The 116,083-nt window shown below is 46.4% G+C and overlaps 2 protein-coding genes, 1 non-coding gene and 1 pseudogene across 9 annotated transcripts; 2 read left to right on the top strand and 2 right to left on the bottom strand.

Moving 5' to 3' along the window:
• Positions 1–13,151: 13,151 nt before the first annotated feature.
• On the bottom strand, positions 13,152–27,880 carry Milr1 (mast cell immunoglobulin like receptor 1). The gene is made up of 7 exons (XM_027946309.3): positions 27,761–27,880; positions 27,628–27,669; positions 23,806–24,075; positions 20,791–20,907; positions 17,094–17,183; positions 15,469–15,537; positions 13,152–14,707 (listed from the first exon to the last, which is right to left on the bottom strand). Exons 1-7 carry the CDS (start codon positions 27,855–27,857, stop codon positions 14,655–14,657), a joined length of 738 nt encoding a protein of 245 aa, XP_027802110.2. The 5' UTR covers positions 27,858–27,880; the 3' UTR covers positions 13,152–14,654.
• Positions 17,674–19,743, bottom strand: LOC114101341 (adenylate kinase 4, mitochondrial pseudogene; annotated as a pseudogene).
• Positions 27,881–42,270: 14,390 nt separating the features above from the next.
• Pecam1 (platelet and endothelial cell adhesion molecule 1) lies at positions 42,271–115,813 on the top strand. 7 transcript variants are annotated; one of them, XM_071603921.1, is made up of 19 exons: positions 42,274–42,449; positions 51,947–52,029; positions 52,687–52,750; positions 69,341–69,504; positions 69,590–69,616; positions 79,612–79,905; positions 81,570–81,875; positions 83,696–83,977; positions 86,196–86,444; positions 87,734–88,009; positions 89,634–89,921; positions 90,575–90,682; positions 91,755–91,782; positions 92,580–92,653; positions 94,935–94,988; positions 96,519–96,581; positions 102,206–102,262; positions 110,178–110,200; positions 111,880–114,754. In XM_071603921.1, the coding sequence occupies exons 1-19, from the start codon at positions 42,352–42,354 to the stop codon at positions 111,955–111,957; spliced, it is 2,616 nt and encodes an 871-aa protein (XP_071460022.1). In that variant the 5' UTR covers positions 42,274–42,351; the 3' UTR covers positions 111,958–114,754. The 7 variants fall into 7 exon arrangements, with proteins under 7 accessions (XP_071460023.1, XP_071460022.1, XP_027802088.1 ...); XM_027946284.3 differs by lacking the exon at positions 111,880–114,754 and adding an exon at positions 114,761–115,813 and having other exon boundaries at positions 42,278–42,449; XM_071603923.1 differs by lacking the exon at positions 42,274–42,449 and adding an exon at positions 43,677–43,687.
• Positions 80,315–80,388, top strand: Trnag-ccc (transfer RNA glycine (anticodon CCC)). Its single transcript has one exon. It is a non-coding gene; the product is annotated as a tRNA-Gly (tRNA).
• Positions 115,814–116,083: the final 270 nt, after the last annotated feature.

Below are 116,083 nucleotides of genomic sequence, written 5' to 3'. Positions count from 1 at the left end.
CTCAACATAAAAAATTCAAGAAGGGCAGGGGCTATGACTCAGTGGTAAAGCACCCTGGGTTCAATCCCTAGTACACGGGAGGGGCGTAATTTACATAAAAATAAATTTACCTATTTCAAGTGATAAGTTTTGACAAGTAACTGCCAACACAATGATAACAGGACATTTTCATCACCCCAAAACATCCCCTCATGCCATTTTAGTATGCCTTAGTAGGAAACCTTATTAGGTTGAGAGCTACATAGCTGGACTGTTTCTTTTTGACAGAACTTCCCCCAACCCAGATGCTTTTAATAAATTTTCATGATCATAAATATTTTATTTATTCTTATGTGGTACTGAGGATCGAACCCAGGGCATCACACGTGCTAGGTAAGTGCTCTACCGCTGAGCCATATCCCCAGCCCTCATAAATATTTTCACCAAGTAAAAATTTACAGACTTTAAATTTTTTCTCTCATTGATGTTGTTAAGCCACATTGCTCTCTATTGAAACATGTTAGAAACCTATGAGGCTGGGTGCAGTGGTGTGTGTCTGAAATTCCAGCTACTTATTGGCTGAGGCAGGTGGATCACAAGTTTGAGACTAGCCTGGGCAACTTACCAAGATCTTGTCCCCCAAAATAAAAAGGACTGGGGATGCAGCTCTGTAGTAGAGCACCCCTGAGTTCAACCTCCAGTCCTGGGGATGGGGGACAGAAAAACAGTCCTGAAACTCATTGTTTACTTAGCTATAAGAATGTTCTTGGAGACAGTGGCCTGCTATGTTTATAGTATGTCCTCATGTGAAGAAGCATAGAAATTTTCCTGATTTAAATATCAGGGATTGTGTGTTTCTCCTGAATCACTGACCTATTACATCTTTACATTGGCCTTTACATAGGTTGAATCCCATCCATGGGTTCAATCAACCGTGGGTTAAAAGTACTCGGTGGGGGGGGGGGGGGGGACACAAAATCTTGCATCTGTATAAACATACTCCCCCGCTCTGTTATTATTCCCTAAATAACTGTTTGATGGAATTTACTTGTCTCGGGTGTACATACTCTGGAGCTGACTTAAAGCACAGGGGAGGATGTGCACAGGTTCTGTGCACAACTGTGTATCTTGGTATCCAAGGGGAATTCTGGAACTAATCCCCATAGATACTGAGGGACGACTGCATTTTTGTTCATTCACAAAGACTATAGGTGTCGAGGACCTCCCAGCAGGAGCAGGTAAGACAATGAACAGGTAGGGACTCCAGGAAGGCCTTCTAGACGAGTGATAGAAGTGGAGAGGTGACGTGCTGGGTAACAGCTGGGCAGGGAGCTCTACAAAGGTGGTCAGAAAATTGAGAAGGAATGATGCCAAGGAGCAGCCTTATGATGTGTTCTGGACAGAGGGACTGAGGCACCCAGGCCCTTGCGTAGATAGAGGAAAGGCCTGAAATAACCCCAGAGCAGAGAGCCAGCCAGGAAGGCAGGAGTGAGCAAAGGGGAGACAGGTGGGAGATGAGACCCCAGAGGGCACATCCCTTCCACGAGGGCCACAGTGAGGAGGTTGGAAACCACTGGGACAGGAGGGGACAGTTCGAGTAGAGAGTGGGCATATTGTTCATTTGAAAAGATCTCTATGGGGCCTGGGATTGTGGCTCAGTGGTAGAGCGTTCACCTGGCATGCGCAGGGCCCTGGATTGGATCCTCAGCACCACATAAAAATAAATGAATGGAATAAAGGTATTGTGTCCAACTACAACTGAAAAAAATAAATATTAAAAAAAAGAAAAGATCACTGTGGAAAAGAGAATGCAGATGAGCAGAAAGGAGACTGTGAAAGGACTCTGACCTTAGCCCCATAATGGTGGCAGGACAAGGGGTGGGGGTGCAGCAATATCTTCCTAAACCCCGCAGGAGGATCCCTGCCCAGACTTTGCATTCCGGATGGTCGTTTCCCAGGGAAAGGTCATGCTCTGGCGCACTCTTCCCACGGGACATCTGATGGGCCACAGAGACAGGCACAGATGTCCCATGATCCTCAGGTGTCTAATTTCTCTAGCCTAAGTTATGTGCCACTGGAGAGCTCAGTCACTGTCTCTGGCAGTGCATACTGGGAAAGGGTCAAGGGTTAGGAATGAGTCCATTCTCCTCCAGGGCAGCTGAGGAGAGAAGGGAATTAGCTCCAGGCTTCCTGAACCCATTGCTGATCATGCCCAGGCAGGTCTCCCTTGACAGCCTGAGGGAGAGGCAGCACAAGAGCAAGCCAAGGAGGCTGTAATCCTCCACCCTGGGAGCGGGAGCAGGACCAGCGGTGCGGGGCCCAGAGCACACGCCTGCCAACGACTCCTCAGCCCAGCTATAATCTATAAGAGAGATCTATAGATTATTGGCTGTTATCATATCTTAAATATGCCCCTAAAGACAAGTTCCCCAGCTGAAGGGGTTTGGGAGATAATGAAAACATTAGGAGGTGGGGCCCAGTTGGAGGGAGGCTGTCCTGGGAATGTGCCCTTGAAGGGTTGGTCACCAGTCCCTGTCTCTCCCTCTGCTTCCCCGCTGCCTGGAGGTGAGGGGCTCTGCTCTGTTCCGTGCTGCCCCCCTCCAAGATGTTCTGCCTCATCAGAAGCCCAAAGCCACAGGGCCCCCACCCAGCAACTGCAGACTGAAACCTCCGAAACCTTGAGCTAAAATAAATCTTTCCTCCTTTAAGTTGTTTTTCTCAGGTGTTTTGCCATAGAGACAGAGCCCTGACTAACACACTGGTCTTTTTCTTAATGATTAGTAAAAGCTCATTATGCATTATGGAACTTTGCACTTTATCTGAGACCTGAGTTCACAATGTTTCCCTTTCATTATTTTTGTGACTTAATTGAGGTTTTTACTTTAAATATAATTTTTAACTGGTTTATCTAATCAAATGTCCTTCATGTCTTCTGGATAGTAAGTCAAGCCTAGGAAAGTCGTCTCCATTTTAAGATTATTTTCATTTAAAAAAATTTGTTTGGTACTATGGGTTGAACCCAGAGGTAATTTACCATTGACCTATACCTCCCCGGTCCTTTTCATTTTTATTTTAAGACAGGTTCTCACAAAGTTGGTTAGGGCCTCGATATATTGATAAGGTTGACCTTGAACTTGGTATCTTCCTGTCTCAGGTTTGTTTGTGTGTTTTGTTTTGTTTTGAGAGAGAGAGAGAGAATTTTAATATTTATTTTTCACTTCTTGGCGGACACAACATCTTTGTTTGTATGTGGTGCTGAGGATCGGACCCGGGCCGCACGCACTCCAGGCGAGTGCGCTACCGCTTGAGACACATCCCCAGCCCTGTTTGTGTGTTTATTTATTTATTGAGATGAGGTCTTGATATTTTGCCCAGGCTGGTCTTGAATTTTTGGGCTCACATAACTCTCCCATCTCAGCTCCCTGAGTAGCTGGGACTACAGACACAGGCCATTGGACTGGCTAAGTGGCACTCTGGAACCACATTACTGGGTAGGGGGTGTGGCTCCATGGTAGGGTGCTTGCCTGGCATGCATGAAGCCCTGGGTTCCCTCCCCAGCACCACAAAAATGAAAACAAACCGCATCATAACCCTCGTCAAATAGGAGTTCAGAAGCCTAGGAAATTACAGGTGCCTTGCCCCTGGAGCAGGGCACGTGGTGATCCTCCACTCACAAGAGCAGGAGGTGGAGCAGGGGCAGAGAAGCCAGGCGCTGTCCTGGCAAAGCTCTGCCCTCCACTCTGGCCCCCAGTTCCTCCGCAGGAGGCAGCTGAGGCCCAGGCAGCAAGGGTAGTGTAAGAAAATCTACAAAGGATTACAATTAAAAAGAGAATTTAGCAAGAAGGCTGGATCCAAAGTCAACCTTCCAAAATACTGTTTCTATATATCAAAAACTGAAATAATAATCCTATTTCCCATTGTGTCAAAGTAACAAGTGCTTAGGAATACATCTAAAAAAAGATGTATTGAATCATCCTGGGTTCAATCATCCCTGATACCGATACATTTAAAAATATAAATAAAATAAAAACAAATAAATAATAAAAATCAGAAAAAATCAAAACAGCCCTGGAGGGGGCTGGGGATGTGGCTCTAGTGGTAGTGCACTGCTGCACTGCCCTGGCATGCGAGCGGCCCCAGTTCGATCCTCAGCATCACATACAAACAAAGATGTTGTGTCCGCCAAAAACATAAATAAATAAATAAATAAATAAATAATAATAATAATAAACCAGCCCTGGAGAAAGAGAGGTTAGATCCTGAAACAGGCACTTAGTAAAAGAAGAACTCCCGGTGACATAAACATGGGAGAAGGTGCTCATCCTTATCAGTTACCAGTAGAAGCATCTAAAATCACTATGAAATTCCACTATATACTCTTAAGAAAATGGCCAGATTTAAAATGAGCAGCAGCGACCGTGTTGGTTCAGACGCAGGAAATGGGGACTTCCGGACTCCGTGGGTGTGCAAAGGTGGCAGTTCCACCGGAAAACGATGTGGCTTTCTCTGCTTGGGCTGAAGAGAAGCACACCCAGGAACGGGGCTCTCTCCAGCCATTCCTGGGTCTTATGTCCGCTGCATGCACATGGGAGCCAGGAGAGGGCGCAAGCACCAGAATGTGCACAGCAGCATTGCTTCTAACAGCCTCATCAGCTGTAGAATAAATAAATCACAGTATATTCTAACAATGGAATATAATGTAGCAATGGAAAGCAATGAATTCCAGCTACATTCAGCAATGAGAGTGAATTTCATAAACACAATATTGAGCAAAAAGGGCGCTGTGGTGCACACCTGTAATCCCAGCAGTTGGGGAGGCTGAGGAAGGAGGATCAGGAGCTCAAAGCTAGCCTCAGCAAAGGTGAGGCACTAAGCAACTCAGTGAGACCCTGTCTCTAAATAAAATACAAAATAGGGCTGGGGATGTGGCTAACAATGGGGGGCTCATCAGCACTTCCCTGATAGAACTCATTAGACTGTACTCATACTTGTATGCATTTTCAGATAATGTGTGCTCTATTTCACAATGAAAAATTTTAAAGAAGGTATCCATTTGCAGAAGAACCAACATGAAATTTCTAGACCTGAAAGCCATAGCTACTGAATGAAAAACTCAGCAAATCCTTTTCCTCTTCCCTTCCTGGATTCAATCCAGAGGATGTCAGTGCTGGCCAAGCATCAGGTGGCAGTAAGGTAGAGTGGAACCACAATGACCAGGAGCTGGTGTTGGGGCCCTCCTGGGGAGAGGCGGGAGACCACACAGGGCATGGTGACGCGCTCAGAGTGCTGGGCATCTACACAGTGGAGTGTCAGCCCACATGTGGAGTTGGAGCCTGTGAAGGGCACAGAGTTCTGCAAGTGGGAAGGGAAGGGGCAGGTGTCAGAGCCCAGATGGAGTGACAAGGGTATTCTCATGAAGGGGCAGCCAGGAGGGGTGACTGTGTTAAGGGTCCCTGGTGTCAGATTCTTAGTGGGGTGTAGAGGGTGTTGGTGTGACAGAGCCTGAGCAGGGTGAGGAGAATGTCTGGGGTTGAGCGTGTGATTCTGGCTCAGATATTGGAACCTGAGAAAGTGGAGGGACTTCTGCAGCAGGACACATTGGTGTGGGGGTGTGGGGTGTCAATCCAAGTGTCATGCAGGGGGTGTCTGCATGGGAGACTTATTACACACAGGGGATCTGACGAAAGTCAATATATCTATTCAAAGAGCCTATCCACAAAAATTAATTATTACAAAAATACTATAATTAATGTAATGTGATGTGTTCATCTGAGAAATCCAGTGGACATCCCTGAAGGCAAGTGATCAAAGGAATCACCAGTTATGGGAGAAATTGACACCATGCGCTGCCTGAGAGGACACACTGAAAGAACCAGGCATCTTCTGTGACATTTCTGACAAAAATGCATCCTGAGTCTCCATCACAGTCACATCAGGTAAACTCACAGTGAGGGACATTAAAACATAATTGATCCCAGTGGCTTTGGAGGCCGAGGCAGGAGGGTTGCAAGTTCAAAGCCAGCCTCAGCAACTTAATGAAGCCCTAAGCAACTTAGCAAGATCCTGTCTCTAAATAAAAAATAAAAAAGGGCTGGGGATGTGGCTCAATGGATAAAAGCTCATAGGTTCAATCCCTGGTACCAAAAACAAAACAAAATGATAATTGGCCTGTTGCCTTCAAAAGCCCAGGAGAGGCGGAGGGGCTGTTCCACACTGAAGGACATGGTATGTCTTGGTGGATGAATCATGTGCTGGGAGGTTGGTGCCTTCCTACCTGTGGGGACAGAAACTCCTGCCCTCCTGACCGTCCTGGACCTTGCCCTTGGCACCTAGCCATCCAGGGGTTCATCCTTTCTCATATCCTTTATAATAAAGCAGCAGGGGAATTAAACTTGTTCCAAGTTTTATAATCCATTTTAGCAAATTACCCAGCTGAAGGAGTGGCAGGAACTCCCAATTTATAGCCATTTGGTCAGAAGCACATGAGGTCCAGACTTTCAACTGGCTTCTGAAGCGAGGGCAATCTTGTGGGCCTGAGCCCTGTGACCTGGAGGCTGAACTTAACTCCCAGTGGTTAGTGTCAGAAATGCATTGAGTCATCAAACACCAGTGGTTGTTGGAGAGTTGGAAAACTGGTTACTGACAAGGGAAAAAAACCCCACACATTTGGTGTCAGAAGAGCTGTGAATGCAGAACATTTTCATCAGAACCGTAGATATGGTTATTTCAAGATGATGTTCTTTTATTCTTTGGTCAGAACTCTCTAGAAGCCAGCATCCTGCCAACTAAAGAGGGCCTGCCACCTGTAGGAATGTGTCCTCGTGCCTGGCTGCAGGCCTTCACCCTGGCTGTAGGCCTGCGGGTCACCCAGGATCATGACTCCCGCCACCTGCCTGAACCTACTCCATCCACCTCCGTGGCTGTAGGAATCTATTTCCCTGACTTAGTTCTGTGTGCTTGGCTGTTTTCTCTCCCTCCTGCATTCTTCTCCCACTGGCTTTGCCCTTGACTGACCTTCAGTGACTATGTGTGGTCCCCAGGTCCCTGTGCCCTTCCTCCCTTTCTCTCTCTCATTCATTCATATTCTCATATTCTCTCTCTCTCTCTCTCTCTCTCTCCCCCCCCCCACCCACCCCAGGATTGAGGATGGGACCCAGGGCCTCGTTTCAGGCAAGTGCTCTACCACTGAGCTACATCCTGGCCTTTCCTGCTTCCTTTCTGACCTTGACTGTCCCTCTGGTGACCAAGTTCCACAAAAACCACTCTGAACATCCAAGTGTACATCTTTTTTTTTTTTTAAGTTGTCAATGGAACTTTTTTTATTATTCATTTCTATGTGGAATCGAACCCAGTGACTCACACATGCTAGGCAAGCGCTCCACCACTGAGCGGCACCCCCAAGTGTACATCTTAGAAAGTAAAAGACTTTCCGGTGGTTAGAAACGTAGGTTAGCTGTCACTCGGACCTGAGTTCCTTTCCTGCCTTCAGGCTTTACTGAGTGACCTTGTGCCTTAGTTTCTTTTTGTATGAAAGGAGGGAAATAAAAGTACCTGCCTCAGGAGCTGATACAGGGACTACAAGAGGAGATGCACCGAAGCACTTAGTGCCTGCTCAGTTGGTATCAAATATTATCATTGTCATTATTAAGGTATAAAGGCAATTCTGAGAGGCATATGGGCTACCTCTTGCTCTGAGTCACACCCTCTGGGCCTCACCTCTGATTCCAGCTGCCTCTAGGGCTTCCCCCACTCTGTACCCAAGCTTCTTACTTCAATACACAACACACATCATTTTTTTCTGTCCTGAGGCTTGGCTGCGCCATGGGGTAAGACACCAAAGGAAGCCTGCGTGGGACACCCACATGCAGAGCCTAGAACTGGAGGAGGCGCCTCCCCTCCTGGGGCTGTCTTCAAACAGCAGGGGTTGGAAGCCAATTAATCAATGCCTCTCACCACTGATGCTCAAGTGGACCATTCTGAGAGGCTCTTTCATGCTTCCAGAAGGTTCCAGTGGAATCCAGCCTTGGTGCCCCCTGCAGTGCCCAACTCAACAACATACTCTTCTGTTGGCTTTCCCTGCAGTCCCAGAGGCCCATTCCCTGGGTCCACCTCCCAGATAAGCTATGTGCCCAGAAGGCCTTATCTTGGGCTCTGCGTTCAGTATAGTTCAGGAAAAGAGGAGTCGGATGGGCCTAGGAAGCAACTTCAGTGGATAGATACCACAAGGGCTCCATGGAGGTGGTGAGTAGGGTGGGGAGGACCCTTAGCGCGCCATGCTTCACAATTCCTAAGACCTTCCCCCGCGGTGGAGAGGGAGGTGCAGTGGAAAGTGGAGCACCAGGTTGTGCAATAGCTCCTGCACTTGAAAGGTTTAGAGCAATGGTAATTAAATGGCACTAGTTGCTTCTTCTACCTGCATTAGAAGCCTTGCAAGGAGCAAATGAGAGGCCATTGATTCAGGGCAAACCAGGAAACCTAGAGGGCTTCCTTCCCTCTAAAGATGGCCTCATCTCCCAAAGCCAAGGGGCAGGCCCTGCCCACAAGCAAGCCGAGGATTTGATCAAAGGTAGTGAAACCAGGGAGACCGCATGGGCACATCCAGCAGTTTTCTTGCGTCAGGCATGGACAGGGAAGGAGGGGGCCTTGGTGTTAGGACTTTGAAATTCCTAATTCCCTTGAGCCCTCTGAGGACAGCACCCTCCCTCTGCCATCGGAAGTCCTGATGTGAGGCAGATATGTCTCATCTTTATTCACTATTATGCTAAAATGCACATAATATAGAATTTATCCTCCTAACCAATTTTAGGTCCATATTAAATGCAGCTGTATTGTCGGGCACCAACATACCATCCACCTCCAGAACTCTTCCATCTTCCCAAACTGAAGGTCTGTGCCCATGAGACAGTCACTCCTCAATCCCTTTCCCCGTAGCCCCCGGCCATCTCCACTCCTTGCTTCACAGAATTCTCTAAGATCCATCCCTGTCTCCCGCATAGGTCAGACTCGGGTCTCAGCAGAGCCTGGGTGGGGAAGGACAGTCTCTGCCATGGGAAGCAATTGCTTATCTCCCCAAGGGCTGCAGGGTGTGCCAAGAGCTGGGGGTCACCGGGAGTGTGGCTGAGAGTGCCTAGCTGGGGGAACAAAATATAAGACTAGATCCAGGAACTGGAGTTCATGCCATGCCACGGACACCTGGAGCTGATCCAAACCTGTCATAGCGATGACTTCTTGAAGCTTGGACTCAGTAGGACCCCAGAGCCAAGCAGTCCAACATGGCAGCCACAGTGAGTTAGAAGCAACACTGCATTCTGGGTGAAATAGGGCTCGTGGCACGTGTTAAAATAATAAAATTTTGGATAAATGGTGGATTAAATAAAATATATAATTCTAATCAATTTCGCCTGTTTTGCTGGGCATGGTGGCTTGCATCTGTAATCCCAGCAATTTAGGAGGCTGAGGCAGGAGGATTGCATATTTGAAGCCAGCTTCAGCAACTTAGCAAGACCCATGGCCACTTAGGGAGACTCAGTCTTAAAAAACAAATAAGGCCTGGGGATGCAGTTCAGTGATAGAGCACCCCCGGGTTCAATCCCCAGTACCAAAATAATGATAATAACATTATTATTATAATTATTAATTATTAGGGTTGGTTAGGTTAATAATTATTATAATAATATTGTTATTATTTTATCTGTTTCTTTTCATTTTTTACTGAGGCTACTAGACAAATGCAAAAATGCCTAAGTGGGTCACATTTTATTCCTATTGGTCAGTGCCGGGCGATGAGCAAGATACTGAGGGAGTCGGAGGCGCAGAGGAGGAGACACATGGAACTGGCTCATTAGGGAGACGGAATGCACACCAGCGGACCAGCCCGCCAGGTGGGCTTGTGGGACATTCCTTTATCAAAGCAATCCAAATACCCTGGCACTCGGGAAAGCCTAAGTGGTCGCTGCCCTCTGTCAGCCAGAATTGGGGGCAGAAGATGCTACCATGGGGATGGTACCCACAGGGATGGCAGGATTCTGGACCAGCAGAGGGTAGGTGGTGGCACCGGGTGTGGGAGACCAGGCTACTGTGATAACCTCGGTGGGTGGTAAGGCCAAAGTGCTTGTGACCCACGATGAGACCTAGGCCGAGAAACCCAGGTGTTTCTAGAAATAAGCGCCATAGGCAGCCAGTAACAGTATTATTTATACAACAACAACTAAAGATCCAAAGCAACTGAATGCGGGGAGACTGGTGTCGGCACTGAAATAGAAAATTATGAGTTCCTGCCCGGCTTCCAGATTTGAACCACTTCTCAGACTCGCCAGGGAATGAGCTACGAGGTTGCCTAGAGAAAAGACTCTGTTAAGCAGCAAGTGTAAATGATAAATATTCTCTCAATCCCTCCCCAAAGCTTCCTAGGTCCCCCCGCCCCTTTTTTTGGTGGTGGTGGTGCGGTTAGGGGTGCCAGGAATTGAACCCAGGGACACTTAACCACTGAGCCACATCCCCAGCCCTTTTTATATTTTTTCCTTAGAGACAGGGTCTCACTAAATTGCTGAGTCTGGCCTTGAACTTGCGATCCTCCTGCCTCAGCCTCTTGAGTCACTGGGATTACAGGCCTGCACCACCATGCTCAGCTCCTATAGCTTTTCAGCAGAGAGATTATACACTGTCGAAAGGAGTCCATCAGTCCACCCAGGGGACTTCAGGAACTGTCAGATACACGGTCTCAGCTGAGACTTGATACCAGGGAACCCAGAATGCTCGCTTCAGTGGGGATGCGTGGAAGCCGTTGATAAACGAAGCACTGCTCCAAGATTTCTCACATTGGGTCCAATTTTGTCGGCAGCATTGGCCACACTGGGTGTGCCGTTCCCATCCACGGAGATGCTCGTGAGTTGGGAGGCTGCAGGTGTTGAGCAGAACCCAGCTGCCCTGCTCCTCAGGCATTGGATCTGGCAGATCTCGTGTCTGTAAGTCAGGTGGAGACACCAGCAGAGTCTCCTGAGTGCTACAGCAAGGCCGTGACCTCCACCCCGAAGAACAACTCACCATTCAAAATGTAGCTCCTGGCCTGCCACCGGGTCTTCAAAGAGACCAAGTGCCTGAGCCCAGGACAGGTGACTGTGACCAGAGATGTCCATCAGGACAGGGGACTATCAGGTGGGCAACTAATGGTTGGTCCATCACATGATGGAAGTGGGACATTCAGCACAGGGCAGAAAACAAGGCATGAGAGCAGGAGGCACAGACTCCTCTGTCACCTGCCTCTGTGACTCTAAGGCCTCAGCTAGCTCTCACCCATGACCTGCCAAAGGAAGCTCAGCTCTGGCTTAACGTGGTCAGCTTGATATTCTGGTGAGAATCAGAAATAGACCATGCTGGCCGCAGTCACACCGTCCTGCAGGCAGAGGGAAGGAAGGTTCTTCCAGCAGGCACAGCGCCCAGCAGTGCGTGGGGCCGGATGTAGGGAGAAGCGTCTGCGGTGAGAACCTACTGAGACTCCCAGACGGCAGCAGATGCTTGGAAGGCTGATCCCGGGATGGCCGGAGGAGCGGGATCAGAAGGTCAGAGACCAGGGGGTGTGGGGTAGACAGTGAGGGGGGGGGCGGCTCGTGGGAATGAGCTGTTAGGGTCTGTAAACAAGTCAGGATGGCGCCTGGCATTTTGCAGAGGGAGTGGTTTGTGAAGTCACGCCAGCGAGCCATTAAGTGTGGAGATTCCTTATTGGTTGACTGCTGTATCTAGTTTATGTTAATTAAGATAAGCTGTGTGGAATGTATACATACCCCTCCTGTCCTACAATAAACGGCTCCCACTCCTGCTGTATCAATGTACACAAGTTGCTCATCACCCCCGGGTTATTTTGCTGCAGCCGGACTGCGGCAGTGAGCAGAAAGCCTGGATCATTGTGTCCCTTGTCCGTGCCCAGCAGAGAACGCACGTGGAGGAAGATGTAGTTAACAGCCCAGCGGATAGGATAGAACCCCTTGTTGGGTGACTCCAAGTGGCCCCTGGTGAGGCCTCCATGGCAGGGAGGAGTATGTCCAGGGTTTCCCTGGGGAGGGGGCATCTTTTGATGCTTCCAACAACAGAAAATGGCAAAGGCAGCACCATGGCCCCAGGAGGGCCCGGCAGCCAGGCGCTCAGGCCCTATAGGGTTGGAGATCGGGCCGCCCCAGCCATCTAGATCATCTGCAGTGAGGGGGAGGGAAACTGGATGAGGGGAGGGAGGGGAGGAGCATCACCGCGGACCCAGGGCCTCCTGCCATCCGTCTTCCACCCATCTTCCTGTGGGAGGTCCCCGGGAGGTGGTGACTGGCGCCCACTGGCAGACAGTGCAGACTCAACTCCGTGGCAGGCACGGGGAGAGCTGAGTGGTGGGGGACTGGCGCAGAGGTATGTTGGCCTGCTCTCGTGCACCACCTGGTGCCCTCTTGCCAGCCGGTGCTGTGGGCAAGGTCTGCGTGGGTTTGGGTTCCCTGCATAGTCACAGAATCGCAGCCAAGAAGAACAGGCGTCTTGTCATCTGCCAGGCTCTGACACTGGCCGTGGACCAGCTCTCTCGGCACAGGCCTTCTTGGCTGACCCTCAACTGATGGCAAGGGCTACTGAGGATGAAGCCCCTCTCCCTGTCTATCCTCCAACACAAGTTTCTAGGAGGCAGTCTGGACTTCCAGACCTTGGACGGTCTTAAAGGACCCGACCAGTGTCCCCTGTGGCCCCCAAGCCCATGATTCCTGGGTTGACTTTTCCTCCTTCCCCATCTCACTCCTGGTCACTCATCCCTCCTCCCTGGGGACTCCCCGCTCCCTGCTCCTTGTCTCTGGCTCTGCTTTAGAGGGAGCTCAAGTTAAGGCGGATGAGGAAGCCAATGGTGGCCAAGTCACCAAGTTTATGACGTTGAAGGCTTAAAGGTTTCTAAGAGTGACAGCGGCTAGTCTGTCTCTGAGTGAGCATCACCGCCCTTGGAGTGGCTGGGACTGAGGTTCTATTAGATACCTGATCATGCTCGGGCCCTTCACATCCACTCCCCGAGTTCATTTCACCACAATGTGGGTATTATTCCCACCCACTTCCTTATAAATGAGGACACCAAAGCCCAGAGAGGTTAGGTGACTTATCCAGCGTCACACGGCTCATGACTCAGCCTAGGTTCAGATTGGGTCTGACTCCGGAGCTGCATATACTGAGTCTCTGTATTGTACTGATTTCCATAAATAAAAATATCGACAGAGGAAGTGGGGAACGAAGCTTGTGAATGCCGCTTCATGGCAGCAAAATCTTTAAACTGACTCCTGGCCACCCTGAAGCGCCGTTCCTGCTGCCGTTTGCTAGGATCGAGCTCCTACTTCAACCGCTTGCCAGGCCGTGGTGACTCTGCAAGACGGCTTCACTCTTCTGAGTTTCCTCGCTTGTCAAAGCACGTTACTAATGCCATTGCTGTGGGCGTTGACGTCACCGAGGCCGTGGCCTCTACTCGGAGGTTCATTGCTAGGAATAATCAGGACTGAGGTTCAGGCCACCCCGGAACAAGAACAGAGCACCGACACTTTGCTCAAGTTGTTCTGTTTGTCTGGGACCCTAGAAATATCAGTTAACTTTTATTTTACTTGACTTCAAACTCCCAGAAGAAGACACTCTAGCTAGAAATCATTTTGTCCTCCATGATGTTTTGGTAGCAGCCCAAGAACATGTCTGTGTCCTAACTCCTGGAACTTGTGAACAGGACTTTATTTGGGAAAAGAGTCTTTGTAGATGTAATTAAATTAAGGATCTTTTTTTTTTTTTTTTTTTGCACGGGTGTGTGTGTGGGGGGGGGATGGGGAGGTGGGGTGTACCAGGGATTGAACCCAGGGGCGCTTAACCACTGAACTGCATCCCAGTCTATTTTTTTTTTTTTTTAATTTTGAGACAGAGTCTCACTATGTTGCTAAGGCTGGCTTTGAACTTGCAATCCTCCTGTCTCAGCCTCCCCAGGTGCCGTGTGGGCGCCACCGTGCCGGTTACATTAAGGATCTTGAAATGAGATCATCCTGGATTATCTAGTGACCTCTGTCTTCTTTCTTCTTCTTCTTTCTTCTTCTTCTTCTTCTTCTTCTTCTTCTTCTTCTTCTTCTTCTTCTTCCTCTTCCTCTTCCTCTTCCTCTTCCTCTTCCTCCTCCTCTTCCTCTTCTTCTTCTTCTTCTTCTTCTTCTTCTTCTTCTTTTCTTTTCCTTCCTCTTCCCTGCCCCAGTTGATCCACTTTCAAGATCACCTTTCTGGATTTTGCTTTGTGTTTTTGCTTTAGAACCCTCAGTGGACACAGGGACAGGGAAACGTGAATGATGGTCATCGTCATGCCTCCAGGACACACTGTGAAGAACATCGCAGCCTAAGATTTGTTCTTTTAAAAACGATGGGAAAAATAAAAATAAAAATGACGAGGAAATTGGGAGGATGGTCCGTGCCTACAAAGCAGAGCTCTCCGGCCGTTACCAGGGAGTCCACCTGATCACTGCTGACGAGGACACTGGGTTCACCCAAGCAGCTCAAAGGAATAGTGCTTAGCCATGAAAACCAGAGATTCACTTTAGGTGACCAGGTTGGACCTTTCAAAATGCCAAATGAGTCTGCTTTTCCTTCACTTAAATCAGCTTTCCTAGACAGTGTCTTACACTGTTTGTAATCGGTTTCTTTGAATTTCAGAAGGCGAGTTCAGAATAGGCAGAATCAGTTACATAATCATGACAGGCTTCTGAAATATAAAAGGAAAAAAAATGGTGATTCAATAAATTTAAGCTATGTGAACAGAGGGACTTGAAAAGGAAATCCTATTTCTAGGAGGTAGATGGCCTGTTAGAACCAAGCATTAAGTGGTTTTTCCTGGACTGTGTCAAATTATCTATCTATCTATTTAGTACTGGGGATCGAACCCAGGGTTACTTTACCACTGAGCCACATCCCCAGGACTTTTTTATTCTTTGAGACAGGGTCTTGCTAAGTTGCTGAAGGTCTTGTTAAATTACTGAGGCTAACCCCAAACTTGTGATCCTCTTGCCTCAACCTCCTGAGTCTCTGGAACTACAAACCTTTGTCACTGTGGCTGGCCAAACAACAACTTTCCTTCTTCTTCTCCTTCTGATTGAACTCAGGGACACTCAAAGACAGGGTCTCACTGAGTTGCTTAGCACCTCGCTTTTGCGGAGGTTGGCTTTGAACTTGTGATCCTCCTGCCTCAGCTTCCCGAGCCACTGGGAATACAGGCGTGTGCTACTGGGCCCGGCTAAAACACTTATTCTTGATAATATTGTATAGTGACCCTGAATCCTCCTCTGGGGACTTGTTACAGGACATCTCCCACCCCACGTTTTTTCTTTCCCACTGCTCCATCTCCTGATGAGATTCTTCCGAAGCAGTTTTCTTGGGTACTGTTGGCTTCCGGAGCTGTGCCTGTGGCCATAGGGACCCTGATCTGTCAACAGCAGCTCTTGTCACTGCCCCCCCTCCGTGGCTCACCTGGCTTCCCTGGCGCCACCTCCCCGAACTCTGGGGTGGCATAGTGGATCTCCTGGGTGTGTTTTGTCCCTGGGAAAAAGACAAGGCGCAGGAGTTACTGGGCCAGTTCTTTGAATCTCTGGCCACACGGGGGCAGTGGCGTCCAGACCATGGACGTCGCGGAAAACACTTGCGGTCGGGACTGTGGGAACACCCCGCCTGACAGCCAGTGTGGGCAGATTCCTGGTTCGCAAAATGGGAAAGACCTACGGGGAGTCGGGGAGGTGGTTAGCAACGTCCAGTGCCTGGGGGGTGGAGGACGGAGCCCCTGGCCTTGGGTCTTCCTCACCGCGAAGCGCAGCCTGCCCCCCACACTGAGGGGTGGATTCACAGCTTGCAGAAGAGGGGTGATAGCAAGGTACTGGGTTCCTGAAAGTCCCTGAGGGAGCAGGATTTAAGTGTTCTCTCCACAAAAATGATCGCATGTGAAGCAGTGCTCAGGCTTATCAGCTGCATTTAGCCATGTCGGGGTGCAGCTCAGTGGTGGAGCCAGCGTGTGACCCAGGGTTCCCTCTCCAGTCCTGCAAATACCCCAAAACCAAGTAATGTAGGTGTCTTTCAAAATGACACGTGGTGCATGATAAAATTTTGTGATTTTTATTTGTCAGTTAAAATAAATAAATAAAAAGTTATGTTTCTTAAAAAAAAAAAAATAGAAAAGGTAGCTAGGCATAGTGGCCTGTAATCCCTGCTCCGGAGACTGAGGCAGGAAGATTGAAAGTTTGAGGGCAGCCTCAGCAGCTTAGTGAGACCCTAAGCAACTTATCCATAATCTCAAAAAATAAAAAGGGCTGGGATGTAACTCAAGGAAGGGTAAAGCACTCCGGGTTTGATCCTCAGTGCCGATAAATAAATAAATAGATAAATAAATAATCATGGAGGACTTTGGAACACAGTGTGGATCATTCTGAACTTATTAAAAAAAAAAAATCAAGATATCTTAAAGTGGAAAAAAAACAAAAACAAATCCAAGGCATAGAATGTCACATGCCACCGTTGCCTGTTATGTCTCATGACTAAACAGAGTCACTCCAGATGAACTGGGCTGGCATGAAATAATCACATAGAGACAGAGAAATACCTTTTTTTTTTTTGGGGGGGGTGTCCTGTGATGGCTCCTCTGACCTTAGGGGTCCATGGAAAGAGGGAGGAGCACGTGCTGAACCCTTTTATTGGGAAGAAGCCATTCAAATGAGGCAAGGGTAGGATTACCAGGGAACAAGGGTAGGATTACAGGTGAGTGTAGCTCAACTCCTCTGGGTGCCATCTACTCCTAGGGCCACTCCAGGGCCACGCCTTATTATCCTTGGGAGGCTAAGTGATCTTTCAGATTCCTGTGGTGCATCAGGACTTCAAGGTGCATGCATTTGGAGTGGCTCCCCACAATTGCCATTTGTCCAGATGCCAGCAGAGCCAGAGGATCTCTGTGGCCCTGGGGTGAGACAGGACGTCGGGCGGGAGGGAGATGCTGTGTTCTGTTCCTTTGGCTCCATATTTACCCCATGTGTCGCAAAGGCCTTTAAAATCAAAAAGAACCCCAAACCAACCGACCAAACCTACCAAAGCACTCAACAAAGTCCTCTCACCTGCTAGAGTTTCACAGATGTTGACATACAATTCACCTTCCATGGATATGTCTCCAGGGTCCTTGGGCACGTTCTCTCTCGTAGCTTTTTCTACATAAATGGGTACAGAATCATTCAATTGAACCAATTTGGTCACATTTTCCCTTCTCCTTGTCTCCTCTACCGAGGAGCAGATTTTTTTCCAAACTTCCAAAAGAAAGAACAGCTACTCTAGTGGCCTAAACTGGTGTCTAATGAGGGGAAATCCTACATTTTTTTTTTTTAGCAAAATATTAAGATCTTTATTTCTAGGCTATATGGCCACCCCATAGACTGCATCTTTGGAATGGGGGGATGGGGGGTTGTAAAGCTGTCAAACTTAATCTAGATACAGCTAGTGCAATATTTTCCTCAACCCCACAAGGCTCTGTTCCCTTTAAAGACTATTTATAAATCAGCTTGGATCACTCACAGAAGAAAAAACACTGTCACCATCAATATTTAGCAGCATATTCAAAATTAATTTTGTTGTCTTGAATAAAAAGCTTAACTGTTCTATTAGTCCAGTAATTCCATATGGTCTTATTTCCTCTATACACAAAATACAATCTTCCAACATTTCTATAGATTAATTTTTGAGGATTCCAAAAGATTCAGTGGGGGAGGTTCTAATTTTTTTTTTCACAATAAAATGAGCAGAACAAGCCCATGAGAATCAGACCAGCATTTAAATAAGACCCTCTGCATGGCTCAGTTCATGATGCATGAAGAGATTCAATGTAACCCCTAGCTCTCAGTTCATAAAAAAACAAATTTGAGAGGGATAAATGCAGCAACTATCTGTATTATTTAATAGCCTCTATTTAATATCCTAAGATGAGAGAAAACAGATGTAAGAAAACAAATCCTTTCATTCCAGGATGTCTGCAAAGGAGGGACACCGTGGAGCATGGATGAAAGGCGTTACTCTCAGCAGGAAAAAAAAAATGAATTGTGGACACAGTCACTCAAGATAAGCAACCACTGAGAGCAATAAGCTTCAATTCCACTGTTACGAGGGGGCACAAAGCAGAGAACTGTGGCAAAGCCAAGACTAGAGTCCTCTGCATTCTCGTGTTTACTGGTTCTGTATTTCAATACAGCCTTGGAAGGGTGGGGAGAACCAGAGACCACCGTCATCACAAGCAAAAAGAGGCTATTAAAGCAACAACTTGGCTGTCCAAACCCAACTAGAGTGTAGGTTAGACACCTGAAATCCAGCCTGCACTGGCTTGCTTGTGAAGGGCTTGACAGGTCCAGAATTGCCTTCTTTTGAAAGACAGAGGAGGGCCTCTTCATGAGCCCTTTCTATTTACTAGTTTTCCTATCAGTTCACCATTTACACAGAAAAGATGCTGTAAGCTATCTCAGCTGACTTCTAATTTGGACATGGCATCAATGCTACACACACGATTGAATGTACGACCACATCTTCTTGGTTCTTCCATGGGTCAGGCTCAGTAGGCTTCTTTGGACTGAATAGGTGTGATCTTGTTGGAGAACAGTGTGTAAACGTAAGGCCAGATTTTGTTTGTCTCCGTCCCAGAAAATTGGAGGAGCACTCCTCGACTCTTGTATAGTTCGATGACTGGTTTGGCTGCATCTTTATACCGTCTTAGCCTGGCAGCAACTGCTTCAGGCTTATCATCCTCCTGCTGGACCAGTGGCTCACCAGTGATGTCATCAATTCCATGCACATGAGGTGGGTTGAAGTCCAAATTATAGACTCTTCCACTAGGAGGGGGAATCCAACGTCGACTGAGACGATCTTTAAGTGTTTCAAATGGAATGTTCAAACTGATCACTAGATCCAGGTCACAGATTTTGTTGAGGGCTTCAGCCTATACTATTGTCCTTGGAAAACCATCCAGTAGCCAGTGTTGGCCGCTCCTGAGCTCCAGCTCTGACACCATTAGGCGTGTGATCACGTGATCTGGAACCAAAAGACCTTTCTCCAGGTACTGCCTTGCTATTTCGCCAACTTCCGTGTTGGCTTTGAGGTTCTCCCACAAGAAGTGGCCACTGGAGAGATGCTGGAGGCCAAAGTTCTGGGCGATCCTCTGGCACACGGTGCCCTTGCCCGAGCCAGGCGGCCCTAGGATGACCGCACGCAGGAGCTTGGAAGCCATGGCCTTGGCGAGGAGGCGAGCGGCCCAACAGGCAGCCTCGGGAACTTTGTTTCTTGGCCCCTGCCTCAGGCACCCTCTGCTCACGCGGGGACTCTCCTGCCGGAAATCCTACATTTGTCCAAAGCACCTGCTCCTCCAAGCTAGGGCCCTCGGTGAGGTAATCCTCCTATCCTGGTCCTGAGAGGAACATTCTTTGACCAGAATATTACATTAGAGGCTGGGCACAGTGGTGCACGCCTGTGATCCCAGTGACTCCAGAGGCTGAGGCAGGAGAATTGCAAGTTCAAATCCAGCATCAGCAACTAAGCGAGGCCCTAAGCAACTCAGCAATACCCTATCTCAAAATAAAATATAAAAAAGGCCAGTGATGTGCCTCTGTGGTTAAGAGCCCCTAGGTTTAATCCCTGGTATCAAAAGAGAGAAAACGCTGGTCACATGTTTTTCCTTCCTGAAGGGAACAGTCATAAGAAGTTTTGGCACCTCTTCAAGAGATAGTCAATGATCGTGGCAAGTTCTATGACAGTGATAGAGGAGGCTAGCACCCAGGACCAGCTCCATGCTGGGCAGGGCCCTGTGCAAGACGGACAGGAGGGTCTCCTGTTCAAAATACTAGTATTCCTACAGTAGCCAGGGGGCGGAAGCCACCCAGGCCACCAAGGAGGAACGACTGGATGGAGAAAATGTGGGGCGTGCATACAAGGAAGTATTTTTCTGCCCTAACAAGGGAGGAAATGCTGCTACACGCTGCCACATGCGCGAACCTTGAGGACGTGACATGATGTGAAATCAGCCAGATGCCAAAGGACAGCTACTGCTGTCTCTCCTGAGGCCACTCAGGAGGCACCTAGAGTAGCACCTTTACAGAAACAGAAAATGGGCTAAGACGGCCAGGGCCCAGGCAAGGACAGGATGGGGCATGAATGTGGGGACAGCTGCACAGCAATGTGACTGTGTTCCACGTCACGGAACTGTATGGTTAAAGTGGGGGCTGGGGAGGCAGCTGGGTGGTACAGCCCTGGCCCGGCAGGTGCATGGCCCTGGGGTCCAGTCCAGCAGCCAAAATGGACCAACAACAAGAATGTACAAGAGTTAAACTGGCAAATATCAGGTTATATATATTCTTTAGAAAGGAAGTTATTCGGAATTGTGAGTTGGTGGCAGCAGAGTTTTAGGGACTTTTCTGGGGGAGGCCATGTGACCACACAAGCTGCAGGTCCGGTGGCCAGCTCTGTCTGCAACCTACAGCTGGGGGGCCTTCCTGGGCCGGTGGGCACGACCCCCAAGTGGGGGCCATTTGGGAATTCTCGCTCGTTCATCCTCCCCTTCCTCTTCTTTCCACTCCACTGTTTGGGAATTATTGTTGTGTGGGGAGCTTTTTGGTTTTGAGGTGCAGGGGTGGAATCCAGGGCCTCAGGCCTGCTAGACAAGGGTTGACCCCTGAGCCCTCCCCAGCCCGTCTGCATTCCAGTCTGACCCCCTTGCCCTCCCCCTTACTCTCTGCCCTGCTGTCTATATCCCAAATCCAGGCGAAACAACAGTCAAGAACTTACTTGCTTTGTATTTTCGTTGTAGCCAAAAAACCAGAACCAGGATTATTGCCAGGAGCACCAGCAGTAACCCCGGAAGCAGCAGAGGCAGCACTGGGCAGATAGGACAGCGGTCTCCCTCTGGAAGAAGACAGCAATCCCTGGTCAGTGCATGGCCGTCTTCCCCAGTGACACTGACCTGGCAGGAAGGGCCATCACCCAAGGCAACCGACCTACTGTGTAGCTGATCCCTGAGGCACAGTAGGCACCTGTGACCCACCGGTTAACTCATTTGTCCTTTTATGTCAGAGAGCAATTCCGTCAGAGCTTGTGTGGACCCTACCAGAGGGACCTTGCATTTGGAAGTAGGTGGCCAAAATGAGAAATGGGTGGGTACAGAGGCAGCTGCAGTGTCTGGAAGCAAATCCAGAGCCGGTTGAAAGAACTTAGGAAAAGAAAGTACAATTATGCAAGCCATTGAAAAAGATGCAGTGTGGTGTTGTTATATATTGGTTTGTTTCTGCTGGATCAATCTGAAGGTTAGCACTGGGGAAGTCACCAGGTCTAGAAGGATGAAAGGACATGTTAAAGACTAAGCAGATTGAGTTCACTGTCTTAGCCCACTTTTGAGTTGCTATAACAAAATGCCTGACACCAGGTAATGTACTAAGAAGAGAGGTTTATCTGGCTCTTGATTATGATGGAAAGTCCAAACAGTGTGGTGTCTGGCAAGGTCCCCTCCTGGCTGCATCGCAACAAGAGTCAGTGGTTTACCAAGCCAGAAGTTGGCGTGTGTCTCTGCTTTGAAGAACTAGGGTCTGAGCCTGCCTTTTACAGAATTTTCAATCTGCTTATCGTTGATAGTGAGTATAGTTTTGTCAATGGTTCAGCTCTCAGTGTAAGGTAGAGAGTGACTTGTGTTCTCCATCCAAAAATATTCTATCTGTATTTTCACTTATAGAATTCAGCTGCACAGTTATCTTCTACTTCCTCTGCAAAGCAGAAGTAACCTTGCTAAATAGATTCGAGGGAAACTCTCAACAGGAAATACAGAGGTCTGGTGTGCTCTGACAAATCATGCTCTATCTTGTGGGAGAATCAAACTGTTAAAAGAGCTGGGACGAGGGCTATAGCTCAGTGGTAGAGGGCATGCCCAGAACGTGTGAGGCAGTGGGTTCCATCCTCAGCACCACATAAAATTAAATAAACAGATCAAATAAAGGTATTGTGTCCATCTACAACGTGTGTGTGTGTGTGTGTGTGTGTGTGTGTGTGTGGCACTGGGGATATAGCTCAGTGGCAAAGCACCCTGGGTTCAATCCCTTGTACCATGTTTAAAAAAACCCCTATTCTTCCATTTTCTCCCATAGCAGAGGACAGTCCCCTCTTCATCAAACTACACACCTGGAAGTGGCTCTGCTTCTTTCCTAACCTGCACCATCTGCGACTCTCATCGGTCAACAGGTCCTCCTGTAAAATATTTCTTGAATCCATCCACATCTGCTCACCTCCACCACCGCTTCTTTCCTAGATGACTTCAAGAGCTCCCCAACCAATCCTCAGCTTGCACCCTGCCCGGTACCCGCTTTGAACAAATTAGCTGCACAGATGGCAGATGGTGTCCTGACGCTTGCCCGCCTGTCCATGCACACGGAAGACTAAGCTCTCCCCATGCTCCAGGCCCCTCCTAACTTGGTCCCCTCTCTCTCTAGCCTCATCGTGGGTCACACCCCGCCTCAGCTGACCAGCGGCTCTACCAGCCTCCCCGAGTTGAAGCTCTGAACACGCTGGAGCCCAACATCAGCCCCTTTGAGATACCTTCCCTAGACCCTCTACCTAGGTAGGTCCCTCCTCCTCATCTGCCTTCCTTTCCTTTGTGATTTATTTGTTTGAGTAGTTGTGTTTGTCTCTCCTACTAGACCAGAAGCTCCGGCAGGCCAGGAACCAGATGGGCTAGGCAATCAGTGATGGAGGAATTTGTTTTTATGCCTCAGACCTTCACCTTTTACTGAGTTGGGGACACAACCATGTCTTAGGTATCACTGAAATCCCAGGAGCACAACTGCGTGTTCAGAGTAGGCACTTAATAAGTATCTATTGATAAGACTTAATTAAAGATGGCATTGATTGATTGATTGATTGACAATGGGAATTGAACCCAGGGCTCTCTATCATTGACCTACATCCCTAACCCTTTTAATTTTTTATTTTGAGGCAGGGTCTTACTAGGTTGTTCAGGGCCTCACTAAGTTGCTAAGGCTGGCCTTGAACTTGGGATCCTCCTGCCTCAACCTCCTGAGTTGTTGAGATTACAGGACCACCATGCCTGGAATAGTTTTAGAATTTACCAATTTACAGGACAGTGTAACAAATTGAAGAAAAGTTGTGTACAGAGAACATACGTATTCATGGGTTTACTGCCTTTACCTTATGCACTGTGTGTTTACTGGGATTTTCTCCCTGTTATGCATATTCCTTTTAAAAATATGATTTCTACTCTATTTTGCCCTGATTCCAAGACTTCTTAATTGAGTCTTCAGAAAGAAGGAGGTTTTATCCATAGCTGGTAATCATAAAATAAAGCCTCTGAGATCTATGATGTTTGCCTGAAGATCTAAGACTATTATCTGAAATAGTTCAAGGTCTCTGAAGGAGAAAGTGAATAGGATTATTAAGAATAAAGACCTGTTGGGCGAGGTGGCGCACACCTGTAATCCCAGCTGCTTAGGAGGCTGAGACAGGAGGATTGCAAGTTAAAAGTCAGCCTCAGCAAAAGCAAAGCACTAAGCAACTCAGTGAGACCCTGTCTCTAAATAAAATACAAAATAGGGCTGGGGGTGTGGCTCAGTGGTCTAGTGCCCCTCGTTTTTTTTTTTTTTGTTGTTGTTGTTTTTTTGGCCCCCCCCCCACAAAAAAATAATAAAGACCTCAGCAACAAACAAGCCTCTTGAATGTTGGCCAGGGGCATAAGAGCCCTTGGTGGAACAAAAGTGAATCCCACGAATTGCAGAACCTCCAAGTGGCAGGTGACTTACTTACCACTGACCGTGAAGTTGAATGGGTTACTGTAGGTCGAACAGTTGAAGAGCACGGCTTTGCATTTGTAGGAGCCCAAATCATCGGCTGTGGAGATGGTCACGTTAAAAGTCACGGCTTCCCCTTTCCCTGTCCGGTTGCCCAGCAATTTCTTATTCAAAAACAATAAATATTTGATCTCCAGTGACTCATTCTTGTGGGAGCAAAGCAGAGATACATTCTGACCCAATACGACCACATTCGTATTTGAGTTCAAAGTTGGAGAAGAAAATCCTGGAAAACAAAAATCACACGAAGAAAATGTGCTTATTAAAATCCCTTGATACAAACTCAGTGGGCCTCTGGCCATGTTTTATGAGTTGAGTGATGGGGACATTCGGTCCTAGGCCAGCTCTCCTGAGGCGGGTATTCTTGGCCTGCAGAGGCAGACTGCTTGCATGAAGCAACTCAGTGTGTCCACGGCCTTCTCATAGCGACTGGCAGGTGGACGTGAGCAGCTGAACTCTTTTGTGGTAGCCCCCTCTTCCCCCGGAGGATCTGAAAAGAGGTTCCATTAGGATTGTCTCTGCTGACCCGGAAGTCATGTCTGATGGCTTGTTTGGTCTATTAGTTATTTTCATCTTGGAAATTTTCAAACATAATAATACTAAAGACGGCATCACAAACCCTCGTGTACCCACCATCCAGCTTCAACAGTAAACAAACGACCCTCCCCATTGTCTGTCCCCACCTGGCCTATGATTATTGGGGTTTGAGTATGGTTTGGCCCCTTCCAAGCTCAGGTTGGGATTTAACCCCCAGTGGGAAGTAAGAGAGGGGAAACAATCAAACTGTGGTGTGTGGAGGTGGGTCCTTCGGAAGGTGGTTAGGATTGGATAAGGTCAGCAGGGTGGAGCCCCAATTCAGGTGGCTCTGTAAGAAGAGGAAGAGGAAGAGCTCTGGCTTAGCGGGTAGAGGCCCTGGGCTCAATCCCAGTGCGAGAAAGGAAGGAAGGGAAGAAGGAAGGGAGGGAGGGAGAGGGAGAGAGGGAAGGGGAGGGAGGGAGGGGGAGGGAGTGTGTGTCCTAATGAGCTGCCTTGGGACTCCTTGGGACTCCTGGGACTCTGCCCACTAGGAAGCCACCCTCAGAAGCAGCCCCTGACCTAGGAACAAAACCATGAGCCAAATAAAGTTGTTGTTGTTCTTCTTATTTTCTGAATGACTTAGTTTGTAGTATTATGCTATCATCAACAGAAAATGGACTATTTTTAAAGCAAATCTCTGACTACATGTTGTTTTTTTCCATAAATTTCTGTATTAAGAGACATGGGCTGAGGCTGTAGCTCAGTGGCAGAGCGTTTGCCTAGCATGTGTGAGGCTCTAGGTTTCAATTATTTACAGTTATTAATCTTACTGTCACTTTTTTCATTAATTTTCAAAAAAAAATTTTTTTTTGACAATTCCAGTATGTTTGATAACTTGTTTGTTTGTCCTTAAAAATGTTGAGGGAAGGGGCTGGGGTTGTGGCTCAACGGTAGAGTGCTTGCCTACCACATGTGAGGCCCTGGGTTCTATCCTCAACACCACATAGAAATAAGTAAAATGAAAGTATTGTGTCTACCTACAACTAAAAAATAATAATAAATAAATAAATAATGTTGAGAGAAAAAAGAACCCCCATCAGAAATCAAATGAACAAAACAAAACAAAAACAACTATGAAAGAGTGAAGAGAAATACAAGGAAATATTTTAGGCCAGATTAGGAGCCACAAAAAAATAAATTAAAATAATTAGGAGCCATAAAGAAAAGATTGAATTCTTAGCTACCCCCAAACTTTAAACTCCTCTATGACAAAATTAAAAGTCAAGTGACAGTCTAGAACACAATGCTTTAAAAGTGAATAAAACCAAAGGATTTTTAAATATACAGAAATCAACTTTAAATCAACAAGAAAAAGGGCAACAATCAAATTAGCAGGCAAATAATATAAACAGGTAATTTCCAGAAGAAGAAATGCAGATGACCACTAAATACTACAGGGACCAAAAACCGGCTTGGGTGGAAGACAGATTTATGCCATCAGCTCCCTCCCGCTCTTTGATCTGGATAATTAACATTTTCTCAGGCTTTTATTAGCTCAACTTCAAAATAACACCTTCCCTTTCCAACCTGGATGGCGGTCCCCACATTTCCTTCATATGGGAATGCTGGAGTGTTAATGGCCAATGAACATGAAACAGATGTGCAGTTTTATAAGAGATGAGACAACTGTGAATTAGAATACTGGGCTATCACTTTGCTCTCATTAGGTTGGCATAAATTTTATAAACTGTTATATCCACTGCTGGGCCCAGTAGGATGAGCTCACACTTACCCACACTGTTGGTGACCCCCCCAGCTTCAGCCTAGTAGGAGGGCAATTGAGAATCTGCAACAATTTAACTCATGTTTCCTTTGACCTGGCAATTTCAATTGTTAGGATGTTATCCTACAGAGATGCTCCCATTGGCCCACAAAAGGTGTTCTGTACAGGGATGTCTGTTACAGTATTGTTTATATTATGAGAAAAAGTGGAATAATCAATAAAAATGAACTGTTGCTGCATCATATTATAAAATACCATGTAATGGGGGTGCAGTGGTGCACACCTGTAATTACCCAGCTACTTGGGAGGCTGAGACAGGAGGATCACAAGTCTGAGGCCAGCCACAATAATTTAGCAAGATCCTGTCTCAAGATTAAAAAATAAAAAGGACTGGGGATGTAGCTCAGTGGGAGAACACCCCTGGGTGTTCAATCCCTAGTACTGCAAAAAAATAAATTAATTAAATACCATGCAACTGTTGAACAAATGAGATAAATCTATATCTTCTACTTAGGAGGATATCTATGATAATGGTTACATTTTTACAAAAGAAAAGTTATAAAAGAGTTTATTTAGGGCTGGGGTAGAGCTAAGTGCTAGAATGCTTGCCTCGTATACACAAGGCCTTGGGTTCAATCCCCAGCCCTGGAAGAAAAAAAAAAAAATTCCAATGATCCTGAAGAGAAAAACATGATTGATAGCGGTCAATTCTAGAAATAGAGAGTAGAAAGGGATTGGAGGAAATGTGACTGCACTTTCATTCTATACAGGAATAAAGAAGGTATATGGAATCGGGTTAGCGCATATCAATGGCCTTTCATTGCTGGGAGCTGTTTGGAGGAGTAAGGGCTGTGGCATCCAACCCTCGGGAAGACTCCCCCAGCAGGGCTTTTAGTACTCCACCTCACAGTTGAGAAACATGAAGTAAAGGGTTTACGTCATTTGCCCAGGCTGCCAGGTGGTCAATGGCAGAACCAGGGTGAGGATCAAGTGGTCTAATGCTGCCTTTTTTTGGTACCGGGGATTGAACCCAGGGGTGCTTAACCACTGAGCCACATTTGCTGAGGCAGACCTGAACTTGGGATCCTCTTGCCTCCACCTCCCAAGTAGCTGGGATTACAGGCATGCGCTACCCCACCCAGCCTGCCCTCTGATACACGTTTCTAGTGTTGCTTGAACTATTTTGCAATGATTATGCGTTGGGTTTTCTAGTTGAAGAACAACAACAATGAAAGAAAGTGAGAAACATTCATTGTAAAAGCAATCTCAAAACTTTATCACAAGAGACTCAGAAAAAACTTTCCAACCCTCTCCCTAAAATCACTATTTAAATAGTTTATTTAACTGAAAAGTCTTTGTTCTTGGTTATTTATCTAAAAGTAAACAAACAAAAAACTTATAAGTGAGCAGTCATGTTTAATGCTGATCATCTCACCCTTTCCAGTAAAATAACTTCAGTAAGAAGAAAAGGAAACTTACCATTTTTTTTCATGGTATTACAGTTCAGTACAGCTTTTTGAACTGAAAGAGAGAAAAAGAACATGAGAAAGCTCATTTTTCACACGATGCTTCAGTGTGACGATTCAAGTCTCAGGACGGTATGTGGCCTTACATGTAACAGAAGAAAAAATGCCCCAAAAGAAGAACGTGTTCAAATGTCTGCACATTCTCTTCAGTGGAACCAGAGAGGACGGGGGAGCCGAGATCATGGTAGTGGCACCATCAACAGAGAAGAGAACTTCCTCCTTTTCTTGACCACATTAGGGAAATCAGAGGATATTGACAAGCTTTGCACAATCTAACGGGTTGGGCCCGCCTCCGACTGGCTGGGGACTTGGGTTTGGGATAAAGAAAAGAAAAAATCTGGCTGTTAGATTGTTATATATGTAAACCCACCCGATCATCTCTGCTCCCCAAATGACCTGAATAACTGTGTGCTCTTCTGTAATTACAAATTATCCTGCTTTTAAAAATGGCATTTCTTTTTATATTGCTAGTTTGTGGCTACATGGTTTTATAATACTTTATAAAAGTTTGCATGGGGGTGGGGACAGGGATGGAACCCAGGCCTTCTTAACCACTGAGTCACATCCCCAGCCCTTTCTTATTTATTTATTTTTTATGTTGAGACAGGATGTTGCTAAGTTGCTTTAGGGCCTCACTAAATTGCTGACTTTGAACTTGCAATCCTCCTGCCTCAGCTTCCTGAGCTGCTGGGATTACAGGTGTGCACCACCATGCCCATAAGTTTGAATGGGCGTACTATTAGCAGATGCATGTGCAAAATTCTGCTTTCTCTTATCTTTGTGTTAGCAGTCTTTACCCGCATCCTTCACCTTCCAGCTACCCCTGCTGGCTAGTTGAAAAAACAAAACAAAACAAACAGAATAACAATAGATTCATTTGGGGTCCCCACATTTTTATGTACATCTGTGGAAAGGTTTCTCTCTTAGATACAATACTAATTGGACACAATACCTTTATTTTTTTTTTATGTAGTTATTTTTATGTGGTACTGAGGGTCGAACCCAGGGCCTCGCACATACTAGGCAAGTGCTCTACTTCTGAGCCACAACCCCAGCTCTACAATACTAATTGGAGACAAGACTCAGGCAATGAAAAGACATTGAAAACTTCTATTATTTTCAAGAATGATAATTGCCATTTTCCAACTCACCTTGTAAGAATAGATGCAGGACAAACCTCTGTTTCAGGACAAAATAAGTATGTCAGAAGATCTAAACTTCAGAGGTTTAAAATGACAGTGTTGGATCAAATAAACTCTTCCCTATTTAATTGCTTAGTGAATCAAAAATCCAGTCATTGGACAGTGAATCTCAAAGAGTAGATAGAGAATGAATCTGAAGAAGAGGTGGTTCCATCAGGGAAACGTGACTGTGATAATAGAAAATTAAGTACCGCTTATTCATAAGTAACCATTTGTATAAGAGCAAGATTTATAAAATATTACAGATTGATATTTTCAGGAGGAAAATGATCGGTGAAATGAAATAAAGTGCAAGAGACCATAAACATGTTTGTACGTACGAATCCATGCGTGTCTGTAAGGAGGCCTTTGTGTGAGACTGGCTCCAATATGACAGCTTCTTCTTTTTCTTTTTCCTGCTGTCCACCACTTTAGAGTGGGAAGATGCTCTCATCTTAAATGTCCATTTGTGCAACATTGATTTACAGCTACAAAAAAGTTATTTGATTTTACTTTAGGAATAATGCGAGGAGTCATCCAATTACGGGTCTAACAGAGCATATGCATTTGTTTGATGCCTGAGTTACATTATTAAAGTTGCTTCTTACCATCCATATAAATCTTCACTCCAAAAAAAGCAAGCTAAAACCTTTTCCTAAATGAAGTATATCTAGAGAAATACAAGGCCTGAAATTGAGCAACAATATCCCAGTTACTATCACTTGTTTTGTAAAACAGAAAAGAAAATCTTGAATGTAATTACAGATTTCACATCTATAATCCCAGTGGTTTGGGAGGCTGAGGCAGGAGGATGACAAGCTCAAGGCCAGTCTGGGCAACTAAGTGAGACCCTGTCTCAAAAGAGAAAGCAAAAACGGATGGGGCTGCAGCTCAGAGCACCCCTGAGTTTAATCCCCAGCACTGCAAACAAATAAATAAGTAATAAATAAAATGTCATGCTAGTTTATAACTATTGGTCATACTTTTCAACATATATGATGAAGATTTGTAGACTATTTTATGATGTGGGGAGAGAATAACAATATGGTCAATGAAACAGAAAACCCAGTTAAACACTTGTGAGTAGTACATAATTTAAATGCATAGAGAAAAACTGGAGGAATGATTTCTTAAAATGTCAATAATGGCCCTCTCTTGCTGTTAGAGTTATGGGGGAGATTGTCTTATTTTAGCTTTTTAGGAATTTTTTTTTTCTGAATTAATTTCTTATTATATAGAAAGGGAAGGAAAGGGAATAATTCCTGACCTTGACACTTCCCCTGTCCTCGGCTGAAGGGGAAGAGTCTCTGCTAAGCCTGGTAGTACCCACCACTCCACAAGGGCAGGAGGTCAGAGGCATTTCCCCAGACGCCAGGGCTCCAAACCACAGAGCTACTGAGAGGGGAAAGTGAGTTTTACATGGAAGGTCAAGATAACAGTCCTTGCTGTGAGGACCCAGCTGGGTCCTCTGTCAGCTCAGCCTCTTGCAAACAATAGCCTCAACTTTCTTAAGAGAAAATACATGTTTTGAGTCTGGTAAATCACAAAAATGGAAACAGCACACTAAACAAAGAAAATACCCAGTAGGTATGAGCGTAATTCATTTCCACATATTGTTCTTGCTCTCAGGAATGTCTTCAGCCCTCCCTGCTCTCTGCAGTTTCCACAAAATTCCTTGCCGTGGACACCAAGCGTCCTTGGGGACAGTTTATCATTAGCTGCAGTTAGTAGTGGCAGCTGTTTATGGCCTCGTGCCCTTGGGTGGACTGATTTTCCCACACCATGTCCTCCGGTCCTCTGGAGCATTATCATCCCCGTTTTCCATGTGGGAAATCTCAGCTAGTAATTAGCACGGCTGGGATTCAAACCCTGGTCTCTCTGAGCCAACGTCCGGGCTCCCAAGCCCTCTCCACAGCCTCTGTCTGCCCAGCGCTCACATCAGACCCTCTTGACTTCAGGACTCAGAGGCTCTCAGTTCATCCCAGAGGGGCTGTGGTTCACTTCTACTACATCCATGAAGCACACACAGAAGTAAAGCCAGAGAGTCTGCTCTCACCAGTCTGAAAAGAGTGTGTGTGACAAGGGACTTCCCGGGGGAGAGAGCGGAGGGCCACTTGAGGTGCTGGTTCTTCTTGCACGTTCCCATGACAGGTGCCTGTCTGTGGGGATGCCAGGTATCTGCCCAGGAACAGGCTCTTCTAGGCCAGTGTCCCTCTCCAGTGTCCACATACATCAGGGTGCTCCTGGCCTGGGCTTCCAGGTCCCCGCCCATGGCTGTTAGTCATTTCAAGGCCCACGCCCCGTCACTTCCAGGGGATCTGAGCAAAGCCAGGGCAGAGTGGAGTCGTCCCACATCCTCCTGGTGTGACCAGGGTGTGGGAGGAAAACATCTCTAACCCTCAGTTTACAGAAAGCCTTAATTCCAAGTTTCATGCTCTTCTTAAAAAGGTGACACTCAGTGATTTATGCTGCTTGTAATACAGGCTGAGCATCCTTCATCCCAAATGCTTGGGACCAGAAGTTTCAGACTTTGGAATATTGAGAGATCTTGGGGATTTATACACACACACAGTCTCAAGGTAATTTTATATGATATTATAAATAGTTTTTTTAAAAAAATTATTTCTTCTAATTAGTTGTACATAACAGCAGAATGCATTTTGAATCCTAGTACATAAGCAGAGCACAATTTTTCATTTCTCTGGTTGTACTCGAAGTAGAGTCACACCATTTGTGTCTTCATACATTGTACTTAGGGTAATGATATTCATCTCATTCCACCATCTTTCCTACCCCCATGCCCCCTCCCTTCCCCTCCCTCCCTTTTGCCCTATTTAAAGTTCCTCCATTCCTCCCATGCCCACCCCCCCTTATGAATCGGCATCCACTTATCAGAGGAAATATCCAGCCTTTGGTTTTTTGGGATTGGCTAACTTCACTTAGCATACTTAGAATACTCCAACTCCATCCATTTACCTACAAATGCCATGATTTTATTCTCTTTTAATACTGAGTAATATTCCATTATGTATATATACCACAGTTTCTTTATCTATTCATCTATTGAAGGGCATCTAGTTGGTTCCAGTTTAGCTATTGTGAATTGTGCTGCTATAAACATTGATGTGGCTGCATCCCTGTGGTTTGCTGTTTTTAAGTCCTTTGGGTATAAACCGAGGAGTGGGATAGCTGGGTCAAATGGTGGTTCCATTCCAAGTTTTCTAAGGAATATCCATACTGCTTTCCAAAGTGGTTGCACCAATTTGCAGGCCCACTCACAATGTAAGAGTGTCCCCACATCCTCGCCAACACTTATAGTTGCTTTTATTCTTGATAAATACCATTATGACTGGAGTGAGATAAAATATTAAGTTTTGATTTGCATTTCTCTAATTACCGGAGATGTTGAACATTTTTTTCATGTATTTGTTAATTGATTGTATATCTTCTTCTGAGAAGTGTCTGTTCAGTTCCTTAGCCCATTTATTGTTTGGGTTATTTATTTTTTTGGTGTTAAGTTTTTTGAGTTCTTTATGTATCCTGGAGATTAGTGCTCTATCTTGTGGGAGGCCAACCTTACACAGGTGACTGAGTTACACTCCCCAGCTGGGTGCTGAGGCGCTCAGTCACAGAAATGGGTGTGTCTTCCTACAGCCCCGTGGGTGAAGCTATGCTCACCTGTTCCTTTGTAATATAACCCCTTGCCCTGTTTAGGATAGAATCTTCCATGGAAGTGCCTTGTGTGGGTCCCCTCCTCTTACTGTGCCCTTGGGTGTGGCCTACCCAGGTGTCAATCAACCTGCTGACAGTGGACATCATGAAGATAGACTCAGCCTCCTGAAACCTGACCCCTTGCCTCATTTGAATAGCTTCTCCTCAATAAAAGGGGTCAGCGCATGCTCTGTCTCTCTCTCTCTCTCTTTCTGCGGACCCTTAAGGTCAGAGGAGCCGTCACAGCGACCCCAAAGAAAAAGGTATTTGTGTCTCTTGTGTGGTTATTTCATGCAGCCCAGTTAGCCCAGTTTAACTAGAGTGGCCCCTGAGCCTTTTAGTCGCGAGAACAGAAACCCGGCACTATCTGACATGCATGTGGCAAAAATTTGCTCCCAAAATGTAGGCTCTCTCCGCATATAAATAATTTTTTGCATGAAACAAAGTTTGTGTATGCTGAACCTTCAGAAAGTAGAGTGTCATTCTCCACCATTCCTGGCTCTGAATTTTCTTTTCTTTCTTTCGTTCTTTTTTTTTTTTTTTTTGTGGTGCTGGGGATTGAACCCGGGGCCTTGTGTGTTCAAGGCAAGCACTCTACCAACTGAGCTATAGCCCCAGCCCCCTGGCTCTGAATTTATACACTTCCAATAAGCAATCATTTTCTTATACTTATTCACACATAAGTACTTGGCAGTAAAAAAACCCAAATCACATGCCATTAATATAGTCACGAAATGAATCATTGCCCAGGGTTACTCAGCAGTGTAGGGGCATCCCCAGGAGGCCCGAATCAGCTGTCAAACAACAACAGTAGCTTTCATTCCCCACCAACTAGGCTGTGTTTTGATTAAAAGTTTACTGTACACCACATTTAATTTTCTAGGTAAGAGAAATGATCTGAAGCAGGTGAGGGACCAGGAAGAGGGTCCTCTAGGGGTGAGAGTACATTCTGCTGGATGACTTTAAAAAATCTTTCCTCCAGCTCATCTGCCTCATTAACAGTGGTTTTTGTCTTAGAAGTCAACTTCTGATTTTATTAAAGGTCATTCAAAGCCGGGCGTGGTTGGGCATGCCTGTAATCCCAGAGGCTCGGGAGGCTGAGGCAGGAGGATCACAAGTTCAAAGCCAGCCTCCGCAATGGTGAGGCACTAAGCAACTCAGGGTGACCCTGTCTCTAAATAAAATACAAAATAGGGCTGGGGATGGGGCTCAGTGGTCCAGTGCACTTGAGTTAAATGCCTGGTAACCCCCCGCCCCCGCAAAACAAGGACATGCTATCTTGTTCTGTTATCGTGCATGCTTATCTGGTCCTTCAAAAACCCATTGCACATTTTCCACCTGTAGGCTTTTTTTTTTTTTTTTTTTTTATCATTATTATCATGACACTTTGGTGGATATCATGACCATTTTGTCTACTTCACTATTGGCCCGTGAATGAACAACTAGAGTCTCACTGACAGTGTTAAAAACTTCAGCTTACTGAAGGATGCTGAAAAGTGTCTTTTATACACATAAGAAAGTCAGGCATATTATTCCTCACTCAGCATACAGAAGACTTCAGGCTCCATACCTGGTTCAGTACCATCACTGAACACAGAGGGCGCCAGAGGCAGTGTCAGTGGTCACAGGTGTGTCTTTCGTCACTGTGTTCCAAGCTTTGGCAACAGCAGCCATGGGTCCCTCATGCTAAACTCCTTCCAAAACCCATCCACACCCTCACCTCTGATCACTGCTGCTAGCATGCTGTTCAAGAACATATCTTTGTATTTACCCTCCATGGATCTAAAGATACACTGGCCATGTGGCTGAATTGATGAGGTTTCATTTTGGGGAAAATACATGGCATTAAGATTATTTTTGAAGAGAATTTCAGCCACAGCATGAGCAGAATGGTTGTCAAGGAATAACAAAATTGTATAGTCATCAGCCAATTCAGCTTCCCTGCAGTCAACACCAGCCACTGGTACAAAATGTTTGGGAAACCCATCAGAACAGATCCCTGGCCATCCAAGCCTTCTGTTAGCATTAATGGACTGGTAAGAATTGCACTCCTTGCCGGGCATGGTGATGCATATGTAATCCCAGCAGCTCAGGAGGCTGAGGCAGGAGGATCGCTAGTTCAAAGCCAGCCTCAGCAACTTAGTGAGGACCTAAGCAATTCAGTGAGACCCTGTCCCTAAATAAAATATAAAAATGGGCTGGAGAAGTGGTTCAGTGGCTAAACGCCCCTGGGTTCAATCCCCAGTACCAAAAACATACAAACAAAAAAAACTCCACACTCTCTTAAAACAGTGAATTTAGCCCCATCCTAGCACAATCATTCTGTCCTTGGCATCCTAAATTTCTGTAGGGGCTGCCTTGTCAGCTATAGTCAGTATCTTCCTGGGCAACAACATTAGAACATTGGCATTTCACCAGCATTATAAACTGGTTCTGGCATGAGATTTTCATTAGCCATGACATCGGCAAAATCAACAGAGAATTTTTCCATTGCTTTGTGATCAGCACTTGCTCTGTCATCACAAGCCATCAAATACATGGTGCCATGACTTTTCTTGGAGATCTGCAACCTGCCTGTAGAATACTTACAGCTCCCTTCAATTGTCGTTCATCATGATACTATTAAGTGTCCTGGGGCCACTCTTCAAAAACACAGTCAGGATCTTCATTTTGAATCTTATGCAGCATTTTCTTGTTTTCCATTAACTTCTGTTCATGGCACTCAGCCTGGAATGTCAAGTATGACCTTCTGTTCCTTCAGGCCCTGGATGGCGGTCAGCGCCCATCACACCCTTCTGTGAGACATTCCTCACTCACCACCGTCCAGTTTTTCCAACAGTGTGGCTTCCTGGGCTACAGATGGGTGTAAATCTTTTCCTCTTTTCTTATCGCTGCTACCCATATGGGCCTCTGCAGGCATTTTTGATGTTTGCAACAATATCTTTGCCCTGAAGAGCAGAGAATAACCAAAACCACGTTTAGTAATGCCCAGAGGTCTTGGCCCATGTGGGGGACCATGAGGAACCTGCTGTTGAGGCTGCTGACCTGTGGATGTGTGGATGGTGTGCTTGTGTGGAGGAAGCTGGGGGTTATGGTTCAGATGTGCTGACCCCTGAAGCTCACATGGGAGACATGCCAGAAGGTTTGGAGGAGAAATGATTAACTGAAGTGGTAGAGTGTGGCTAGAGGAGGTGAGAATCGGGGCGTGGCTTTGGTGTATCTACTTGTATCTGGAGAGTGGAGTCTCTCTCTGTTTCCTGATGTGAGCTGCTTCCCTCGGCCACACTCTCCTACCATGATGTTTAGCCTCACCTTGAGCTGGCCTATGGACTAAGACCTCTGAAACCAGGAGCCCTCAAATAAACCTTTCCTCCTCTACAATGGTTCTAGTCAGATCCTTTAGTCACAGCAGTGAAAAAGCTGACTAAAACAGAAATCGGTGCCAGGAGTGGGGTCATCGCCTTGACTAACCTGACCATGTGGTTCAGAAGGTTTTTGAGCTTTTTGGAGTTGGTCGGAAGAAGTTTGAGATGTTTAGCAGTGCAAGTTGGAAATGCTTTAGGATATTATAAGCAGAGCTTAATGGCTGATTGTGGTGGCAGCTCAGAAAACCAGAACGGCAATAGGACTGTGGTCAGTGAAGACAGGGCTCAAGAGGGGTCAAAAAAGGGGGACTCTATTGGAATTTGGAGTAGAGGTCATTCATGTCATGTTCTGACTGAGAAGTTGTCTTCATTTGCCCGTGTCCAGAGACTTTCTGTGAGGCTGATTTTAGAAGCGAAGGACTTCTTAATCTGGTGGAAGAAATGTCTAGGCAGCATAACATTCAGGCAGTGGCAAGAATATTGCTGGCGGCTTTTAGCCAAATTTATTGTGATAATCAGGAGCAGAAAGCAGAGCAGAAAGATCTGGGGAAAGAACTTGAAAGGCCCAACTAGGGCTAAGCAAGTTGCAGTTGTTAAAGACATTACCACCACTAAAGAAATGCTGAAGGGGCTGGGGCTGGAACTCAGTGGTAGAATGCTGGTCTAGCATGGGAGAGGCCCTGGGTTCAATCCTCAGCATCACATTAAAAAAAAAGGTAAATAAATAAAATAAAGTCATAAGAAATATTTTTAAAAATGCTAAACACTTTGCCTAGACACAATAAGAAAGATGCCCTGAGGGCATCTCAATTTTAGGAGCTGGCAAGACCACGTCCATCTCAAGCTCCAGGGAGTAAAGGTGAAAATTCTCTTGAGAAGAGACCAGGGGGGCAACCTTTTTGCACAGGGTGCCTAGGAAGTTTGTTCAGCATCCTCAGCCACCCAGACACTCAGAGACTGCTGCAGCAAGAGTCCCTGGAGGCTGGGCCACTGCTCAAGATGGAAGCCAACCTTGGCATCAACCATGGGGTGCTGGTTCTGCAGGGGTGCAGGATGCTGGAGCCAGGGGGCCATGGAAGCTTCCACCAAGATTTCAAAGGAAGGCCTGGGAGGCCAAGCAGAGTGCAGCAGGATCGGAGTCCCTGCGGGCATCTCCTGAGAAGTAAAGGTATGGAGCAGTGAGGAAGCCGAAGCTGCAGTGGAGAGCCCCAAGATCAAGAAATGCCAGGAACATGGGACATCATCCTAGGACAGCTGCAGGAATCCAGCAGAGACAAGCCAACAGAAAGGCCACTTGCAACAAACATGGCCACAAGGGCAGAGCTACACGTGCCCTTTGGAGAGAACGTTACGATGCCATGTGCCCTAGAGGCCGGCCATGGGGCTACAGGACTTGTTTGTCCAGCTGGACTTTGGTCTTGCTTTGGTGTTATGCCTTCTTTCTATGCCCCTATTTTTGTAAATTAAAATCAGTTCTTGTATATGTTGGATACTTGTAAATTGCCCTTACTCTTACAACAGCTCACAATAGAGATTGCCTTGAGCCTCAGAGAAGACTTTGGACTTGAACTTTGAGCAATCTCGGAACTATTGATTATGGGGACTCTTGGGAATGGACTAAATGTATTCTGCATTGTTAGATGGTTGTGAGCTTTTGGGGGCCAGGGGCAGAATGTTATGGTTTAGATGTGGTGTTCCCCCGAAAGCTCACATGTGAAACAATGCAAGAAGGTTTGGAGGAGAAATGATTGGGTTATGGCCTTAGCCTAATCAGTGAGTTAATCCCAAAGTGATAGGGTGTGGGCTGGAGGGGGTGGAAATTGGGGCGTGGCTTTGGTGTATCTTCTTATATCTGGAGAGTGGAGTCTTTCTCTGTTTCCTGATGTGAGCTGCTTCCCTCGGCCACACTCTCCCGCCGTGATGTTCAGCCTCACCTCGAGCCAGGAATGGAGCCAGCCTTCTATGGATTAAGACCTCTGAAACCGTGAGCCCTCAAATAAACTCTTCCTCCTCTACAATTGGAGGTTTGATGCTTTCCCAGGAGCTTGTCCTCTTTCCTTGCTTGGGCTGAGGGCCGGGCTGGGTCCCTGGGAAGCACGAGTAGGTCAGGGCCTTTTCCGTGTGGAACCCTTAGTGACAGGCAGGGAGCTTGCTGACCACAGATGACACACAATGGCAACCGATGAAACCAGGGAAAAGACTACTTACAGCTGTTAGCAAATGTTACTAGGAACATGTTACATTCCCTGGAAAAGGAACGTCATTTGTCATCAGTGATACAATAAATTTGAGATGAAATCTCAAATTTAAAAAGGAAACTTTCACCCAAGAACTTGGTCCATCCTTTGGGGCCCCAAATCATGCCAAATCCATGCTGTCGTGATCCACAGTAATTGCTAGGTTGGTAAGATTGATGGCAATAAATGCAATAAAGTTGGTGTATCCCTTTCTGTTGAGCTAAGAGCTTTACGCTGATAATCTCATTTAATACTTATAAAAGTACTTAACCAGTAGAATAATTCAAATATACAAATCAGCACATGGATCAAAAACTTAAAAAGAGATTCTACCCCATCCTCACTTCATCTCTAAACTAACCTGTTATGAAACTACTCATCAGGGGAGAGCAGTTTCCATGTCAATGGTTGATTCAATCATTTGTATAGTTTCCAAGGATTTATTGAGGTTTAGAAATGGTCCGTTTGGTCTTCCTGAACTGGTCAGCACTCACTGTCTGGGACAATTTGGCACAGGAAACAGCCTTGAACTTTTCCAGTGAGGTCCTTGAAATGGGCTAACAGGAGGATGTTGAGAGCCACAGTTTAGTCAGAATGACGCCTGGCATTTTTGCCAGAGGGAATGGTTGAAAGGTGACCCTGCTCCGGGATTAGGGCGGATCCTGCTGGGAATAGGGCGGATCCTGCTGCCTGGGGGGGGGGCCCCCTACTTTGGAGTTCCCATTGAGTTCTCGCGGGGTTCTGAGAGAATTGGCGCGCGGAGCCGGTGGAGGCAGTGTGTTCCCGGGAAGTGTGTGTAGAGTGCCGGTGAGAGTTCGGGAATAAACAGTTGCTGTTTAAACCTACAAGGCTTTGTGGTGGCTCGGTTATTTTGTGCCCAGCCAGACTGCGGCAGGAGGATTCAGAAAATGGAGGACTTCTCTTCACGCCAACCATGCCGTTCGCGGTCTTCAGTTCTGCACCTCTGATGGACATTAACAATGACCAACTTCAAAAAGTTCCAGCTGGCTGCAGTGGCGTGGGCCTGCAGTTCCAGCCACCTAAGGTGTGAGGATCCTGCGAATCCAGGAGTTCGGGGCCAGTGTGGGCAACTCAGTGAGCCCTTGTCTCCAAATAAAATACAAAATAAGGCTGGGGATGTGGCTCAGTGGTTGAGACCCTCTGAGTTCAATCCCCAGTAAGCCTCCCCCCTACCACCACCAAAAAATAAAAAAAAAACAGGAATAGACTGGTGGAGGCAGAGCCAGGACACCCACACCGTGCCCAGCCACTCCGGGGGTGGACTAATAGAAACCACCTTGCTCGAGCTTGGATCTTACGTGTCCCTCAAAAGCTCACATGTTGAAGGTTGGTCCCCACCCTGGTGCTATTGGAAGGTGGTGGGAACTTTAAGGACCAAATGGGAGGTCCTTAAATCACTGGAGTTTTGTCCTCGAAGAACACCGTGGGGCCCCGATTTCTTCCTCTTCCCCTCTCTCACCCCCACAGACAGGTGAGTGGTTTGGTTCCATCATACACTCCCTCCATGATGTGCCACCACAAAACATCTTGTCAGCTGAACATGGGCTGAAACCTCTAGAACTAAGCCAAAATGACCAACCCTTTTGTCTTTATAGGCTGATTATCTCAGGTATTTGTCATAGTGATGGAAAACTGACCAACACACTATTCTTCCTCCCCTCCCTGTGGCCACAGAGGGGAACCAGGGCCCATTCTCAGTGGAAATTTTTCTTTAGCACACTGAAAACATTCACACGGTATTTGTGTTTATATTTACATATTAATTTGTGTATGCATGGAGTATCGTGTCTGCAGAAAGGAATGGGAAAATTGTATTTTTTACACTGTTAAATATACTATTTCGGGGCTTAAGTTGTGGCTCAGTGGTTGGTGTTCTTGCCTAGCATGGGTGAGGCACTGGGTTCAATCCTCAGTACCACATATAAATAAATAAATAAATAAATAAGGGTCCATCAACAACTAAAAAAAATTTTTTTTTTTAATTTTTAAAAAAATATACTATGTCGGGTTGGGGCTGTGGCTCAGTGGTGGAGCACTTACCGGGCACTTGTGAGGCACTGGGTTCGATCCTCAGCACCACTTCAAAATAAATAAATAAAGGTAAAACACATTATATATATATATTTGCATATATATACTATATATGAATTACATATTTTATACACTTTTACCACCAATGGCATATCTCTATTAGAAATAACAACTTGGAAGTAAAATAGTCATGGGTGTCTAAAGCAGATGTTTAGGAGAAGCCACTGCTGATTGAGTTGATTTTTTTCCACCTTCTAATCTTCCACTAGGTGGCACCATTGTCAAGTTCCTGTAGTTTCACATGGGCTGGGGAAGGAACCACAGTCTACTTTCTGCCCAGATTGTCTTGTTTTTTTTTTTTTGTTTTTTTTTTTTAATTGTTTTTCTTTCTTTTGAGTCACTTGAAAAATGAAAAAAAAAAAAAGTTAGCGCCCTCTTCAGAAATTACTCTCTCAGGCTAATACGAGCAAATGAAATGGGGTGCTTTTAAAAGGAATTTAATCTTTTTTCTTTTATGTGTTTATTTTATTTATTTATATGTGGTGCTGAGGATCGAACCCAGGGCCTCACAGGTGCTAGGTGAGTGCACTACCACTGAGCCCCAGCCCCAGCCCAGGAATTTAATCTTTAGGCGAAAAATACCATCAAAACATGTTTGTAAAGAGTGGTGCTTGTGGGGCTGAGGATGTGGCTCAAGCAGTATGCGCGGGGCGCTGGGTTCGATCCTGAGCACCACATAAAAATAAAATAAAGATGTTGTGTCCACTGAAAACTGAAAAATAAATATTAAAAAATTCTCTCTCTTAAAAAAAAAAAAAGAAGAAGAAGAGTGGTGCTTGGGAACAAGTTACTCTCTTTCACTGTCATAAAAATCCACCCTGTGCCCGGCTCGGTGGTGCACGCCTGTAATCCCAGGGATTTGAGAGGCTGAGGCAGGAGGCTCTCAGGTTAAGGCCAACCTGGGCAACTTTGCAAAATAAAAAATAAAAAGGGCCGGGGATGTGGTTCAACGGTAGGACAACCCTGGATTCAATCCCCAGAACAAAAACAAAATAAAACAAATCACCCCCGATAACCTGATTATCTAAAGTGAAAAATGCCCTCACCTCTTTTGGAATTGGGCCTTAATTCTGAGCAGGTGAGTTTCCCACCTTTTTACCATCAACATCCTCTCCATTATTTTTACTTCATTTGGGAAGACTTTTTTCCCAAATGGCATTGACCAAGTAGTTACTGATTCCTCTGTTTTGTATTTAAAGGCTGGGGGTGTCGTTCCTAGTAGGGTGTGTGCTTAGCACGTGTGAGACTCTGGGTTCCATCCCCAGAACCAAAGCAATAACAGCAAAAAAGCTTTAAAAATGGATGAATTAAAGTTCCCAGTAGACCAAGGACAAACCTGGCTGGACTAATTTACCTCCATCCAAAAACTGGAGGAACCGGAACCGAGCAGAGGCCCTGGGGTTTGGACCCCACGTCTACCCCTGACCAGCCGCGGCACCGTGGGAGTTAGGGTAGCTGTGCCAAGCTCCCAGCACCCAGCCAGGGAACATGTGGACCACTTACTGTCATTGCCACTTTATTCTGTGTGTGCCACCGGCCCACAGGGACCCATGAGGAATCTCCCTCATTGGCCTTCCTGCCTGTCACTGCCCTGAGAACTCCCAGGTGGCTTCAGGAGTCTGGGCTTACTTTGGGCTGATAATAATCAGGATTCTTAGGTTTATAAAAGATCACTGCAACATCCACCATGTGCAGAAGTTTTATGTATTTTTTTTTTAAGCATAAGTATATCCCTTGCAATATCTGGGACATACTTACACTAAAAATATGATTCCCTGTTTATCTGAACTTCAAATAAACTGAATGTCCTGTGCTTTTATTTACTAGGCCCGGGAACCCCCTCTTTTGTAAACGTATACAGATGTGCAGACAATACCACAGTCCGGTCATAGAACACTTCTGTCACCCAGGCAAGTCCCCCCTCGCCCTCTGGCAACCAATCCCCGTCCCTCCTGAGTCCCGGGCAGTGCCTGGTTTGCCTTGCCTCCTGTCCCTATAGATTGGAGAAGGCTGTATTTTTAAGTGGAGGGAGCTGGCCGTTACATAACTTAGTTAAAGCCTAAGTATCTGCATGAAGAGTTTGGTTTCATTTTTTCAAGTGAAACCACAGAACAGACTGGCTTTCCAACGTGGCTTGTGTGTTGCCATCAGAGCAGCCTCCGGTCACAGGTACGTGGATTATTTGAATCTTCTGGTGCTTGCAGACCACACGGGTCACCCAGTTGTGGTGAGGGTGAGAGTCTCTTGGCTTAGCACTGCAAGTGGGGTCCCTTTCCGGGCCCAGCCGGGGCAGGGCAGAATGGGAGGGGACATCCCACCAACAGAGGGGATATTCAAGCACATTGTATACTTTGCCCACAGAATGTTTGTCCTTGGTGGCCTGGGGCTAGTCTTGAGGTGAGTGAACTGAGGGAGATCCTACAGGTCAAGGGGCCTAGCACTGTGCCTGGTGGCTGGAAAACAGAATCACATCTTTGCTCAACGTCCACCAAAGGCCGAAGACTCAGGATCTAGGGATACTTGTGAGAGATGGTACCTGCTTTAAGAAAGTTAATTCTTGGGGCTGGGGATGTGGCTCAAGCGGTGGTGCACTCGCCTGGCATGCGCGCGGGGTGCTGGGTTTGATCCTCAGCACCACATAAAAATAAAATAAAGATGTTGTGTCCACTGAGAACTAAAAAAAAAAAAAGGAAGAAAGAAAGAAAGTTAATTCTTAGCTGGGTGCACGCTGGTAATCCTGGTGGCTTGGGAGTTTGAGGTAGGAGGATCACAAGTTCAAAGCCAGCCTTAGCAGCTTAGCAGGGTCCTGTCAAAATAAAAAATAAAAATGATAAAAACAGGCTGGGAATGTGGCTCAGTGGTAAAGCACCCCTGGGTTCAATCCCTGGTACCAAAAAGGAATATATATATATATTTAATTCTTTAAGGATTAACATTTATTGAGCACTGACTATGTGCCAGTGTTTTCTAAGCACTTTGTGAGTATTGACATCTGATCCTCATAAACACACGACAAAGCACCTGTCATTCTCTGCACCTTGCCTATGAGGAAACTGAGGTTCAGGAAGGGTAAAGTCTCCCCAGGTCATACAGCTACTCTGGACCTATGAGAGCCTTTTCTCTTACTGCTACTCTGTGTTGCCACAAGTTCTGTGGGAGCCCCAAAGGCAAGGCATCTGAGCCCCTGGGGGAGAAAGAGTTGCTGACCAGAGTATCAGGGAACAGCATTTCAAGCAGAGGGAACGGCATAGGCAAAGATCAGAGGTCTGAGAACTGGGACAAATGACATTTCAGGAAAAACTTTGAATATTTTCTGCAGAAAACAGTCCGATTTTGGCAAGGGAAAGAGTCGCTGAGAGGAGCTTTGAGGACCTCCAGGAGTGACATAGAGCTCCTCTGTTAACTTGGTGAGTTGTCTCTGGCACAAATCTCCCTCATGAGCCTGGTTTCTTCTGCTGTCAAAGAGATGATATGAGGAGCCATGTGGGTGATATGCACCCAGCACTTTAGGGACTGTGCGTGACCACCCAGGTGCTGACGGGGTAGCGCAGGCTGCTTTGGGCACCTGTAACCCAGATTAAGTGTGCTTTTAAGAGGGCTGGGGACCCCCATGTTCTCTCTGGCAGCCCCGCCCCCTCCCTTGGCCTGCCTCTGGAGCCCGCAGTGGCCCAGCATCCAACCAGCCCCAATGCAGCACCTTGAGAATGGGTCTTTGGGGAGCCAGGGGAGGGCAGAAATCCAGCGGCTGCTGTCCTGCTCCGCTCCCTTCCTGGGGACTTGTCACTATGGAAACGAGCCTCTTCCTCTGGGCCGGCTGGCGGGGGCCGTGTTGATGCCATGGCTGAGCACGCCACAAGTTCCTTCCTCTTTCCTGCTGCAGAAATGTCACAGTAACTACGTGGCCCAAGAGCTGCAGCTCACACCTGAAGAGCCCGGGCTTGGGACAAACAATGGCTGTGGATTCCCCAGGGTCCGGGGGACTTCTGGGTCAGCCGAGAGGCAGAGGAACGCAGGCCGAGAACAATGGGGCCTGGGCCTGGGGCCCCACTTTCCCCTTCCTCCCAGGCCTTCCTAGTCAGGGGTTTAAAAATGGATCAACAGGCGGTGGCAGGTAGCATTGTGTTTGGTGGCAGAAAACTGAAATGCAGAGTCCCTTTGTGTGGGCAAAGGCTCCCGGGAGGGCGAGGTCCCTCCACGGCCGGCCACTTGCTGGTGAGGCCCAAGCGGAGGGTGTTTTTGGAGTTCTGGCCTCTGCTCTTGGTGCAGGGCCAAGGGAGTGGGGATGTGGACACAGGAGGGGTCGCAGGGAAGGCCACACCTGTGTCCTGCCAGTCACTTCTGCACGTAGGGGAGATTCAGGTGTGGTCAGCTGGAGGCCTGCTCAGAGCTGTCCCTGCCGGGGCTGGTCCAACTCACAGGTCACCCCTGAGTGGCAGAGTCAGAGAGCCCCTGGACCTGGCGTTCCACATGCCTATGAGGACACAGGCAAGAGAGTCCCGGAGACGATGACAGAGTCTCCCTGGCCAGGACGTCCCAAGGCAGTGCCAGGCCTGGTGGTCCCCTTGCCGGGCACACCAGAGAGCCATGGCCAGCCAGGGCCTGGAGGCCCTTCTCTGTAAGATGACCCAGGGCTCCCTCTCTAGGCTGTATGGCCTGGGGGGGGGGGTGGGTTCCAGTGAAACTGGCCTTGTTGTGACCTGAGGGAAACATTTCACCCAGGAGCCGAGACAGTTCAGTTCCTTTCTAGAACGTTCTGCCTTGAGCACCCAGGACCCTTCCTGGGCACGACGCAGCCCTGCTTGCTTTGTAGCTAGAGCTTCCTTGATTTGGAGCATGCCTGCTCCTTCCCCTCCTGGAGGAGACTCCTCGTGTCTTACACATTCTAAGGAGCAAAGTGAAAAGTGGAGTTTTCTTTTTGAGTGGTCTGAGTCCCAAATACCAAGAAAATGCTGACCGTGGGGGAAAGCAGATGGTGACAGAATGAGGGATCCGGGACAGCCCAGTTCGCTTGTCCTCCTGATGCAGGAGGATGTGGCTGTGCGTGCTCCGGGGCCTGCAGAAGCCGGGGCTTTTGTACAATGCTCTGCCGTCTGAAGGGTCTCACTGTCATGAACCCTCAGGAGAACTGCAGAGATGATGGCTGTGGGGTCCCCTAAGGCACCGATCCCTGAGGACACCCCCTGGAGGGACCATCCCAACAGCACTGGCTTTCCTTGGGACCGGAAACTAGCCCCTTTGAAGTTCTGTTTTGTTTTCTAACTCAGGATTGAACCCAGGAGCACTTTACCACAGAACCACATCCCCAGCCATTTTTATTTTATTTTTGTCGTTTTGGTACTGGGATCTAACTCAGGTGTGCTTTACCACCGAGCTACATCCCCAGCGCTTTTTTAACTTTCTAATTTTAAGACAGGGTCTCACTAAGTTGCTGAGGGTCTTGTTAAGTGGCTGAGGCTGGCTTCAAATTTGAGATCCTCCTGTCTCAGCCTCCCGAGTCACTGGGATTACAGGTGTACACCCCCGCACCTGGCCCCCTTGTTTTCAAATACATATTCTTTTGTTGAGATAATCTCGCAGCTTCGCATGCATTTGTGGAAAATAATACAGAGAGCTGTACACTTTGTCCAGTTTCCCCCGGTGGTAACATTTTGTTTAACTGCAATATAATATCCCAGCCAGGGTATTCAGTTGGAGTGACCCATAGACCTCACTGAAGGGCTCCACGGTTAGGCATGGGCAGGTGAGCGGGTGTGGAGTTCCGTGAGGCCTCAGCATCTGTGTCAATTCCCGTATCCAACCCCAAAGTGCAGACACTGAATGTTCCAACCCCACCTGATGCCTCCTCTTGCCCCAGTGGAGTGACACCCCCACTTCTTTCCCAACCTCCACCCTTAACCTCTGGAACCACTGCAGGCTGAATATCCCTTCTCCAAAATGCTTGGGAACAGAAGTGTTTTGAATTTTTTTCTTTCAGATATTGGAATATGGTACAGATATAAATGAGGTATTCTAGAGACAGGACCCAAGTCTAACAAGATTCATTTGCTTCATATGTACCTAACTGGAAGGCAATTTTTTTAAATACAACATTTCAAATGATTTTGTGCAGAAACAAAGTTTCACAGAGGGGAATTTTCCACTTGTGGTATCACGTTGGCACTCAAAATATTTCCAATTTTGGAGCATTTTAGATTTTGTATTTTTAGATGATGGATGCTCAACCTGTCATTTGTCTTCCATTTAAATTATTTAAAAAATATTTTATAGTTAGAATTGTACTTTGGGGGAGATATATATATATATATATATTTTTTTTTTTTTTTTCCACTCAGAATAATTCCCTGGAGATTCATCTAAATTCTTTTTTTCGTTTCTTTTCTGTACTGGGAATTAACCCAGTGAGACTTTACCATGGAGCCACATCTCCAGCCCTTTATTTTTGTTATTTTGAGACAGGATCTTGCTAGATTTCTCTAAGTTGCTGGGGCTGGCCTTGAACTTGCAATCCTCCTCCCTCAGCCTCCCAACTTGCATAGTTTACAGGCCAGCTTCATCCAAGCTCTTGTGTTTATCCACAGTGTGTTCTTTTTCATTACTGAGTAATATTTCACAAAAATGCCATGCATCTAGTCATTCACTGAAGAGCATCTACCTAGATTCCAGTTTTTCAGGAAATCTGGAATTGCAAATGTATCTGCTGTGAACATTCATGTGCAGGTTCTTTATATGGGCGTGTTTTTATTTCTCTGGGCAACGGGTCCATTTTTAAACAGTCTAATTAAAGCAGGCTCTTGACATCTGGGAGTGGTACATCTGCAGACCCAGATGGGTTCCAACGGTGCCAATATTACGAATGTTTACACAGGCTCCAGGCTTGGTCCTAAATCATATGAATCTCATTTCTGTCTAGAAGCACTACTTCCTGTGCACATTCTCATAACCCCAACTTGGCTGCCTCTTTAATGTGTATTGATTTATTTTAATTCTGTTAAGCCAGGTAACGCAGCTGTAAAGAAACAGGAAGCAGAAGACAATTGTATAGAGCAGACTGAAGGATGGCATCCTAGAATACCCTCGGGAATAAATATTTCCTATTTTGTGTTTTTGACTTTTTAGACTCTGAGTTCCTCTGTCTTTGTTTTAGGCTGACGACTTTCCTCTGTGGGGCATTTCAAGACATTCTGAAATGTTTCTCTCCTGAGAGCACTGTGTGGGGAATTAAGGGCTCAGGGCAGCCAAGAGTCTGACTGACTGACTCCACCACTTCCACTAGCTGGGGGAGCTGGACAAGTGTACTAACCTCTCTGAGAGTCTGATTTCTCTGACTTAAGAAAAATGATAATGGTAGTATCTGACTCATAGGATCAAACAAGACCACCGATTAGAAGTGTCTTAAATACTCAGTAAATACTAGCTATTATTAATGAAATCAAAGGTCCATAGGAGAATCCTGTATAAGGTGTGTGTGTGTCTGTCTGTCTGTCTGTCTGGTGTTCTGGGGATTTAATCCAAGGACATTTGATTACTGAGCCTTTTTTTTTTTTTTTTTTTTTTTTGGCAACAGAGATTGAACTCAGGGGCACTCAACCACTGAGCCACATCCCCAGCCCTATTTTGTATTTTATTTCGGGACAGGGTCTCACTGAGTTGCTTAGTGCCTCGTCATTGCTGAGGCTGGCTTTGAACTCGGGATCCTCCTGCCTCAGCCTCCCGAGCAGCTGGGATTACAGCCGTGTGCCTCCGTGACCAGCACTACTGAGCCCTTTTTATTTTTTATTTGAGGTAGGGTCTTGCTGAGTTGCCTAGGCTGGCCTCAAACTTGTGATCCTCCTGTCTCAGCCTCCTGAGACACTGGGATTACAAGCATGTGCCACCATGCCTGGAAAAAAATGATAATTTTTAAGAGTAAAATCATAGCTCTCATACAAATGTAAAATGAAATTATGTCAAATATATTATTGAACTTAATGATGGAGAAAGTGAGAGGGTTTAATTGGTTCAAGGGAGAGTTGAAGAGCATATCTATATGATTAGATAGAAAGGTTGATTTTTTAGTCAATTGATTGATAAATGAGCATCTGCGACCAGGGATGTTGAAATGGATTTGTTTAACGCAGACTTAGGGCTGGGGACACGGCTCGGTGGTAGAGCACTGGCCTAGCGGGAGTGAGGCCCTGGGTTCCATCACCAGCCCAACCGCGACAAAAACCGAGGACAACCCAGCAAAATCAGCACCTCAGAGAATGCAGGGCGGGGCAGGGGCAAGGGGCTCCCTGAGCGTGGGTCTTCCCGGTCTGTCCCCTGGGTTTCTTTGGCTTTGCTGGGCACCCCAGGCACCGACGGGGTCAGCGCGGGCCACTGCTGAGGAGCCCAAGGAAGCCAGGCCCTGCTGCTCTCTCGGGGGCATCCCTGGACTCTGTCATTCTGTCACCCCAGAGGGTACTGCCAGCTGGGGACCGAGGCTGCCTTTTCTGTCCCTCCGTGGTTAGTCCAGCTGATCCGCTTAGGTTCCCCCAGGAGGATGTGGACATTGTTTAGTGTTGTCTGGAAGGTCACTTGGAACCCTGGTACCTCCTTTATGGCCTGACCTGTGATCCTGGCCTCAGACCCCCTCTGAAATGGCCACCACAGGGGACAGCAGTCTCCCTTCCTGTCCCTTTGTCTGTCTCCCCAGCAGTCACAGGGACACCGCTGGGTCCAGGGCTCTGGCTTCACAGGCTTTGGCTTCCTTAGTCGTTTCATCAATAAGAAGGGATTTGGTAGACATTCCCTCCCCACCCTCTAGTGAAAGGAGTGGCCGCTGGGACTTCTGGGGACCTCAGGAACTGGCCCCAAACCTGCGTCTTGGTAGCAGTGACAGGTGCGCAGTGAGGATCCGGAGGAGCCCTCTCTCAGCTGCCTTTAGAAACCTGGTCAGCATCTGGCTGGATAGACCTCCCTGTGCTTCCTACCCAGAGGGAAGAAACAAGTCGGGTTCTCCTTCCTCTCGGTGCATTGCAGGCATTTGAAGGTGATGATCAGGTGCCCCTCAATCTTCCTTTTCTGTCTTAACCTCTGACCTCCGTGGAAGGCTCCTCTCACAGTGTGGTGTGAAGGTCCCCTCCTCGACATTTCCCCTACGCTTCTGCCTGCTGTTGGGTCTCACGGTCCCCCAAACCAAGGAAATAATAACAAAACACAGCAGGACGGTCTTGTCCCCTCTTGGGAACACTTCCACAAATGCCACCAACCGTGATGGTGGCCACCTCCCTTCCTAGGTCACCGGTGTTCCCATGCCTTCTGCTGTTGAGCAACATCATGTGGTCAGTTTCTGAGGAACTAAGCCGGGACCCTCGTTTTCTATCACATGTCGTCGTTGGGCCCATTTCTCCCGCTCCTGGTGCTAGTTTTTGACGACTGACATTGTCATTTGGTCCCTTGTGTGTTTGTCCTGAGGCTGTGTCAGCCAGCCATGGAGTCCCGTGCTCTCATCTGAGCCAGCGACCAACATGTCCCCAGGAGAGGAAAGAGGACAGAGCCTTGTGGCACTCTGCTTGAGACCTTGATCGAAATGCTTTTGATGGAACTGCGCTCGGAGGGCCGGGTATGGTGTAGCGGGAGAGCCTCCCATGCGTAGGGCCCTGGGTCCCTTTCTCAGCACTGCAAAAACAGAGAGAAAACAAAAAAATTACTCCGCAAATGGAATCTCCCCACTCTTCTGTTACCATTCTCCACGGGGACCCAGGACAGTGCTGGGCAGATGTCTTGTTGCGATCCAGAGACTCTGTCCTGGCTGAGAACCACACCGGTGGGGACTGTTTTAAATATTTTAATGTCCCTTCTCCCTTAAATTCCCAGAGCATATGTGTAGAAGTCGGTAAAACACAGAGGGTGACATAAACGTCAGCCACCAGTCCATGTCCCATCTCAGATTCTGTGTTTTTTGCTCTTTATCCTCAATCCCTTTTTTTAAAAAAAAAATATATATATATTTTTAGTTGCAGAGGCACACAATACCTTTTGTTTATTTATCTTTATATGGTGTCCTGCACGTGCTAGGTGAGCGCTCTGCCACAGAGCTACAACCCGAGCACCCCATTTTTTTTAAACAAGTAGGAGACGGACAGATTCTGCAGCCCAGCCGATCCAGGCTTTAGAAACCATTGGAGAAAGGGCCACACCCTTTCCCTGAGCTACCAGGCAAGGTTCTGACCCTCTCAAGAGGTGGGGGTCCATAGGCACTGATGGGGACTTGTAAGGGAAGGGAACCCTCTTCCCGCTACAAAGTTCCCCAGAAAAGGGGACTAGCCTCTATTATAAATGCCTTTAAATCACAGACTTTGGGGCCGCTGGGGTGTGGCTCGGTGGTAGAGCACTGGCCTCCCACGTGTGAGGCCCTGGGTTTGATCCTCAGCACCACACGGGAAGTAAATAAACAAAAATAAAGGTAATGCGTCCGTGTATAACTAAAAAAAAAAATATTTAAAAAATTATAGACTTTGGACTTCAAAGTAACCCCTGCACCCAGGCAGCTGCTGGCTCCCACCTGCTGGGGAGGGAAGCTGTCCAGACCTCTGCCTGCCCCTGGATTAAAGGGGTTCAAATCTGGGAGCCTGAAGAGATTTGTGGCCTGACTGCCGACTTCACCGTGGATAAATGGCTTGGGGGCCGTAATCAGCATTTGTCAGATGGCTTTTGAGTACATTTAGCATGGGCTCAACAGCCAACTTAAACTGCTGGATCAAAACGGGATGATAAGCTGGAAACTGCCTGTTCTTTAAGCCAAAGTCACTGTTTGTATCTGAAGTCAGTTTTGCTGATCTCATTTTTTTTTCCCCCTGTAAGAATTGTTTCTGGTGGGGTAAATTTCTTTAGGAACTTGTAATAAACCAATGAGGGCTTCCTCTTGTTTTATTTAGCAAAATTCAATTTATCCTGGATAGAAAGGAGAGGGAAGGTAGAATGAGGACGAAAAATTAAAAAGAAATTCCAGTGATGATAATTATTATCACTACTGCTGTAGAAGCAGCAAGGATAACCATCATCTAATGGACATAAAGTCCCCACCAGGATTTTTGGATTTTTTTGGTGGGGGAGGGTTACCAGGGATTGAACTCAGGGGCACTGGACCACTGAGCCACATTCCAGCCCTATTTTTTTTTTTTTTTTGTATTTAAATTCAGGGTCTTATTGAGTCGCTTAGCACCTCGCTGTTGCTGAGGCTGGCTTGGAACTCATGATCCCTCTGTTCAGCCTCCCAAGCTCCTGGGATTTCAGACCTGCAATACCCTGAATTGTTGGATTTTTATCAAGATGTATAACGCATCCCATGAGGAGTCCCAGAGTCTTCCTGGAGAAGTTCAGGGTCAATGCTAGAAGAATAAGGAGATTTGTAGCAGTTGCCATTTGTAGCGATAGGCTTCTGGTGAAGGTCTGGGCAAGTCCCTGGTAGGGTGCCCCAGGCCTCTCTCGCATTCTTCTCCTATTGAGTAATTTTATTAACGACTTGGACGAGGACTCTGGCAACTTTCGGATTTGGATGACGCCAAGCTGGGAGGTTAGAATCAATCATCAAGAAGGTCAGCAAAGGCACCGCCTTGTCTCCGCCGCAGAGAGAGGAGGGAAGTGGAGGGGCATCCTGAGAAGGCCACCTCTCACATGGAGCTTTTGCTTTCTTTACCTTCCAGGAGGAGCGGGACCTGGCACTGTGTCGCCGAGGGACCTGCTGGCCGGTCAGCCCACCAAGCAGCGCCCTGGAGGGCAGGCCCAGGTATTCGCCTCTTACCCCAGGGACCCAGCATGGCACAGGAGAGACCCACCTTCCTCCCTCCCTGGGGGACACTGACCTGATTGACCTGGGAGAGCAGTTCAGCTCCCTCTGATCTGTGCCCTTTCCTCTTGGTCACCTGACTTGAAAGAAAAAAAAAAAAATCTGGAATCAGACTGTTCAGCCCCTTCCCCAACAAGAGCCCAGGATCCTGCACGAGGTGGTCCTGAGAGGGTTGTCAGATAAATAAAGAATGCTCAGTTACATTTGAGTTCTAGATAAACAACAGATCTTTTTTTTTTCTTTTTAGAATGTCCCATGCAAGTTGTGGGATATGCTTATACTTAAATAAATAATAATTACTTGATGTTTATCTGAAAAATCAAGTGCTACTGCGCATCAGGTATTCTCATTTGCCAAATCCAGCAGTCCAAGCACATCCAAGATAGGTCAGAGTGACGGTCAGAGGCCTCCCAAGCAGCCCTGGCCTGGCCTGGCTTGCCACTAGCCTGTATCACCTCTCTCCTAAGAGCGGGGACAGGCAGGGGCCAGCTGTGTGTGCTGCTGGCTGCTGCTGCTGCCTATTCAGGCCCCTGGAGGGATTCAGCACCCCAAACCTCCAAACCCTCACTTCTGCCTTCTCTTTTGGGGGCTCCTCAGGTCCTGGTCATCTCCGCTGGCCTCAGGCTTGCCCTCCCTTCAGGGCTGAATCCTGCTACACAAGGTTAGTGGCTAACACTGGCTTTTTCTCTGTCCCAAGGAGCCCTAGCTCAGTGCCGAGGCCAGCCGTCGCAGCCTGTCTGACAGTGTGGCCTTGCAGGGCGGCTGTTGTGTAAATGGTTCATGGTGACCTTTTATGTCCAGGCTGTGCTTTTTAGCTTATTCACCCATTTAAGAAGGATTTCTCAAGAGCCTGCTCTATCCTGGGTGTTATGCAGATGACAGGGGCACAGCCCTGAGCCCGGCAGGCCCATCCCAGTCCCAGGCACTGAGAGTCACACAAAAATAGAGAGCTAAGAAGGGTACAGTAGAAGGTCAGGTCTGGTCAAGAGTCTCCTCTGAGCTGGGCCTGGAGAGAAGGAGTTAAAACATGGGGTTTAGGAAGAGCTTTCCAAGCAGAGGGGACGGCATGACCTTGACTGCAGAGGGGCTGGGTCAGGGAGCTGGCACTTTCCAGGCTGAGGGGAGGCCAGTTACAGGGGCAGTCTTTCCAGTTGCCTTCCCATCTGTTCCTTTGTCCAAAGTCACAGGGTGGGACCAAATATAATTTGTGAATCTAGCGTAAGGCTTCTGAGCACAGGGCCTGTGTGACTGTGTGGGTCCCCTGCCTGAGAAGCTGGCCCTGGTCTCCTGATTTATGTGTGTGTGTCAGGTCAGGAACTGGGTCTGCATCTTCTGCCCAGGGAAGCTGCTGTATGAGGTCAGCTCCTCAGAGCAAGCCAGACAGACCTAGGCAGGCGGACGTGCCTATGAGCACCTGGTTGATACTTGACCTTCTGGCTGTCTTTTATTCTGTGTGCTTACATGATGGTAGGGGCTGGGGAGTTTTGGGGGGGGTCCCTTTTATGGTTGGGCACTAATCCCACCCATGGCTAGTTACTCCCACATGACCTACTCACTCCCAAAGGACTCACCTCCAAATACCATCACTTTGGTGATTAGATTTCAACGTCTGAGTTTTGGGGAGGTGTAAACATCCAGTCTGTAGTGTGTGCAAGAAAGGTGTTGGCAGATGTACGAAGTTAAAGATCTTGACATAGGGAGGTTATCCTGGATCAGCTGGAAGGGCCTTAGTTGCAATCGCAGGGATCCTTATAAAGAAAGAGGCAAAGGGAGATTTGACAGCCAGCCGGAGAAGACGAGGCAAAGACAAACAGAGATTCAAAGATGCTGACCTTGAAGATGGGAGCGATGAAGCCACAAGCCAAGGAACGCCGGCAGCCACCAGAAACCAGGAAAGGCAGGGAACGGGTTATCTCCTAGCACCTCCGGAGGGAGTGCGGCCCCATGGGCACCTTGATTTCGGTCTATTCATCCTCATTTTGGATCCAGAACTATGAGAGAATAAGTTGCAGTTCTTTTATGGAAAGTGGCTACGGGGCCACAGGAAGCTGAGGGAAGCCTCCCTCCTGAGACTGTTTAAATAGCAGCTGTACTGAGATCTATTTCATTAGACCACACCATTCACCTAAAGTGTAAAAGGCAACGGTTTTTAGTATCTTTACAGGGTGGTGAAACCAGCACCGTAATCAGTTTTAGAACCTTTCCCATTACCCCCACAAGATACCAGTGTTTAGCCGTCATGCCAAAAGCCCCAGCCTAAGGCATCCACAAATCTACTTTTGCTTCTTCTGGACGTTTCATGTAAATGGAATCGGAAAAGATGTAGCTTTTTTTTTTTTTTTCATGATAAACTTTTTTCACTTAGCATAGTGCTTTCAAGATCACCCACATTCCCACATTCGTAGCATGTGTTGGCACCTCACTTTCTATTGTCGGATGATATCTCGTAGTATAGACATACACATCTTGTTACCCATTGATCAGTTGATGGATATCTGGCTTGTTTCTGTTTGGCTACTGTGAATGATGCTGCTGTAGACATCGGTGTCCAAGTTTCTATGTGGACATTTGCCGCAGTCTGGCTGGGCACAAATAACCGAGCCGCCACAAAGCCTTGTAGGTTCAAACAGCAACTCTTTATTCCCCAACTCTCACCGGCACTGCACACACACTACTCGGGAACACACCCCTTCCACCGGCTGGCTCGCCCAATCTCCCCAACCCCTCCCGAGAACTGCTCGGGAACTCCAAAGTAGAGGGCGGCCGAGGCAGATTCCCAGAGCAGGGTCCATATACAACTCAATCAATCCAGCATCACAGCAATTATATACAGCTTAACTCAAATCATCATCTCAATGGTTCACCTTTCAACCATTCCCTCTGGCAATATGCCAGGCTTCCTTCTGACTGGGCTGTGGCTCTCAACAGACATTGATTGCCTAAGAGTGGAATTGCTGTAGGGTCATATGGTAACTCTATTTTTAACCTTTTGAGGAACTTCCAGACCACTTTCCAAAGTGGCTTTGGAAATGACTTTCATAATCCCACCAGCCGTGTACGGCATCTGTTTCTCCACATCCTCGCCAACGCTTGTTTTTTGTTTATGGCGCGAGGTATCCAACCCAGGACCTGTGTGTGCTAGGAGGCGCTCTATGTTCCCAGTTCACCATCTGCTTTTCTTCTAGAGCCATCCTCCTGCCTGTGAACCGGTATTTGACTGTGGTTTTGATCTGCATTTCCCCAGTGACGAATAATGTGGAGTCAGCTACTCACATGCTTGTCAGGCATTTGTGTATTTTCTTTGGAAAAATGCCTATTCTAATCCTTTGCCCATTTTTAAAAATAGTTATCCTTTTGTTATTGAATTGTAAGATTCTTTTTCTATATTCTGGATCCTGGGCCCTTATCAAATATAAGACTTCAAAATATTTTCCCCCATTCTCTCACTTCCCTGATGGTGACCTTTGCGACACAATATTTAAAAAAAAAAATTTAATGAACTCCAGTGTGTCCTTTTTTATCAAATTGTTGCTTGTTAATTTTGAGAACAGACTGCACAAATGCCTGTTTTTGCTTCAGTGCCTGGAACATGGTGAAGCTTTTCTTTTCCTAGGTCAACACCTGGGCCACTCAGGTTAGAAGAGAACAGGTCTTTGGCCCCTGGGGCTGTTGGGTGGCAGATCAGCCTTGAGGGCCAGCTTCTCCATTAGGCCAGGAGGCATATTTGCACGTTTCTAGGCCCATAAAACTTTAAGGGGCCCATGGGAAACACACACACACACACACACTTTGTTTTTGTTTTTGTGTGTGTGGTGCTGAGGATCCAACCCATCACTTACATGGGCCAGGCGAGTGCTGTACCACGGAGCCACAGACTCAGCCCTGTTCACTTTATGGAGGAGCCGGCCTACAAAGACCCAAATGCCTGTGGCCATGAGTCACAGTACAGTCCTGTTCCCTGTTCCTGGAGAGCCCTCCAGCAGGGAAGGACAGTGTGAACCCCTCTAGTATGTCCAGCCTGCCTCCTTTCTGCTTAACCTCCCTTTATGAGGGGCCAGACTGGGGCTCTGAACGCTGGACTCAAAGAAAACATTGCGTCCTCCCCCTTGAGGGCACTAAAATGCTAGAGTTACATGAGAAGGTTTTTTTTTTTTTGGATAGGGTCTCACCACCCTGCCCAGGCTGGTCTCAGGCTCAGAGCTCGGGCGATCGTCCTGCCTCGGTCTCCAGAGTATCTGGGACCACGTACAGGTGTGCCTCACCATCCCGGCCTAGGAGCAGCCCTTCAGATGGGGCAGGCTGGGGCCCAAACCAGACCACCAACTATTATTATTACCCTTGTTTTCATTTTTATCGTTATCATATTCCTATTGTTGTGAAAATAAAAGGAAAAATCATGATGAAAACAATATTGAAAGAGCTTTTCCAATGGAGTCAGGAGGCTGTTAGATGCAGATTGCTCACCCCCTTCTAACTGCTGCCGAGGAAAGTGAATTGGGTCGCTCCCGGCTCCGAGCATCTAGGACAGATGATGACACCGTCCCACAGTCTGAACACCTGCCTCGGGGGTCAGCAGATTCTAGTTATGGACATGTCCTACTAGGCATAGACGTCCTCCTCTTTGCCTTCTCTTGGGCCCCAGCCCTGTCTTCCAGCACCCGTGCTCTCTCACTGTCCCTGCTGGGGAATCTGCAGTGCTCCGTGCTGCCTGCCCATCAAGGCTCCCACTTCTCTGTCTTCTGTGGGACACTGAGAGCAATGTGACCTTTCACTTTTGTGGTTTCCAATTTAAGGTTAAATGCGCGTCCAGATGCTCACCCTTGTTGGGACTTTCCTAAGGAACCCAGCAGTGGGTAGGCGGGGGTGTTATTCCTACTTGATAGTCAAGGAGCGTGAGCCCCAAGACACTTCGGCTGTCAAACCGCAGAGACTGGAACCTCAGGCTTCTGACTGGCATGCTCATTGGTTGGGGTGTGTCCCAAACCCCGTGGACAGGGGATGAGTCCTGCTCTTCATCTCTCAGAAGTTAATCAGATCCGCGGCCATGGGCTGAGGGAAGCCTGTGTGTCTTATTTCTAATCACCACCTTCTTGAAATAGATGGAGGCTTGCCTCACCTGGACCAGCAGTTCATCTGTTACCTGTCAGCCCACCCTCCCTCTCTCGCCTCACCCCACCCCCAGCTGCTCAGAAAAGGAGGGATCAAGCCGGGTACGATGTCTTATGCCTGTGATCCCTGCGATTCAGGATTCTGAGGCAGGAGGATGGCAAGTTCGAGACCAGCCTGGGTTTAGTGAGATTCTGCCTCAAAAGCAAATAAAAAGGGGTGGGGAAAACTGGGATAGCATGTGAGAGGCCAGGGTTCAATTCCCAGAACCGTAAACAATAAATAAATAATTTAAAAACTAGAAAACTATATCTAAAAATGTGATACTAAGGAAAAAAAAACTCACTTAATTAAAAATTGGACAAAAGATTTTAACTTAATGAAAAATTTAAATAATAGTGCAGTTTCATCTAAAAAACAAGAGTGCAGAAAGGTTAACAATGAAAATTCCCTGGGTGCCCAGTTTCTACCACCCTGACACACATTTAATGTTTACGCTTACTTCTAGGTATGGTGGTGCCTACCTATAATCCCAACAAATTAGGAGGCTGAGGCAGGAGGATTGCAAGTTTGAGGACAGCCTCAGGCACCTAGTAAGACACTGTCTCAAAAAAAAAAAAAAAAAAAAAAAGGGTTGGGGATGTGTTTCAGTGGCAAAGCGCCCTTGGGTTCAATCCTCAGTAACTATCCTCCCCCACACAAAAAAGAGTTTACACCTCTGCCTGGAAAATGTCCTGATCTATAGTAAATGCAAGTCAAACAAAAGTTTATACCCTTTTTAAATTAATTTTTTTTTCTCTTTTTAGTTACACATGACAGTAGAATGTATTTTGGTGTACCATATATACATGGAGTATAACTTCCTAGTTTTGTGGCTGTACGTAACGTGGAGTTACACTGGTCATGTATTCCTATATGAACATAAGCAGTTTATACCCTTAAACAGGTAACCCCTGGGCAGACATGCTGTCTCTTTTTGTCTTTTTATAATTTCAGATACTTTTTCCTATCTTGTGGAAACTACTCAAATCCTTTGCCCATTTCTTTATTGTTCTACTGATCTTTTTAATTCCTGAGAGTTCTTTACCCTTTAGGGAGGTCAGTTCTTTGTCTATGATGTGAGTTGCAAATATTTGTTTTTCTAGTTTTGTATAATTTATCAATTTTTAAATTTTATGGTTTCTGGATTTTAACTTATACTTAAACCAGCCTCCAACAACCCAAGCTAATTAGGAGTTCTTTCATGTTTTCTTCTAAAACTTTTATGGCTTCATTTGTACATTCAGATAATTATCTATTTAGAAATCATTCTTGTGCATGTTTTGAGTTGCGGCATATAGATTTTATGCTTCTTTATCCACCCGCTTCTTCTTCCTTCCTTCCTTCTTTCCTTTCTTTGCTGGGGATTGAGTCAGGGGTACTCTACTACTGAACTACATCCCCAGTCCTTTTTATTTTATTTTGAGGCAGGGTCTTGCTAAGTTGCTGAGGCTGACCTCAGACTTACAATCCTCTGGCCTCAGCCTCCAGAGTGGATGGAATTACAGACATGTGATACAATGCCTGCTTCTACTTTTTTTTTTTTTAATATTAACATTTGTTTTCAAATTAAAGCCTTATTTTTCTCATAATATTTTGGAAGTATTATAATCATGCAGGAAACAAGTATTATGTTTTAGAAGCTTACTTGGGAACTTAGAGGACACACTGGAATATGGACATTTATTGCTATGGCTTGAATGTTACTCTGAGATACAGAATTTTTACAATATCGAAAGATCTCCACTTGAAGTCAGTATTTATTACTCATGGTGTTTTCCCATCTTCATCCCAAATCGACATTCCAATAAGTGGGTGGGGACAGTTTCTAGTAGGCTGCCAAAGAAGATAGCTTTTAGTGGGAAACGGAGACAGAAAACCACAGCAACAAAACATAAACAGTACCATAGAGAAATCCCTTTAGAAATAGGTGGGTTAAGTGAGTCCTGCTCTTCAATAGCTCCTGCCAACACTTCCACTGAGTTTCAAGACGGCGGAATGGAGGAGGCCTGTCTGCTCTGTGGTGTAAAACCAAGAAAGCAGATAGGCAGCTCCTTGGCATGGTGGGTGAAGGAAAAATGGGGGAGGAACTTTACTGGGAATGAATTCTGGACATTCAAAGCAGATCAGGGATTCAGGAGGGTGGATAGAATACAATAAGAACAGATCCCCAGCACCAGCACCAGTGCCTCGGCCATCAGGGGTGCCTGCCAGAGGGTCCCTCCCACGGGCAAAGTGGAGGGGTAAGGGGATTAAAGGAATCCACATACTAGGAGGTTTGAGGTGTGTCTGGGTGCATGTAGATCAGAGATCAAAGACGTTGCATGACTAAATGGAAAGTCATGCCACACGATATCCTTGTGCAGGGAGGAGGGTACATCTCTCCTGGCTGCTGGAGCACAGAGAAGGAACCGTGTTGCAGCTGGGGTGAGGTGGCCAGCAGCTGGGGAACCGAAAACTGGAAAACCTCAGCTTGGCCCAATATTCAGGCCTGGCAAACCCACACTGCATGACATGGAGTGTGCCTAAGTGACCAGGGGAAAATCAAACATGGAGAGGGATTTACACCGGGGAATTCAGGTCGTGGGAACCCACCCATCCCCCCCCCCCCAGACCTGCTGGGAGAGACAAGTCTGGCCCAGATTTCAAAAGAGTGGAGACAGGTACACCCGTCAAAGTGCACACCTGAAATCCCAGCAGCTCTGGAGGCCGAGACAGGAGGATTGTGAGTTCAAAGCCAGCCTTGGCAACAGCAAGGTGCTAAGCAACTCAGTGAGAAGCTGTCTGTAAATAAAAATACAAATTAAGGCTGGGACATGGCTCAGTGCCCCTGAATTCAATCCCCAGTAGCCCCGCAAAAAACTATAGAGTTGGGGTGGGAGAGGCTGAGTTTGGAGACTGTACCTGAGAGACCAAAAAAACACAGGGTCCGTGGGTGACAGAGTAGACTAAGTATTGGCTCCTCTAGTGCCTGAGTGGAACCCAGGGGAGATTGTGGACTGGCAACTCCTGGGCCCTAGAGGGTGCTGATTTAAAATGTCCAGGCCAGTTGCCATTCAAGAAAGAATCTGGAGCCTACATAAGCCTAAACCCCACCCCCAGGAGCTCTGCCTCTGGGATTTCCTCTCACGCTCCTAACCCCACCTAACACTGCTGAGAAGGATCTTTTGAACTCCAACAGAAACAATTCTTTAATTGTTTAAATTAAACATGGAGGATTTTTTTTTAATTTAAAAATTTTTTAATTTTTTTTTTTTTTTTTTTTTGTCCTTTTGTGACTTGAATGCTTCGTGGACACTTATACATACTCCTATTTGTTTCTTTTTTTTTTTTCCAGCATTATTTGAAATCAGTTATTTTTCATGGATTATTATTTTGAGGACTAGGATATTTAATTAGTATATTTTGGTTTTGTTTTGTATTCTTTTATTTCAATATTTATTTTTTTAAATTTTTATTTCATATATATTTTCTCTCATCTGTTTCCCTCAACTCTCTTTTCTACTGCTAACAGCCAATCTGGATTGTTCTCTCTTTCACTCTTCCTTTAATTTTTTTACTTCTATTTTCTCTTTTTCTTTTCCATAATCATCACATCCTACATCATTTCTGTTCTCTCCCTGTCCACCATTTGAAATTATAGACCCTTTTGCAAACCTAATGTGGGCAATAATTGACCACATCATTTATGTTTATTGTGACAATTAACATTGTAGATGTCACAGCAGGAGCTATTTGGTTTAATGCTGTATACTATTGGATGTTGTTATTATTTGTCTCCCTCTAAACAGTGAGGTACTCAAAGCCTTCAGGGACACTGTAAGTACACAGGGAAATCTACTGCCTCAGATCCATAGTGTTAAATGGGTAGACACATAAACAACATGAAAAAGCAAGGGAACAAATCACCCCCAAACAAAAATACTTTAATTACAAAATCCATCAATATCATATTGGAAGAAATGTCAGAGGAGACATTTAGAATGTTCATAGTTAAACTGATCTTTGAGATAAAGGATGATGTAAGAAGTTAAATCAGAAAATATAGGAAGTGAGATCACTTCAGTAAAGAGATAGAGACTCTGAAAATCCTTGAAATGAAGGAATCAATAAACTAAATTAAAAATTCAATGAAAAGCATCACCAGCAGACGAGACCACTTGGAAGACAGAGTTTCAGGCAACAAAGACAAAACATCTAATGTTGAAAATAAAGTTGGCCATGGAGAAAAGATGTTAACAGATCATGAACAGAACATCTAAGAAGGGCTGGGATTGTGGCTCAGCAGTAGAGCGCTCGCCTAGCACGGAAGCGACCCGGGTTCAATCCTCAGCACCACATAAAAATAAAGGCATTGTGTTATGTCCATCTACACCTAAAAAATAAATATTTTTTTTAAAAAAGAACATCTAAGAAATATGGGATAACATGAAAAGACCAAATATAAGATTTATCAGGCTAGATGAAGACTCGGAAATATAAACAAAAGGAATGTACAATCTTTTAAATGAAATAATATCTGAAAATTTCCCAAACTTTAAGAATGAAATGGAAAGTCACATACAGGAGGCTTACAGACCCCCAAATATACAAAATTACAACAGACTCACACCAAGCCACATTATTATGAAAACGCCAAACATGGAATAAGGATATAATTTTTAAAGGCTGCCAGAGAAAAATGACAGGTCATATTTAGAGGGAAAACAACCTGGATCTCAGCCGATTTCTCAACCCAGACCCTCAAAGTTAGGAGGTCTTGGAATAATATATGCCAAGCTCTGAAAGGAAATGGATGCCAACCAAGAATATGCTATTCAGCAAAATTAAGCTTCAGAACTGATGATAAAATAAGAACCTTCCATGATTAAAAAAAAAAAGTTAAAAGAATTCAGAACTAGAAAGACTGCAATACAAAACATACTCAATAAAATATTTCATGAAGAAGAAATGGCAAATAAAATTGAAAACAGGCAAAGGGAGGAACTACACTAGAAAAGTCAATCAAAGAAGAAACTAATACAAATGAAAAACCATAAATAAATAGAAATGACAGGGAATAAAAATAATTTCTCAATAATAGCATTAAAAATGGCCTAAACTTATCAATCAAAAGACACAGACTGGCAGATTGGATTGAAAAACAAAACCCAACAATATGAGGTTTCCAAGAGACTCACCTCATAGGCAGAGACATCCACAGACTAAAGGTAAAAGGGAAAAATGTATCACTCGCATGGATCATGTTAAACCAGCAGGGGTTTCTATGCTCATATCAGATAAAGGGGGCTTCAGGCCAACGTTAATCAAAAGGGACAAAGAAGGACTTGGTCATACTGCTTAAGGGAAGTGTACATCAACAAGACATAACAATCATAAATATTTATGCCCCAAACAATGGAGCATCTATGTACATCATTCAAACCCTTCTCAATTTCAAGACTCAAATAGATATCAACACAATAACACTGAGTGACTTTAACATGCCTCTCTCATCACTGGCTAGATCCTCCAAACAAAACTAAAGAAGCTATAAAACTAAAAAATACATTTAATAGTTTAGGCTTAACAGACATATATAGAACTTTTCATCCATCAGTGACTGAATATACTCTCTTCTCAGCAGCATATGGATCCTTTTATAAAATAGACTATATCTTAGGCTACAAAGCAACACTTAGCAAATACAAAAAAATAGAGATAATACCTTGCATTCTATCAGGTCATAATGGACTAAAATTAGAAATCAAAGAAAAATAAAAAATAGAAAGGTACTCTAACATCTAGAGCCTAAAAAAGATGCTACTGAATGATCAATGGATAGCAGAATAAATCAGGGATGAAATAAATAATCATAGATAAAGGAGAATAGCAACAAAACATATCAAAATCTCTGGGACACTATGAAGGTGGTTCTAAGAGGAAAGTTCGTTACATTGAGCTCATTTATTAAAAGAAGAGGAAGTCAATGAATAAATAACCTAACATTACATCTGAAAGCCCTAGATAAAGAAAAACAAATCAACACCAAAAGCAGTAGAAGATAGGAATTAAAATCATTGAAATTGAAACAAACAAAAACAAATTCAAAAAATCAATAAAACAAAATTTTGGTCCTTAGGAAAAAAATGAAATTGATAAACTCTTAGCCAAGCCAACTAAGAGAAAGAGGGAAAAAATTCAAATTATGAAAATTTGTGATGATAAAAGAAATATCACCACAGACACTATTGAAATACAGATGATAATCAGAAACTATTTTAAAAATTTTACTCCAATAAGTCAGAAAGTATTGAAGACGTTGACAAATTTCTAGAGACATATGACCTACCCAAATTGAGTCAGGAGGACATAGAAAATTTAAACAGATCAATTTCAAGCAATAAAATTGAAGACACCATCAAAAGCCTACCAACCAAGAAAAACCCAGGACCAGATGGATTCTCAGCTGAGTTTTACCATATCTTCAAAGAATAACTAACACCAATCCTCCTCAAATTATTCCATGAAATAGAAAAGGAGAGAACCCTTCCAAACTCATTCTACAAAGGTAGTATCAATCTGATATCAAAGCCAGACAAAGACACATCAAGGAAAGAAAACTTCAGACCAATATCCCTGATGAACATAGATGCAAAAATTCTTAATAAGATAATGGCAAATTGCATACATAAATATATTTAAAAGATAGTATACCATGACCAAGTGGGGTTCATCCCAGGGATGCAAGGTTCAACATATGGAAATCAATAAACATAATCCACCGCATCAATAGACTTAAAGATAAGAACTACATGATTATCTCAATAGATGCAGAAAAAGCATTTGACAAAATACAGCATCCATTCATATTCAAAATACTAAAAAAAAGGGATAGTAGGAACATAATTCACCATTGTACAAGTTATATACATTAAACCTGAGTCCTACATCATTCTAAATTGAGAAAAACTAAAAGCATTTCCTCTAAAAACTGGAACAAGACAAAGTGCCCTCTTTTACTACTTCTATTCAACATAGTCCTTGAAACTCCAGCCAGAGCAATTAGGCAAAAGAAATAAATGAAAGGGATATGAATAGGAAAAGAAAAGCTCAAACTATCCCTATTTTCCAAAGACATGATTTTATATTTAGAAGACAAAAAAAAAAAAAAGAAAAAAAGAAAAGAAAACTTTACCAGAAAATTTCTAGAACTCATAAATGAATTCAGCAAATAGCAGGATATAAAATTAACATACAGCCAGGCATGATGGTGCAGGCTTGTGATCCCAGCAGCTTGGGAGCCTGAGGCAGGAGGATTGTGAGTTTAAAGTCAGCCTAAGGCACTAAGCAACTCAGTGAGACCCTCTCTCTAAATAAAATACAAAAAAGGGCTGAGATGTGGCTTAGTGGTTGAGTGCCCCTGAGTTCAATCCTTGGTACCGCCCCCCCCAAAAAAATTAATATCCATAAATCAATTGCATTCCTATACAACAGTGATGAGTCACTGAAAAAGAAATTAGGAAAACTATCCCATTCACAGTAGCCTCAAAACAACAACCACCACAACAACAACAACTTGGGAATCAATCAATCTAACAAAAGAAGTGAAAGACCTCTACAATGAAAACTATAGCACACTAAAGAAAGAAATTAAAGAAGACCACAGAAGATGAAAAGATCTCCCATACTCTTGAATAGGCAGAATTAATATTGTCAAAATGGCCATAATACCAAAAGTGCTATTCAGATTTAATGCAATTCCTATTAAATTTCAATGATGTTCTTCATATAAATAGAAAAAGCTGTCATGAAATTCATTTGGAACAATAAGAGGCCCAGAATAGCCAAGCAATCCTTAGCAAGAAAAGCAAAGCAAGAGGCATCACAATACAAGAACTTAAACTATACTACAGAGCTATACTACAGAGTAACCAAACAGCATGGTCTTGGCCAAAACAGACATTAAGACCAATGGAACAGAACAGAAGACACAGAGACAAACCCACATAAACACAGGTATCCATCCTAGAAAAAGGCACCATAAACATACACTGGAGGAAAGATAACCTCTTCACAAATGGTGCTGGGAAAACTAGAAGTCCACATGTAGCAGAATAAAATTAAACCCCTATCTCTCACCTGGCACAAAACTATACTAAAAGTGGACCAAGTACCTAGACATTAGACCAGAGACCCTGCACCTATTAGAAGAAAATGTAGGCCCACCTTTCCATCAGGTCCTCAACCAAACTCCTAAAGCTCAAGAAGTAAAATCAAGAATCAGTAAATGGGGTGGTATCAAACTAAAAAGCTTCTTCATGGCAAAGGAAGCAAGAGTGTGAAGAGAGAGCCTATAGAATGGGAGAAAATCTTTGTCACTTGCAACTCAGAGGATTAATCTCCAGGATACACAAAGAACTCAAAAAACTTGCCCCCCCACCCCTACAAACAACCTAATCAATAAATGGGCAAAGGAACTGAACAGGCACTTCACAGAAGAAGAAATACAAATTGTCAACAAATATATGAAAAAATGTTCAACTTCTCTAGCAATTAGAGGAATGCAAATTGAAACTATACCGAGATATTATCTCACTCCAGTCAGAATGGCAATTATCAAGAATACAAGTAATGATAAATGGGTGAGGGTGTAAGGAAAAAGGCACATTCATACATTGCTGGTGGGACTGCAAATTGGTGCAACCACTCTGGAAAGCAATATGGAGATTACTTTGAAAATCATTTCGGTCTCAGGAAACCTTTCAGTATTTTCTTCGGTTTTTAACATTATATATTCTTTGGGATAGCTTTTAATGGACTGAAATTAATATTCTTTCTTTATTTGACTGTATTGATTTTTAACATATTATCAGTCTCTACCATTACAGTATGTGTCCTGATAGCACTAACTTTGTAATATATTTAACCACTGAATTCTTGTATGTACCAGATTGCCTGGCTTAGACTACATGCTCAAGAATCTTAAAATGAGTAAATTAATTTATAAAAGCAAAAAGAAAAAAAAAAACCGGAAATGGAACCACCATTTGATCCAGTTATCCCACTCCTTGGTTTATACCCAAAGGACTTACAATCAGCATACTGTAGTGATGATACTGTAGCCACATACTACAGCCACATCTATGTTACAGTGGCTCAATTCATAATAGCTAAGCTATGGAACCAACTTAAGCGTCCTTCAACAGATGAATAGATTAAGAAAATGTGGAATCTGGAGACTATTATGCTAAGTGAAATAAGCTGATCCCCAAAAACCAAGGGCCGAATGCTCTCTCTGAAATGGGGATGTTAACACACATGGGGGTGGAGGGTGGCGAGAAGAATAGAAGTTCAGTGGATTAGACAAAGGGGAATGAAGGGAAGGGAGGGGAGTGGGAATAAGAAAGATAGTAGAATGAATTGGACATGACTTTCTTATGTTCATATGTGAATACACAACCAGTGTAATTCCACATCATGTATAACCACAAGAATGGGAAGTTATACTCCATGTATATATGATATGTCAAAATGCACTCTAATGGGCTAAGGATATAGTTCAGCTGCTTGCCTCGCATGCACAAGGCCCTGGGTTCAATCCCCAGAACCTAATAATAATAATAATAATAATACACTCTACTTCCATGTATATCTAAAAAGAAGAAATTAAAAAAAAAAAACTTCCATTGAAGACAGCACAGTGGTGCACACCTATAATCCCAGTTACTTGGGAGGCTGAGGCAGATGATCACAAATTCAATCCAGCAACTTAGCAAGGCCTGTTACGCTAGCTAGATTCATGGGACCCTAGTAGACCTCCAGGAGCCAAATTCGATGCAATCACACAAGTCTTTATTGCAAGCTTGAGCCTGGACTCACAACCATTCCCAACGCAGCGGTCCCAGGGAGTGAGTCCTGGTCCTTTGTTCAGTGAAGTTTTATAGGTTTTGAGCGGATACTCTATGCATCACAGCATCACACAGCAAATCATTCCATACCGCAGGAAAATCAAACAACAACTCTTAACATTGATTAGCACATTCACTGGCGGGAACAAGTTGGGTAGGGGTGATTGGTTAGTACAAGAGGGGGGATTCATTTGAACTGATTGGTTTAGGCCACGAGGGGTGTACGTGCTAAACTACATGGTTTCCCAACATGTTATCAACCACCATAAACTACTTGGGGGTCATCTGGCATTCCAGGTATTTTCCATGTCTCATGCTGATTGGTGGTTGCTAGGGGGGTTGCTATGGGTCCTCACCTAGCCTCGCTGAGTCAGGGACACCTGGCGCAGCAGACCTCTCTTGTTATTTACAGACAAACAACTCAGCAGGGTGGGAATGTGCTTAGGAGCGCTCTGTGGGTTTTTCCAAGGACAAGGGTCACGCCCCTTCCTTAGGACAGGCCTTGAGGTAGAAGCTGCTGTTATTTATTTATTTTTTAAAATGGAGTCACATTAGTTTCTCAGGCCCTATCTCAAAATAAAAATTTAAAGAGAGACTGGGAATGCAGCTCAGTGGTAGACCACTTGCCTAGCACATTTGAGGCCCTGGTTCAATCCCAAGCACCAAAACACTGACCACAAAAAGCAAAACCGTCATTGAACCATCAGAGAGGGGAATCGTTTTCTAGCTGGAAGCCTTCACTGTCTGGTTCCTGCTCTGAGGCAGAGAAGTCCGGCTCCTGTCGTCCCCAGTTAAGATATGTCTTCCTTGACCACGTGGAAGTCCTAGAGGGCAATGTTCCAGAAAGATCATGGCACCCTCAAGGAGAGAGAATCCAGTTCTGACTACACAGTAACTTCACCTAGACAGTCGTCCATCTGACTAACTTCCTGGATCATCCACTGGGTACCAGGCATCGTCCCTGCCATTGAGGAGCCAGCGGTCCATTTTGGGGAGGAAGGCTATCACCGACAGCTGCAGACAGGGTCGGACACAGGGAAGACGTGGGAGGTGAGAGGGCACCGCGGAGAGGCAGCATGGTCCGGGCCAGTCAGGCTATTTCTGAGGGGTTTGGTGCCCGAAATGAGTTAGGGAGGATGTGTGGCAGTTAGCCACCAGGGAGGGGGAGGGCCCCTAGGCAGGGCGAGGACACTGGCAAAAACAGAGACCCACAATGCATTGTGGGAATTGTGCATTTTATCAACCAGAACGTAGAGCAAGGAAGGAGACGGGAGGGTTCAGGCCAGAGAGGTAAGCAAGGGATGGATTAGGAAGGACCATCCACTGACCTTTAGTCTGGGCATGGCATAATCCCAGTGACTAGGGAGGCCAAGGCAGGAGGAGCACAGATTGAAGCCAGCCTAGGCAACTTAGTGAGACCCTGTCTCAAAGTAAAATAAAAAGGGCTGGGAGTGTCACTCAGTGATAGAGGACCCCTGGCTTTAATCCCAGTAGTGAAAAAAAAAATTTTTTTTTTTTTTAAAGATTCTGATTTTTTTCTGGAGGCCAGAAACAGGTGAAATGGAAGAAACTGGTTAAAATCTTGGGAAATTCCCTGTGGCCCAGTACAGTATGTGTGTTTGGGGATGCCGGCTGGAGGGGCCTCTAGGAGTTGTGGGCACCTCATGGGATGCCCGTGTCCTCCACACCAAAGCCCACTGTGAGGGCTGGAGAGACCTTCCTAGTTCCCTAAATTCCAAGCCCAGCTGCCCTGATCCCTGCTCTCTCTGACAAACACTGACTTTTTTTTTTTTTTTTAAAGTTAGCCCGGGAAAGACAAGAGACCTGATTAATGCTGTGTGAAAAGAGCCCCTTTGGGGGAGTCACAGGAAAAGCAGAGACCTTGCTGGGTGTCCAACGAGACAAGGGTAGAGCTGGATCGAGGGAAGAATCCCTTACCCTGCCACCAGAAGGGGGGACCCCAAACCCTGGGGAGACGGGGAGGGTCAAGAACCTGGAGGCAAATATCACTGGTGCCTTTTTTTTCTCCCCCTAAACAAAGCGGCTGCACTCCGTGGTCCCTCAGGAAGGCCAGTCATTTCCTGAGGAGATATCAGGCCGGCCCAGGCCTCATTGTTCTGGGTTTCCAGCAATGGCCGCCATTACCTGACCAGGAGAACAGCCAGTCTCTCTGCAGCTGCCAGAGAAGTTACCAGAGTGGTTTCTGCTCTTCACAGGACCGGCTTTTCATCGGTGGCAAAGGGGGAAGTGTTTTCTGCCCCAGAGGCATGGCCCAGAGGCAGCACTAACTGTGCATTCACCTTCCCGGCTCTCAGGATGCAGCTGGGGTGGACCCGAGGGGGCAAGATGTGGCTGGGAGTCCTGCTGATGCTCCTGCTCTGTGAGTTTCTCTCTCTCCCCACTTTGCTTAAACTCCATGAGAATTGAAGCTCCTGAAACCAACAGATTTCTTCTGTCTCTTCCAGGTTGGAGTCTTGATGGTACAGAGAACTGTAAGTCACAGATTCATTCGATTTAGCTTTGTTCTCACACTCGCCTCCCCTTGCTTGGCTTGGATAACAGTTGAGACAAACACACCACTGGGGAACTAAAGCTGATTCCATTTGGTCCTTTTTAGAAGTGCTTAGAACAAAGCACTTGCTCTACGTCTAGATCTAATCAGGGTGGTTTAGAAGCAGCCTTTTACTGTGTTTCTAGACTCTGCCGGGGGCTGCTTTTTGTCGGGACTGGGAGGTGATGGAGTAGTGAGCAAATCCATAATTTGCTGGAGGTCATTCCACCATAAATTGCTTATTTCCCTATCCTGCCCCCATCCCTGATTATTTTTAGTTTTCAATCTTTTTTTTTTTTTCTCAATTGTTTTCACTCACAAATGGTATACAATTGATCTGTCAGGCGCATGAAGACAGAACATAGTTTAGATTGGTATTATAATTCTCTTTCTCCTAAGTGATTCAAAAAAAAGACACCGGGTCTTGTTTTCCATCCGCCCGCTGAGGCTATGATTTTATCTGCCACATTTTGTGCTTCTACCCAGGGAAGCGTATGCCGCCCGTCTTTGCTCTGTCTGGTTTGTTATCCACTTTACGGCTGATTTTGAACTTTCCTCTTGGATGGATGGGTTTTGTTCTGCTTGGCCTTGAAGGAGGGGGATGAGCTGGGTGTGGGGACCCTGAATGGAGAGACGGTCCACAAAACAGAATCCACTAGTCAGAAATCACTTCAGCTGCAAAGAACAGGGGTGGCTGGGGCCTGGCAAGTCACACAGCTGCTTGGAGATGAAGAAGGGGTGGGGGTCCCAGGATGAGGGCGCTGGTGTGGCCACTCGATGTCCATGTTCTTCCTTGGGCATCGGCCCCCGTGGTAGCCCACGAAGGCAAGATAACCCTCATCTTCAAATCATCCCCCTTGGGTGATGGTGTCATTGAGCTTCAGAAATGACCGACTTGTCCAGGCAAGAGCCAGTGGACGGACAGTTCTGGGACCCCTCACTCTCTAAACCCAGCTATCTGTCCAGAGCCACAGGCCTGACCCATGTCTCTAGGATCAGTTTTATTTTGCCTCTTGGAGCTTTTCCCCCCACTCTGTGAAATGGGGATGGTGACAGCCTATGACATTGAGTGGCATGAGGTTGGGATGGGGCAGTAGAGATGACCCCTTTTGCACACAGAGATGGATATATGATGATGCTGACCAAGAGGCGCAAGCCTGCCTCGTAGCCGGGCCTCCTGTCTCACCTGCTGTCTTCTGTCCACTCTAGCCACAGAGGCCTGCTCTTGTCCAGACCACACCCCAAGGGCATGCAGACGCCCCAGGGCTTGGGCTCCTGCCTCTCTCCATCCATACATCCTGTTTCCAGCACCACCACTCTCTGGTCCCCTTCCCCACCTCCCCCACCTCCATGGAGGTCAACCCCCTCCTCCCTGAGGTCCTAGGGAATGTTTATGCCTTCAGGGAAGACTCTGGAGCCGAGGCTCTCCCACCCTTCCTCGGGTGCCTGGTTTGTTTTGCACTGGAGGGAACAAGGCCCAGTGGCCACAGAGCCCTAGCAGGTCACCACGTGGGTTAGAGCATTGTGGCTATGACCAGCCTCCACTTCTTGGGCCACCTGAGACCCACAGGATGTGCCAGCGTGTTCTGTGGGTCCCACTCTGCAGCCCTGGTCCTTCCCTCCCCCCATCTCAGCCCTCCTGTGCCCCTCCTGCCCCTCCCCAACCACAGCCCACCTCCCTTTGCCTCAGGAGGTGACCTGCTCGTCTTCACTTAGCAAAACCGTCTGGAGGGAACTCCCTGGACTTCCCGCCTGGCCCTGGCTGCAGGCTTATCTGCCTCCCCACCCATCCTCCACCTTCCCTCCTGGCTTCAGGGGACACATCCAACCCTCTGGTCACCAGAGCCAGCCATTCACCTGGGCCCCAGGCTCTTCCCTGCTTGGAGGTCCGTCCACACCCATTCTTGGCCTCCTCCCACCCCTGCTCTGTCCTTGATTCGTGGTCCTTGTGTCTTTGTCCTTGATTCTCCCTCTTCTCACAGTCTACAAACCCAGCTGGGAACTCTTGTCTTGTTTTAAGGAAAAAGAAAACTCAAACACAAACAGCTCTGCCCCTCCATTCATCGTGGGTCCCCCTGCCCTCTCAGTGTCACTTTGAGGCTGGTTTGGAAGCACTGTCTCTGCCTCCTCACCTCCCCGGCCCTCCACACGCTCAGCCATGTGGCCTGGGGCCCACTCCTCCCCGCCTGCAATCTCCTTGCTAAGGGTCTTCGAGGACCACCAGATGCCAAATGCAATGCACACCTCCAGCCTTTCCCGAACTGGGACTCTCTGCTGGTCGACCATGTCCCAAAGCCTCCTTTTCTGACCTTCTAGATCCTCTGCCCTGGTTTTCCTCCTCCCTCTAACCAACTCTGCTCCTTCTCCCCAGGTGAGATTTTGATCTTTCCCTGAGTCTGAGCCCGCCCCCTGGCCTCTGCAGGCTCCACATCTTGTCCTTTTGGGAAGCCCAATCCTCCCTTCTTCCATAAGCCCCCCTGATCTTCTTCTAGCCCTGACCTGTTCCCTGAGCCTCAGACTTAACCTGGGGCCAGCAACTGTCGTCTCGTCCTCCTCTCCCGCTCCTCCAGGGCCCTCAGACCCAGCTGTACCTGGGGGACTTGGTCTTCCTTCCTTACCATTTTTCGATGTTCTCTATTTTAATTGGTGTCACCCATATCCTCTTGGGAACCTTATCTTCTACTTTTTCAACTTCCATATCCAATCAAATCTTTTAAAAATTGTGGTAAAATAGGAATAATATAAAATGTATTATTAGTAACATCGATTACTTTCACGGTGTTGGCAACCGTCAGCATTATTTCGTTCTAGAACCCGGTCATCAGCCAGCCTGCAAAACAAATCCTTTGAGTCCCCTTGAGAGTCCCATGTCGGCCCCAGCTCTGGCCTCGTCCGCATTCACCTGAACCGTCGGGCGCTGCGCCAGCCTCTGGTCTTGGCTCACAGTGCTCTTTCCAAAGCTCTGCTCTCAGCTGGCACGCCCCTGCTGAAGACCCCCAGGTCAGAGCCCAGCTTGTCCACGTGGAAGAACAGGATTTTTAATCTGGCACCGCTGCCCTGGCCCCTCCAGCCCCACACACTGCTTCCTGGAACTGCAGTGCCCAGAATGCACTGATTCTCACGCCCCGGTGCCCCTGTGCACACACACTGTTCTCCTGGAGCTCCCACGGCCTGCCCATGGCCTGCCAGGCCCACTCCAGGGGCACTTCTTTAGACTGTCCTTGGCCTCTCAGTGTCACCGACAGTGCTGAGCTAGTGGGGTCTCCACCCGTCTGCCAGCCCTGGGTGGCACAACTGATTTCTTATTCACCCTGGAAGCCTAATTCCTGGCACAGGTGCTTGATCCGTGTCTCATGGATGGGAACTTGAACTGCACTTGGAGATGCTTAAGATTGAGGTGGGAAGATGGGCCGGCTTGCTCTCTGCTGAGCCCAGAAGATCGTGGGGGAGGCGAGGCTTTGTGGCACTCTGTAATTTTCCTGACAACAGTGGGGGGGGGGCCCTCTTTCTCCTGCCCCGCTTCTTTCTGAGTCATTTCCAGGTTGAGGGCCAGGTGGCTCCTGAGTCACGCTGCTCTGTCTTTCCAGGGAGCATCAGCATCCGCTGACTGGTGGCCTTGAGGTCAAGGGAAGTAGGCACCATTGTTTTGGTGTTTGGGGACTTGGCACTGTGGTTCCTGGGTGCCTTATCTGTGCTTTTGATAACTCTGCAAACTTGGATTCTTTTCCATCAACCTCCCTCTCTCCAGGTTGAAAAGATCTGACCTCTTTAGACTGCTCTGTGACCCCATCCTGCACCACAGCAGTTCTGAACCTTTTGGGGTTCACTGAGAAGAGGACCCCCTCTTCATTCTCATACCATTGGGGATGGGTCATGGACCCCCTAACACACACACTATGTCGGTTTGGCTGTGCTTGGAGAGTTTATTTACAAAGAAGATAGTGTTTCCTGTATTATTGAAATAAGAATTTGAGATTGTTCAAGATTGACCGGTGGCTTCTTGGTTATCTATTGCTGCTAAACCAATTACTCCCAAAACTTAGTGACCGAAGGTGACACACACATGTGACCTCAGCAGTCTCAGGGGATCTCCAGTCCAGGGTAGCCTAGCTGGGCGGTTCTGGCCCAGGGTTCTCAGGAGATGGCAGTGGGTCAGGGTTGTGGTTATCAGGTGAAGGTCAGACCAGCCAGGACATCTGCCTCGCTCCGCTGTGTGGCTCCTGACACAGGCCTCGGCCCCTCCCCCTGTGGCCCTCCATGGGGCTGCTCGCGGCACGGCAGCTGGCCTGGCCCAGAGAGGCTGGACCAGGAGAGAGAAATTGTGACAGAAGCTGCATTGTCTTTGTAGCCTGACCTCAGAAGTGACGTCCCAGCATTTCTGGAGCATTATGTTGCTCACATAGACCAGTTCTCCTAGAATGTGATGGGTGACCACCAAGGGGCCACAAGCAGAGGTGAGGGTCATCAGCAAATGATGTTTGTGTTAAATTTAAAATTTTTAATGTTTATTTATTTTTTTCATCCCTGGGGGTTGAACCCCTGTAGCTCTGCCACTGAGCTACATTTCCAGCTTTTTCATTTTGAGACAGAGTCTCAGTAATTTGCACAACCTGGCCTCCCACTTACAATCCTCCTGTCTCAGCCTCCCTGGTGGAGCCGGGACTCATCTTGATGAATTTAAAAAATACTTTTTCTGCTGGGCGTGGTGGTACATGCCTGTAATCCCAGTGGCTCAGGAGGCTGAGGCAGGAGGATCGTGAGTTCAAAGCCAGCCTTAGCAACTTAGTGAGTCCCTAAGCAACTCAGCGAGACCCTGTCTCTAAATAAAATATAAAAAAGGGCTGGGAATGAGGCTCAGTGGTTAAGCATCTCTGGGTTCAATGTCTGGTACCAAAAAAAAAAAAAAAAAAGAAAAAGAGCTTTTTCTTTTCCACGCTGCCCACCCCCTGCCCCGTCTCCCTTGTCTGTTCTGACTGGCGGCAGCACTCTGGTTCTCCCACCAGGAGAATGAACGTGGAGTTCATTTATTTAAACAGACAGGCTTCAGAGAGTTACTTAGAAAAGCAAGCTGGCGAGAGTATCCAGTGCTTGTGGATACTGACCCCACTAAGAAAGCCGCTGCTCTGAGCTTCTGCCTGTTAAGTGGTAGGGTTTGTGTTCACAGGAAATGAATTAGGTCTGGCCAGCAGGAAGACGGGGTGGGGTGGGGGTGGGGGTGGGGTGTGCTGAGCCTGGAGGGTCCAGAGCAGAAGAGTTGCCACCCTCCTCCTGGTAGAGGACAGTGCTGAAATATTTGCTATGAATGATGCTCAGAAGGAAGGAAGGGAATATCAACCAGGGCCAGGAATTGAAAGCACAGCCCCTCCAGTGCCCTCAGCCATCTTGGCTCAGATGGTCAAGATGAAAAACGCCAGAGGGCCAGGAGGCAGCTCATGGAAAAGCACTTGCCTAGCACAGGTGAGGCCCTGGGTTCCATCCCCAGCACCACAAAGACAGAGAAGAAAGTAGCCGGGAAGGCAGGCATCACATTCTCATTTTTACAGGACAAGCAGTGGCCCAGAGAGGTCAAATAACTCCAAAGACCACCCAGCAAAGGGCTGTGGGCTCGGGGCCAGAACTCAGGCATGCCCAGTGCCGTATCCTAGCCTGGGGCCTGACCGGCCAGGGGTGGGCAGCTCATTCAGAACAGGAACAGTTACGTAGCCATGACCCAGGTGAAGTCACCCCACAGTGGGCTGAGCAAAGCTGGGATTATGGAGAGCCACTATCAATTATCCCCCAAATTAAAAATAAAAACATAAAAGTGGTTTTTATGTGGAACGATTCTCTAGAAACATGGACAGGAGAATAGCTGTAAAGCTCCTAAGATGGTTTTTATTTTTTATTTTTTTGGTACCAGGGATTGAACCCAGAGGTGCTTAACCACTAAGCCACATCCCCAGCCCTTTGTATTTTTAATTTTGAGATAAGGCCCCATTAAGTTGCTTAGGGGCTTGCTAAATTGCTGAGGCTGGCTTTGAACTTGTGATCCTCTTGTCTCAGCCTCCCAGGTCTCTGGGATTTCAGGCATGTGCCACCATCCCTGGAAGTTTTTATTTCTGTGACTGATAGAACCCAGCTAACATTTCTCAAACACTTCACAAGTGCCAGGAAATGTGCTTCTAGTACTTAAACTCAGATTCTTACTTAACACTTCTTATACCCATTGTGTGAATAAGCAAACTGAGGCTCAGAGAAGTTTAGTAACTTGCCAAAGGTCAAACAACTTGTTAATAGCAGAAGAAGGATTTGGTCCAGGTAGTCTGGCTTGATGCACTTGACTTCTGCTATTTTTCCCCCCGGGAAAATCACTAAATTAAACAACTTGGCTTAAAATGAAGGAGGAGGTGCTGAGAGGTAAGGGAAGGAGATCTACTTGGGTGGGGACTGTATTAGTTGGGGGAAAATAAATATGCTCTAAAGAAAACTTCAGTGTTGAGAGCTTGCCCAGCAAAGAAGTTGCAGAGAAAGGGATTTCTGAAGATTTGCTGTAGGAAATAACTTGAATTTAAATGTTTACCTCATTTCATCTCGTGGACCACTCTAATGCCGTTTTTGGTTAAATCTATTTTCAGGGGAAAAAAAGGGTTAGTTATAGACTCTTGTACTCATTGAAAAATCTGAAACATGTTATAGACAAATTAAATTTCAAATTGCTTAAAGAAGATTTTACTTTGTTAAAAGAGAGGGAAAGCGGGGTTTGGTGGTATTTCTGGCCAGCTAGCCAAAAGTGATTTGGAACCACCATGTAACTTAGGTTCAGCAAGATGGGATCGAGGGGGAAATCAGAATGAGAGGAAAGTGCAGGTGGCCACACCAAAATGCATCACAAAGATTGCCAGAAGCAGAGGTAATTTTGCCTTTGAACCTTTTAGCAGCCAAAGCAAAAAAGGAGAACACAATCCATTAGGGAATTCCCAGAATCCACAAGCTGGAAAGGAGCCTCTTGCTCAGCAGCAGCACAGCTTTGCCTGGAGTTGATAGAACCCCTGCGGTAGTGCAGGTGACATTCCGGGGACATTCCAGACTCTCAGGTTCCATTAAACTTTTGCGTGTATGTAATGCTGGAAATTGAACCCAGGTCCTCAAATATGCTAGGCAAGTGCTCTACGCCTGAGCCATGCCCCAGGCCTCCATAATGCAATCTCTTCTTCTCTTGCTATTATTATTATTATTATTATTATCATCATCATTATTATTTTAGTACTAGGGATCAGAGGTGCTTTACCACTGAGCTATGACCCCAGACCTTTTTATTTTTTATTTTGAGACAGGATCTAATTTGCTGAGTCTGCCCTCAGCCATCCTTCTGCCTCAGCCCCCTGAGTTGCTGGGATGGCAGACACTGCACCCAGCTCCCTAAGGCAATTTCTTAACAGCATCTGTATTAGTCTGCTCAGGCTGCCATAAAAAACATCACAGTCAGCTGGGTGCTATGTGCACCTGTAGTCCCAGCTTTTGGGAGGCTGACATGGGAGGCTTACTTGAGCCCAGGAGTTTGAGATCAGATTAGGCAAACAGCAAGGGTCTATCTTAAAAAAAAAAATTAAAGACTAGGTGGCTTAAACAATCGAAATTTATTTTCTCTCAGTTCTGGAGGCTAGAAGTCCAAGATCAACATATTGACAGGTTTGGTCTTCTGAGGCCTCTCCTTGACCTGGGGATGGCCACCTTCTCCCTCTGTCTTCACATGGTCGTGTGTGTGTGTGTGTGTGTGTGTGTGTGTGTGTGTAATGCATGTGCATATGCCTCAGATCTCTCTGTGTCCAGATATCCTCCTACAAGGACATAGATTTGATTGTATTAGGGCCCCACCTCAGCACTCTCATTTTAATATAATCTTTTCTTTATAGGTCTGATATCCATATGGTCACATTCTGTAGTAATGGTAATTAGGGCTTCAACATATGAATTTGAAGAGTCAATATTTTACAGTCCTCATTAAACCCAGATCCGTGTTTTTGGAACAGAAAACCACAGGGAAGAGATAGCTGAGCGAGGTACTTTGAGATATAGAGAGGAATCTATCCAGAACCCCAGATGGGTTGCAGAAGGACCAAGAGGATCCTCAAAAAACAGACCTGCCCTCGTCTGCTCTGAAGCGTGGACAAACATCCTGACCAATGAGCATAGACCAGAACCTTCTAGCCTGGAAAATGAGCAGACCGGAGGCTTATTATGAACCATAGCCAGAGTATGTGGTTTTTAAGCAATCCATCTTCCCATCAGCCCCTCACTGTAAATTAGTCTTCTGATGTGACCTCTAGTTAGCTGAATTCATCAATAGTCTCTGGTGGCTGGATAGAGAGCAGTTCAGCACCGGAGAACCTCAGCCAGAAATGACACATTTGGCAAGTGGATCTGCAGAGCCTGGTTTCTGGCAGGTAGTGGTTAGATGGTTGAGTGCAGCTTGTGCTCTGGGTGCCTGACCTGTGCTCTTTGCTTCTGAGTGGCTGACATGGGGGTATAAGTGGTTGCTTCACAAGTGGTTTTCAATCTTCAAGATCTGGTGACACCTTTAAGCCACTGCATAGGAAACACCAGCTGGCTGAAGCATGGGGGTCTTATTACTTTAACCTAAAGACATCTGTTTTGGGAAATAACAAACTTTTTTTTTTTAAAAACACCTGGTTTTTCTCCATATACTTTTTTTTTTCTTTTTTGTTTGTTGGTGCTGGTTTTTGCAGATGCTAAACACATATGAACTGTACCCCCAGCTTCAATACACTTTAAATGTTTCTAAATTGTTAAGAACTTCATTTTTAACTTGTAATAAAAGTTCACCACTTGACTCTTTCCAGAGTCAACAAATTGCAAGCACTTGTTCATGAAGTTCTTAAATTTTAAAATGTTTTAAAAAGAAAGAAAATGGCCAGGCATTTTCTAGTGGTATATCCCTGTCATCCCAGGGATAGACTCAGGAGACTGAAGCAGAAGGATTGCAAGTTCAAGGCCAGCCTGGAAATTTAACAAAGTCCCCTCTCAAGATAAAAATAATAATAATAATAAAAAGTGCTTGGGATGTATGTAGTTTAGTGGTTAAGTTTTCCTAGATTCAATCCCTAGTACCTGCCCCCCCCCAAAAAAAAAGCAAACAAATAAATAAATAAGAAATGACGCCTGGGACTGCATTAATTGGATTAGGCCTGGGTGGGGGAGGAGAGTTCCTGAGTGTGATTGTGGCTTCAGATTAGAGGTAGCAGCCAATTATTTATTTATTTAATTTTATTATTTTGGGTACAGGGGAATGAACTCGGGAGCTCTCGGCCACTGAGCCACATCCCCAGCTCTATTTTGTATTTTATTTAGAGACAGGGTCTCACTGAGTTGCCTAGCACCTCACTTTTGCTAAGGCTGGCTTTGAACTTGGAATCCTCCTGCCTCAGCCTCCTAAGACACTGGATTATGGGTGTGCGCCATAATGCCCGGCAGCTGCCATTTATTAAGCACATGTATGTGCCAGGCACTGAGCTGGGTGCTCTCCGGTAAATCTGTTATAACAACCTCATGGGGTATTATTATTTTAGAGATAAGGAACTGAGCTCAGAGAGGTTAGCTGCCCAAGGTCACACAGTAAATGTCGAGCCAGGGCTTGGACATCTGTTCCTCCTGGGACCACCAAGTGGCAGTTTACAAGCTGCATGCATCTTTGCTCTCTGTCACTCTCTGCCACCTTCTCTTGGTAGGAATAGGAGCAACTTAGTATCAACAGCATCCTATTTGGCCCACTACCCAAAGTCATTATTGCTTGGTCCCATAGGCATTTGGGATCCCAGGACACTATACCGCATGGGATGTAATGATGCCACATCTGACGGGGTGAAGGTCCCCAGGACATGGTGGTTCTGAGCTAACAGGCTTCTCTGCCCCCCACACCCCGCCTGTATTTGCATTTAGCTTTCACCATCAACACCATCCAAATGGAGAGCCTGCCTGACTGGACCGTGAAAAACGGGCAGAATCTGACCCTGAAGTGCGTTGTGGACATCAGCAGCACCTTGAAGGTCAAGCCCCAGCACCTGATGCTGTTCTACAAGGACGACGTGTTGCTTCATAACGTCTCCTCTGTGGAGAACACGGAGAGCTTCTTCATCCCCACAGCCCGGGTCTACGACTCGGGGACGTACAAATGCACTGTGGTCCTGAACAAAAAGGAGAAAACCACGCAGGAGTACCAGGTCTCCGTGAAAGGTGAGTCCGAGAGTTTGAAGGTAGGCAGTAAATGAGTGTCACCCATGCAGCGGCCTGAAGAGCAATTGTGAATGGATAGTACCACTGGCTGACCTGTCCGTCCGCCACCTTTTCTCTCATCTGCCGGCATTTTCTTAACCTGAAAATGTAGGCATGAGGCCTGGCTCTGCTTTCTTTTATTTTCTTTTTTTGCGACCATTCTAACATTGAGTCGCACCCCCCATCCTTATTTATTTTCTTATTTTGAGAATCCCTCTCCCAGAAATTCCTTTCCTTCATCTCGTCTCAAAAAACATGACTTTTCCATACAAAATTGACCATCCCCCTCCCAGGGGCCCAGTCCTGATATCTCTTATGATCTCTCCATAGTTAAGGGGATTTGTTGATAGAAAGACCATAGGTTTGGGCTGGGGGTATAGCTCAGTTGGTAGAGTGCTTGCCTCCCATGCACAAGGCCCTGGGTTCAATCCCCAGCACCACACACACACACACACACACACATAAAAAGGCCACAGGTTTGTGTTAAGACACTGGATTCTACAGTCTTTCTGCCTGGGTTTCCGTCTGGGCAGGTCCTTTAACCACTCTAAAGGTCAAAGTCCTCATTATTAAAATGAAGATGATGCCCAGCTCACGGAGTTACTGAGAACATTAGAAGGATCATGTACCTGGGCACAGTGGTGCACACCTGTGATCCTAAGTACTCGGGAGACTGAGGCAGGAGGATCACAAGTAAAGGCCAGACTGAGCTATTTAGAAAGACCCTGTCTCAAAATAAAATATTAAGGCCTGGGGACATAGCTCAGGAGTAGAGTGCTTGCTGGGTTCCACCCTGGTACTGTGGAAAAATAAAGTCTGACAGAGGTGGAGTGCTGAGCATGATTTCCAGCCCATGTTCTATTGCAACACAGTCACGTCCTGTATAAATGTTTCCGTCAATGATGAGTCCATCATTGACATGAGGCCTGGCTCTGCTTTCTTTTATTTTTCATCATCACAGGTGACGGTGGTCCCAGAGGTAATGCCACCTAGTTTTGCCACAGCCATCTGAGTTTGGGTAGATATGCGCTGCATCTATGTGATGAAATCACTTAACAGTGCATTTATCGGAATACAGCCCTGGGCTGAGCAACACGTGACTTTCTCAAACATATCTCTGCTTCACTGTGAAATTGTGAGAGTATTTGGCCAATTTTTATATCCCAAAGAATCCGGCTCATTGTATGTACTCAGTAAATATTTATCAAGTAAATTCAAGGCAACTCTCACCTGTGGTTGGTGTTCAATAAATTATAACAACAACCAGAGTAATACTAATATACACTGGCTGTCTTTTTTTCTCTTTATACTGTATCAGTTGGGAATTGGATTGTACCACCTTCCCAAGGGGACTATGAGCCATTGAAAACAGCAACCACATCCAGGGCATGTTTGTTTTTCAAGGTACCTGGCACTGTGCCAGATATATACATGCTAACTACCTGGGAGGTAGCACTGGGTATCTGGGGCAGGGGGAGAACCCTCAGATGGGTCGGCCACTGTGACATACAAAATTGACCACCCTCGACCCAGGGTCCCAGTCCTGATATCTCTTATGATCTCCTGAGGGAGGCTTGTGACATGAGGTTAAACTGGTGCTAACTGGACTTTCTCTTTCTCTAAAGGAGTGCCCGATCCCAGAGTGACACTGGATAAGAAGGAGGCCATAGAAGGTGGGCTTGTGACAGTCAATTGTTCTGTCCCAGAAGAAAAGGCCCCAATACGTTTCATCATTGAAAAACTGGATCTACATACAACAATTGTCAAGCAAAAAAAAGAGAAGAATTCTCAGAATCAGAATTTTGTGACATTGGAATTCCCGGTTGAGGAGCAGGACCTGATTTTAGTATTCCGCTGTCAAGCTAAGATCTTATCTGGGATGGACTTTGAGGTCTCACAGTCTGTCAGGAGTGAACTGGTCACCGTGAGGGGTCAGAGTCCTGCTCTCCTTATTCTTTGCAGTTTGTGGTTGGGTGTAGAGAGAGAGAGAGAGCCCAGAACTGGGAAGGGGCTGGTCCTTCTGTCTGGGCTGCTGTTCTCAGGAATGAACCTGATCTCAATCACTTAGTATTTTTCAAGCTTTTTGACCGTGACACAGTTCATATGTATGAAATTATATGTGTCTATTTCCTAAACAAAAGTTTCATAGATAATATTTATCTTTAAGATATATGATGAACTTTGATGTTTTCTATTCTATTTACATTTTTTAAAATACTGGCCATGTCTCCCTACACTGATGCAAAGTGTACCTGCCACTGCTTTGAGCCTTTGAGAGTCAGACAGCAGGAAGGGCATTGGGAAGAAGCTGGCACCTTATGCATGCTAGACATGTCCTCTACCACTGGGCTACATCTCCAGCCAATATGTATTTTTTAGTGAGGTTGAGTTATGTTCTTTATGTTCATGAGTCTAGCATATTTCCCCCATAAACGGCTTCTCCATACACTTTGCCCATTTTATTGTTTATTAATGATTTATTTTAGCCCTTTATAAATTAAAGGAATTAGGCCAAGTGTGATGGCACATACCTATGATACCAGCACCTTAGGAGGCTGAGCCAGGAGGATCACAAGTCCAAGGCCAGCTTGGACAACTTAGTGAGATCCTGTGTCTAAATAAAAAACAGAAAAGACTGGGGATATAGCTCAATGCCCAGTACCACAAAATAAATAAATCATAAATGAAAAAAAAATTAGCTGATTGTCAGAGAAACTCTGCAAATAACCTCCCCCAGAGAGCCATAAAGCTGAATGTTCTACAAGACGCCTACCCTTTTTAAGTTTTTGCTTGGAAAAGGAGGCTATTTTTTTTTTATCATGGTTTTATTACAAATTTAAGTGGCCATAGTGAAAAAAAAACTGATGAATGTTATATCACTCCAAATTTGCTGTTAGCATTTTATCTTACAGAGTTAGATAAATGAAGTATATAATGTAGTATATGCTGTGAGTTTGTTTTTGGGGTACGCCTGGGAACCAGTGCTGAGGACAGCCCTACTTCCTTGAAGATACCACATCCTGGTATCTGAGATTTTATTAATACAGTGTTTTTCACTGTGTGAGTTATGAAGTCAATTTGGTAAACCATAGCCAGTGTTTTAACAAATCAAATAGAATAGCCAGCCTCAGCAAAAGCAAGGTGCTAAGCAACTCAGTGAGACCCTGTCTCTGAATAAAATACAAAAATAAGGCTGAGGAGGTGGCTCAGTGGTTGAGTGCCCCTGAGTTCAATCCTCAATAGCCCCCCCACAAAAAAGAAAGTCAGAGCATCATAGCTAACGGTGCACACAAGTGAGAGGGAAAGGGGCATCAGCAACCCAGACGAAGGAATTGAGAGGAAAGGTTGATTTTTTGTTTGTTTGTTTGTTTTTTAAGTTGTAGCTGGACAATAACTTTATTTTATTTACTTGTTTTTATGTGGTACTGAGAATCGAACCTGGGCCTTGCACGTACTAGGCGAGCGCTCTACAGCTGAGCCCCAGCCCCAAGGTTGAGTTTTTAAAATCAGTTGAGGGGGCTGGGATTGTGGCTCAGCAGTAGAGCACTTGCCTTTGCACCCTGTGAGACCCTGGGTTCGATCCTCAGCACTACATAAAATAAACAAATAAACAAAATTAAGATATTGTGTCCATGTATAATTTAAAAAATCAGTTGAGAAGCAGTGGGAAAAACAGGAGCAGCAGAAAGCAGAAGAGTAGAAAGTGCTGGATTGAACCCCAGTCTGACCGGCTTGTCCACTATTCTTGTAGAGTCCTTCTCTATCCCCAAATTCCACATCAGCCCCCCTGGAATGATCACAGAAGGAGAACAGCTCTACATTAAGTGCATGATTCAAGTGACACACCTGGCCCATGAAATGCCGGAAATCATCATCCAGAAGGACAAGGTGATCGTGGCCACCAACACCAACAGAAAGAACCCCGAGGCGGTCTACTCAGAAATGGCCATGGTGGAGCACAATGGCAACTACACCTGCAAAGTGGAGTCCAGCCGCATTTCCAAGGTCAGCAGCATCGTGGTCAACATAACAGGTAGGGCTGCTGCTGCAGGAGAGTGTTTGCAAATGGCGGGCTCAGGAAGCAAGTGTGCTGCCATCCAGTATGGCCAGTAAGAATGGAGACTCTTCCTGCCCCTTCTCCTCTGAATGAATGTGCTCAACTGGCCTTTGGTGCTGGTGGGGAAACGCCGACACACAGAGAGTTGGCAGTCTGCTGTGTTGGTTGAGTACTCAGGTTCTCACGACAGACCCCAACCCTGCCACTCACTACTTCTGTGACTTTGGGTGAGTTATTGACTTTACCTCACTCTGAGAGATGGAGATGATAGCGCTCACCTTATAGGACTATTATAGTGATTAAATAAGTATGCTCTTTTTTTTAGAGAGAGAGAGAGAGAGAGAGAGAGAGAGAGAGAGAGAGAGAGAATTTTTTAATATTTATTTTTTAGTTTTCGGTGGACACAACATCTTTTTTATTTTTATGTGGTGCCGAGGATCAAACCCAGCGCCCTGTGCATGCCAATACTACCGCTTGAGCCACATCCCCAGCCCAACTATGCTCTTAAGTGTTAGCACAATGCATTGTACAGAATAAGCACTCAAAGAATATTTACTATGTATCTATGATCATGCTGCATTTATCTTTCTTCTGTGCCAAGCACTATGTTACATCCCCAGTAGTTCCTACAATAGGTCAGGAAAAAAATAATAGTAATAATTTCCCATTGTGGAACACTGTGATAGGTTTATACATGTTTTTATTTAGTGCTTGAAACAATTCTACATGATAGTTATTTTGATACCACTTTATGGATATGAAAACCGAGACTGGGAGATTAGTAACTCACCTAAGGATTAGAAGGGTCACCAGGTGGCAGAATAAGAGTCACCCCCAGACTGTTTGATTTCCAAACCTGTGTGCTTGAAAGTTCCCTCTGATTCCTACCCCCTCACCTGGCTTCATTTTTCTCTAAAATACTTATTACTAAAAATATAGACATATATATTCTGTTTCTCTTGTTTATTGGATTTATTCAGCCATTAGAATGTAAGCTGCTGAAAGCAGAACCAATTATCCATTTTATTTAATATTTTTATCTTTAATTTTTTTTTTTTTTTTTTTTTGGTGGTGCTGGGGATTGAAGCCAAGGCCTCATGCATACTAGTCAAGCATCCTTCCACTGAGCTACATCCCTAGCCAATGCTATCTCCTTAACACCTGGAACAGCACCTGGCCATAGTAGGAATTCGATACAATTGTTATTTAACAGTGTTTCCAGAAACAGAGAGGATAGGCTCTTCTTGGTCCCTCAGCAGAAGTGTCCATTCATGCTTGTGTCTGTTCCTTCAGTCTTTCATTAAGCCCTCCACTGAGTATCCAGGCACAGCCACAGTCCCCAGTGTCATAAGTCGGAGGCCACCAGCTACTCATCTGGGTGAGTGGCATATAGGTTACAGCAGCAGTCTGGAATTCTAGAGTATGCTGGAAATTTAGTGAATTATTGAGAATGACAGATAATTTGATGGCTCATGACATTTTTCACTGATGGGATTTATATTATCTCATTCGAGAAAAGTATTGAGTCAACATTTATCAAGCGCCTTCTGTATTCTGGGCAAGTTTTTGGGAATAGAAGCTGCCCGAGACCAGGTTGTGCCTTTGAGGACCACATGGACACAGACAGACCAGTCTGTGACAGTTTGTTATAGTCTTAATGGACTCACACATGCTGCCTAGGACACTTTCCCTGGATAACTTTCTCCCAGAGACCGTTCCCTGATTTCCCAAGGTGAAGTTCAGTGTCCCTTCTACAGGCTCTGCTGTCAACACCTTGTCAGAACTACCCACTAGATGTAAATGCTTTCAAGTCAATAATTGTTCTTTGTGCACTGCTGTCTCCCCAGTGCCTAGCAAGGTGCCTGTCCCAGAGATTGCCTGCAATAAGTTCTTGTGGAGTGAACTGTGTGAATAAACAAAGAATTCGGTAAATCCATGCATCAATAATTGCCACATTACAAATTGCAACCCTTCTCTTATCTATGTCTGTGAAATCAGTGGATCAGCAGGTGAGGAGAGCCTGTCCTGGAGACCCAGGCCCAGAATAAGTCTAATCCTTTAAAGGTGTGCTCATCAGGTAAATGAGAAGCAAAGACCTTCTGCAGGAAGATGGAGTTGGTTCTGCCAGGGCCACACTGCCCCTTCCAGGCAGGAACCCAGACACACCGTCTCCTTCCTCCTGGCTGTTTTTCAGAACTGTTTTCCAAGCCGAAGCTGGAATCTTCCTCCATCCGTCTAGACCAAGGTGAGATGTTGAGCTTGTCATGCTCCATCCCAGGAGCACCTCTAGCCAACTTCACCATCCAGAGGGAAGGCGTGATTGTGTCGCAGGACCAGAACTTCACCAAGATCGCCTTTGAGTGGGACAGTGGCAGGTACACCTGCACCGCAGGCATCGGCAAAGTGGTCAAGAAAAGCAACACAGTCCAGATCACCGTGTGTGGTGAGTGGGTCCTCGCCAGCCCCGAGAGTGGGAGGAAGGGAGCGGATCTCCCGCTGCAGGGCTCTCGGGTCTGAAGGCAGATCAGGCTTAGGGAGGGCAAGAATTGGAGGAAAAGAGGCGGGAAATCGAGAGTCCACACAGAGCAGGAGGGTGTTCCTGCCCAGAGTCCATGTGAGAGGCAATATAAGGAAATTGTCGTTTGTCCGCCAGGATCAAGTTCAAGACTTTATTGCGCCTTCACGCTGATGGTGTGGCCTCAGAATTGACAAGATTCTGGCTGCTGGTGCAGGCGGTCACTTGAAAGGGCAGGGAGGAAACACTGCTGAGTCAGCACTAAATACTAAGATCTAAGTTCCAGAATTTATCCTTATCCTAGCTAATCAGAAGGGGCAGGACTTCTAATGGGCGGACAATAAAGCCGGGCTTTTGGCACTTAAATGTGTATCTGAGATCCAGTTAAAACACAGTAGGTTAGGAGGGGGCCAAATGCTACCCATCCAACTAGTGCATTGGTGATGCTGATGCTGCTGACCCCTGGACCATGATGTGAATACGAAACCCCCATCAAGCTGTTACTCAATCACCGTGCTACAGTTTCATTGGTGGCTGTGGCTTATCCAGCTGAGATTTTAGTCCCAATTGAACCAGCCTGTTTCCAATTCTCTAAATCCAACTCAAAGGAAAGAATGCAAGAGATGAATGTGGGTCATTATATTTTACTTTTTTTTTTTTTTAATCATTGCTGCTCTTGGGAGGAGGTCACCGGTGATTTCACCTCATAAGGTTTATCAATAAGCTAACTTCAAAAATTGACCTAGAAGAATTCTTATCTCTTGAGGCAGTTAATTTACATATCAGGAATGGCTGAGGCACTGAAAAGAGTTTGTTTCAAAATGTTTTCTGTTTGGGTGCTTTCCATACTTTTCTGTATCTTTGCTTAACACACAGAAAAATACTGTATATGTGTGCATGTAAGAAGTTTTAAAATATAAACATGCACTTATAAGGCTATAATGATTTCCTTGAATTTGTATCATTCTTTAGTTTGACTAGGGCCTTTCTTTTTCCCTCTCCCTTATTAACACACACACACACACACACACACACACACACACACACACGCTCTGCATGACAGTCTTGTCTTCTAGAAGTCCCTTAAAAATCAGTAAGCAGGCAGGCATTTGAAATTACCATGGTGACAGAGAAAAACCCAGAGTTTGAAGAAGCAGCGTCTTGGGTTGGATTCATTGCTTCAATCCCATTTGTACAATTTCCCTCTGTTGTTCTAGAAAAGCTCTCCAAGCCCAGGATTTTTCATGATGCCAAGTCTGAGATCATAAAAGGACAGACCATAAGAATCAGCTGCCATTCGATCAATGGAACGTCACCTATTTCTTATCGCCTTTTGAAAGCCACTCGTGATTTAGGAATACAGACGAAGCTCTCCAAGGATCCTGCAGTATTCGAAGACAAACCAACCCAGGATGTAGATTACCAGTGTGCCACACATAACTGCCATTCCCTCCCTGAAATGTTCAGTGAGGTTCTGAGGGTCAAGGTGATAGGTAAGTTGCTGTATTATAAAAAGAAATCATGTCGGGTTGGGGTCTTTGGTCACCTTTGGAGGGTTTGGAGTTGCCCAGGGATTGTGGGGACAAGAAGAGAAATGGGTGATATTTGTGTGAAATCCATAAACCCAATATACATTAAAGCAAACCCCAGTCATGGGTCAGGAAAACATGATGCAGTCAGTGTAATCTCTTTTCAGACCTTTCAAGTGAATGGCTAGAATAGCATATGCAGGACTTGAGGAAGCCTAAAGTTGTGTGTTTGGGTTTCCTTAACTCTTGCTCTTTTTCAGTTGAACTGAGAACTATCCCTGAGAATCATAGGCCAGAGCTCTTCTCTGTAGTGGACCCTGGTGGAGCAATTCTGTCATGTGTAGAACCTGTAGCAATCAGAGCTACAGGTGTGATCTCCTGGGAATTGCTAATATGTACCTGGGATTCTCATACTCAAGAGAAATGGGTATGGGTATTTTTTCTTAAATCTCTATCTTGTGCCTCATAGAAGACTTAGGAGCACCATTGCTTGCACTTTGTAGATATTCTGCATCCAGTTGTAAGAAGTTTAATAAGGCATCGTCTTCTCTGTCCTTTATCCCCTTTTGTTTAATGGCTGCGTGATATCATTAACATGGCTTATTAACTGCATATTATGCATGCATTAACCTTGCAAAAAAGAGCCAGAAGAGGGAAGAAGGACATGGTAAGAATGGGTTCTTGTGAAGATTAACCTAGTAGCTGTATCATTGAGAAGAAGTGGAGTTTTCAGGTCTCAGGATACATGAAAAGGCAAATGCTGAACCCCATGTGAATTCATTGGTTAATTGGGGTCAATATTAGTGGCTAACATTTACTGAGCTCTGACCATACATCTAACCCTGTGTGAAGTATTGTAGTGAATTATTCTATTTAAGACCCACAATCACCAGAGAGTAGTAGGAGTGGTATTCTTGTTTTACGACGCAGCAACTAAGGCTCAGAGCAAAGAGCTGATGGGTGGTGGTGCTGCCATCTTGGTTTCCTACCCCTGAAAGCTGAAATTGATTCATGGGTGCTTTTCGTGCTTACCTGGGGGTGTCTTTGGAGTCTTAACTGGGAGTTTCCCAACCACTTTATGACCTGCTTCATCCTTTGCTTTTGTTTTTTAAGTTGTGATAAAATATGCACAATGTGAATTTACCCTCTTAGCCATTTTTTAGCGTGGAGTTTGGTGGCATGAAGCACATTCCCATTGTTGGCTAGCTATCACCACTGTCCATCTCCAGTCTTTTCATCTTGCAGCACACACACACACACACACACACACACCCAATAGAACATACAAGTTAGCTTGATAGTTGAGCTGACTAGTCAATAATGCGCAAATTGGTAAGTGAATGGAGGTGTCCCCTAGTATCTTACGTTTAATCAATTAGTGAGGACAGGAGGTGTCCATTACTGCCCTTCTAGGCTAATCAGGGACAGGACCATGAAAAAGGTGGGATGAGAGGAGCAACTTAAATGAAAAGCACAAGCCAAGTCCAAGTCACAGCCTGGGAGGGAGGCTGGCCATCGCTGTGGTCACTTTAGGTTCCTTCTCTGTCCCCCTTCTTTACTCAGTCCTAACCCTTTTCCTGCTTTCCAGCCCCGGTGAATGAAGTCAGGCTTTCTATCCTGGCAAGTCAGGAGGTGGAGTCTGGGGAGGAGATTGTGCTTCTATGCACAGTGGCTGAAGGGACCGGTCCGATCACATATAAGTTTTACAAAGAAATGGAGGACAAACCCTTCTATCAAATAGTCACAAATGAAACCAATGCATACTGGCGCAAGACAAAGGTTAGCAAGGAGCAAGAGGGACAGTACTACTGCACGGCTTCCAACAGAGCCAGCCCACAGCGAAGCAGCCCCCAAAGCAACACCCTGGCAGTCAGAGGTGAGTCGGGATCTCAACAGCGGGTACGCGTGGGCTCGAAGGGGCAAGGACACAAATCATACCCCTTGTAAGAGGGAGTGGGTGGGAGGTCAGCTCAGGTGACTGAGGGTCAAGAGACCAACTTCCTCAAGCTCTGTGTCTATAAGTGACAGAAACCCATTCAAATTAACTTGGGTAAAAAAGAGGAGTTGGGTGTTATAAGAAATCAGGAGTATTTCATGAAGTCCCAATTCCAAATTCTTGGCAAAAAGACTCTAAATAACTCACTTTGGGTCAAATATTTGCCCACGGGATCCCTGTGGCCAAGGGGATGGGGTCATGCAGAATGGACATGGCTGGGGAGTCCACCTATAGGGGTGAGGGTGGTTTCCTAAAGCAGGAGGAGAGCTGATGAGACACCCCAAAATGGGGTCTACCCCAGCACACTCAGTTTGATCCCTCCTTGAAGATCATAGCTGGCTTTGGATTATAGCAGAAGCAGCAAGTTCCCCACCAACTATGAGTTCGGCATCCCCCAGAGGTAGATGCTAAGGAAAGATACCAGTTATAAGGATTGTAAGAATCAGTCTCCATTTGATGATTTAACCTGATATCATTTCCTGCTGACCCAGGAAGAACCGATGTCTTTCTTTCTTTTCCCCCCCCATTTCCAGTCTTTCTTGCCCCATGGAAGAAAGGACTCATTGCAGTTGTCGTCATTGGAGTGATCATCGCCACCTTGATAGTTGGGGCCAAATGCTATTTTCTGAGGAAAGCCAAGGGTGAGCACATTTCCTCCTTCCATTATGACAGGTTGTCCTGGCTGAGAAAGCAGCTCTGATGTATAGTGCCCTAGAGGGAGCTGGGGAGGTGCACCTGGTTTTTCTCCTTGGGGTGTTACCTTGACAACCAAAGATCTAGCCTTGGTGGGTGTGGGGCTTCTTCCGCCCCTGGATGTAGCTAGGCAAAATGAAAGGGGCTGCTTTCCTCCTTGGGCAGGCCAACGAGGGAACGAGGGAACGTGGAGGGAAGTTGCATCTTCATGTGGTCAGAGAAGCTGTTTCTGTGGGGTTTGGCCACTTCCAGTTCTCTAACTGGTAGAGTGTCAAGGACACACATGCACTGAAAGCAACTGCCAGTTGCGCAATGATTTCTACCCTGTGCTTAGGGGCCAAGCATGGGTGGGGAGCCAGGAACACCTGTTGGCACTCAGGACTCAGGTTAGCTAGCCCAGACTCAAGGAAAAAGGCACAGAATCAATGATTTCTGCAAAGAACTTTTTTCATAGGGTAAGGTTGGGTTTTTTGGGGGAGACTCTGGTGCTGGTGCCTGGGATGAGCAGGGGCCGCTGGGATGAGCAGGGGCCGTGTGTTTTTTCTCAGGCAGGAAAACTATAATTCCCTGGGAAGAGACAGGCTCCCAAACAAACCATTCCCAAGTCTGCCGCTGGCCTTGGTCTTCGGCCAGCTTGGAATTAAAAACACAGGGATTGATTTAGCCTTTACTTTTTGAGATTGTCTTGAACCAAAGAAACAGCTGCCCAGTTATCTGATTGATCTGCCCCCCTGTACCATTGCCTCCATCTCCATCACATCTCACAAGCAAAAATCACATCTGGCTCAGAGAGTCACAATGTGGTTTATCTGGGAAGTGATGTGAAATCTCTTTGACCAGGAGAACAACTCCTTCTTTCTCTTCTCTATTTCTCTGAAAAATGTGAATATTCTTAACTTTATTTTCTCTCTCTTTTTTAAATGGGTATGCAAGTCAAATGTCACTGAATTGACTATTACTGTCTGCTGTGGATACAGGCACCTTACCCTGACTTTGGTTTTTCTCTTTCCTTTTTTAAAGCCAAGCAGATGCCCGTGGAGATGTCCAGGTCAGTGTCCTTGTAAGAGGGCGCAGCTGTTTTTGTGGGCATGGGTGGACTTTTCTGTAGGGAGAATCTGGTCATTAGGAAGTTTTCAGTGGTTCTTGGCAAAATCAGAAAAAGGAAGAGTTTGTGTGTGTGTGTGTGTGTGTGTGTGTGTGTGTGTGTCTTTGTAGAAGACTGCCATCTGTCCTTCCATGGGAGAGAATGGTCTTATTCTGAGATCATGTCCTTCTTAGACTAATATTTGTGAAATCCTCTTTTCCATACCTAATTATAATGGTAATAGAGGAGCATTTAAATTTTTATTTACTTGGCAAAATAGAATTGGCCTTTTAAAAATATTATTTTACCTTTATCATTCTTGAAAACCAAAATCCAAGGCTATAGAAATTATTGCTGTGTTATGGAGAGAAACCAGCACAGGAGTGCATTCATGAAACTAAGGGCACCAGATAAAGAACTCTTTGGCCCTGTCTCTTAGTTTAACAGTAAAAAATTCAGTCAATCATTTTAGAGCTGAAGAACTTGTTAGTTTTCCAAATGGAAGAGTGAAGCTTTCTTTCCTTTGGAAAGCTCCTTCTACTTTCTCATGATCTTCCTTTATCGATTTTGTTAATTTGGGGTTAGAGAGGGGGGAAAATATATGTGTGTGTGTGTATATATATATATATATATATATATATATATATGAATGATATATTTATTTATATATAATATATTATGTTTAGACTGTATTTCATTATATTTAAAAATAATTCTATGTTTTGTTATTTTTTTTCCTCCTTTTCAACTTTCATTTTAAGGCCAGCAGTACCACTTCTGAACTCCAACAATGAGAAGGTGTTGGACCCCAATATCGAAGCCAACAGCCATTATGGTAAAGTCCTGGTTTCCTTCAGTTGCCAAAGAGTTTTACCAACTAAAGTGGGTGGGGTTAGAGTTAGAAGGGAAACCCTGGCTTCCAGCAGGGGTACTTATCTAATCAGGCATTAGACGGTGAGCTAATAAGCAAAACAAAAACTTTAAAGGAAAGAAGACAGAACATTTTATTCTATTTTCACCACCTTCTAAACTTCCTGTTGAATGAAACCTGGAGAAAACGCTAATGCCTTGTAGCCTTCAGATACTTTGAATACTACCCATGAGAAACAGCCTGCATGTATAAGGCAGGGACCAGAGAGAAGATTAGAGCCTGGATAAAACCTCTTCTCAGGTGGAATTGCCACAAGCACAAGATACTTGTTTGAGTTTTATCCCAAGCTTACAGGTCTACGCAACAGTGTGGGTGGACAATCCCAGCAGTTCTTAATCCTGTTACATCTGTGAAAAAGTTGCCCAAGCAATTTAGCAACCCCCATTGGGCTATAATTATGTCCCACAAAAGTCCTGTCCCAAATCATTTTTGGAACAATTCTCTTTCTTTATCAGCAGTTTTGGAAATAGAATGCCTATGTTCTTTTCCAATTCTGTAACAATGTCTCACAAAATAAGGTATTTCTTTCAATTCTGTAACAATGTCTCACAAAATAAGGTATTTCTTTTCTTTCTTTCTTTTTTTGTAGTTGTAGATGGACAGAATGCCTTTATTTTATTTGTTTATTTTTATGTGATGCTGAGGATTGAACCCAGTGCCTCATGCATGCTAGGCAAGTGCTCTACCACTGAGCCACAGCCCCAGCCCAAAATAAGGTGTTCCTAAGATATATATTTTACAGGGAGATAATTTACTCGAGAGATATGTTTTAAGAATTGAGCAGGGGCCCAGGTAGGGTGGTGCATGCCTGTACATCCTAGCGAATCGAGAGGTTGAAGGGAGGATAGCAAGTTCAAGACCAACCTGAGCAATTTAACGAGGCCCTAGGCAACTTAGCAAGACCCTGTCTCAATATAAAATAAAATAAAAAGAACTGAGTAGGGGGCTGGTGGTGTAGCTCAGTGAGAGATGCTCACTTAGCATGGGCGGGGCTCTGGGTTCCATCCTCGGCACTACAGAAAAAAAGGAAAGCAAAAGAAGTCAGGTGTGGAGGCACAGGCCTGAAATCCCAGTGACTCAGGAGGCTGAGGCCAGCCTGGGCAACTTAGTGAGACCCTATCTCAAAATAAAATTTGAACAACAGTGGTGGGGGAAGATGTGGTCAGTGGTAGAGTGCTTGCCTAGCGTGCACAAGGCCCTGGGTTCAATCCCTAGTACTGGAAAAAAGAAAAAAGAACCAGAGAAACTGTTTTCAAAAAATGTACTGAATATTTTGAACAAAGTAATCTACTGTTATAGAGAAAATAATACCTTTTTGGTATAAGGGGGGCTCTGTTGGTATATTGTATCATTGCCACTAAATACAGCAGTGCTTTATGTTGATATAGTTATATTAAAATATAGGATTTTCTTCTAACTTTTCAAAATGTAGGAAATACTCCATTTCTTACATTCTCTTGTCTCTGTTCTCTTGTTCTTATTCTCTTGTTCTTATTCTCTTGTCTCTGCATGGATTTTATGATTTTAATAATCATAATATCAATTAGTTCAAATACATGATAGAAAATCATGTGTTCTTCAAGAATAGTATTTATAACATTTGTAAGAATTATCTTTTTAAAATATTTTTTTTAGTTGTTGATGAACCTTTTATTTATTTACATGTGGTGCTGAGAATTGAACCCAGTGCCTCATGCATGCTAGGCAAGCACTCCACCACTGAGCTGTACCCCTACCCCCAAAGGTTTTTGTTTGTTTATTTGTTTTTTAATCTATACCCACTAAGGTGATATCAATCCAATCTCCAACCAGAGAGGGTTACTTAACCAGTCTCCTTCATGTTTGTCATTACTGACTGGTTCCCTTCAAGAAAGAGAATAGTCTAGAAATCAAGCTATTTGCTCACATTGAACAATTCTGAATTCCCAACTAAAGTGCCCCTCCCCCACCCGTGCCTCTCACCCTTTGATGGTAGGGGTTCCACTGGTGTTAGGAGAAGACCACCTAGCAGGTCTTGGGGCCCACAGGGAAACCAAGGAGGAGACCCAGAGACATGACTCTTAGTCACTTACACCACTAAAGAAGTCATGCTTGACTATGTGAGTGGAATTGAATTTTTTTAAAATTATAGAAAATGAGAATTTCCATTATCACTCATCCTAACTAATGGTTATTTTTTAATTAGGTTATGGCGATGATGTTGGAAATCATGCAATGAAACCACTAAATGAAAATAAAGGTAATTATCTAAGAGTTTTATTAGAAACTTTCACATAAAAAAAAAAAAAAAAACAACCCATAGGTAGCTGGGCACCGTGGTGCATACCTGTAATCCCAGTGGCTCGGGAAGCTGAGGCAGGAGGATCGAGAGTTCAAAGCCAGCCTCAGCAAAAGCAAGGTGCCAAGCAACTCAATGAGACCCTGTCCCTCAATAAAATACAAAATAGGGCTGGGGATGTGGCTCAGTGGTTGAATGCCCCTGAGTCAGTAACTCCTCCCTAAGGGGAAAAAAAAAAAAAAAGACCCACAGGAAAAGAAAACTAAAACTTGAAGGTGACTAGATAACCTCCCAGACCTCGTGATGACTCTGTGACTAACTGGTGTGTAAGATGGAGATGATTAAGTGCTTCCTTTAAAGATGCTACCTAATATCCTTAGTGATAACCAACTTAAGGGTGAGTGGGTCATATCTAAAAAGCAATGTCCAGATTCAGAGGGAACTATCAAATAAGGAAGCAGGATGTCCTTCCTCTTGGGTAGTTGACTTGGATATTCTTTTTTTTTTTTTTTTTTTATGCTGGGGATTGAACCCACGGGTGGCTTTTACCACTGAGTTACATCCCCAGCTATTTGTTTGTTTGTTTGTCTATTTATTTATTTGTTTGTTTATTTAATTTTATTTTAAGACAGGGTCTTAGTGAGTTGCTGAGGCAACTTTGTCCTTGAACTTGTGATCCTCCTGCCTCAGCCTCCCAAGTTTCTGGGATTACAATTGTCTACAATGCCTGGACAACTTGGAGATTTTTCAAGATGATCAACAATAGATAGTGTGCTTCTGCCTAAAACTCAGTGGAGTCAGACTAAATCATCTTTCATCAAGTTCCTTTCCCTCTAGGCTGCAATCATGGGAGTTAAAACTCCTAAAGATATAAAAGAATTCTGTAAAGCCCTGTTTTTGTAAAGTATCCTTGACTACAGCATCATTGTGTAGTTGCTGGTGAGAATTCCTGATTCTTTAAGCCTTAAAAAAAACATAATAAAAATATTCTGAGTTGAAAACACACCAATTTCCCAGATTTCTGGCAGCACCCGGAGAGATTTCATTACCTTGTCTGCCTCAGACACTCAAAGCATCTTGGGGCTGCTGAGCCTGCTCCCAAGGTCCTTTCCTGCATGCTGGGGATGGCATAGAAAGCATCGCAGCATGGAAGGGTCAGGTGTTTGGAGGGAGCCTGAATGGGAGTTCATTGTCATGGCTGATCTTGAGCTATTTTCTGTATCCTCTGACCTGTTATAAGTCCACTCACCTGGACCTCTGCCGCAGGATCCATCCACATCCAAGTGAACAGGGAGTCCCAGGCCAGTGGCGGGCTCCTCCTGCCTTCCTAGTCTGAGGTTTCTTGTCCACTTAGAATGGAGCTCCACCTGCATCTAGCCGCTCCCCTCCACATTCAGAAGACTTTAATAATTGGGATAAAAATCTCTAAGGTAGCCCGATACCCCCAAGGGAGATGCTGTCTAAACAGGGTGCTGTGGTTCCTTTGAACAGATTCTCTGAGCTCAGACGTGGAGTACACAGAGGTGGAAGTGTCCCCAGTGGAGCCCCATCAAGGTAAGCCCCACCCCCCCAGTGAGCCAAGCCCATGCTTTGCTCTTGATTTGGATATAGGCACCACATTGGGGGTGCTGTGCCTATTGAGAAGCGTCTCTCTGAAGGGAGGTGGTCAGCAGATCTACAGGATGTGCCTAAGGCAGGAGCTGTAAAATTTCAATAACTGTTAGTTATGAAGCTATGAATAATGGTAACACATGTTGAGGGTTCACTATGCATGTGCCAGGAGATGACTGAGGGCCGAGCAAGTTGTTCCTCTGGAAGGGACCTTGAGAGCAGCCTCACTTTGAGGTGTTCAGTTCCTCCCAGAAGTGACCCCTTGCCCACAAGCAGTATGTTCCTAAAAAGTGGCCTATGCAGACTGAACATGTGTCAATCATTGCACGTGTTAAGGTATGGGATTTGCTCTTTAGAGGGTCGCTTTTGAAAGCACAGAATCCCATCCCGTGGGAATGGTGGCATTGGATTTATGCCTCAGCTTAAATAAAAGTAATGTGCCAATGAAGTGAAAATGTGCATGGTATTCTGTCTTGGGCAGGCCACCTGGAAGTCCCCATCTCTGGTTCAGTGCTGGGAGACTGACGGAAAGTGGGCCGGTCCACAGCAAATGCCAGAACATCAATCTTAGTTTCTTTTGGCACCAATCAAAAACCATGCTTCTCCTAGTCCTCCCCCTCCTCAGCTCCCTCAAGGTTCTTGCATGCTCAAGGAAACAGCCATCAAGAACCTTCCGGCCCTGCTGGGGTGCTCCTTAGGACCCTTGCCATCCGTCTCCCTTCCTGCTCAGGCTACAGCCAGGCTGTTCTCGGCCAGGCGAGCCTGGGCAGTTTTCCAGGCTGGGTCTGCCTGTCATTAACCAGAGCCATGTGGTCTTGGCCACGTCCTGAAGCCATCTCTTGCTCTGGGAGGAGTTCTGGAGTCCTTCTTAACTTTCTTGTTTAGCATGGTTTGGGCACCATGCCAATGGGTGTGTGCACAGAACATTTCTGAGAAAGCTGTCCCATGCAGTCCCTGTGCTACGTGCTGTACTCTGGGCCCCTTTCCCATGGTGTTCCATCAGACTAGTCCTTGGAGCTGTGGATTGCTCAGTCTGCACCAATGACAAGTATCCCACTTCCAAGTCCCAAATGGACCCAAGAGGAGGGAGGGACACCGCAGCCTTGATTACCTCCTCTTTTTTGTTTTCTTGTAAAGTGATTCACTTATTGAGCAGAGATGAGACCCACGAGGGCCCAGCTCTGTGCAAGAAGGAAAGACACAGCCAGCCTCCTCCTCAGGGAGGGTCTCCTCAGGGGCAGCCAGGAAAACAGGGAAGCAAAGCAACAGATCCTATCAGACAGTCCTAAGTGCTGGAAAAGAGCAAAACCGGGTGCAGAGAAGGCGTAAAAGGGGACACTCTTTGAGGGCTGACATTTAAGCTGGGTCCTGAGAGAGGCAAAGAAGGTGATCCTCCAAAGAAGGAGGGTTGGGGACCCAGGAAATAGGCAGGGCAGTGTGTGGTAATGCAGAGCTTGGCTCCTTTAAGATCTGTAAGGAGGCCTGTGTGTCTGCAGAGAGGGACAGATAGACAGGACAGATGAGGTGAATGAAGCTGGGGAGGATGGAGTTGGGGCTGGATGCATGCAGGACCTCTGGGGTTTTCTTTGCATCTTATTCTAAAAGGATTAAGGAGCCTTTGGAAGCTTTAGGCAGGGAAGTGTCAGGTTCCACTGTCCTTCTGGAAGATCCTCATGGCCAACATAGAAAGTGGGGCAGGCGTGGAGCCTAGGGTGGGACCAAAATGTTGGCAATGAATGGACTCTAGATATATTTTGGAGATAGATCATAGCATGTGATGACAATTTAGTGACCAGGACAGGAGAGACTAGAATCACTGCATGTTCCTGGATGGAGCAGTTGCAGGCACGGTTGTGATGGCCGAGGTTGGGAGGAACAAGCTCCTAGCCACATCTGATTCAGCTGGTGGAGTTTGACATGCCCAAGAGATACCCAGGAGGAGAGAGCACAGGGTCTGGTGCTCAGGAGGGACCCCACTTGGGCTGGGAAGGGTGGGACTGTGGAAGACGCCCCAACACCCTGAGCTTGGTGCGCCAGCTCCATTGCTCTGCATCCTGGGCTTGGCCCCGTGAGTGACAGCTTACTTCCTCTTAAGAGGATGTCAGACTCGGAAGGAAAGGGAATGGATAACAAGAGGGCAGCGCTGCTCAAAGATTTTGAACATAAGTGGAAAAACACTGCTCTCCTCTTGGTTCGTGACCCTCCACACTCCACTGAGTGCTCCAGTCGGCAGTGAAGCCAGAGGACAGGGGAGAGGGAGTTACAGTGATGCTCCCCTGCCACCCGGGGCACCAGGCTTCAGATCCTCCCATGGAGGGCCAGGCCCTGCCTCTGCTTCACAGCTTACTGGGCCAAGGTGCGTGGGACTATGAGGGCCCCAGGGTGCCTGGGAGGCTTTGGGTGTAAGGAAGCTGAAAGGAAAAAGGAAGCCATGTTCTGCCCTTGGAAAATGTCCTTTTGCCATTCCTTGGGGAACGGCTATGGAGATTTCCATGATAGGGTGAGGCAGGTGATTGCCTTGGGTGTTCCCTGCCAAGTGGTGCGGCTACAGGTTGCAGCCAAACCAACTTGTTGCCTTTCCAAACTTGCACAAACGTGCCACATGCATAGTGTGGGCCCTGTGTAGAGCTGGCGCGAGGGTCACTTGGGTGGCAATGGGGAGATTCCAGAGGACTCAAATTGAGTTCTCTTGTCCCAGCCTCTCCTTGAGGCTAAGGTGTAGTGGGGATGCCAGGCCTGAGCCTCCAGGGTCAGCCCCTGCCTTCCCATAGGTGGGAGTGGGCATTACTAGGCGAGGGCTTTGTGGGTTCAAGGCAAATGGTGAGTGAACTTGACCTGGTCTTGGCCAATTCAGTCCCCCTTTCTTCAGGCCTCCCCTCCTCCAACTATAGAGGAGGGGATGGGGACCTTGTCCAGCTCTAATCCTTGCTGGCCGCTGACCAAGTGGTCACAGGGGGTGGAGGAGGGGCGGGAAGGAACTCGTTAAATCCTGGTTTGCTGCCTGTTTGCTCTGGGGCCGACTGCTGGGAAAACCCCATGACGTTGAGCCTTCTCTGCCTCCGTTAACATAGAAAAACAGAAGCCAAAATAAAGCCCTCTCCGGAAACATTGCTGACAGCAGAGACAAACACCCTGCTAACCTGGTTTAGTCATTAGCAGGCAGCTGCTGCCACGGGGCTGCAAGAGGAGGGGAGTCAGCGATCAGCTGCACCCCACCCTTTGCTGAGCTGGGCAGAACCAGGTAGGCAGGCGGCAGTAGAGGCCGGGGTGCAGCTCTGCCTAGAAATAGAAATGGCCCTGCTGCCCTGAGCTATGAGGTGACGGGGAGGGAGTCAAGTACAGTAACTCAGGTCCACAAAGTGTGTCCCCAGGATGATCAGAGAAGTCTCCTGGCCATGTCTTTGTGCCCCAGGACAGTGGAGTTCTCAGGGTGTCCAAGCTCCCCGGCTTGGCCACCAACTCTACCCCTCGCTGTGCCCTTCTCCCCTAACTCCACCGTGGATCCGGGTCAGAGGTGAGCTGGCAGTGACCCCCATGCACAGCACCCTGTGGCATTTATCACAGCGTTAGGCTATGAGCACCCTGTGCCCACCTGCCTGCTCCACATCCTGGAACTTCTGAAAGCTGAGATCAGATCTGACCCGCTTTCCTCCCTCCACAGTGCAGGGCACACAGAGCGCCTAGGGTTATGTTGAATGGGTGACTTCCCCGGGCCTGACATTGAACAGAGGGTCCCTTGGGGATGTGGAGAATTGGCTAACAGATTTGGGGCTCCTAGAACTTCCCCCTATATCACCAAACTAGAGTGGAGTGTTGTGTGGGCATCTCTGCTGTGCCTCCTGAGTTCTCCTGAAGCAGGCATCCTGCAGTGAGAAGCCTGGTACCTCTGCCACTCCACCGAGCTCCAACCTCTGCCTGAGGGGAATCACTCTGAAGTCTTCAACAAGGCTTTTGTCACCCCATATGCCTCAACTTTGACTGTGGGGACTGGGCCATCTCCAGACTTTCCCCTGGCATACAGTCCTTCGCTCAGGAACCATAAGTACTCAGTGTCCAGTGAAAGAGATTTCAGTCCTAACCCATCCCCAAAGAAGCCCAGATTCCTCTGGCAGCATGTTCTCTAGCTGATAGTTGGGAAAACCTGAGAGACAGGGCTGATTATGCCAAGACCTGCCTGAAGCTCAGGGGTTCTGAGGTAGAGACATCTGCAGGATATTGGCTGGCACTTGCACTGTCATATCAAACTATGACAGGTGCCCCCAGGTGACTGTGCGAGGCCTGGGAATGGAAAGTACTCAGGACCTCAGCCACTGGCCTGGAGGAGCTCAGGGCCTACCAGAGGAGTCAATGGGAACAGAGTCAATGTGCTATAAGTAAATGTCCCCAAAGTGTAGTGGGAGCACAGGGGCCCAGGTAGCTGACTAGGATATGAGCAAAGGGATGTGTGAGGGTGTGTGAGGTGCATACAGGAATACAGGGGCAAAGCTGGGCCAGAGTCTTGGAGGAAAGGACAGAGAGGAAGGACAGTGTCAGCTTGGATGTGAGTGGGGTAAGGACGGGAGAAGGCTGTCCCTGGAGCATGGGGCGTAGAGGTATCGCAATGCAGTTATAGACCCTGGTGTGCCCTTAGGAGAGAAATTTCCCCACGACACTGTGATGGCAAGAAGCAGCTTACTCTGCCTGGGGGCCTCCTTTCTACAATGAGACTTCCTGGTTTTTTGAGCAAAGAGGAGCTAGGGAAGTGGCCAGTTCCATCCTGTTTCCTCAGGGTTCCTGGGTGTGCCTGGGTGTGGATATGGTGAGTGAGTGTATACACATGGTGTGCATGCCTGTATGTACACAGTTTGTGTGTGCCTGCTTAAGGGTGCAACCATGTGTGTCTACACACAGAGTATGAGTGCGTGTGGACATGGGGTGCGTGTACGTGTTTCTCTGTACCTGTCTGGTTTGCTCCACACCCAGGTTGGTCATCTTGTCCTCTATTCTGAAAGGATCTAACCCAGAGGATCTCAGCCCCAGTTGCACATTAGAATCCCCTGGGGACTCCTACTAACACCAGTGCCAGGGCCCACCCCAGGCCCGTCAGCGAGACTGCGGGGGCCCAGGTGCTGGCACTGAAAGCAGCCACCTAGTCACCTAGAACTGTAGGCGGTCTTTGGTCCCAGCTAATTCTCATAGTCACCAAAAATGCCAGTCTCCACCCCAGAACTCAGGACCTGGTTCTGCTCTGGGCTCTGTGGGGATGGGGCAGAGCAGCTGGCACAGAGTTGCGGCTTCAGGGAAAGGGGGATGGGCTGCTGAGCTGGGGCGCAGGCCTGTGTGGATCCCCTCCCATTGGCCCCTCAGGCTCAAGGTTCCTCTGCACAGGTGGCCCTGCCCCACAATGGCCTGTTGACCTCCTACTTCAGCCCAAGAGTGACCCTGGTTAGGCTGGAACCTTCAGAAGTCGAGGAATGACAAAGTCTCAATGCTTGGCTGTGGGCACTGCTGGGGTGGGGGATGGTATAGCCGTGGACTGGCCTGGGATCCAGAGGCAGCTACTGACTTGTGCCTGGTCCCTTTTTCAGCTCTGGGAACAAAGGGGACAGAGACGGTGTACAGTGAGATCCGGAAAGCCAACCCCAGTGAGTGAGGGGCCCCTGGTTTCTCCTCGGTGTGTGGGTGGGGGCTGGAGTCACAGATGGGGCCTTGGGAGTGGGGAGGGGAAAGAGGAAGCAAAGAAGGTACAAAGGGCGTCACCTCTTGCACCAGGGTTTCTTTCTCCCCTCCACCCACTGCTGCTTTTGCTGTGTCTGTTGTCAGCAAGCGCTTACTGACCCTAGAGAGGCCATGCTGCACAGCCTACATACCCTGGTGAGGCCAGTGAGCCTCCCTTGCTCCCTCATGGGACTGGGGGCCAGGGCTACCCAAGGCCTTAGGCAGAATCAAGAGCTGTGCTTTGAAGATGCTCTAGTGGCGGCTCCGGGGCTGGGGTGGGCTTATGGATCTGCTTCCACTTCCTTTCTTTTGTGCCCAGCCTTAAGTCAGCCCCCTCACTACCCGCTTCTCTCTGAAGAACACAGTTGAAATCGGGGAAGCTGGGGAAGCACCCCAAAATTGTGTTTTTATTGAATTATTGTATTCAATTCTGGTGAAATGGAATCCACAAAGAGTACTTTAAATTCTGAAAGGAAGTCAGCAGCCCAAAGACACAAACAGGCCTGGGGATGTAACTCGATGGTAGAGCATTTGCCCAGCCTGTACAGGCCCTGGATTCAGTCCCCAGCACTGGGCGGGGGAGGGGACCATAGAGGTACAAAAGGTATAAACATCTACCTCTGAATCTCTTGCTTTGTACAGTAGACATTTATGTAAGTGAATTCTTTGAAATGGAGTCCTTAACAGCTGAAGAACACCTGTAAAAAGTGCTACTCAGAGTGGTTCATGAACCAGCAGCAGCAGCAGCAGCAATCTCGGTCAGACCCACATCCACTGAATCAGATTCTCCGGAATCTGAACTCAAGCTCTCAGGGGTTTCTGATGCTGCCCACATTTGAGAAGCTCGCTTTCTCTCTCTCTCTCTCTCTCTCTCTCCCTCTCTCTCTCTCTCTCTCTCTCTCTCTCTCTCTCTCTCTCTCTCTCTCTCCCTCTCCCCCCTTTCTCTCTCTCTCTTTTCCTTCCTTCCTTCCTTCCTTCCTTCCTTTACTAGGACTGAACCCAGGGGTTCTTAACCACTGAGCCATAGCCCCAGCCCCTTTTATATTTTATTTAAAGACAGAGTCTCACTAAGTTGCTGAGGCTGGCTTTGAACTTGTGATCCTCCTTCCTCAATCTCCCAAGCTGCTGGGATTATAGGCATGGGCCACAGCACCTGGCAAGAAACACTGTCTTTAAAGGAACTATTCAATGACCTGATGAGCCTACTTTTTATCTCAGAGTGATTACTCTTTAATGCATCTTTGTTTAAAATAAAAAGTATATTCATGAATAGAGCAGGAACTTAGCCACTTGTGGGACTTAACACTTTTTGAAAACCTTTGCTGGGGAATTTTTGGTTCAAGTGCCTATTTAAACATATTTAGAGCTAGCAAAATATAAATTCAGAAATAAAAGCTGTACCATTGAGTTACATCCCCAGCCCTGTTGATGCCTTTGGGTTGTTTTCTATTTTTGTTCAGTGGAACAGAAAAGTCAGAGGTAGGGTTTAAGGTTGAACCCACTGGTCAATTGTGTAAAATGCCTCATCAGTTTCCTAATGTCTTTGGGGATTGCTCACTTTCTTGGGTCAATGCTGAAGTATTCAATTTCAGTTGCTTCAGTTATTTCAAAAGCTCATATTTGAGCACTTACTCCATGTACTAAGTGGCCTATTCCATCATATCTTTCCACCCTCACAACAAATCCCATTTTGCAGATGAGGATACTGAAGCATAGAGAGGTTAAGATATTTGTTCAAGGTCACACAACAAGCAAGTCTCTAAGAACCAGCCCTTCCAGGAGTCAAAAGGAGTGGTTAGAACTTGGGGTCTATATAGCATCTTAACAAAGAACAATAAATGTATAAAGCAGTGACAAAACAAAGGATGAGGGGCTTGAGGCTTCCAAGGGGAGCAAATGGAAAGGTAAATATCTGGGAGAAATTAATGGAGTAAGATTTGCTGGTGTAGGTTCATCTTGGCACCAACTCTCCATCTTCATGGCCCTGAAATGTCCCTGGGAGGAAATCCCCCAGTCTCAGAAGTTACTACTTCTAATCAAATAAGGAAGCCCTGAAGAGACTCCTTTTGATGTCGATGTCGATGTTCATTTACCTCTAGCTCAAAATAAGCCAAAGGGGCCTATTTTGAAGTGTCCTCTTCTGATCTCCTAAGGCAGCCAGCTGTTCCAGCAGGTCCTCGTGGGGTCCCACGGCTGGTTCTAGATTACTCAGTCCTGGGCTGTTGCAAACTGACTTCTCAGGCTGGAAACACGGGCATTGTAAGAACCAGCTCTTGTAGGGACTCCAGGTGGGGAGGAGACAGGGAGCCCCTGTCCTGGTACTGTCACTTACCAGGTGTGTGACTTCCATCAAGAAGTCTCAGCCCCCAGAGACTCAGATTCTTCCACTTCTGAACAGCGGTGGTATTGAGTGAGAAAACGGGGTGAAATGGGATCTGGGGCTGTGGCATTCATTATTCCAAGCAGTCAGTGTGTGACCCCCTCATATGGTGAGCATCATTCAATTTTACTTTAAAATTGCCAAAGTTGCTGGAGGAACTCAGCAACAGAGTGCAGGCCCTACAGAATGCAGTACCTTGCCCAGAACAGGACTAGTCTCTAGACTTCCAGGCCTGGGGAGAAGCAGGGCAGTGAGGGCTGGGTCCTCTGCAGCCTGTTCTCTAACCTGGCAGTCTGTAACCTGCCCAGGGGCTGAGGGTAGAGAGAGCCCTGAGTCTTACTTGGGCTGTAGTCCTTGGGGCCTGCAGCTGCCTAACCTGTGCCCCCAACCTCTCCCAGAAGGCTCGGGTCCAAGGGGTTTCCTGTCTTTGAGTATTCCCCTTTGGCCATTGCTCAAGGAGAAAAGACCACAGGCCACATCTGATTCTTTTTCGTTCCTTTTCCTCTTATTGATTTGCTAAAGGACAGGTTTGAGGATGTCTTTCCTCAGTTCTCCAGGACTCCCTTAGTGAAACTATCTACTCTGTAATCCCCTTTTCTCTACTCCCCACCCCCAAACAGGGTCCCTGTCTGCCTCGGGGAAGCCAGATGATCATCCAGGGGGCCAGATCCTTCAGTCACTGATATTCCACCCACGTTGGGCTCCTCCCACACTCATCCTTAACATTCCTTTACTTACGCTTCCCCCAGAAGCTTATGAAGAACAACCCGTTCTCGTGGCCCCTCCAAATCTTTATCATTCTTCAAATTCTTCAGCAGCTCCTTGCTCCTGGTACGACTCCATCTCTGCCTCTCTCTTCTGTTTCATTTTAATTTTCTCTCTGTACCCCAATTCCCTTCAGGTTTGGAGCATTCCTTTCGCCTTTCGTAGTGATAGGCAACATTTATTGAGCACCCCTGTGCGTGAGACCTCGGAACCCTCATTTCCTCCTCAAGCCTAGAGTTGATGGGGCCTGATTATCGTTCCTGCTCTACAGATGGGGGGGGTGGGCCTAACAGTTAAGTAATGTGTCCTTGTCCCACCGCCAGTGACACAGCAGGGATTGAACCCAGTGGATCCCGGCCCGTGGTGGTACTCTTCCAATTCTTCCCATTTCTTCTCTGTGTTGCCAAACCAACTGGATACATGCTTCTCACTGGCCATCTTCCTTGCTTTGGTTTCCAGTACCAGCTTCATTAGAGAATCCAACTCTGTCTACTTTAGAAATTAAGAATAATATCCTTGTGTGGCCTGGGTGACCCTGGGCAGGTCATGGACCCTCTCAAGGGCTCAGTCGCCTTCTCTGGGAAAAGAGGCAGAAGGGTTATGCTCTGGATCCACGGTTCTCAAGATTTGTTGAAGCACAGCTTGTTTGGCAACCCACCCCGGCCCCTGCTGCTGAATTTCTGACTTAGTGGGTTGGAGAATTTGCATTTTTCAAAACAGTTTTTGCCCGTGACTGGTGCTGTTGGTTTGGAGAACTTAGTTTGAGAATCATTCTGCAAGCTAGTCTGTGGGAGACCCTCTGCTCCTCCATCCTGATTGTGCCACACAGGTGCTGCTTCTTGTTGGAGGCCAAGGGTCTTTCTTGCTCTCCAGGAACCCTGGCACAATCACTCAGGGTTGACTGGCAGGAAAAACCCAGAAACAATTTGTGTGTGTGGCAGGGGCTGACTCCCAAAACACAGAGCCCGGGGTGGGTGGCCGGGCAGATGGATCAATGGGCCTGGTGGGTGCAGAGCAGGGCCTGAGGTCACATTCCTTCCTCTCCTCTGCACCATCTTCTAACTGGCAGTACTTCAGCCCTGGCTATTTTGGGAAATGGCTCATAGGGCGTGGTTCTTACTCTTATGCCCCCTTGTCCCCTGAGTGATACAAAGGAAAACCACTCCCCTAGATAAGCAAAAGGGCATGGGCAGCCTGCCTCCAAGGAGCCCCAGGGCATGGCCTGGAGAGACTTTGGGGACAACCAAGGAGGCAGGAATCCTCATGGGGTGCTCACAGCCTGTGGGAAACACCTGGTCTTTGCAATCTTGGCTTCAGCTCTAAGCTTAGCTTTCTTTCTTTCTGAAAATGTTCTAAAATATGCACAACACCTGCTATTTTCAAATGTGCAGTTCAGTGGCACGAAGTCCAGTCACATTGTTGGGCAGCCATCACTTTTTCTAACCCTCTTCATGTCTCTCAGATGTACCTCAATGCCCAAGAACCAATGATCCTGGCTCCTGCCAATGCCCATTCTGCCCTCCGTCTCTGTGAATTCGGCCAAACGCAATGTTTATACCCGTTGAATGAAGTAGTGGTCAAACCAATGATCTTAAATTCCTTCCAATCATAACATTCAGGGAGTCTCAAGGTCCTGGCTTCTGGAAGTAGGGGTAATTCGTCTTTGCCTTGGTCACCCCCAACCCATCCCCCTGAACATGTTGAAGCTGCCTGGGGGATCATCCCTTCTAAGAGTTTGTCCGTGGGTCCCTTGCAGCTGATTCTAATCCTTAATGCACAATTTGACTATAAGACCCCATAGATAGTTTCGCCTAAGCCCGAGTTTCCCCTCAGATCTGAATTAAGTTCTGCTTCTCAGGAGCCAAACTCACTGTGCTCCTGCTGCATTCGTGTTGGCCACCCTAGGGGGGTCATTTCCTGTTGTGGCTGTTCTCAGAAAAGCTACCCTTGGCACACTGGGTGGCAGGGGACGTGGTGAGGACCAGGAGTATCTGCTCCCTTAAAAACATCATGGATGTCTGAGTTTCTGGCACAGAGTGAGCCGTGGACGGCTGAGCAAGCTGCTCCTCAGATGAGGAGGGGACCCCGTCTGACTCAACAGATAGGGCTGGGGCCTACAGCAAGGTACAGCCACAACAGGAAATGGTCATCAGGAAAGAACCAAAGAAAAGGAGGCCTCTGGGCCAAGTCCCCCGTGGAGGGAGAGAAGAACACTTGAGAGTCAGTCCCCACCCATCCTGCAAGGCCCCAGGCCAGCCAGGTCAGGAGGCACTGCCAACCTGCCCCCCAGATTGTTTCCTCCTTCAGCATGCAAGATGATTAAAAAAAAAAGGTACCTGTGAAAAATATGGATGCTGCAGGGCATGGGGCGACACCTGGAATCCCAGCTACTCAGGGGGCTGAGGCAGGAGGATCTAAAGTTTTGAGGCAACCCTGTCTCAGAATAAAAAATAAAAAGGTCTGGGGATGTAGCTCCTTAGTAGACTACCTAGCTCCAAAACAACAACAACAACAAAATGCTACCATCAAATTCTATTTTTATGTTGGTTCTATTACCAAAAACTACAAGTGGACATGGACTTGGTGTTTCATCGTATTATTAGCATATTTGAATTTTTAGTGTTCCACACTCAAATTGTTTTAGGAAGCACGGCCTTGATGCGCTTTCTCCCTTGTGTCTGGTTGGGACTGTGGCAGAGCCAGTGCATGGGCTGGTTTGGGTCCTCCCAGTCAGAATTGGGCTGGGAAGTGCTGCCTGCAACCTGGCTCAATGTGCAGAGGTGACACTAGGCTCAACCCTTGGCTATTGTGCCATCTTCTAGCCTAGGTAGGACAGAAGAGGGGCCCCTTAGGAACTTCTGGCCCTGTCCCTTCTAGAAGGGAGGGTACAACTTGAGTGTGAGATGACGGGGCTGGGGGGAACTTGCAGAAACAGGCTATTTTTAAATTAGAGAAACAGATGGGCTGTGGTTCCTGCCGTGACAGATGGGTCCCTGAGATAGCCCAAGATCTAGAACGAACTGGGTTTAAACTTGGAGCCCTTCCCCAGGCAGCTGAAGAGGTTCCCAAAGTGACTCTGCCCTCAAGTCTGTCCACAGTGGGCTTTCTGGAAAATCCATCCCAACACGTAAGCCACTGACCATTCAGGATTAGTGAGGGCAACGGCCAGCATCTTCCTGCTCAGGAAGGTGCAAGCCACCCTAAACCTTAAAGTCTCAAATAATTAGTGAAGAGCAAAACACAAATAGTCAGAAATATATTTACAAAAGCAAAGCCCCCGAGAGATCTCGTCCACATGGGAGCTGGAACTAGACAAAGGAAAGATGGCTCGGGTGGTTTATTTAAGGGGGACGTCAAAGGCAGGGATAAGGTTTCAAGGGCAGTCTGGCTTCATGGGGTCTTGCAGTCAGCAGGTTGATTGACATCTTGGCAGGTCACACCCATCTCAGGTGCTGTGTGGGATCTCTGGCAGAACTTGAGGGGGAAGTTCACCTGCATCAGGTGGTCTGTCCCTGTGGGGGTGCCACGGGACGTTCCCAATGACAGACTTATCCCCTCATTAGGCTACGATGAGCAACATAGTCCACATACAGCCCATGGATGGCTCATGACACAGTCCCTGGTACAAGTGAGGGCCTCGTCCTACTCAAAGCGGCAAATAATCCCTTGTCTCTGAGAGTGAAAGCCACCTCTAGCCAATGCAGGCAGTGACCCCTCTCCCTCCTTGCAGAGCTTTCTGTCATCTTTGGCTTCTCTCACCCCCGCTCTCCTCTTCCTGACATTTGGTTGGGGCTGTTTGCACGATGGTGGCCTGGCATGGCCAACCAGCCACAGCATGCCTTCCTGGAAGAAGACAATGGACCTCCTAGGAACTGAGACGTGACTCTCCAGGGAAAGTGGAAGGGCCTGCCCTGCCCTCCAGATAGTTTGGCTATATATATGCCAAGAGCCTTGGCCACATATATACTCCTGCTCAGTTGATCCCACTCTTGGGAATAGGCAGACAAATAGCCTGAAATATCTTTACTCCCAAAGAAGATGCTGACAGTATAACTTCAAACAGCAAAAACCTGGGAAGAACCTAACTTTTTAAAGTAAGGAAATCATCAAGTAAACAGTAGCACGTCCACTTAACGATTGTGACGTAGCTACTCTAACAATCATGTTTACGAAGTTACCAGAAAATATGTAGAAAGCACATTACATAAAAAAAAGATAGGATATAAAATTTCATATAATTGTAACTGCACGCCCCCCCCAAAAAAATGCCTACTAATAGCAAAAAATGACAGGGAAAAAGTGTCAGTGGGATTCAGAGAATGAGATCTGAGATCATTTTTATTTTCTACTTTCTCCTTTCTCGTTTACAATATTTCCCTTAAAAAAAAAAAAGAGTGTTACTAAATTTAAAAAAAAAAACTATTTAAAATGTTAAAAAAAGAGGTGTCTTGTGATTTATATATCTTATATAAGTTATAACTTATACATCTTATATAACTTGTATACCTTAGGGAGCTTGAAGGTCTCAGGGTAAAGGAGCTGTAAACCGGAGCACAGAGTCAGAATATGGCCTGGTGTCCCCTTCTGTATCATTGTCCCCACCCTCTTTCCCCAACCTGTTCTAGCCCCTGAGATCTGGCGGGAAGCCCCAGTGTCTCTTTGAATTACTTACTGACCTGTTACCCTTTGTTTTGTAGATTTCATGGAAAACAGATATTCTGTAAGTACACATTTCATATACCTCATTTTAAAAAGTTCTCTGTGGAGTGGAGAAATCTCTCCTGACCCTCCCGGGCCTGCTTTCCCCTAATCCCCCTCCCACCCCATAATATTTTAGACTAGGAACCCTGGGCTCCTCTGATTAGCTGGGCCAATTTGGATTTTGAATATTTTCTTCCACTATTTCCATCATCACATCTCAACCCACATATGAAAAGGGACCCTGGAAATCCTCTAATAAGTCTGGGAATCTAGGGTACCTATTGCTTTTTTTTTCCCCCTTCCTTTTTGGCACTGGGAATTGAACCCAAGGTCTCTCTATTACTGTGCTATATCCCCAGCCCTTTTTACTTTTTATTTTGAGACAGAGGCTCACTGAATTGCCCAGGCCAGCCTCAAACTTGCAATCCTCCTGCCTCAGCCTCCCGAGGAGCTAGGATTTTAGGTTTATGCCACCCTAGTCAGCTATTTTTTTTTTTTAAAGAAAGACACAGAGACCCAGTTCAAACTGTATCGAGGCCTGTCTCCTACTGTCTTCCCACTCTCAACCTTTCTGCAAGCTACCCAGCAAAACAAGAGTTAACCAGGCAGCTATTCTCTTAAGAAATGAGGAATTTGCCTCATAAACTGCTTCTTTCAGCCTGGGAAGAACTTCCAGCAAGGTTTCTGCTAGCCCTTCCAGAGGGCCCCCGGCTTCCTTTGTTTTGCCCAAGTCTGAATTCTTGTAAAACAGAGCGTATTATGCCTTTGACAGACAGGAAGCCACTGACATTCTTGTTGTGGAAGAAAGCTATCAATTTAAGGAAGAGAGGAATGAAATGGAAGTTTTTCTCTAGCCTCCACCCAGCCAGACTCCTGAAATCAGAGACTGTGGCCCCAGAGAAGCAGGGAGCCTTGTTTATAGATGATGAAAACCTGAGGTGTGCATTGGTGGATCACTTGCCCAGCATCCCCCAGGGCCAGGTCTCCAGGCTCCCAGCCAGTGCTGCCCGCAACCCAAGACTCCCTGTGGAAGTAAAGCCACTGTCCTAGTGATCAAGGCCTCAAGAGAGTGGGATCTTTGCTCCCTGGCCAGTGTGGGATCCTGATAAAACTGTGTTCTCTGCTGAGATAGACAGAGCTATGTCCACCCAGGGCAGGGCTGCTGCCCATGAGGATAGACACCCTGCAGGATCAACATATTTACTTTGCTTCCATCCAAAGGGTCTCTCTGGACAAAGATTCCAAGCTCCAGTTCAGACAGAACTTTCCCTTTCCCGGTGGGCCCCCAGAATTCTGCCCCCGGGAGGCTCCCCAGAGCTCACCCAGGCTGGTCCTGTCCCTGCATTTGGCGGGAATGGAATTTTGAATCTTTAAGCGAGTGGATTTTGTTTATAAAAAGCAGGTATAGTTTCCCTAATAATCAGCCCGAGCGAGCGGGTCCAGAGAAAATTAATTGAATCGCCTCACGGGGAAATGGGAGGGGAGTTCCTTCCTGAAATCAAACCTGGCGATCATTCCGCTCTTGTTTAATGGCCGTTGCTTCTGAAAACATATTGGAGGAAATATCTTAACAATGAGACAGCCACTTAGCCAGCGACTAATTTGGTATTGTTTGACTTGCTTCAATGGCACATTCTGACTTCATTTTTCCTCTGCCATTTTTGCCTTGTTTATAAATTGTGTTTGTGGCCAATGCAGACAGATAACGTGCAAGAGAACACCCTGTGCCTAAGTGAAGGGGGAGAATCTGGACCTGCAAGAGTCTTGGGATCTTGACGAGAACCTGTTTTCTTATGGGGTAAAAAGAAAAAAAGAAAAAAAAGGCATTTGTCAGTAATAGCTCGCTTTTCTCCTTCCCGGGGCCTGCAGGAAGCTGAGCTGCAAGGAAACTTGCCCAGTAGCGGGGCTCAGGAGACTGGAGAGTGGGTTCTCCAGCTCTTCAACCCTCTTTGGGATGACCCTGTCCTCCCCAAACTTGAGTTTCCCCATCCACAAAGTGGAGAGGATCAGCAGCAGCCTGACAGCAACAATAATAATGACCACTTACGAATTTTTTTTTTCTTTTTGAGGGACATGGCGGGTCCTGGGGATTAAACCCAGAACCTCACGCATGCTAACCAAGCACTCTACTCCTAAGCCACATCCCCAGCCCCTTTTGTGTCTTATATTGAGACAGAGTCTCACTAAGCTGCTGAGGCTAGCCTCAAATTTTTGATCCTCTTGCCTCAGCCTCCAGAGTAGCTCGGATTACAGGTGTGCCCCACCAAGTCCAGCTCTAGGATTTTCTTAGAGTCTAAATGAGAAACCGTGCAAATCCCCATAGAAACTCATTGGTTATCCACTTTAAAGCCCTTTCCACCCAACACTTTGGCTATAGTGAATGTGCTTGGGGGATTTACTTTACTTGGCCCTGAAATGCCCCGCCACACTTAGGGAATGTAGCAGTTGCTTAATCCGAGGCCTAGGGTTCAGCCGAAACTAAGCTTTGACTTAGGAACTGGAGATTCACATTCAAACTTAACTTCCCCCTGACAAGCTGCAGAGCCATGTCTTAATCCCCCCAGACCTCTGTTTCCTCGCCTATAAACTGGGGACATGAAAACTCCTTGCCTAGTTGTTGCAAGGATTAAATGAGCACCTAGCACAGTCTTAGTATATGGGAAATGTTCAGAGGACTTTCTAGAAGTAGAAATTAGAGATTCCCAGGGGAGGTTAAAAGCAAAATGCCCCTTGAGGAGGTCCATATCATGTTCTGACCGGAAGCAGAGTGATTCTGCGGCTGTACTTGGGAGGCTGACAGCCTCTGATTCAAGCACAGCAAATCCAGTCCTTGGGTGTGGGCATGTTAACCTTTACTTCAAAATCCTGAGGCCCTGCCAACTGTGGCCCAGCCCTTTCCGTCTCTGGCCTTGGTCCTACAGCAGTGCCCTGGGCACTATCTGTCCCCAGAGAGGGAGAGTGGAGGTGTTTGGGGAGGGACTTGATCTAGGGCTGCAGAAAGACTGAATAGCAGCACCCTACTCCCTCCTCCAGGCAGAGTGGAGGACATGGTAGGGCAGCTGCCAGCACTGGTGAGCCTCCAGCCCCCTGGGGCCCACACAGCGTTTCTGGCCCACCTGCCTGAGATTCTCCTAGCACAGGAGGAGCCAGGCTTGGCCTTCTAGTTGCAGCCCCTCAGTGCTGCATCCTGTTCCAGAAGGTGTAGATCTAGCAAGGCCAGAACACAACGGAGACCCTACCCCATCTCACCCTCAGAAAGTAGGTTGGCCTGGCCACGGAGTTCCCAAGCCTGGGCAATCCCTACATCTTCTCTTGTTCCTGCTTCCTGAATTCCACCTGTAGCAGGGTGTCCAGTGCCCATGAAGGTTCCAGAAGAGTGGACTCAGATGGTTCCTGCTTTCTCTGAAGGCCGGGGCCCCTCTGCTCCAGCATCTCCCAGCATGCTCTGCTCCAGCATCTCCCAGTATGCTCTGCTCTAGCATCTCCCAGCACGCTCTGCTCCTTTGTCCTGCAAACCTCTTTCCATGTCTGTGATTCCTCCATTTCCCAGATCAGGGCCCTCTTCTTGCCTCTGACCTCCCGCAGTTTGTTAAGCCCTCTCTACCTTCTATTTCATGGTAGTGTTGTTTATCAGTAATTCATGGAACACAAAGTTCCTGAGGGTAGGTTCTTGCATCTTCAGCTTAGGAAAAAGTGCTGGGTCAGAGAGGGGCCCAGGCTGGTGGTAGGCGAGAAAGTGACACAAGTACCTTTGAGTCAGTTAAAGAACACTAGAAGAAGACATGAGGAGTTAAAAAAAAAGAAAGAAAGAAAACAAAACTTTTTACTATGGTAAAATATAAATAACCTGAAATTTATCATTTTAATATTTAAAAACATATAATTCAGCCAGACATGGTGTCATCCACCTGTAATCCCAGGGACTTGGGAGGCTGAGGCAGGAGGATTGCAGATTCAAGGTCAGTCTGGGCAATTTAGCAAGACTGTCTCAAAACAAAATTGAAAATTGGGGTTGGGAATGCAGTTCAGTGATAGAGCACACCTGGGTTCAATCCCCAGTACTGGAAAAATAAATGTGTGGCTCAGTGGCAGAGCACTTGCCTAGCACATGCATGAGGCACTAATTTGACCCCCAGTATTGCAATATATATATATCAGTTATATCAGTTGCATTCACATTGCTGTGCCACCAACACCTTCTCCATGCCCGGAACTTCTCATCATCCCCCAACTGACACTCTGTACCCATTAAACAGTAACTCCTCATTGCTTCTGCCCTCGCCCCCGGCAACCGCTATGCCACCTTCTGTCTTTGTAAATTTGATCATTGTTGTACATCGTACAAGTGGTATCATTTGACATTTACCCTTTTCTTCCTGGCTTATTTCATTAGCTTAATTCTTGAAAGGCTCATCAGAGTATATCAGAATCTCTTTCCTTTTTAAAGTCAGGATGGAATCTGTGGCAGGGCGGTACTGGGGTTTGAACCCAGGAGCAATCTACCACCGAGTTACTTCCCAGGGCAACCTTCAATCCTGAGGGGTGTGACCATAGCTTGTGTTGTTTCTTGTCACTACAGAGAACGGAAGGCTCCCTTGATGGGACTTAGGACCATGAAGACAAGGGCTCATCCCCGAGAGGACATCCATGTCCCCAAGAGGAGCAGATGCATCCTGTGTTCCAAGAGTTCTGCGCATTTATTTATGACCTGCCCTGCTCCCACTGAACATAGCAATTCCTCCGGCCAAACCACCAGTTCTTGTGTCCACCCTGCTATGTTAACGTTGGGCATGAAGAAGTCAGGAGGGGCTGTTTAATTGCCCAGGTGACCCTCCTTCCAAGTTGGAGCATCCATGCAATTTGGAAGAGCAGAAGGAGTTCAGGGTAAACAGGCCATTGGGATATTCCGAAACTTGAATACTTTTGTCTTGTGCAGAGATTTAAAAAAACCTTTCCCATGTACCCTCCTACACTGAATCTGGTTTTGTTTTACAGTCAGTTACTTCTAGTGAATGGCCTGGTCTGGGGGCAGCTTGTTTTAGGGTAGTTTGTTTTCTTCTTTTCTTTCTTTTCCTGTGGTCCTTCAAAAGCCTGTAGCTCTGGGTAGCCCTTGTTCTTTGGAAGTGCACAGTGCTGGCCATACAGCTTCTGACTGTCCCCTCTATGACGTCACCCGCCACAGTGGGAGAACACCGTGGCTTGGGAGCACCTCCTTTGAACCACCAACCTGAAGCCCAGTTCACACAGGCACCGCTCACAGCAGAACCCGGAGGTGGGGCAGGCACAGATGTTCTGGGCGGTTTTCTGTATCCTCTCTTTTCTTCTCCCTGCTGAGGGCCAAAGGATGAGATGATGGTAGCCTACAGCAGATAGTATTTTTTAATAGGAAAATGAAATGTGTATTTTTCTTACTAATTTTTTTTTTATTTATTCCTTGCTTTAAAAAAAATGGTCTTCTGAGGTCTCAAAATGGTTCCAAGGGGGGTCTTGGGAGCATGGACGCAGGGCTGCTGCCGTTGGCACTGTGGAGTACGCACACCTAACCAAGATGGCCTTCCCCGTTTGCCTCAGTGACATAGCTGCAGGGACCCTGCGGGATGTTGTATTAAATAAATTTGATCTTTACTCTTCACAGATCTGTGAAATGTCGTCTTCTGAGAGGCCACACGCAAATAGAACACCTATAGCACGCCAGGCCCTCTGGGGCCTCTGCAGTCACAGAGAGAACCACACTGGGCTCATCGCGGGCTGTGCCTTGCACAGACCAAGGGCCTACGTGGCTCCGATGAAGGTCAGGGCCAGAGGCAGTTTGAGTCCCAGACTTGAAAGTCATTAAAACCCATCAGCAGGCGGCTTAGCGTTCACTTCCCAGCGGAAGACTCCAGGGCCATCCTTAGCACAC

The sequence above is a fragment of the Marmota flaviventris genome, chromosome 17 (genome assembly GCF_047511675.1).
Source record: "Marmota flaviventris isolate mMarFla1 chromosome 17, mMarFla1.hap1, whole genome shotgun sequence".
NCBI lineage: Eukaryota > Metazoa > Chordata > Mammalia > Rodentia > Sciuridae > Marmota > Marmota flaviventris.
Note: the sequence above shows the minus strand (reverse complement) of the source record. Positions and strands in the feature narration are given on the sequence as shown.

Coding starts and splice junctions, on each gene's coding strand:
- Milr1 (XM_027946309.3), bottom strand. CDS start 27,857: ATGATCTCGGCTCCCCCGTCCTCTCTGGTTCCACTGAAGAGAATGTGC. Junction 27,670..27,760: donor CATTTTTTCTTCTGTTACAT/GTAAGGCCACAT, acceptor TCTCTCTTTCAG/TTCAAAAAGCTGTACTGAAC. Junction 15,538..17,093: donor CATCTGTGAAACTCTAGCAG/GTGAGAGGACTT, acceptor TCTTTTTCCCAG/GGACAAAACACACCCAGGAG.
- Pecam1 (XM_071603921.1), top strand. CDS start 42,352: ATGAAGAGTTTGGTTTCATTTTTTCAAGTGAAACCACAGAACAGACTG. Junction 83,978..86,195: donor CATCGTGGTCAACATAACAG/GTAGGGCTGCTG, acceptor GCTGTTTTTCAG/AACTGTTTTCCAAGCCGAAG. Junction 91,783..92,579: donor ATGCCCGTGGAGATGTCCAG/GTCAGTGTCCTT, acceptor TTTCATTTTAAG/GCCAGCAGTACCACTTCTGA.